Here is a 144,179-nt window from a genome sequence, read left to right on the forward strand (position 1 = left end):
TTATTGGCTTCTTCCAAAACAATCGATATATTTCCTCTGTACTTTCTTGATAAAACCATTAATTTATATTTGTATTTTGCAGTTCGTTCTCCAAAAGCTTTGTATCCCTACCCACATCTAAATAGTAATTCGATTCATACATTCATTAGAGGAAAATAAAATGATAATAGTTTTTTCCCCAATTTACAAAACCAATCAATCTTCCTTCTACAAAAATTATTAATAAATTAAAATTTTCACAGCCTTTGCATCATCTCTATATTTCCAATCCGTTTTCAATTTATAATCCATATTCCATTCCACAGATGGAAATTACTGAGATATTGCAATTATTCAAATGCTAATGAATTAATTATTATTAAACGAAAATCAAAAATAAAAGCTGTAATTCACCCCGAAGAATTCGATGAGCGCTACTATTCAAAAGTTATTTGTCAGTTCCCGGGCTGACAAATAATTTTTGAATAGTAGCGCTCATCGAACTTCCATCTAGCTATTTACCCTATCGTCAATTTTTCGCTGTAGCAGAAGTCTTCGGGGTGAATTACTACATTTAATTTGGATTTTCGTTTAATAATAATAATATTCCATTCCCACAACATTTTCCATTTCAATTTTGTCACATCTAAACGATGATTCAATTCATAAATTCATTAGAGGAAAATAATTTTATTCCCAATTTTCAAAACCAATCAATCTTCCTTCTACAAAAATAATCAATGAATTAAAACTTTCACAGTCTTAGCATAATCTCTATATTTCCAATCCGTTTTCAATCTATAATCCATATTCCATTTCCACATTCCCACTCCATTTCCCATTTCAATTCTCTTTCAATTTTGTCGATTCAAATCCACCTTTCACCTACCAAAACAATCGATACACTTTTCTGCTTTACCGTTTCCATTTCGACTAATTAATTGATATATCTTCCACTATCGATTCGATTTTTGGGTAGCGAACTATTTAATTGCACTAGATACCACAATGAGCATTGAGGAGTGTGTGCTGATTACCCATTGTGGTGCGAAGTTGGGGATTTCTGTAGATGGGAGAATACCTGGCTGCTGAGTGCTGAAGGTCAGTTCACAAGAGGTCGGACTCCCCACCAGGGGCGACGTTGAGGCGCTTCCCCGCCCCTCTATATATACTATATTGAAAGCAATGTGGCGTTAGTTGGTAAACGATAACTGATACGGGGGACTGACTAGCTTGCGTCGATCTGTTACCAAATAGGATTCGCTTGTAACATCGTCATGAGCAGCTGATCAAAAGGTATTTCGCTTTAATTTTTAATCAGTTTTCAATAAATATTTTCAAAATTTATCATCGAATTCACCCTCCCTGTGATTTGCCCCTCATTGCTTTAACAATCCCACACTACCCCAAATTAAATCTGTGTCACCAAATTTTAAAATTTACCGGCATCGATTTTTCTACATTTATCAATGCAGTTCAGATTCATACACTATTATTGAAATATTTTATTTATATTCAACCTGAAAATTATTCAAATGTTAATAAATACAAACCCTAGCTAATATTCAACCCTTAAGGTCCACTGTATGCTAACAAATTTAAATTCGTTCCAAACATAGGCTGGAGCTTATTTCTAAAACTGTTCATCATTTAGATACTGTCGTTGAGAATAATTCATTTAAAACTACACAACTGTTTATTTGTATGGTGTGCACCCCCTGATCAAACAAACTCTGCACTGTATACTACTACATTTCAATTGATCTCAATATCTTTTGACTCAATGTGTAAGAATGGAAAATTATTGAGAATCGTAATATCATTGATCCGTTCGGTTTTCAGTAATCAATATTGAAGACTCGCACTTGAACTTGTAATAAATTGAGGGAATAACCTTAAAATGAGAATTCTCTGTTTTGCCCTTTGTTTATTCAAATCAATGTAGGTATCCAATCATTGTTTCGTAATAATTGAAGATCTCACTTGGTATTGAATCTACTTGAAATCTACTAAGAAGAAATTGTACTTAGCGTTGAATATGAAAGTGATATTATGAGTTTGTTTCATTTAGGTGACTAATTTTTGATCTAATTCGAGTATTTGTTCACCAATCTTGTTATACTGATCAATACATATTTCAAGTTAGCGTTGCCATTGTGAAAACAATAGAGTTTCAACTAAGATCTATTGTAGGTAATGTGTGAATTGAAGAATTGTCTGTAGTATGCAGTAAAATTACATCCGAAACAATTATCAATTTTATCAGATAAGTATGCACCAGATTCTCAAATCAAATAGAAATTTGTCAGCTCATTTTCCAAATAAAAGACTTGACCCCCCTCCCCTATCCAAATTATTCAGCCCCGCACTGTTTCAAAGAATATCGCTTTTCATGATCATACGAAATTTTATAATTCAGTGAATACATGTTTCATTTCTAATCTGAATGTCTAATCCAATCTGATAGAGTGTAACTTAAAATCACTTTATCGATTTGTGATAAACTTCTATCATGGTATCACGATCGATATAAGTTACACGTTAATCGAGATTTTGTTTTAAATGATGTTTTCTCATCTATGTGCTAACATGAATAATTAATGAATATGCTTTCTTCCGATAATAAGAGAAATTCGCCTACATTATCATAGTATTACCTGAATTATTATGTCTATATTGATGCCTACAATAGTATTCATAATACGGTATCTAGATCTACATTGAATGTAGACCTTATAAATTGAATGGTAATTTTTATAAATTTTCTATTTAATTCCTGTACTATTCTATTTTATTCTACTTTCTCGAACACCAGGCTCTGAAATAGAGTCCATAGAGGATGATGATGTCTCTTCTATCATTATTTCTCTGAACTGAATAACATTGCTATTTTTCTATGGATATCAAGAAAGAAGAAAAAATCGCTCGTTCCAATATAGGCCTAATCATACTCATTTCAGTGAATCCACCATAAAATTACGGTTTAATACATTAACTTTAATTTATTAAAGAGAATAAGTACTACAAAACGATTGCATAACCTACCGTTTTCAATCCTGAATTATTACCAAGACACATATACTGTGACATTGAAAAAAGTGTAGGCTGTCTCCGAACTCCACCATTCGATAACATTAAAAATCATAATTAGTTATTTCGACAATAATTATTTTCAATTCATGCATTATGAATTTGTAGGTATTCTATTATTATGATTATTCTATTAGGCTATTTCAATATCAGCTTTCAATATAGCTACCTTATTTTATGATTTAATTCGTTACTATTAGTTTATACGACATTATAAAATAATGTCTCAAAGCGACTCAATAACAACTCATAAAATAAGGTAGGTAACATAATTTAATCATTAAAGCCACATAATATTAGAATAATCATAATAATAAAATACCTAAGAATTCGCAATTCATGAATTGAAAATAATTAAGGTCGAATAAACTAATTATGTATGATAAAACATCACCAAATATGAAATATAATCCTATATTATGATCAGTAACGATGCCACTATTCTTGATGAATGTAAACAAGAGCACACATAAAAATTGTCCGTGACCTTGAAACTTTTCACAAAGTTATCGCGAATAAAAATCGATACACTTATTACCTAATAATATAGCGATTTGAGTAGTACTATTACGCTCAATGTAACGAAGAATCATGTATCTAATAATGTTTACTCCCGACCACTAATTTTCGTGTACTACTAAAGTTGTATAATGATCGTATTCATGATAAACCTGTAATCTCTGATTGAATCACAACTTTTACTCTGATATTATGAATTTCTTGTACTGAGGGATAGAACTTGCTTCCACCTTGAACTTGCTTCGACTTACAAGTTTCTAAATGCAGGTCAAACACACGTTCGTTTGCTATATTGTCTGGAAGTATTATCAAGGTCATATATCAGGAAACATCTCCTCGCGTGAACGTCTTTCTCCTGTATATTAAAATACTTATTAATATACAAATACAGTAAATATATTTATGTATATGCTACTTACCTATCTATATATTTGAGGAGATGGAAGTCGGTATGAGAAAATTTAAAATTCACCGTTAAGGCTCACAGAATACGATTTCCATATTTCATCACAATTTTATTGAGACATTTAGGAGACGAAATTTCTACTGTCTGAGGAAGCTACTTCCACAGTGAATGAGTTTTGTATGAAAATGTGACTAATTTGAATTCCTTAGTAATGGCTCGTTGGAATGGCTACACGCGCTACGTGATGTTTTACATGTTTATGTTGTTTCGGGTGAAGCCTGTTGTTTCTTTCTCAAGCATTGTTATGATTTTTGAATCTTAAGAATTTGGAAAATGAATTAGTGAAAACTGAGCTGAATATCTCTAGCTGGGATCTAAGTGTCATAGATACATTCAACGTTTGATCTAAACGCTTAACATTTGATCTGACACATTTTTTCGTAGTTCCTACGATGAACGCATTTTTTCCATTTTAGTAAAACTTGCCACGATGTAGCTTATTTGGCGTATCAAATATATTTATGAACTATGAGGATAATGTTGTAAAGACAGTTTTGTTATATGAAGTCGAAAGAAATGAAGGCTGCACTTTAGTATATGAAATGAGCTTACACGCATTTGAAAAGTATTATAACATTATTTATTGAGATGAAGAAAATCATATTCATACGTTACAAGAAACACAACTTGACTTGCCAGTGCCAATTCAATAAGGCTGAGCGCTGATATTTCAAGTCACCAACTTTCATATGATACAGTTTTAAGGGATGACCAAAATCTTTCCCTTTCTTGGGCACTGACAACTGGAGAAAGAATGTTCAGGTCAAACAAGGAACTTTTCTCCCAGAAAATGAAAAAAAACATAATTGCACACGATCAATACAACAATATTACAGGATCATTTTCCCAAACAGTCTGGAAACTTTTCTTTGATATCCCAGTTTTACCCATTCAACTGTCTTGTAAGCCATCTCATGAAAAGAAAACGTTTGAAAAAGAGGTTCCAGTGCTAACAATAACGCTGTTGCATTTTTGTTGATGTATAGAGACAGTGTTCAACAGTTCAACGCTCAAGTGCCTTGTTGAGATTGATGCGCCTGCTACTACTGTTGTGCATAAGGTTGACCACTTAATTAGCCGACTATCATTGATGTGTTTCAATCCGCCTTCCGGTGGTTCAGAACCCACCTAAAGCTGTAGGTTCACTCATCTCTCATCATCATCTCAGGCGCTACTCTGATCTCAGGGGAGAGGGTCCGAGCTACTCTGACCATTGGGTGGTCGGTTCGGGTAGTCGTATCCCCCCCTTTCTACTACCCTCACCCGGAAAATTGTTCAAGTTTTCAATCAAAAACAGAATTTGAGAGCATCATTCTCGAATGCCAAGGTCATGATACTTATTTCTGCACCCTCAAAAACCACTTGGAAAAATGGCGGGGGGAAAACCTGCATCATCCACGCACAAGACTGAAGCTCATGTGGGCATCACACTCAGCAAAAAAGCTGCTATCAATAGAAAATTATCAAATTTGATAGATAGAAAATGGTTGAACAGCTTGAGAAAATCGTCGAGTTGTTTAATGCCGTTGAAAGTCTACAAAGCTCCGCCTAAATAGAAACTTGATTATCATTTAAATGAATAATCTGATTTTAGTTGATTGAGAGAAATTTAAAAACGGAAAAAATGGTGTTAGAGTGATAAATTAGCTGGTTTTGTGAGAGAAACCGAGCAACGAAAATGGATGAAACGAATCAATATGTAAGTTAATTGAAAGAGAAATCAAAAAGCTAAGTTATGACATTGATCAATGAATTATAATGTAGAATAAAATATTGCTGTCTCTTCTCATCTCTGATTTGTTATGTAAGAATAGATGACTGAGGAGATAAAAAAAGGAAACTACTTCATTCTGGGAGTAGAGCCAATCTGAATTCTGAAGGTTAACGATCCGGATAAAAACATTCAACTGTTCACCTTACCTTATATATTTTTTGAGTAGGAAGAGCCACATAAACTAGTGACCTCTTTCTCCAATTACTCGTCGTACTGTTCCCATTGTTTATAGAGACAAACAGTTTCCTTAAAACAGGCAAAAATGAATAAATTAATTAGTAAAAACTGCATGCTGTATTGTTGTATGAGAAATAGTAAAAAAAACTGTTAAAATCTCCGTAACATACGGTATTTTTAAAGAAATATTATCGCTTTGAAAAGTTTAAAACAGCGTCTTCATTCATGCAAGGAATGCCAGACTAAGATTCATAATTCACAACCGAATAGCAGACAAATAGCACATGAAATGAGTAAGCAAAATGAAACTGAGTTCTTACTATCATACTGTATTACTACATCCTAGCTATGATAATAATGTAACACACCTCGAAATGTTTCCTCAATAGAAATACGGTTGAAATTTACTGGGAAGGGTTAAATGCTTATTTTACCATTTTCAGGGTGGATGAAAAAGTTTTTTTGTTGAAGGAGACCTTACCAGTTTCCATGTTGTTGATGTTCCAATTCCTATGAAGGAATAGAATTGAACTGGACTATTCATCAACAACCAATATTGCATAAAGCATGATGTTTCATTTCAATATTTAATCATTTTAAAATGATGATTTAGATTCAGAATTTTTATAATCAATCTCAAATTACTATCTGGAAGATACCTGGATGAACTGACTCAATTAGAAAATCATATTGAGTTGATTCAACACTTGAAACGTTTCACAAAGCCATCGTTTCAAACATTTCATATGATGAAGCATCACTAAGATTGACTTGATCTTATATAATAGTTTTTTATATTTTTATTTATTACAATATAACAAAAAATTTCAATATTCTGTTCCACTAGACATGATAGTCATAAAAGCATCTTGATATTGGAAAGGTGACTATAAACAGAAGCTCCTCTATCCAGCTCCTCAATACAGCTTAGGAACATGAACATTAAATATTTTATTGAAATTATTATTAATACGAAAATAAATCGTTAATAATGAAATGTTGTCAAATAGTTTGCTTTGACGTTGATCTCTGCAAAACATCCATTGGTTTTCTATGAGTTCTGATATTCCTGTCACATGAAATATTCGAAATTATAGGGAATAAGGGAGCTCAAAAGCTTATCTTTGTGACATCTGAACATTTTTGATCTTAGAGTTTTTGTTTTGTATTGTTGGATAGAATAGTTATCAGCTACGCCCACACTATAGATCAAGTTTTTCTGAACCATTTATTGAGCTGAGTAATAATTATCTGCATTGTGATCATAGACTTCTCAGCTAACAAGATTCGCACCAGGGTGAGGTGTATAATTAAAAATTTTTGCAAAGAAAAATAAAATACCCACTCATTCATTGGGAGAGTCAATTTTGAAATTATTCTTTGAGACACCATAAAACAGCAGACTGGAAGCAGGAATTCAAATTATTGCACTGGCTACACCTGCTTGCTTGAATTAGCTAAGGTTTGAAAAAATATCGCCCCAGGCATAGCGAAGCCTTGAGTTCAACTCTTTTTATTCACTGACCAGAAACTTGGCTATCGTGTATCATCGAAATGGTCGATAGAATCCGTCATTTGCAATCGGCGGCTAACTAATGCAACTAATTTAGTTACAATTATAACTAATTTCCATAATCCTATGGATTAATGAGTGTCAAGTAGTGTTTGCTTCAACATCTCTATTCTACGATTTCTAAACTGATACATTAGTTCTTAAAATAAATTTAAATAACTAGTCATGGCAAGTACCTACGGACAGTTGAAAAGTCTTGTCAAATAATATCAAACAATATCGAAAGAGCGAATAAGGATAGCTTGAATTTTAATGATGTAATTCCTGTGGTATTCCTACAATTCACAAATAAACACAATAATATTTTCTACAGTTCATCTTTATTCTCCATAATTGAATTTGATGGAGTAAACGACTACATCCGATCAAACCTCTTCATGTATTGCACAATATTGGACGTTTTCTACTATTTTGATATTTTGTAACAGTGATAAAGTTAATTATTTGACATGATTTGTAGGAATATTATCTAATATTATATCTTATTAGATAAATTAATTAGGTATTTGATCTAATTCTATGAGAAATCTGATCGTGCCCAAACGGTTCAAACGGTATGGGTAGCCACACACCCATTTTTGTTCGTACGATATTTTGCCGTCCTTATAAATTCTATAAGATTAAACAGATTATGTTTGTCAAGTTCCGTTCAATCTGATAGAATTCATAAGAATGGCAAAATATCGTACGAACAAAAATCGATGTGCATGTGTGTGCAGGGCTTAAGGCTATCATTATATTAATTGATCAAATTCATTAATTCTATTAAACAGATGGAAACTATTCAGATATCACATTTATTCAAATGCCAATAATAATTATTAATTATTAAATAATGTTCAATAATAACTATTAATTCTATTAAATTTACGACTCTCTCTGGAGGCATTTAAATTTATCAGCATAAGCATTCTAGATTGTGAAGGAATTAGAAGAAAAATCAACAGTTGATCAAGTATCATAATTGTTCCAATAGAAATAATATCACAATAAATTTATTCCTTATGTGAATAACATTGCAAGTCAATAACAGGCTTGTCAAGTACTGCGTAGTGCATAACCTACCCCGTTCTCCCAGCAGTGAATTCACCCTAGAAGTGAAGTCTTCAATACAGTACTGTGCTCCTATTTTTTATAGTTCTTCTGTTTGGTTTCACATAATTATGCAACGTATTTCAAATTGAACTATTCTGACGGATTCCCTCATATCAGTATCAGTGAACGTGTCCGGTACAGTGAGAGTATTATTTCCAAAGGTTCTAATGGGACTATCCATACTCGTACGACCGACTTGAGTGGGAATATTCCAATAAGAACTCACGGGAATTATATTTTTCACTGTACCGGTCACTGGCTATGATACTGACATGTGGGAATCTGCCTTAATTCTCTATTCATGACATCTTGTTGATATGTTTTTGAATTGTTTCAATGATGTTTAGAAGCTATACATTTTCAATTTATAGTGGGAATTCGCCTTTATTCTCGATTTATGACATCTTGTTGATATGTTTTTGAATTGCTTCAATGATGTTTAGAAGCTATACATTTTCAGTTTATAATAACTGTTGTCATCATATCGTGCTTGGCACTGTTATAAATGAATATTTGCCTTAGGTTACTGGTTTCAAAATTCAAATTATTAGCTTGTTCACTTTTTTTGCTGAGTTTATGCCCATTTACACTCTAGGCTTGTGTGTGGGTAATTGGAAGGATGATGATTTACATGAGCTTACAGATTTTGCAAAAGGTAAGTGATTTACAAAAATAAATTACATCGAGCTGAACCGGCTCCTGAAGTGCTCACTCGTCCAACGAGAGAAGCACACTTATCGGGTTGATCAATCTTAGCTGAGCTATAACTCTTTATCAGCGACCACGGAGCCAACAGCTTCATTTATGTGAAGAATCAAAATGTTTAGCCGCTTCCTTCATGTGAAGATTCAAAATGTTTAGCCAATTAAATTGATTCATCCCAAGTTAGAGAAATTCGTGAGTCACGCAACTGCATGAATGCGCATCCCTCTCAACTTTTTGCCAACTGGTTCTAATACTGCACCTACCAAATTATAGTGCCGAGCCTTATTATCTTGTTCACCAGTTGCGGCTCGGTTGCCAGCTGCTTAACATTAATTACAAGTTGTGCCTCTTGAAAGATCCGATGCTCTTGTCTCTTCAAATCGGAAATCACAGTCACTGTCACTGACCCTGAGTTTGTGATTTCGTCTCAACTGTTGGGGAATTTGCAACAAACTCTGGACAAATCAATTTTTTATATCCTTTTTTAATCTGTTTCCCCAGTAGATTACAAAATGTAATGTTCCCTGGATCAATAGAATCCGGGATTTCAACTGCGAATTTTCATGAAAACACACAACTTTCTTCTATTAGAATTCATAATCGATTCTGAATTCTAGTCTCAAAGTTTCTGTTTGATAAGATTTTCAAGCTATAGTTTGATCCAGTTCTTGCTTCAATTTACATTACTGGAAGCATATCTCATTTAATATTTCCAATATAATAATTGAGAATAAAAACAATATAAAAACTTCTAGTACTATTTTATTAAACACTTTAAAGTAAAAGGGTATTAAAAGTTTTTATATTGTTTTTATACGAATCAAGTATATATATAAGCGAAGTGAATTTATAATTAAGAAATATATATGTAGTTTCAATACTAATAGTAGAATCAATTACAATACAATCAATTATATTTATACAATCGTTCAATTATCAATTGTTCATGACACCTAAGTAAATGGAAACTCTACCTTGACGTATAGCCATACCATTCCCCTACCATGTTATAGGGGATAAGGTATTCAACATGTTGCAAGGCTCAAGCAAGAGTGATAATAAAGAAATGTAGTTTTTACACCAGTTCACCATCAAAGTGCAGTTTCGAGTGTTTGTGGCTCAATCATGGTCCATAAGATGTTATAGTTTATTTTTATTCACAGATTCAATTTATGCTATCAATAACACACATTATATATTAAACAGGTTATATACCTTTGGGCTTTATTGTTCTTATGATGAAAATATAATTTCTGAATGATAATATAATATTTAGTAAATTGTTCTTTTTATGTAAACAATAAAGAAGTTTCAAAATCAAAATAAAATTATTTCTTAATGGTTAAATTCGATTTTTATACGTAATTACGGAACTTCAATTCCAATACAAATCAAGACAACTTAATACGTGGTTTAGAAACTGATAAAACTCTCCATTATTCATATCTGAAGAATAAATGATAGGTTCTTGTTTATTATCAAAATATAACTTCTTTCCTCGCTAGTTCTATCTCACTCTCACACTTTCTCAGAGTAATTGCACATATATGCATTCATTTTCATACAAGTAGTACCTTAACTAAAATTTTAGTGCCTCTACAATATCAACTTTGAACTACACAATCGTTTAATTGTTCATCAATTGTATAGATTCTAAATATTCACTATTGTTCAAAGCCACGGAACACTGCCTCGGTCGAAATAGTCAAATCAGAAGAAAAACATCTCCAACTTATGACTTCTATTAAAGATTGAAATTACTTCATCCAGTTTCTTCTCATTTATTAACTTTATTTGAAATATTTTTCGGTTTTGTGTTATTAAAAATCAGTGATATGGGATTTAGAGAGTTCTCGGAGCTGTAACAATAACGAAATCTGTAAATAATCAATCTGTAATAATCTGTTAACACTTATCAAGATTTGGTGAAAAAGGTGCGAAGTCTACATCAGTAGGCAGGCCGTTGGACTGAGCTGTGAAGGTATTGGTTCAAAAACAGTGAGAAAATACAGTAAGAAAAGAATATTTATTTATTTATTCATTTATTTATACATTGATTCATACGCTATCATTCTCAATTATGAATGATTGGGAAAGGAACAACAGGCTTGAAGCCCAAAACTGTTCCTTTCCCAAATTTAGATAGAAATTGTCCAAAAATAGGTTATGCTTACACTTCATGATTTTGTTAAATTTTGTGTCCAAAATATATATAAACTAGGATTTAGAATTTGGAAAAGTTGAAAACCAAATTAAATAAGAATACTTCACCAAATCATCACTGTTAACAGAAAAATATTGTATTAGAAATTGAAAATTTTTAAACTTGAAAAGAATCTCAAACTTGCTCCTAAAAAAACTGATTAGAACATGAAGAACAATCGAGAAGTGGTAAAAACTGTAATACCATAAATTTAAATTGTAATAGAAATTACAGTACCCTAAAATTTACTAGACTAATAAATTATAGAAATATACCGACTAATTAATAGAAATAAACAGTACCCAAAAATTTACCAGACTAATTATTCTTCATGAGATTAATTCTGATGGTGAAAAGAAGACACTAAGAATGACAAAAAACATAAAATAAAAATATAGACATGTGAAATAATATTGACCAAAATAATTACCATTTCAGTACAGTACGCTTTATTCACTGTAGACCTGAGATAGTCCACTGAAACTTGAATATTATCAAAATGGATGTTATCTATCTATGTTATAATCTGAAGCTTTTAAATGCTTTTATGACCCATTTTCCCTCGAATGTAAACAAACGACGAATCCACAAATCATTGGCCTTGAAACGTTTATCGTATCATACTATCACATAAATCTGCTTGGAATTGATAGAATATTATTAAAGATATTTTGAATCTTACGACTTCTACTACGTTCAATGACAGTCAAGAAGCTTGAACTCTGTTTTTGAGAATATTCAAAGATAGGGAACCACTGTGTAGACATTGAAACCCATTGTTCAGGCTCAATGACGCAAAATCGAATTCGAATTTGATGAGATATGTATGTATTATGTAGGATCGTGGAACAATGTAGGGCCTAGAGCTCTCAGTCCTTGTTGAAAACATCGAGACAATGGGGATACCTGACATCTTTGAGTTGGAAACCTCCTGGAGCGTTCATATTTCAAATTTTCAATATTATAATGAGATAGTAATTTCACTCAAGGAACTTAACAAAGTGAAGTTCAAAATTGCTTACAATGAGTAACAAACAAAAAAACACGGAATAATATAGAAGTTATTATGAAGTTACTCCACTTTTTATTAAATTTTTGAGACATCACTTTCCAGCTGTTTTCGAAGAAGATAAGGTAATGATTCAAATCTTCAAAGTTTTAAAATTGGAAGTTTTTGAGACATCTCTTTCCAGCTGTTTTCGAGGAAGAGAATTTATATTCGAGAGCTAATGATTCGTACAAATGAATCAGCTTCTGCATATCGAAACAGAAAAAATAGCATTATTCAAAGAAGTCTAGATGTATGAAGCGGTTGAATTATTTCTCTGTTGGAGAAATTAGAATGTTGCTCCTTCAAAAGTTACTTATTTTTTAAGTATTCTCAAAAACAATGTATTCGAAGTTTGAAGGAATTTCCAGTCTGGTACATTTGACAGCTTCATAATTGGATTCAATATTGGATAATATAAAAGAAAGATCAATTCATATCTTAGATCTTGAATAATAACACATGATAAAAAAGAAAAATAAATTTTTTAATCCAGATTTAGTGAATGTTTCAGTTTTCAACTTGTAGTATTGTATTTTTACGGTCGTTAGCACTAACTAAAGATGGGAGATTCAACTTGAACTCAAAAGTTGAAAATCCAACTGGAATCCTCTCGGAACTCTTTAATACAATGGAAAATCTTTATTTTTCCATTTATTTCTCACCAATAACTAATCTGACTGCTCTCCATTTAAAGTATTCTAGTGTGTTTTCATTTTATTTTCCTGCCACAGTTTCCGAGCAGTTGACAAAATCGTTCAACATTAAGACCTTGAAAGACCTCTTTCCAAGTAAGGAGTTAATTTTGCTAGGTGTCATCCTTCTGCTGCTGACCACACAAGATATCCTATACTGCGAACCGTTACTATTTTGTTGGTGTAGTTAATTAACTGGTCTAATTTTGTTTAAACTGACAGGATAATTTTATCTGAAAATTCCCTAGAAGACGTCATATGTTTAAGTGATCTACAAATTGCTCTTCCAAAGGTTTCAATGTTCTGTTTTTCTTCAAGTAATATTTTATTTACATGTCATTTTTCCTGCTTTCTGTTCTATTTGAAACTCCCAGACAGCTATTCTCTTGGGAATGTATGTTTCAAGATAACTATCTCTAGATAAATATCCACTTGATGTATCACTTGCAGTGCTTGGTTTTACGCATCAGTGATAAAAGCTCAATGGTTGATTGTAGATTATTAACACCATTCCAATTCTATAACTAATTGAAGATCAAACTTGGATTAAGTCTCATATAAAGATTCTTTGTATTCGAAATCTCAACCATCTGTTCTCCTTTCCCATCATCATTTATCTCTTCTTCACTCTTGGACTGGTTGCATAGTAAAATCATTTCAACAAACAATCAATCTTTGTCATTTAGCTGATCAGTACACCATGATAGAATTCGAGAACGTCCTCAATACAGTTAAATAATAATTACCTGCATTCATTCATTGTTAAGTAAATGAAAAATGAAACAGAGTATATGAAATGCTATTCATTGTAAACTCGTGTCAAAGATATCACAACTCTTATACCCGCAACAGGATTATATTTTCTTGATGACAAGTGGACTTTTCAAATTTTTAAATGATTTTATAATTGAAATAATGCTGATCCGTAAATGACTAGCTTTGAACGTTATTAGATGATGAGGAAGTCTTCAATATTAGACCATCCGTTATAAGTCAATGAACAAATTGACTATAAAATGAATCAATTTGACTACAGAATGAAGACCTAGTCCTAGAACTATTCAGAGTTTGACTGCAGAATGAATACCAGAGGTCCAATTCACCCTTGAAATCCAACGTCACCAGACCGATTAAGCTTGTAAAACAAGAACAATTTTGAGAAGCAAGGATTTTCAGGAAATTATAATAATAATGGGTAGAAAAAGAATATTTTATACAAAGTAGGAATAAAAGTCTGAGAAAAAGGGAAGCCCTGAGTGATGCTGATGAGGACCTTTTGACCGGTCAAACCACGTGGATCTAGCACCGAATTGTCTGAATCACACCAGCTGATTAGCAGGGGAAAACTTGTCCATGTGCGAAAAAGGAATGCTCAACTACCGTATTCTTTTTTAAATAACAGATAGATGATACTCATTTAGAAATGTTGAGATAGTCATCTCATCTCAAATCAGTGAAAGAAACTCTTGATTATTCAAATTGATCAAAAGATGAAAATTTAAATTCGGAAAAATGTCCAGATTAATCCGGCTGATCCTCAAGTAGATGGATGTAGTTCAATTAAGGGAATTCGTCAGGATGGATTTCTATTTAAATGAATCATCTATTATCCAATGACCTTTAGTGAGGTCCACTTTATAATGGCAGTGTTTGATTAGCAATGGTTTGATTACTATCCTTGTCTATCAACAATGCGTATAGCATCATTTCTTTCTCGCTTTGCTCTGTTGCCAGATCGTCTTTCAACAATGAAGAATTTATAATTAATTAACAAAATATTTCATCTTAATTATGAGAATTCATTATCAAATTATTAAAAAATATAATTTATTGCTCAATAAGATATAATTGATTATTTTAAACGAGAATGAACAGTTAATATTTCATCAATATACCTGTATCAGCTACCGTCTATAGTAGGCATAGACTGAGGATCGGCAACGTTGTTCTCTTACTTATTTATTTATTTATATTTGTTTATTTATTTACTTATCTTTGTCCATTGCCATTATAACGTGGACCTCACTATATGTATCCTAATGCTGCGATTTTTTTTAATCTATTACTGTAAAAAAACTTTATTGATTCGTAATAGGATGAAATTCGGTCACTAACTAAGCTTTAATAAAGCAACTCTCCTAAATAATAGGCTTTAGTTTGATGTATAACGTATATTATCAAATGAACATTGGGCCTAACAACTGTAATTAATCTTTTTCAGAACTGCTGTTGGACTAAAACTATAATCTAGTTAGTTAACATCTGCCGAAAACAAGCCTCAAATCAGGTGAGTTTGATTAATTCTACACGATTACAACCTGTTGTCTAATAACTGCTAACTGCCTGACAAATTGTTTATTAGTTGATTAACCAATTAATTTGAATTCATCCAAACGGATTCGTAATGATGAGATTCTAATTGATGTCAAAGTGAGAAGTGAATTGATGATTGTACTTAGTCGATCTTACCAGTTTAAAGACGGGCTCAATTAGTTGATCTCCTTGTATGCGCTAATACACATTCAATGCATTCGTAAAAGAATCTGAACTTGACCTTTCGTTTCACGATGGAATTTCGTTATTGGGTGGAAATATAATTCGTATACAGTTGTTGAGCTTGCTGAGTTAACGAATCATCTCAGTTAAAGTCCAATAAAACAGTGTCTATAAACCGATACTTCAGGAAATAGAATTTGGCAACGAAATAAATGTGAATTGACAAGACGTGGCAAGAAATTCTTTTCTTGAAGATTTTGAATTTATGAGTTCCTACTTCGAGAGGCTGGATTCAAATTTGAAATTTCTTCTAAAACTACCGTCTAGTGAATCTATAAGATCATGAAGTGTAATTTTTCTCAAATTATAGAGATGTGAATTCTGAAATATGAAATATATGTATGGAACTTTTTTGTTATTGTAAAGGTGATGTAGTGATATGATATCCATATTGAGTGAATATGACTGTATATTGTCAAAACCACTGATTTATTGACACAACTTGGAGATTCGGTTGATACACCATTATCAATCTCTAGTAAAGTGAAAGCTCAAAAATTGAGCCGCAGAATATATAAATGAAGCCCTGAAATGTAGCCCTACGATTGGCCATTAATTGTTGACCAATCAAGTTTGAGCTCTGTCAGTGGTCGAGACAAGACAAATGCATAGTGTTCCACAAATATGGAAATAAAAACCCTTTTACAACATCAATTAAAAAAATACTAAGTAACTAACAAAACTAAATGGAAAATATGAGTGAAATTATATTATATCATGCTATGTAAAAACCGGTAAACACAAAAATACAAGGATAACAACATCATCTACTTTGTTTTTACTCTTATTTTTGTATTTGCTGGTTTTATTAATAATTGTATAATATTACATTTTAGTCATGCTTTCTATTTGTTTTTGTTGGTTATTTCTTCTTAGTAGTTATTCATTTGTTGTTCAAAAGTTTTCATGCCCATATTTGAAAGACTTGTAAGCGTTTCTTTCCTCAGCCAATGACAATAGAGCTTAACCTTCAATGGTCAGCAACCAACGGCCAATCGCAAGGCTTCATCGTCACTAAATTAATATTCTTCTGTTCCATGTTTAAGCGTGCAGACTACTAAGAATTGATCATTGTGTAACAACCGAAACTAGTATCTTAAAATTTTGTTGATAAAGCAGTGGTTCTGACAATATCGATCCGTTTCTACTCTATAAAATTTTATAGTTGTAGCTACAGGACCTCTTTTTAAATAGTCTCCTGTTTTATACACTGTACAAGTTCCATGCTCTCTTAAAAACAATTTTCCAATAAAAAAAATACCGTTAACTATTAATCAATGAAGAAATGGTTGTCATCACAGTAGGAATCGTCTTTACTTGCGGAAATTGGATACGTGTAGTGCTCTTGGTTCAGCCGTTCGATGGGTGACTGCTCATCTAAGATCAGCTCCTCTAACAGACAGTAGCTTTAAAATCACTTAAAAACAGCGTTTTTAAACCAGTGTTTCAGAATACGGCTGGTTTATTCACATTCAACATTATTCTCCCATTACAGTCATACAAGTCTCTGGAGATTTTAAGAGCAACATCACTAACGAAAGAAATGTTATCGATGTGACTAGTTAAGTAGTCTAATTTGTTCTAGTTTTGTGTAGTCACATTCACGCAGATATTCCGAATTTATTCTTGACATCTTTTATCCTTTCTCATACTTATATCATACATCATTTGAAATTGTTAGTGGCCTCTAACATCAACATCCACATAGGTCTAGTATCGTAGCGGTAGCTCACAAGACCGTCTCATGTTGTACCTTTAAAAGAGCCACGCTTGCAATCCCGTAGCTTACGCTACATTGTAACTGAGAGTTGAGTGTGAGAGAAAGGGCCGACTGCGCCCTAACTTTTCTCTCTAGAAAAAAATGGAGGCAGTCATTCTATTCTATTTGACACCTACTAGAGTACTCATTTCCACCTCTACAGTACTTATTAGATAAAATGATCAGGAACGCTCTTTTTGATTTATATCAACTCTATGTAGCAAACAATGTCATGACTATTCAAATAGCTCACTAATGAATATTCAGCTGCAGCCTCTCCACCATGATACTGTATTAGCATTTCTATACGTTTGTCATTCAATCGCATGCATAATTGAATACATCCTAGAATACAGAAGGTGATTCCGTAACCGAGTAAATATTCTCAGGATCAAATACGTAGATTAGATGCTTGAAGTTCTTCCGATATTTAACTTGGATAAATAACTCTGAATTCAATCCATTATCGATATTCTCTGCTGGATGTTTTGGCGTTTCTAGAATGGTTGTATTCGTAGTTCTATTCTGATTTCTCAAAATATTACATGCTGCTTCTATGTGAATTCCGAAATACTCTGCTCCACGCTGCTATTTTTTCTCTTACTTTATTATAAATTATTTTCAAATGTTATTGACCACTATCTGTACTGCTCACAAATTCTATCATGATTTCTGGTAATCTTATAAATAATGCATTGATTTATGAGTATATTCTTATTGAAATTGAAATATTCCACATGTCAGTCAAGTAATTCAATGATACTAAGAATAAATAAAAAGCAATTAGAAATCCATTTTAATACTTCTACAGTACGTGAGTTATCTTTAAAGTAAATACAGCCCCAATAGAGTACAATTAAGAATCCATTAATTACAGTAAATTATTTATAAAATTAATATAATTTTAATATGGTCGATTGAAATTATCAGCTGTGTTTTCAGAATTTAGCTCGAATGGAGGACATTCACAATGTAATAGTTTAGAAGTCAGTATAGTCTAATTATAAAATATGAAAACTAACTATGAAGGATGACCAAATAAAAAGAGCTCATAAACAGTGAATATGTCGATTAAATGATTCATATTATAAGTTTTTCTTGACCAGATTTCTTCTTATAAGATTGATTCCTTAAATATACTTTTACACTCCCAAGATCCCAAATCTCCAACATTTAGGGCCGGTTTTCGAGCTCGGGATTTAGCTAAGTTCTAGACTTTAAAAAGCTGGAGTTAGAAAATTGGCTTTCCGAAACGGGGCGTAGTCGCAGTATTTATAACAATCTTCATTTTCTCATTTCTATAATTGGAAACGTTTTTCCTTCACGAAATTAAACATTGCTAAATAATTCAAAATAGCTGAAACTTTACACTATTTTCTCTTTATTTTATTTTGTGTTCAATTTTCTAGTTTTTCGAAATTTGATTTAAACGTGACTATGACTACTACAACTACGCCCCGTTTCGGAAAGCCAATTTTCTGACTCCAGCTTTTTAAAGGCTAGAACTCAGCTAACTCCCGAGCTCGGAAACCGGCCTTTAATATCAAAGTCGTTTATAAAGATTGGAGCTCGTGATCAAAACCTTAACAGCGCTCAACTCATATTCATGATGTGGACTATGAATCTTGCAATAAATACATCAATAGCCTATAGTGTCCGAAGTTGTTGATGGTTTATTGGAGGATATTTATCGATAAATAGATCCGGTTAGCTTCTTTCAGAGAGAAATAGAACTGAATAGAGAGAATAGAACTTATTCTATTCTAATGAATGGAACTTATTTTATTCTAATGAATAGAACTTATTCTATTCTCTCTGGTTCTATCTCACATTAATTCGGTGTACTACTGAATTCTCATTACTACTAGAAAATGACATGTTTTGCAAGAGGCACAACTTTGGTTTGCATTATTTATTATCATTGGTACAATACTACTCTGTTGTTGTGTAGGTGATGTTTCAGTAGATACTCATATTGAATAAGCTACGATGTGTATAACAGTAAGCGTAAACTAGAGTTTACTGATAGTATAACAACCGAAACTAGTATCTCAGGATGTTTCGATAAAACCGTGACTGTGACAATTTCAAGATTTATTCTCCATTTTCCTAGAAGCTGATTTTTATTTGGTACTGTTACATTAGATTCCTTGAAGAAGTATTCTCAATTCGAGTAACTATTAGACCTATCTAATGATTCTTTACATTTATTAAAGTGTACTCACAAGTTCCAATTTCTTCAAATACAGACGCCGAATCAAAGTGCATCTTAGGAAACCAATAACATTTACTTGGAGGTCAGGACTTGGAGTCAGTTAGGTTTTCTAACCTATGATAAAACTGATCGGCATTGAGACCATAGTTTTTATGACTACTCATTTTGGATAATTTATTCCAGCTTGACACAAGTCAAGTTCCAGTTTGAAGTTGTAATTCGGTTATGAGGTGACGAAAAACGAAATAAAGTAATGTCGTAGTCATTCCAAAAAATAACAAAACTGATCTTCCTCAACTTCCTGATGTCGAGTACTATTCAACAGTGTGAAGCAAATTGGAAAAGTAGAAAAAAGTAAAATAATAGAAGAATTCAATAGTAATTATCCATATCTATCTACAGTATCTAGTTTTGTAAACTACACCTGTTACTCCATGGTAATGTAGTAGCAAGTAACGTCAAACGTAATGGAACAAAATATGTAAAATAAGTTTTCTATTGAAATTTACTTGAAAATATCCATTGATGTTATCCAAATTGAATTGGCAATCATGTGTCATTTGTTGTAAAGCCGAGACGAAGGCGTTCCACCCTTCAGTCCGCTATCGCTACCTGGTCGTGGGTTCGAATCCCGCTGTAGGCATGGACGTTTGTTCATCTTATAAAATCACCCACGCACAGAAATATTAATTAAGAAGCTGCTAACTATCTTAAAGTTTTAATTCCTTGTATATCTCGTTTAATTAAAACAAATTATTTTCAATAATTAAAAAAAATATTTTTTCACAATCTAAAAAGCTCATGTGGGCATCATCCGCAATGAAAAACCAGCAACAGAAGAGTACTCTGTCATCCCCCACTACTGGAATAGGCATACCCATTAAAAAAAGTAAATTAGAAAACATCTCATCTGAAATAGTATTCCAATTTAAATTATTTGCTCTTTATGAAGAGACATAAGTTGAGTTCTACCTTACATGAATAATGACGATTCTTGAATACTCTATGGAATGCTTTCCTCTCCATGGTTCTATTACAGTGGTCGCCAAACTTATGTGCCTGTGAGCTAGAATAGCATTTATAAATCTTCTAGTGTGCTACCAAGGAATATTAGAATAAAGAAAGTTTATTTTATTGCCTATAAAGATACATTTCTAGTGTTGAAATCTACTTATCTCATAGCAAAAAGTATAACAAAAGCTAAAATGTACGTTTTAATGAGAGCAGCGGAACTCTTTTTGGTCATCAAGTATTTTCTTGATGTTTGGAGTGAACGTTGTAGCCGCCATTCTGATGCAGTTCTCCAAAAAATGTTCCTATATAGATTTTTATGAATTTCATACTTGAAAAAGATGATTCACACAAGTAGGTAGAGCTGAGCATAGCTTTCAACCTCAATGCAACTTGAATAATAATTGGATATTTTTCTTTGGGGACTTGAGGCCAGATATTTCCAGTTGTGGAAAGTGATCTGAGAGACAAGATCATTTTAAAAATCCACAAATTCTATTTTAACTGAAGCCTGATCTCCACCAAAATGTTTCACAACTAGCTGCAAAATCTTCTGCATCGATCTCTACAAAAGAAGAGTTGACGAATTGTACCATATTCGATATGCTTTTAGAATCGTTGATCAAACTGTTGTCTCAAGTCTTAATTGTAACGTATTCTTGGTTATTGCTGAGGTGCTGTGGAGGATTTTTCTCGTCATTGATTTTCTTTAGACTGGAAAAGTGTTTATATTCAAACTGAACGACATTTTTTTCCCACATCTCAAGCTCCTTGGAAAACGATTTTACAGTTCAAATCATTCCACCGATGTCCTTATCTTTCCCTTGAAGCTGCAAATTTCAATCATTCAACTTCTCAGTTATATCTGTGAGAAATGCAAAATTTTTTAGCCATGCTTCTCAATGCATGATTGACAACCCAAGCATATCTGTGAGCTACCAAAAACTACCCCACGAGCTACCGGTAGCTCGCGATCGACTGTTTGGCGACCACTGTTCTATTACATACTCATTATTTTCCGAAAGATTATTACAGTAATTGACAAATTTTAACCTAAGACGAATTTAGTAACTAGTATTTAATAATTGGGAAGTTACTGGCTAGTATTTACTAAGCAATTACGAAGATTGTTACTATCAAAACGGTACACAATAATTCTTACAGTAGAGTACTCTCACTATTAATATTCTGTCTAGTTACAGAGTCTCTGCCGTAACTCTAGCCTAGGTCAAGGTCATGCTAGAAGTCTTCAACGGAAACTTTATAAAACACATAGGCTGAATGAGGTGCTATGAAATTCAATCATTCATTGCAATAGTACGTATTCTCTCCAGAATGCAATACTAAATATGCAGTTCTGGATGTAAATATCTTATATGTACTGTATATATCTATATGAACTTATATGTACTAATATATACTGTAATATCTAATATCTTGCTGTATAACTTTCTTAATAACTTATCTCTATACATGACTTCCACACAGTCATCTACACTACAATAATTAGTGATATTTATTTATTACATACAACAAACAAATACAAATACTCAGAGAAGAAAAACAGGCTATTACCCAAAACTTCTTTTTCTCAATTTTGTCTTGAAAGTATTTCAAGCATTGCCCAAGGGCTCGATTGTATTCAATGATTACACTGTGACGAAAATCATTAAATGACATTTAATGCTCGTATGCTGGCAACAATGAATAGGCCTACCACACCTTGAAATATTTACGGGTTAATTGTGCAATATCGTCTCCTCCAGTTGTACTGATGGCCTACTTAGGAGCTACAGTACTTTTTTGGCAAACTCTTTTTGGGAACTCCTGACCATAAAAAAGCGATTCAACTCATGTCGCCAACAATCATTAGTACATCAAAGAGGATAAAGAGAAATCTTCTCAATCGATGTAGCAATAATACACTCTTGGAGTAATTTATTATCATTATTATTTATTTCACCTTACACTCTAAATATTCCCAATACTCTTACTAACATATTTTGTTCGAAATTTATCTAGGAAGCACACTGTATTTACTAAGAATTTATAAGAATTAATTAAGACTCAATAATCGAATTACCGTGTAACTAACTACCAAACAGCATATATAAATATACGCCTAGAAATGGAGGAAAATATTATTGAAGACCCTTGATGAAAACCTTTTTCCATCAATAGAGTATATAAATAAACTATATCACTTGAACGTTGAGAAAACAAGCGTGTGAATACTTCAAACTCTCTGAATCACAAGGTTAATAATAATTAATTTGTTTTGTGAAGAGCGTTGTCTCGCAATACCTCTAAAAATTGAATTTGCATTATAAATCGTAATGTAGATTGGAAATCCCCTCTTTCTTATTGGAATAACCTTATTGAAACATTATTACACAAGTTTGCCTAGTTGTGTATATCGTACATCAAGCGTAACAAACATAATTTAAACAAGACGAATAGATATTCTCAATACAGAATCATTATAAAAATACAATGTATAGTAGTGCCTCATATACAGGGTGTTCTGCAAAAAGGTGCCCATAAGTCAGTTCGTGATTCCTCACATCAATAAAAGAAAAAAAGTTCTAATTAACATAGGTTCGAAAATGCTTAGTTACCAAGTTATACAGAGTGGAAGATTTCGTCTGAATTTCTGTGCCCCTGCTGAAACGAAGCCCTACTGGTATTTGTTGGCGAAAATAGAGAGCTTAACAGATTTTTTCTATTTTTCATGCGTTTTGTATGTAATTATTTTTTTCAAGGTTGCGTTTGTCTATTATAGACTTATTCAACATCTTCCTATTTGAAGTTAAATTTCCCACAAGTTATGTAAAAAAGATTTTGTGTTTATTGTACATTTAACATATAACACATCTTTAAGTTCCTTAAAGGAACTTGTTTTTCGGGACCAAGTTTCGCGTATTTCTTCACACATCTTAAAAACCACTGTAGCTAAAGGTCTGGAAACGGTTTTATCCAATTTCTCAGTTCATTTTACATAAAGTACGCTAAATTACATAAGTACATCTTAATTGACAGCCAACAAATACCCGTAGGGCTTCGTTTCAGCAGGGGAACTGAAATTCAGACGAAATCTTTCACTCTGCATAACTTGGTAACCAAGCATTTTCGGACCTATGTTAATTAGAACTTTTTTTCTTCTTTCGATGAGAGGAATCACGCCCTGACTTATGGGCACCTTTTTTCAGAACACTCTGTATAATAGTACCTCATCTATAAAAGTACTTCATATACTATTATATTTTGTATAATAGTATAATATACAGTTGGAAGTGCAAAAATGCAAAAACCATTAGTATCTAAATTGTACGATTGTTTAGGTAAGTAATGTACAAGCATAAGCATTGAGGTTTTATGTGAGTAGGTTCTGTTATCTAACTTCGTAGGAACTGTATAACCAAGCTTCCTCAATACCAAATTTCTGAATAACCATTCAGTTTCCATTTTCCAATGCAATGACAGAGCGTGTGTGGACAAAATTAAGTATTCAATCAGTTGGAATTTTGAAACTCATTGCCATGGGCCAGATAGTCAAGGTCGGTTTCAAGTTATTGTAGAGAACATTTACATGAAATATGACTCTCCAGGCTACTCATTAGGCTCAAAGCAGTTGGAATATCATGAATATACTTCATTCTTCACATAGCAGAAGATTACAGTTTGAACATTAAGTAACTCACCTGATTTTCTTTTCAAGAACTTTGGGTGTTTCGGAAACTATAATACACTGTGATAACACCTGAAGCATTACAAATACTGATACTTATTTATAACGCTATTCAAGTTCATATTCAGCTAGTATAGAACCATCTATTCAGATTTTGAATGTCTTGAATGATAAATCTAATAATCTAACCTTCTTATCACATATCTCTTATGCAAACCAAATTGTTAAATGTCCTCGTAATAAAAGTAAATTGAAAGTATTTTGAAGCATAATATTGACTTCAATCAATCTAATTGACTTTATTCAATCTATTCACAGATGAGAAAATATTTTCAGTAGAATAGATTATATAGTTTACAGATGTATAAAAATGTTATAGAACGTTTCTCTATAGTTTTTCTCTCAAAAACAAACTTCTCATTTAGTGACACTAATTTTTTCATATCATGGAGGTAATAAAGCTCATTGAGTATCCAATTAAAATTGAAAGAACACATTTTTTTAATTTTAGATAATTATATACATTTTTCAAATTTCTACTTTAAAAATTTGTTACCCCTTTAGATGGTACTCATTTTATTGTTAAAAAAAATTAAGCATCCAAGAATATTGGAAGAATCCTGTAATTGAATCTTATTACACATTTTTTCTCTAGTTTTCCACCTTTCTTGAATACAATTGATCACCAATACCGCGGCTCAACAACCGTTGTGAATCAACATTGGAGTTGTTAATCATTGTAACCCGACAATGCAAATCCAAACTATGACATTATTGTGTAATGCTCCATTTTTGTTATGTCGCATCTCGTTGGTGTAGTATGTGTACCCACGTCCAAGATCTAAGGACACCGAGAGCTCATTAGCTGTTTTTTTCACAAAATCAAGTTGAATCGACTGTGACCTCGAGTCTGGGACTGAGACACGGCGACGGTCATTTCCATACCAAGAGACTCTGTTTTTGTCACATGCGCCTTAGTCGCGATTTCCCGACAGATTGAAAAAACTTGTACGCATGATTATATATGTATTCTCCATAAATAATGAATATAGAAGTAAACAGAGAAAACAGCTTCTTCAATTGATCAGAGAATAATTATTGTTATCCTTTTGATAATGTTGCTATATTCTTCTATTGGTGAAACTATTCTAGTTTATCTACAGTGTTATGATGCATCTATTCTCATTTTAATTTCAATTCAAGAATGAATAAGCATTATATATGTATTTATTATGAATAATGAATACACATACAGAAGTGAACAGAGAAAACAGCTTCTTCGATTGATCACAGAATAATGTTATTCTTCCGATAATGTTGCTTTACTATTGGTTAAACTATTCTGGTTTATCTGCAGTGTTATTATATTATTCACGTTTCACTTTTAATCCATACACTATGTGGTAACGAATTTATTGAAAACTATGGATTTTTTTTAGTTTTTATGCAAACACTGTAATAAAGTTGTGCATAACTAGTTGCGCACTCATTACTGATAGGAAAGTTTATATGTAAGGTAATAACATATGTAAGGAAAGGTGATATGTAATTTGATAAAAACAATGATGAACAGTACTTGAATCAACAGTAGAAAAAACTAGAAGTTTGTGGTGCTATTATCCATCCACCAGGAGTATATACCTAATGCTCGCATCTTATGAAGTTAACTGATTATGTGGTAGACATCCATGTTAAATGAAAAGGACTTGATGTTGTCAGAAACAGTTATTTATTGAAACAATATACAGATTAAAATTCGATTAATTCACATATAATTTATTACAGTTGTAGATTTGAAAATCAGTACAATAGGCATGAGCGAGTTCTCCAGCCCGGGAGACTCACTAGTGGTAACAATCTTTAGAAAACTGAAAGATTGAGCGGCAGAATTATAGTATGATAGGAGCCCTGCGACTGGCCATTAGCTGAGGACCAATGAGGTTGAGCTTCCCTGCCATTGGCCGAGATTAGACACATTCAAGTATTCCAAATATGACCATGAATACCAACCTAGGAATATTTGGGCGTGTCTAGTCTCGGCCAACGACAGTGAAGCTTTTCTTGGTCTATATATTGTTTTGCTCAATGATCAAGCTTCCAGTTTACTAGAGATAGTTTAAGAACCGAAACTGGTACCTCAAATTTATTCAATTAATCAGTGGTCAATAAGTCAGTAGGGCTTTTATCATTCTATATGTTGTGCTGCTCAATGATCAAGCTTTCAGTTTACTAGAGATGGTTTAAAAACCGAAACTAGTAGGTTTCAAATTGATTCAATAAAAAGTAAATTCGTATGGCTTTTGTTGGTGAGGAGTCCCTTTCGGGAATTAATTCATTAAATCAGTGGTCATGAAAATAATATAGCCACTTCGGCATTGATAGTCATAGGCAAGAAAAGAGTTTTCTTTCAATTTGAAAAGACCCTCCTGGAATCGATGAATCATGAAATTGGAGAAATCTTGAGTCATCTCAATCTATTGTTTTATGCAAAAATGATCAACATTCAACTTGGGTCACAAAAAGTGTGATTGATGGCCTGATGGGTCACATCCGGTTAGTGCGAAATTATAGTTATCAAAATGACAATGGCGATGATGATTGAATAATGACAGGTGAAATTGAGATTTAAACCAGTTCGTTCAGTAGTAAGCTGTGGAAATAACCTATCATTACCATGCAACACACGCTATCATCTAAGATTCCTTGCATATTCTTTATTTTCGTTACGTAACTTATGTTTATCGGCGTATACAAGTGATTGTTATTGCAGGTCCAGACAGGCGATGTATCTCTTGAACTTTTTTATGCAATTTATTCATGCTCTGAACTTATACACAGTTACACCCTTGAACTTGCTATATCTTGAACTTGTTCGTTGATGGAAATGATGGAAGAATCCAGTTTTTCTGGAGCTTATTTTTAGACACTTTAGGGCGGCAACCGTGTATCGCGTTTCAGTATTCGAGACATTTTTTCATCGAATAATCGCACAAAGCTCGCACATTATTCTCCAGAGCTGCTTTTCTTATACAAAAACTTACATACTGAACCTATAATTACGATGATTGAATCGAATGCTGTCGTGATGAACTTGACATTGAGTGAGTGATGATAATTTAAGATGTGAGGTGGAGTTTGTACAAACTTTGAACTTTCCCTGAAGTCTTACAAATAATTCAATGCATAAACTAGTTTTCAAATTGAAATAAAGAGAAAAAAGTATACACGCAGCGTAGAATCGTTGAATTGTTGAATTGCTGTGGTATATAGTACCACTATCTTACGTGTCAAAGCAAAAACTTTGTGTATTGTTCTTAAGAAAATCAGTGGGATAGGTCATGTATGTCTAGTTCTGAAGGGGTTCGAACTTGAATAAGTTCAAGTTCATAGTTATGAAGGGGTGGTTACATGTAACCGACGGGGTTGTCCTCGTGAGCAATATTGCACAGATAGAGAGACAAGTGCCATGCTATTGGTTCTCCCGTGGTATAACCTATGGTATTTGTGGACCTAATTTATTTGATCAAGGTAATATATGAGTTCGGAGGTGTGGAAGTTTTAATAAAATCTCCTGAAATTATCCACGATATTAAATATCGTTAAATATTAAATTTATACCATTAAATTTTAATGGGTTATCAATAATTATCCACAATTATCGACGACTATCCATAATATTATCGTCAATTTACATAATTATGATCGATAATTATATTTCTTTTGAATATTGATGTTTTTGAACACGATAATTTGGTCATCATTTTTGATATCATATTCAATACAAGTCTGATAAAATCTGTGGGTGTGGTCGATACTAATACTGTACTTGTTTTTAGTTTCATTCAAGGTCATATTTAAATATTACTTGCAAATTGATAATTTCTGTCTGTCCAATCATAAAAAAAATTCGAATTGAATATGAATTCGTCTATTCAGGCACCACGATTTGAATTTTAAAAGGTATATACCGGTATTATATTTTCTATGTATAATATAACTAAGGTGTAATAATACAGTATATGATGCTTTGAAATACTCACTTATCTTTCTAGGGCTACTGAAATACAATACAATTTATCAAGTACCCTCTCATTTTGAAAGGGTACTTGAAAATTTTGATTGTGCTTCAATTTCTTTGTAATATTGTGTTTATTCAAATCTCTGAATTTGGGGTGTGTCAAATAATCTTTTATAGATGCTTCTTTGTATTTCCCTTCTATGTTTCATTGAAACTGGAAAATATCAAAGTACTTGATTAATTTCTCTTTAAAATAATTCATTAATTTGCAAAGGACTCTTGGCAGGAAACTTTTCAGTTTTGATAATAAACTGGATTTTCTATTTTATTATTAGTTCATCCCAGATCCCATTTCTTCCTGAAATTAGCCGCGTGTTATTCTCATATTTCCTCTCTCTCTAGGTTGCATATTGAGCGGGTTCAACATTTCTATTCCTCCTATAAAATCCTTAAGAAATAACAATTTCAATACTCAATCTTAGTTTCTCATTTACACTCGATTATTACTAGTATAAAGTGATTAAAAGTTTTTCTATACTTCTACTGTTTAGGTCCTTCACCTTGTTGGTTCTTTTTTGACATTTGCATGTGGAAGTTCACTCTTGTTTCGCAGCTTCCATTCTTTCCAAAACATAAATAACTTGAATTTTTGTCACCTTATCATTTTTCCTTTTAGAGCAAGTCACGCGTTTACGTCACGCGCAACTCTTTCAATTTCTTATTCCTTCCTCTGGTGAGCCTACTTCCTTTCCGTTATTTTCTTCATTCTATAACTGCTTCGAAGTTGTCTTAGGAAATTTGACAGACCATCAAATTCTTCAAGCTATCCAATTCAATTTTGAATTCGTGTGACTCAACTGCAGTTTATACAGACAGTGGTGCATTATTGATTAGCAATAGTTGAGTTCTGTGTTTGAAAGATTGTTGGGTTGCTTGTTCTGCGATAGCATGGGATTAAGTAATTACTACCGATGTCAATTACTCGAGATGTTGGAAAACGATAGAAAAAATTTCAGATATAACCTATAGAGAATTTATAAAAACCCCCATTTCAAGACATCAGCTGAATTTGTAGACCAAATTTGAGCTTTCGTGGTTCTAGAAGTGACTTGAATATGATAAATTCGCTGTAAAAACCCTGAATTCGGTAATACCTCGATGTCTAAGCTCAAATAGATGTACTACTGAGCACGTAGATTGGAGAAGTAAGCCTTCCTATATCTGGTTTCTAGAGTTTCAAATTTTGACGATGAATAGAAAAAAAATCAGCTAGATCTCTCTCACATCTATATAGATTGAATAATGTATGCTGATGGATATCTTCTGGAAGCTTTCATCATTGTATTCAAAAATCTCTCCTTTCAATCAGATTTGAATCTCTTTGATTCAACCACCGTAATTCTCACCAAGTGCATCACACTGTTGCTCAATATCGATACAGTAAAGGTCAAAACAATAACACACAATTCCCTGTGACACATTGGTCAACCTTAAGATTAGACATACAGGTGCAAGAGACCTTGACACTTCATTACGCTCAGGGCATTGGACTTGCAGCAATTCACTCAATTTTGAACAGAGGAACTAATTATTGCAGCATAATGAGACAATTCGAGCCAGTAATTGTTATTACCGATCAATGACAATGCAACTAGTTCATACCTTCGACGTCGATTTGAGATAATTATTGGAAAAATGTCCAAGTTCATAGAGGAAACATTCACAAGGGAACATTCGTATGCTTATTCTATGATAATTATTCCACAAATGCATTCAGAGTTCCAAAAGAATATAAATTGATTAGTCGATTTTTAGAAATTAATATAATTTATAGAAATTAAATTAGTAAGATCTGGTGTTGAATGAATCACTTCTCTATTTCTCATTCATAATAACCATGTTTTCTGTCAGATACAGACAGATATTATTTTTTGAGTAATTTTTGTATTTCTGAAACCTAGAATTTTGAATTTCAAATTCTGACACTCAGTAGCGAGCAAGAATAACATAAGAATCAAGCGCTCTATGATTAGTATTCTACAAAATCTAAACTAAAATAATTAATGTTTTCTGTGATTGCCGTAACATGAGAAGTTGGATTCAGGCTCCTCAAGGAATTGACGTTCCAAACATCTGCCGTATCAGTGACAAATGAAACATCAGCTAATTGATTTGATTTGACATGACGAAACACAATCTTCATTCCAAGTTTGTTAGATTCGAGCATTTCACAACACAATCAAACAGCTTTCTAGCTGGAGAAATGTCAGTACATCCGAAGAGATATGTGTCCGACTTAACAATGCATATTCAATGAAAGAGATTCCTTACATGGGTAACATCGTATCTATTACAATATTGCTAAAGGCATGTATTATGTCGCGAGCATCTGGTGAGCCTTGGCCCCCTCATAAAATTATCTATGATCGAAATTATTTTCAGATCAGGAATTATCTGGTGTCCTTTAGAACAGATTCGCCTTTTACAAAGGAGTGTGGGTTTTTCTGATTTATCAGCTGTTGAGTGGCATCAACAACAGAGTGGACTTACGCCACAACATAAGTGACATTGAAATGTCAATGTTAGGCATTGTGCTGTTGCCATTGCTGCAATTTGCAGATGAATCATTCATCACCAAAATATATGTTATTTCCAATTGTGCCGGTCATCCAACTAAGTATGATGGTCCAGATAATAATGATACCACATTGCACTTATTGTCAAGGATGATAATTAATATCCTCCTTTCTTAAAGCCCAGTGGAGATCATTAGAAGTTAATGGAAATTTCCTTTTTTCAAACTTCTGTTGGCCTTTCCAATTCTGTGCATTATTCAGGAATATGCCACATACGAAAACTGTTTTTTATTGAACACATGCAGATAACATCAGTTACTCCTTAGATGAGAAGGAACTACTGTAACTACTGTACCTGCAATATAATACTAAATTCACTTTTAATAGCAGGATGATGAGCTACCTATGCCATTACTCATGTGGTTTAAGCGATCTGCTGATGATGGGGTCTATCCTACAATCTTGTCTCATTAACCTGTTAATTTACATCTTCCACTATCAACACTTCAACAGTCTTGTCATTCTCAACCTTTGTAGGCCTACTTCTAACCAGTGAGGATAGCACTTCCACAAAACCGGTCAATACAATTTTACCCTTTTTTCTTCAACAATCTCACCAAAAATCTACTCCATCGTAATATCAAATGGATAACTGTATCACCCACAAAAAAATGTTTCTCTAGAAAATAAATCCGTCTTCCAATTACTACAAGCCTTGTAAATGGTACCGGAAGTTATAAAAATGTTATTCTCCTATTCATGAAATCTTTTCTTACTAAAAGCATGATTTTGGCAGAACTTTAGGACCGATTCTAATACTACTTACACATTGGGTTTCAAGTATTGAATATTAGTTTTATCTAAATTATTTCATTAGTACTAATTTTGTATACCCTATAAACCGATGAAAAAATATTCTGCTAATTATTTAGCCTAATACTAATATGAAGGCATGGGCAGATGTTCTGATTTCAATCATAATAAATCATTTGGGGGAAAATTTGAAATGATTACAATTTGTAGTTCAAATTTGTTATGAACTATTGAAATCGACCGAAGCATACATGATAATATGGAATATCAAGTATGACATCCTTCCACAGGAGGTCACTGGATAGAACATATTCAATATCAAAAATGGTGATGACGTCTTACCTAATTACCTAATGAAGATAAATTTAATGTTCTTGTGATTATAAATAATAGTCGTGATGTGTTTTCGGCTAGTACTGAGAAAAGTTTAGTTTTCGGCTAGTTTTTGTCATTTACCATTAAATTTGAAAATAAACCTATTTAAGGTAATTTTTTTAACCCGCTGGTAGTTGAAGCTGTTGATGAACCATGAACGCTGGATGAAGAATAATCCGAAATATACAGTAAGAGAAGAAGATGCAACTCAGGGTGAGTATCAGTTTTCAGCATGTTGTGTAATATTGCTAAAATACTTAACTTGTTATCGTAATGTTGCGTACATGCATTGGTAGGTAAAAGCACTTTTCTTCCAGTCACAGAGAGGTTGAGAGTAGCGAGGCAATGACCTTTGCGAAAGTGTGTAAATGTGGAAATGAGCCAGTCGGATTTCTCAGAGGCTTCTTTCTCAACTAATGAATGTCTGGGTTAGTCTGGGTTACGCATTATTTAATAATTCAACTTACCATTTACGATAAACTTTCTTCAAATCGTTTTTAATTCGGTTGGTCTTGATTTTGAAACTGGATTCAGTTATGTTGGGAAACCACGGGTTTGAGCATACCGTTCAGGTTTGATTTCTCAAATGCAGTTCTTTGGCAAACACATCTTGCCCCTAGATCCAAGTTGCAATACATGAGATACAAGTTTTGCGCACGGTCAAGTTTTAAACTCGGGTTGAGAAAAGTTGTAGAGTCAAGGCTATCAAAGTCAGTATTAGAATATTGAATGTGTAATCCTTTCTCCCTGTCGATAGAGATCAGCTATAAACGTTCAGAGAAGATTGTTTATGACATCTTGCTACGGAGTAATGTTTTTTCTGAAACTCAATTCAGTTGTTTTCTTGCTGTTTTCTTAACCTGTATTTTATAAATGCGTAGTAGGGTAGCTACAACAATTTTTTCGAATGTGGAAAGCATAGGCCTAATCATCAATTGTCCAATATCGTATAACTTTTGTCACTATATGTGAAGCATTGATTTCCAATCACATACGTGGATATTAAATCCATCAAGTACTATTAACTTTGAAAATATTTTTCATCAGCTATTACTTCCATTTCAATTTATTTTTATTATTTATTATTTTATTTATTTACGAGAATGTTTCAGATTGAACTATTCATACTATAATATATGCCGTCAAATCACAAGATCTAGTCCATTGAATATACAATCTTATGGATGAAAATAAAAGCATACTGTAGAAGAGCTTGTATGAAAAATTTAAAAATATATTATTTCATTTGTAATTTTCTCGAAACTCATAGGGCTAAAAGCTATTTTCAACGAAGAATTATATCACTTCCAAGTCTCACATAATATCAGGAAAGTCATGAAACTAGCTATTATTTTTGTTGTTCATGAACAAAAAATGCACAAAGCATCTACACAATTCAACAGTAGGTTATAAATTATGAATTTCATGGACATGTAACATATTGCATTAGACTTAATTAATTTCTGTTGGCAGTGTATTCAGTTTTGTTCATACGATACAGCAATATACACAGCCAATAAAAATACAGTTCCATTATCAAAGTAATTTCCATCAAGGTCCGGATGAATGTAATTGGAGCAGTAGTATGCAGAGAAAATGATCTTGACAAACTAGAATATAAATATGTTAAATAGTCAAGCGCATATATTATAGACCGGTCCATGTGAGATCGATTATGCCAATAGATTCCAATGCATAAGATACTACGTTAATGCCGTAAATAGTTTAATAATAGCCATTACTACATAAAAAAGTTGTAGATAATCGTTTTCTGAATGTATTACAATATTTGATTGAGTTTTTTGCACCTGGATTGGAGCGAATTGAACTGCGCTTCAATTTTTTTCCTGCTATTGGAAAAAGCGGTTATATTGGATTCGGAATTTTTAAATAAGGCAGAGAATTGAGAAAAACGCATATAATCAACCCCTATCAACAGTGAAGTGAGCATTGGATTGCATTCATCCACGCAAAATCAGGTACTTATGTGGGCATCATTTTAATCTCAGCTGCAAAAAAACTAATGACAATCATTTCAATACATTCAATTAGTATGATATCATCGTTTCTTGAAGTTGATTTCAATTTACTTTCAAAATTAACTTATACAACAATACTTGAATTGTAACAAAGTATAAAACTGCATCAAAACAAAGTTCCATCCGTCGATGACTGATTTAATTCCTAGAATTAATTTTCCATAATAATCATGCATGTACTGCAAAGGGATAAGGAATCCTAAAAATATTCTATTGTTATGAATTTTAAAGATTATGACCTTCATCGTACAACTTCGCATTATGTAAATCAACATTATTCCAGCTTATGCATGGAATTGTGCACATTTTTTACACTTTTTGAATAAGTTGTCTCTCAACTTATTAAACCACTCAGTTATACTGGATCAGTTTCTATAAAAATCATCAATAAATAATTCAAATCATAATCAGCAATTTCATCTGATGAACTCCTAATTTTTTATTCACTTTTAAAGAGTACATTTTTATAAATTTGGTTCAAGTTTAACTTACTAAGGTTCAACTTATCAAACTATCACGCTAATCTACTACTAACTATTACGATGTAATATTATTTCGTAACAATTCATTGGCTGATCAAATACTGAATACTCTATTGATACCGGTACACAAATCATTTAATGTAATGACATTGTGGAAACATATCATATTAATCAAAAACTTCACATTAAAATTTCATAGGGAATTATTTCAACTGAGATAGTTTATCAATCATATCAACTCCAATACCATAGGCATAGTTCATATTATCTAGTACAGTAGATTATCATACTGCATGAGCCATCTATTTGATTGTAAGATAATACGCACATATACACTAAATAACTTACTGCAATTTATCACACCTTGTTATTTCACTACTTGAATGATAGTGTCAATTCTATTTGATTTATATACATGTTCAGAAATATGAATTGAAATTGCATCCAGAGAAAGGAAACATAAGTCTTATATCAATCTGTTGTGCTATTGTGCAATGGAAAGTACTGCAACTGCATCGGAATAAATAAACTTCACGAGAAAATTGGATGATAAATAGTAAAGATAAGTTGGTGTACCATTGGTAACTGACATGGTAATATCAAGGTCTTCTTGATCTTAGAAAGTGCCTTGGAAAATCCCCAACACCCAATAGCGTCTCTCTGTTTCCACATATCATGTTGGCATGTTTGTATCGGCGAGATAAGACAGACCTTCAAACAAAGGACTTATTCACGAACATGATCGTATTATTCACTGTTGTAACCTTACTCTTACTTAAAGGGAGGGGTGGCCTTAATTTCCATAAGTTCCATTGGGAACTTCCATCTTAGATTCTGGAACAGTAGGATGACTAATTTCTGTGATTGGGCTCTGAAATGGAGAAATTATACATTTTTAAGTGCCAATCGCTTCGCATCGAGATTGAAATTGATTGTATTATTTTCTATGGTTATACTAGGCCTACTTGACAATTGGAAAATAATTAACAAATAAAAATCCTAGACCTATAGTAATGTTTTCTTTCATATCGACGTATGAGTCTCAAGATTTCTGCTCTAACAACTGTTTGCAAGTCCTTTTCTTTTACATAAATTTGTAAAAAGTGTACTCGCTTACAATTTTTGCTCATATTTTTCCTCTCTTTTTTCCCGCCATCTTCTCCAATTCTTCCCTTTTTCACTCCTCTTCACCCTTCATTCCTTACTTTTATACCCTCTACCTGCCTATTACATGGGGAACCATAGTTGGCTAGGTATTTTCCCTCCTTTTTTTCTTTTCAGCAAACCCCACCATGAAGCCGGGTTTGTATTTTATCAGAAATTTATTTTTGATTGTGATTTTTCATATTTTGATTTCCTTTTTGCATTTTGTGTTGAATTAAATAAAATTATTGATTGATATTTGATTTAATTGAACCCAAAAATTGACGAACAGAAGTTTCATCAAAATTATAAATTTGTGTTTGTTTCCACAAATTATCACTTAAAATTTCTCGAGAGTGTCTTTCCTCAGTAAATTTAGAAATTATAGGCCCCATCTAGAATATAGTTGAAAGTAAATAATTGTATAAACTTCACAGAAGCAATTTTTTTGTTTGTATGTTTGTCCACTGAGAAACTAAACTCGTTATTAAATTTTTTGGTAGCACTTATTATCTTTAAATATTGAGTAGGAGAGTTGGTTTACAATTATTCTGAATATTTCAAGTAGGCCTATATTACAGTTATAATTAATATGATGTTAGAATGTTTCTTGATTCCATCAGAGAGAAAACATAGGTATGTTTACTAACAAGTTAGATTGTTTCTCTCTGATTTTAACCAGTCAAGAAGACCTGCTGGCTAGCCTATAAGCTTGCAAGTTGCATTCCCAATCATCAAAATCGAAAACATGAATACTGATATCGAGTGTAAAAATGCAGATCTCGAGCGAACAAGTCAAATGTAACAGTACTAAATTGATGGTAACACTTCTGTCGTTCGCAAAGCTTCAATCAAAACTATGTATCTCTGGTTTTGCCGACTTCTCATTAATACTCGTCCAAGTTCGTAGCAGCAATTTGTTCTGAATAAATATTGGGTAGGTGAGTTAGCGCACAATAATTTGGAGTATTCCCAATTTCAGGCGAAAAACAAATCACTGGTTGTTTAGTTGAATTAGAACCAGTATGAATTATTGTAGCTGTTTCATCCTAAAACAAATAACCAACTTTAGTTCTACGATTAACCAGAGTTCATTGAAGATGAAATAATAAAGATATTTGAAAATTAATGGAGTAGAAATTAGAAATGTTCTGTGTTGGTGTGAAGTTGATGTTTTCTGTAGATATCGATACCGTATTGAATAGAACACTATAGATATTGATATTGAAACTACTGGTTTATTAAAACAACCAGTTTCGGTTTTTACACAATCACCAGTAAAGTGGAAGCTTGAATATTGATCAGCAGAAAAGCAAAATATATGTGTGGGTGAAGCATGATCATGTTTTGAATACTTGGGTGAATCTAGCATCGGCCAATGACAGTAGAGCTCACTTTCATTGGTCAACAGCTAATGGCCAATCGTGGGGCTTCACCCACACTGTAATATTCTGCAGCTTTCAGTTCACTAGAGATCGATAATGATGCGACAAACGCAACGAGTATCTGTTTCAATAAATTCGTGGTTTTACAATATCACATAGGTTTGCTATTGCTAGGTAGCTTTTTCTGGTTAAATAAACGTATTCATTCTATTCTATCAAGTCGTTCTCATTCAATATGAAGAAGAAGAGTCGCATCTTAAATGAAGAGTAAAAATACACGAATCACATGTGTAACCTATTGAATGTCTTGTCTCTTCTATCCTATTTAGTGAATATTGTGCATGATTTTGTATAAATCGGAAATTTCGTGTGCTTTAATAATCTTGTAAGAAAGTCTCCAAATTGTGAAGTTTGAGCTTCGTATCATTGAACGATTTCAAAATCCAATAAATCCAATGAATGAAAAAATAAAGAATGACCGCATTATAGCTTTCAGTGTTCCAAGAATCTTATGTAATCTTGCTCGGATTCAACCCTATTTCCTATGTTATTTTCTTGATTTGCAGAAAAATATTTTCACACCTTTTTTTGCAGATTCACTATGATCATGTCATTTGAATAATAAAATCCACCGGAGAACCTTTGTGAACATTACACAACTACATGACAAATGCTAAATCCTGTTGAAAATTACTGGTGACATAAATTCCAATCAAGAAATTTACAATTACTGATTTTCAATTTCGTCAACAAAGCAATGAAATTGCATTATTGAATTATCTGAATTGAATTTGATTGCATGAGTTATGAAGATTATACATGCGTAAATTAGTATGTTCAACCACAGAAATCATACGAGATTGTTCATTACTTTGTGGTTCAACCCTCAAAATCAGAATCATAACAGCAATGATAATAAACTGTAGAACTTGATAAAAATCGTAAAGTTTTTCGTTTGGAAAATGGCATACACAATGATGAGTTTTTTTAATTGTCTTGAGCAAGGAATTGGTGATAATTTTCATCGATTTAAATCATATGGAATTTATCCATATTATTCTTTATAACTCAATGGTGCAAATTCTTTTTCATCTTCGAGGGAGGTGAAGTTGATTTACATTTAGATTCATGGATTTAACATTTGGAAATGGATAGCTTGTGATGTGATGACTCACTCTTCAATTTAGTTGTGATAAGAAATACATCATCATTTTGGGCTTGTAGAAATCAATCTTCCCACACACGGTGAAATTATTGAAATAACTTTTCAGTGTTTCAAACCACCTTGAACTGAATTTTCTCCAGGTAAATAATAAATAGGTTTTAATTTATAAATGCAAATGTCTATGGTATAGTTGTAGAGAAGATAGAAAGAGAAAGAGAGAAAGAAAGACAGGAAATTGGAAGGAGTAAAACAGTGTGAGAGAGAGTGAGTGAGTGAGAACGATTCAGCGAGTAAATGAGTGTAACTTCTTGTGGAGAGATTAATACTGACGCCTCTCCTTCATAATTGAAAATCTTATCATTCATCTCCCCACCTTAAAATATTTCAAATTCTTCATTCATAGATACTTGTGTTGAATGAGCAAACGTTTTTGAGAATAGAGCAAGAACCGGGTCAAATGGGAATAAATTATATGTTATAGCTTATAGCAGCGATAGTTCAGAATAATGTTTTACTTCTTCAAACTATTAAATGAGAACAACTTGATATTGCCAAAACCTCTGATTCATTGGAACATTATTTGAATTGCAAGTTTTGACTGTTACACCATTATAAACCTCTAGTAAACGCTGCTAGATATTACTACTATACCGAGTAACTAGAGCAAATCAGGTCTTTTCCATCCAATATTGATATCTACCACAACATCACCTTTACAACAAAAATTTCTTCAAACTAAACGAGGGTAGAAAAATTGAATGTACCCAAAAAGAATTAAATAAACTTGAACCTCTATTATGTTGCGTATGAGTATTATTACTAATTAGAGGCGTTTAATTCTAATTGAGTTTTATCTCCATTACATTACTAGCTCATTATAATATAGAAGGGGCGAGGCACAGGATCTGAATACTAAGCGAAGAAATTATCTGTTCAAAACTCAATGTACATTGTACAACGTATGAACGTATAACAATTATTTATTGAAAGATTATGGTAAATGGTACTTCATGAGAGTTCTCTTATTGAAATCGCTTGAATTAAGTTCTTATCTTAATGTTACATTGATGAAAGTTTTCCGTCCCAGCATGCAGTACCCCACCCACCTGTGACTTGTTATGAGTTGTTACTTGAAAAACCCACGCTTCGAGACGGTCAATGTCGTTCCTATTTTTCAACCTTCGCCAGAATAAAGAGACTATTTCACCTCATTTCGTAACTGATTTAACTAGCAAATTAAAATTTAATATATTGCCTTTATCAAACACTCCTTTCTAGATGTATGTCATGACCTAGGCAACATAGTTATTATTGGGAGAGGTTATTGTACTCCAACCAAATACACCTATACTCCACAACCCAATACTCCACAGTGCAGTTCAATCAATTACTGATGGCTGGAAAGTGTATTTCTTGTCGTAATTGCTAATTGCTCTTGATAAACTATAATGATAGATGACTAGCCGATAATTTCATATTCCAAAATGATTGAGGAGCAGAATAGTTTGAATTATAAGCTTTCTGGTTCATTTGGATATTCGCCCAAAAAGAAGTTTTCAAGTTATTTTTTTTTCTTTTTCACTTCATTTTCATGATTCTATAATTGTTTATTCCCAGGTTAGGATTTTGCAATTTGGCGCACCCAGGCCCAATATTTTTCCGCTCTGACTTTAGTTAGTTATATAACTTCAGTGCTTTCTTGTAAAAATTAGAATTAGAAAAAACTCTCCTAAAACATATTTTTAAAATCTATAGCAGGCTTTTTATTTTAATTGGTTTAACTCCATATCACGAAGCAACTTCATAATAATTATTATTGCAATTTGTCAAAGATATAGCCCAAGGTTAGTCTACTTCAAGAGTTTTTGAGAAAAATTCTTGTGGAGAAAGGAAGAGCTAACTTAAGACACAAAAAATATGGAAGTGGTTATGCTAATGTAGCAAATTAATCAAGCAGTCTCATTGGACAATGACATGCTTGTGACATTTCTCCAGATGCTTGCTTCCTATTGGTTGTGAGCTGTGGAGCTAAAATGGCGACTAGTCAAAACATTGATCAATCAGATAAATCCTTAGTGTTGAAGTCAAAACATTGACCAATCAGACCGCTACTTAGTGTTGTAGGTGTGGACTACTCTTACCTACATCAATTTTATGTTATTGCCCTGAGCAGTCTATTCAATGATATGAATGCAATATAAGGGTTTTTCATTATGATTTATTCCAAGAGCGAGTGAACTTGAAAATTATGAACTTGATTCACAGGCTGGAAGACGGGGCTGACAATTTTTATTACTTTAGTAATGAATCATAGCTGGTACCGTACTAGTTTGTATCTCATAAACACAGCTATTACATGGAGAGTTTTGATAGTGTGACACAGAATCTGTGTTTCAGAGTAGAACTAGATATTTTGCAAGAAATTACTAAATTAATACTAATTAATACAATAAATTATAAAATAAATTGGCAGTCTATTTCTGAGAGTTTGACCAAAAGCTACTCAAATTAACCATCATCATTAATTGCAAAAATTAGTTGATGAAAACTTGAAAAATTATTGCTATCTGGGATGTTGAAAAATAGTTTTCCAAAAATTATTTGGTCGACTTTGAAATCGGAATGTCTTATAGCCTGATTTTTTCAGTCAGTCAAAAAATAAGAGCTATGGCCCTTCATTTTTACTTCTAGTGGGGTTTTTACTCTGGCCCTTAGCCCGGGCCCATTGGGAAATCAAGCTCTCTCTGAGGTTATCAAATCAATTCCGCATGAGGTCATATCACAGTTCTCTCAAATATTCGTCATATTGTGATTTCTAGCGTGAGATCGGTTTGTAATATTCATACAATTGAATGTTGTTTACATGGTGAATTGATGTTACGATAGACGATATTATTCTCTATAGTTATATTGTTATTTCCGATAGTTGGCTAGTTTTCAATAATACACTAACATGCATTTCGTGGTTATTTCATGACCATCGCCGTATGAATTATTCAAAGGTCGCATAGAGGTGTGTTGAATCACTGAATGGCTAAGGACAAGATGCAAGGAAGTAGTGATTATTCGAAAGCTCTAGTCAACAATCGGCTCAAGTTAAGTCTAACGCCATAATCTCAATATTTTATTGTCAATCTTTGACGTTGGAATTCCTTAGAATTATATTAGATTCAATGCAGTTGTATTGGAAGTATCATGATTATGAAATGTGTCTTAATTGAGTGCTTTCAAATCAGTGACAAAATGCAAGAAGGAAACCCTTGAATAGAATTGATATCCTTATTCTCATTCCATTCAACTCCTAAACTGATGTATGTACTCGCATACATACAATGAATTAGTATTCTGAAATTGATTTCTTGAATGAGCCCTCATCTCTCAGAAGAATGCTTCTCCTACTTTTGACCAAGGCTATATGGATAGGGTTAAACTGGTATCTAGAATTTTATCTAGAAGTCTATCATTAAAAGTTAAAGGATTTACTATGCTAACTATAGTGATCATATAGGGCACAAGAACTCGCTGGCGAATCACTAACAAATTTCTATTGGCCAACTATTCATGTCTCTTTCTAGTGCTTCACATCTTTGAGCCAATATATAATCCATTATAGGTTGAGTATGTATTTCACTTGCATTGATTCAAATTTCTTTGTTATCATGCATTTGCAAAGAAAAAAAGTTGCATGCTTCCACCTGAACAATAGAGAAGCTAACAGAGAGCTTAGAATTCAATTAGAAAATAAAAGCCTTAAACACAATAAGGCTCCAAAATATTTACGCGTGATACTTGATAGGACACTTTCATTCAAATAGCACCTAACAAAGACAGAAGAAAAACTGAAAATCCGAAACAATATTTTGCAAAAACTTTGCGGGACATCATGGGGAGCTTCAGCCTCTACATTACGCTCTACAGCCCTAAGCTTGTCTTTTCAGCTGCTGAGTACTGTGCTCCAGTCTGGATGAATAGCTCTCATGTTCATAGGGTTGATGTTCAGCTAAATAACTCAATGAGAATGATAGGTGGTATTCTAAAATCTACCCCTGTGGAATGGCTCCCGGTGTTGAGTCACATCCCACCCCCAAATCTTCGACGCATGAATGCCCTCACTAGAGAGTACAAGAAGATACAGGAAAATCGAAGTCTGCCAATACATGAGGATATACAAGATGCCAATCAGAGCCGTCTGCAATCTCGTAAGCCACCGGTTAGGACGGCAATTACAGCCTTAGATGTAGTTTTCAGTTTAACTGAGGCCTGGCAACAAGCGTGGTCAGCAAAGCAGAACATTGACATCCCATTTGTAGTCAAAAGTCCCCCAGGCTTCGATTTGTCTCGTAAAACATGATCGGCATTGAATAGGGTACGAACTAGTCATGGTAGATGTGCCTATCTGATGCATAAGTGGGGGAAGGCTGACTCCCTTTTCTGTGAGTGTAGAGCAGTCCAGATTGTGAGACACATCGTGGAGGAGTGCCCCAGATCAGCATACACGGGTGCACAGGAAGATTTCCTGGTGGCTAAACCAGCATCAATAGCCTACTTAAATACCCTGGAAGCATGCCTCTAATTTCAAGGTCAAAAGTGACTAAGATATTTTTATTCGTCTTATATATGAATTTTCTATTGTTTTCTTTTCTTTTCGAATTTTTTGATTATAAATGTGTTGTGTATGCTGTCATACGCTAAATAATAATAATGATAATAATAATAATAATGCGTGGCTCAGACACGGAGATCTGTTTATAGAGACAGAAGGCTTTATGATAAATATTCTAGACCAGGAAAGGGCTACTTAGAACTACAAGAAGCATATATTGAAGCTGCCTATAAATGGTGACTTGTGTAGAAGATGTGGTATGGCTCCCGAAACATTGCAACACATCATGTCAGCTTGTCAGTTGATGGCAGCTTCAGACTACTTGAGGCGCCACAACTCTGTTGCTGGGATCCTACACCAGGATCTTGCCCTGAAGTTTGGTCTAGTGGATCAAAAACTGCCATACTATCTATACAAGCCACTTTCTGTACTTGAGAATGATACACACAAGATGTATTGGGATCGCTCTGTGCTGACTGACAGGACAGTTGTGCACAACCGGCCAGACATTATCCTCATGAACAAGACAGCCAGGGAGACTATTTTGATTGATGTTGTCATACCATGTTGCCACAACTTGGAACAATATTACAATGAGAAAATATCCAAGTATTTCCCCCTGGCTGCTGAAATCAGGGATGTCTGGAAGCAGGAAAAGTTACAACTGTCCCTGTAATTATCTCTACTGTTGGAGTGATCAGGCAGAAGGTTTCAGCGAACCTCAGTCACCTTGGTGTCTCAGGGAGTGCAAAACATGGAATTCAAAAGGCGGTTGTACTCAGCACGGTGTCAATGATTAGATCCTTTTTTAATTTGACAGAATAGAGATGTACCAAAGTCTTGCCAATGGCCGACTTAGGTTACAATAAAAATGCTCACTTTGTAAGTGATGAAATAATTGAATAATAATAATAATAATAATAATAATAATAATAATAATAATAATAATAATAATAATAATAATAATAATAATAATAATAATAATAATAATAATAATTGAAAAAATCCAGTGAGGAGCAGCTAAAGTGTGCGTTGTGAAAATGAGATAGTTTGCAAAGTGAAATTTCCCACAACTATTCTACAGGGTGATTTTTTAGTCCTGTTACCCACCTTTTGATGTAATTTATAAACGGAAATTTGGGTATTAATAAAAAAATAATATATGTTATTTACAAAAGAAAATTGATATTTTATTACTCACATTTCTTAGTTACTTAAAATTATTATACCATATGCTCAAAATGTCCACCCATTGAGGTTATACACGCTCAGACTCTTTTCATATATTTAACGCATAATTTATTTTTGTCAGAGTGTTTGGAATACAGACACAGTAATTACAATTTACATGTCATTTCACTTAAATTTGCTCGGAATTTAAAGACAATCGAATACTGGTTTTGAACTTGATCTTTTGGTTGCTCACTAAAACCGGTTGATCTGTTCCAGAGATAGACCGCGTAATACTGAAGCGCTATTACCACCAATCATGTCATCCTAGATTTTAAACTCGTAAAATACTATTGCTAACACTGTTGACAATCCTATTTACAAGCTTCACATCTTAAAATTTAGTTGCCTGAATTAATTTACTCAATAGCTTATTAGTGAACTGAGATCGGCATTCTTGTTTTGCACGTGGTTTGAAGGAAATTAATTTGTTGGCTCAACTCTTAAATAAGCGTTATCCTTCTCATTGATGTAACTTCCGACTATAAATACCTTTCCTTACCTTATATTGTGCTACTCACTTCAGACTAGGAATACCTTGTATTCCTTATATCTTGTATATTGTGTTACATTGTATTACTTACTTATTTTGTTACTTACTTGTTATTTATTATTAATAACAAACTCATATAGCTCGTGCTCCTGCAACCCACCACCACCACCCCCTTTCTCAACCCCCCTTTTTTGAGGGGAAAAAATCAACGTCTACTAACAGCCCCCCACCCCCCCGATTGACTTTGGAACCCATAAAATGCCGCCAGTAGTCAGTCATTTAAAAACTGTTGACCTTTTGCGGAGACAGATTTAATTTTGAGTCCCACACCCAAGAATTTAAGACGCAGTCTGCTTACCAACTCCCCCCCCCCCACGACACTGTGGGCACCCTTGCCACAATTACTGAACTTCATTATACTGAAGTTTAAAACGCTCATCCAAGAATATTAAATATCAAGTACATTGTAGCCTGAAATTTTATTACAGTACATCTGATATGTTAGAAACGGTTATCACAACAAATCTTTCGAGGTTATCAGAAATAATAGCCCATCTTCAACAACTTCTATATTAAGTATTACAACTTTTTATTGACTCCCAATTTCAGTTAATGAAGATGTTGAAGCCTACATTAATAGTATACCCGTGATTATAATTTATTGCCTAATAAAACCGCCTTTATGAAACATTTGATTTATTGAATTGATCTCATGTTGTTACGTGCAGTTCTATTAATCCTGGAAAAGCTCATGTTTTGCATCAATTTTTATAGTTTTTCAAGTAATCTAAGGTGCGTGAGTTTATAAATTATGGTAAGGCGAGAAAATGAGAAGGTTAACTAGGAATCAAATCCGGGAATAAGAAAATACTGACTGCCTGCGATTATTACCAAGTTTTGAATACCGGTGCAATAAAATGGAAAGGCTCTATAGCTTATAATATGAATTCAATTCTTACAAAAGCATTGTCTGAATACTTGAAATCATATTTAATTCTTTGGAAAACGAATTGTCTCAATTTGATCACTTTATACTACCTATATACCTTTATATATCTATAAGAGGTACAATCTAGAAGAATTCAAAAGAAAAGTTTTGCGTCTAATCGGATCTAAATCATCCAAAGTAATTAATTTTTTTTTAATATTGCAGGGTTCAAGTAAGCCTATCTCGTGGTAGGCTGAATCTCTTCTAATATTTGTCAATCGAGTTTGAAAAATTCTAAATTGAATACTTTTGCATTCAAAACCGGATTGGATGATAAAGACCAAAATGCATTTTGAAAAATTTATAATTTTGTATAACTTTACGTAATTCTCCGATCAATTACATCAATCTTTAAGTTGATATCTTGATTGATCGTCTGTTGTAAAAAGTTGTAAATACAAACTTGAAAAGATAGCCTGTGTAAGAATAATAATGTGGAAAAATAGATAACATTACTTGCCTGTAAAGCGACTTTATATGGAATTTAAAACAAGTAGACTGGATTCTCGATGTGTCTTGAAAACAGAGATTCCAAAGAACGGGAATGATTATGATAGTTGATGAGTAAGAGCTTAAATTTTGTCTGTTACTGTACTGTCTGTACGTGGTTAAAGGAAGGAATGATAATAAGAGATAATTGGACCTACAGTTTTAGGTAGTCTCCAAACCTCTGGGGAGGATATTTTAAATATTCTTTCCAAAGAATGGACATTGATATGTCCAAAGCTCCGCCAATTTATGTAGATGCATAACAATATAGTTATTATCTATAGTTATTATATTACAAATTGCTTTTTCATATCATATACAGTTCAATAATTATTTTCTTAGTCTATATTATGTAAATTCATCTATAATTTTGCTGTATTGTAAGCTATTGTATATAAGTGTATAAGCCAGTATATATTGTAATCTACATAAATAAAGTACTCAATCAATCAATCAACCTCTGGGAAGTGATTTCACAGCCCATAACATCTAGTGCCGGTTGCACAAAAGCCGGTTATATTTTAACCGTGATTAATTCCACGAGAACCAATCAGATAAGCCATAATCTTTTAACAGAGGCGAACACCTGCATAAAACGCATATAAAACGACTGCATGCAGACGTGAGCTTACATAATTATAGAGACAGACGGATGTCTGCGAACGTTGCAACATTCGAACACCCGGGGAGAGATTTTTCCACCGTCTGTCTGCTTTTGTGTGCGTTCGCCTTGAGTAAACACCGATTTTGAAACTTTATTTTGAATCATTACAAAGTATGAATTTAAGTTGTGGAAATTCCTGACGTAATAAGAAACACACATCACATGATCCTGTTTTTTGTAAATAAGAAAGCAGACGCAGAGATAAGTGAGTTACTGGAAAAAGTCCTCTGTAATAAGCAAAAATTTGCTTACAGACTCTAAATCAACGAACGAACTTGACATATTAGTACTAGATCCGACCATTTTTTCACTATTTTCAAGGTCTAAATTCCTCTTAAATTACAAGAAACACGCGATATGTCTGAGACAAGTGAGTCTGCAAGGGATTGATGTAATGAACAACAGGCTCCATAGTAAAACATCAAAATACGTCATACACCTAAAAATTCGAAGATACATGCTGGACAAGCCAGGATAGTTTAATACACAAATTGAGTGGAATAGCTTGTCAGTTGTGTGCTATGAGAGTATGAATGAATTCTACAATTCTAGGTACTCTAAACTCTTTAGTTGATTGTTTGCTATGAATGGATTCCACAAATACCGTACTACTCTAAAGCCTGTAGTTAATTATTGTTTGTTATGAATGCATTCTACGATACTACCCTAAACCCTTGTGGTTGAGAAAAAACTAAAGTTTTGTCCCTGATATAGATAGCCTGTAGTTTTATTTCTAATAAGAATATTCATGTACTAGAATATTAGCCCCAAAAATTTTCAAGCAATAATCAGAAATCAGGTAGTCTTATCTGGTTTAAATCTCCTGAATTTTTTCAAACTGTCAATAATTTAGGTATCTACTTTTCAAATTCTAATGATAAGATTGCAAAACTCAGATGCACTGAAATCATAATGCTTAGCTGATCTAACATGAAAGTTGGCCTTGGTTGGTGCAACTATAGCATCAACGTTTGAAAATTGAAAACTGGAATTGTTTGAATTTTCAATCTCCCTATTAATGCTTAGCTGATCTAACATGAAAGTTGACCTTGGCTGGTGCAACTAGCATAAACGTTTGAAAATTGAAAACTGGAAATGTTTGAATTCTCAATCTCCCTATTTTGATCATATCAGACCACATCAGAGAAGACTTATATGTTTAATAAGTTTGTTTTATTCTATGACCCCATTTATGAATTAAGTGACACTTCGTCTCCTTCGGTGATTTATCTATGAAAAAATTAGTTCTTCAACTCATTTTTTCTTTCTATCATCCTATTGATGGATCACGTTAAACTTTCTATGTTTATGGTTTTTGCGATTCGCCCATGATAATTTCATTTTTAACTCATGTTCTTCATTTCATTCATCCAATAGATTCTTATATTCTTTTGATTATTTGTAGCTTATAGTTCTTTCTGATATTCGCAGACAACAATATCATTATTATCACTCATGTTTTCTCCATAAATCGATACGTTTTTGTATATTATTTTGATTGAATGTAATTTTCATTTCTATTCTTTTGATCATTTGTACAGTTTTTTCTGAGATTCGCCCATAACAATTTAATTTTTCACTCAAGTTTTTTTCATTAATCGATAAATTTTGAATACTTATTTACTTGATTATTTTGATTGAATATAATAATTTTAATTTCCTTTTTTTCTCTCAATTCCAGGATACCAAAACAAAAATGGTCGTATACAGAATGAAGACACTGCTGATCGTTTCGGGGTTGCTGGCATTTGTGACATGTGCCGATTACCCGCCACTGACGGAGTCTGTGCTCAAATTCATGATGGAGGGGATCTCCATGATGAACACAGAGCCTAAGGAGGTGCGCACAGTTCTTCGGGAATACGACTTTGTTATTGTGGGCGCTGGTTCAGCTGGATGCACTGTGGCGAATCGATTATCTGAGGTCAGATATTCAAAATCGTATCAATAATAAATCTATTCAATGATGAAACAATAACAATTATTCACTTATTCCATTTGATTAACCTTCCAGCAGTCGCAATGTTGTGAAAAATACAACAGTGTCGATTTTTTGCTGCACAAGACTATTGAATGGGGTGGTGTCAGTGAATGAGTCACCTATGCATTCCAAAACTTTCCCCCCATCACTCCACTGAGTTGCTGTATCAACCGAGCAATGGTTCAGTCTTTAGGTGCCATTTAGTCGCGACAGTGCATAAGTCGCACTGTGCATAAGATAGGGAAAGACTGTATACGGGGACTGTAAACGAACCAATAACACAGAATCGATGGCTATGCTTGATGTACCTTATTGGGCTATGAAATGGTAATCATCCAAATGTTTATAGGCGTAGAATAATCCAAGAAGATGGAAAAGTAATTATACAATTAATTAATATGTTTTGACAGTAGAGTACATGGCACTTGGAAAATTGGATGTTGTGAAAAATACAACACGCGACTGCTTGTGTGATTGAGTAGGGCGCGACTACCGGACGGTTAATTACTTATTTTACTTGAATCATTTGGTTGATGAATTTTAACATCAGCTACTACTATAGGTAGGCAAGAATAGGTCTACTACTACAAAGTAATATATTTTACTCCAGTAAATTTAATTTTTGTAACCAATTACTGATAAAATCGTTATGAAATATATGTGCGAAAATTATTTAACTGATGATCAATTTAAATGTTCTTAATATTTAATAACATAAATCTTCATAATAATCATAATAAATTACAATTTTCCTTTTCATTAACATATTTTTCATTGACAATGTTTTTCAGGTACATTTTCAATGTACAGGTTTCCCAAATAAACAATGTTAGTGAATAATTTAAAAGTGTAGCGTTATTTGTTTCATTCCACATTCTACAAAACAGTTCCTAATCCTAGACAGAATTCATTCAACGGTATTTGTATTAAACCAGTTATTATTGATAACACGATTCTTCAATAGATTTAGAAAGAGTAATGTGAAAGGGTATTGATGTAGGAAGAGGAGTGTAAGGGCATTGATCTGAAAATAATAACCATTAATGATGATGATAATAATAATGATAATAATGTTGTCATGCTTATTACAAAATAATGCATACTTTTTTCATGTGCAATTATTTGCATTATTCAGTTTACAAATGCTGATGGGGTTGATATTAAGTGCGTAATGGCGTTAATGTGCGCATACACAGATGTATATTCTAATATATGTATGAATTGACATATGTTTGCTTCCAAGCTTTGAATAAATAGCCCACACTTTTCTTAAACTGAAAATATCCTCCAGTAGTAGAGCTTCCTCTCTTAATTCTAGTAGACATTCATGATTATGTAGCCTAGTTGATTATGGACGTATTCTCCAAAAAATACATTAATATTTGAAAAAGTGTATATTCATTCCCATGTTGGAGGCTGAAGATGTCCTTCCTCCCAGTAAAAATGAATAGGTACAGTTTTCAATAGTGGAGATGCTTTTACAATTTCTATTTTCATTGAGAGAATTTTTGAGATATCTCCTGATTGAGAAACTTTCCAAGTTACATTTTTCCAATTTCAGGTGCCAGAATGGAAGGTGCTTCTGCTAGAGGCTGGACGAGAAGAAAACTATTTAATGGATATACCATTGGTAGCCAATATGCTTCAATTTTCTGATGCTAATTGGAAATACAAAACAATCCCTTCAAAAAATTATTGTCAAGGTAGGTCACATAGGATAACTGGAGCCACACAATTTATAGTTGATAATAGACTTAATAATATGACTTCATATAATTATTAATCTTGTTTCAACTGTGATGGGTGATAGTACATTGATTAAACTATTATAGTTAACAGAATATCATCATAGAGAAACAATAGCGTAACTTATGCTATTGTTTCTCTATGATATCATACAGATCACAGTATACATAATAGCAGATCGTTACAGGTATTATGAGTATTGAATATTATGAATAAATGAATGAATTAATAACCTGTAATAGATGATATTTTGTTGAAAAATTATATTAATTATCAGAATACCATACAAATCACAGTACTAATACAAAATTGCAGATCAGTATTCTTAATAAACAGCATGGTGGTTGAATTTAGTTAGCATAATAGAGCTAGCATAACTTGTGCTCTATGATATTACCATGTTACGATTCAACGGGATTCATTGATTTATTCATCTATTGAAATAGATATCCATCTATTAATTTCATCGTGTTAATTATACTTGATTGAAATCATTAATATAAACGTTTCCTTATCAATATGATGAAGATTATTCCTCAACCATATTTTGGATTATCATAATATGATTCTAGTATTAGCAGTCGATAATTAAGAATGTCGAGTAGCTCAGTAAAAAGTAGAATTTTTGAAAACGTATTTCAGTGGTTGAAAGGAAAATATTCTTATTTTACTCCTCAAAAACACTCTTGTACAGATTCTTATGAGTTTGAGCTTGTTATTCCTATTGCTTTCAAACAAAACATTTCAGTGGGTGAAAGAAAAAAAGTCTTATTTTATTCCTCAAAAACACTTATGTACTGAGTATATTATTCTCCTGAGTAGGCTATACTTACATGAGAATTCCATACAAAAAATTATGATTAGCAAAAGTGGAAACATATTATTCTATATAATACCGTATATGTTTATCTTATAGAAAAAAATTGTGAGCATTCAATACTTAGTATTGATCATAATATTAACAATAGTTAGTATTATAATATTAACAAACATAGGAATATATTTCCCAGGGAATAAGATGTACATTGTGCATCCTATAGAAAACATTGGAGTATCCTATGAGAAACATTATGATTAACAAACATAAGATGATGTTGTCTGTAGCTGTAGAATACAATGACCAACATTTTTGTAAACTTCAAAGGGGAGAGAATAAAATATTCTTCTATAAGTGAGATTTGGCAACCCTGATTTATTAGTTTCAGTACGGTGCTGTATTCTCTATCTTCTGCAAGCAAAATACATTCTTGAAATAATAAGACGTTGATACTGTCAATACCACTTTAATTTATAAGAAAATTAATTCATATTATAGAACCAGGTTTCGTGGTAATACCTACCAATGTAGGTAATACCTACTTTCATAGTAGGTATTATGAAAGTAGGTATGAAAGTAGGTATTGCCATGAAACCTGGTTCTGTAATATGAATTAATTTTCGAATAAATTAAAGTGGTATCGACAATATCAACGTCTTATTCTTTCAATTATGGAGAAATACTACAAGATCTCACACCATACTATCAAATTAATATACATTCTTTTCACCACGAAAACGTTGTTCTATCTATATAAAAGCAGCTGCTACAAATTATACGACCGGTATCATTTATTAAATAAACGAATAAATTAAAGTGGTTTCGACAATATCAACGTCTTATTCTTTCAATTATGGAGAAATACCACAAGATCTCACACCATACTATCAAATTAATATACATTCTTTTTACCACGAAAACGTTGTTCTATCCATATAAAAGCAGCTGGTACAAATTATACAACCGGTATCATTTATGTTTTAGCCTATAACCTATACTGGAGAACGTGTTCCTGTATTTGCTTGAAACCATGAAGCTGAATTCCCAAATATCAGTAAATGTGTCTGGTAGTGGGAATATTATTCCCATGAGTTGTAATAGGATTATTCATACTCACTCGTCTGGGCTGAGTGGAAATATTCCAATTATAACTCATGGGAATTATGTTCACTGTGCGGGTTACGTTCACTGATAGCTAATGTGTGGGAATCCGCTTCAAGAAATATTGAAATAATTTGGAAAATTTTGTTCTGTTTCGAAGGTATGGTCAACCATCAATGCAATATACCTCGTGGAAAGGTAATGGGAGGGAGCAGTGTGCTGAACTACATGATCTACACGAGAGGGCATCGTTTGGACTATGACCAGTGGGCATCTGCAGGCAACAGAGGGTGGGGATATGACGAGGTCTTGCACTACTTCATGAAATCCGAGGATATGCAGATTCCAGGGATCATGAATGATAAAGAACATCACAGCCGTGGAGGATACCTGACTATCACACATCCTCCATTCAGGTAATCATTGTTATACATAAGATTTTTTATGCATTGAAATATATTCCTATAATATGGACTGAATGAATGAAAAAGCTGTTATTCTCAAAAAACAACTTGTTACAAACATTTGAAATGTTAACTTTACAATAATTTGAAAGTAAACCAATTAAAAGTAATAAAATATGAACCATCTAATCATTGTAATGAATTATATTTTTATAACACTATGAACAAAGATATTGTGGATTTTCTCCATACTAAGGTGGAATAAAAATACCACTAAATGTCAGACATAATGTCTAACCAAAATACCACTGATTATGATGCCTTAAGTGCATTGAAACTATAGTGTGGCTCAAATAAATTAATATAATGCGGAACTGACAATATCGCTTCTATTTCACCTTAATTATATTTGTATGTAAAAATTTGTTTTATACATTACATATTAATTTCATATACTGTTGCTGATGAAATATTATGATATCTATCCATAATGAGAACACTGGGATTTTGTCAGAAATATCACTTATTCATTGTAAAATAACAAACATGTTTCGACACCAATGGTGTCATCGTCAGTGTGAACAAAGTATTAATTGTGGAACATCTCCATAATTGAAAAATTCGGTTTTAGTTGTCAAATCCACTTCTTTCAATCTCATTACAGGGCTGAATTTTTATGTTGAAACCAACACATCTTAAGTACACGTGCAATTGGATTTGACAACCAAAGCTGTGATTCTAATACCTATATTGCAGTATACTGTATATTTCTAATATGTGTGTTCATTACATTAAAATACTTATCCAACCCAATGAAAGCCAGTGTATTTTTTATATTTTATCAATAGCATGATATAAGAAGACGTTTTCAATATTAATATTACCTTTGTAATAATATACCTGCACTTCTTAAAATGTATGAATTCAGGGCTACTTTCTTGTATTTATAACATAGAATTATACTACCCTTTAAAATTAATAAAATAATAGAATAAGAATACAAATTATAACTATTAGTTTCGATGATCACATCATCGTCAGGTTATAATTAGTATTCTTCTATTATTTTATTAATTTTAAAGGGTACTATAATTTTATTTCATAGATACAAGAAAGTAGCCCTGAACAGCCTGAAAATAAGGTCTATATAGGATAATAAAAATTAATTGTTTGCATAAAACTATTAGCCTAATAAAATTTCTTGTCTATTCGAATTTCTCCAATCTTTTCCAATTTGATAATATACTTGAGGATTATTTTTATTTAAAATGTTAGATATTAAATAGCCATATGGAATGGAAACAATGCTTATGACAAACGTGATGGTTTCTTGATCCATTCCGAGCTGCGATGTATTAACACACTTTTTTCTATGTTTTTCACACGACATGCAGTCAAATATTTAAGTAAATAATCAAAAATTTTACTTATTGACTGTAGTACTTTCGACCGTCTCGCGATCATTTTCACTGTTGAAAATGATCGCGAGACGGTCGAAAGTACTACAGTTAGTAATAAGTAAAAGTTTTTGATTATTTACTTAAATATTTGACTGCATGTCGTGTGAAGACATAGAAAAAAGTGTGCTTATGATAACTTGCACTGACTACACAACAAAACTCAACTAGTGGTAATATTATATGATATTATATAAGACCAGTAGAATAAGGAAATATTTTCAATAATTCAAACCGTTGGTTACAATTATTACAAAAAACAGAATTTGATATTAGGAAAGACTGTATGTCTATATGTATTTGTGTAGACCTATATGTGTGGAGTATTTCTATATTATGTATATAAGTCTATTTCTTTATGATATCAGTTTTCAAATTTGAAGTTTATAAGTGATGTTTTTTTCATCCAGGACAAAACTGGCTAGAGCGTTTGTTAAGGCTGGAGTTGAATTGGGAAATGACGAAGTGGATTACAATGGAGCAACCCAGACGGGATTCTCATATCTACAGGTATTTCATCAATATAATTTTATTCTGATTTAAAACACATTCACAAAGTCAAAATCCATTTTATTTTCCGCAAGTAGAAGACAACACGGGTCAGGGTTTTCGTTCCATGGAAATCAATAATAGAGGCTATCTGAGGAGAGTGTTAGATTTCTCATTTTTTCCATCACCACAAAAATATATTTCAAATTCGTGAGAAATTGATCGTTTTGTTTGAAACGTTCTAGATATTCTCCATACAATTTAATATTATATAGACTATCCAAATACTACAAGAGTCTAAAATCTCTGAATACCCACAATAAATTTGTGAAAAATATTTTGAAACAAAATGACTTTGTATGCCATTCAGTAAATGTGACGTCTGTACATCAAGTTTCACCTTTGTAAGCCACATATAAAAGTTTGGATGATGATTTAAATATGTTCTACATTTACATAATGTATGCATCTTATATCTTCAAGTTTGGTTCCACCTTCTTACAAAATTATTTACATCAATTTATTAATTCTGAATTCATTGTAATTATTTGACCACATTAATCACCATGAAAAGCGTACTCCATTACATTGATTGCTTCAAAATTTTAAATTGATCTATATTCTATCCGTATTGGCAAAAATGCTGCTTGGATAGAACAAGTAGTATTAAAATATAGTCAATTTCGATTTAAAGTTGTAGAAATTGATAATCTGCATCAAACTCTGTCATGCCCTCACTGTTTCTTCAATTTGGTATTGTTGGAATTGCTATATAGTTAATGGGTAAAGTCTGTAAAGTTTCCAACTCAATATTGCATGACTGTTGCTTCTCAGTAGAAACATCGCTTTGCCAACTTATCAACAGTACTTGACTCCAAAACCAAAATAGCGTGAATAAGGAATATACGTCTAACTCTTCCATAGATTTTGTAAACCAAGAGTTGAGTAGATCAGTAGGATTCACACATTTATCTGAAATTAGAAGATTTTAATATTTTACTAGATATTTTTCGTATTTCTAGATGAATTAATATCGTTATAATTGAATTTTCCAGGTAACAATGAGAAACGGATCAAGATGGAGTACATCAAGGGCATTCCTACATCCAATCTCCTATCGAAAAAATCTTCACATCAAGAAAAGAAGTCAAGTAACCAAGATTCTGATTGATAGCAATACAAAACGAGCTTACGGTGTGGAGTATATACGGAACAACAGGAAATACATTGTAACTGCTAGAAAGGAAGTTATCCTATCAGCTGGTGCTATCAACTCACCTCAACTTCTTATGGTATCAGGAGTGGGTCCTGCTCAGCACCTCAAAAACTTGGGAATCAATGTTATAAAGGATTTGCCAGTGGGTTACAATTTGCAAGACCATGTAGCTCTTGGAGGATTAACATTCTTAGTTAATGATACAGCTTCTTTGAAAATAGAGAGGATTCTGAATGATCCTAATGTACTCAACAACTACATCCAGTATCATCAGAGTTGGTTGTCGATTCCTGGTGGAACTGAGGCGATCGCTTTCTATGATCTCCAAAAGCCCAACGACAAAGATGGACATCCTGACTTGGAACTACTGTTCATTGCAGGAACTCTCACTGCAGAACCAACACTCCAAAAGAATTTTGGGATATCAGATGAAGTAATGAAAGCAATGTTTATAGGGTATGAAAAAAGGGATGGATTCATGGTGTTCCCCATGGTAATGAGACCTAAAAGTAGAGGACGTGTAATGTTGAGAGACAAGAATCCTTTACATAGTCCTTTAATTGATATGGGGTATTTTTCGAATCCTGAAGATCTCGATATTCTGGTAGGTGGAGTGAGAAAGTGTCAAGAGCTGGTGAAAACTAAGGCAATGAAGAGGCTGAACGCACAAATTCTGCCCACAGTTATACCAGGATGCAGTAATATCAAGTATGATTCTGATGAGTACTGGAAATGTAAGTTTTTGAATTTTTCTTTGCTTAATTCTACTATATTTCTTAGTAACTGAACTCACTAACAGAGTATGCATTCTATATTTATGAATTTCATAAAGCGTCTACTAAAGTATTTTAATAAAGTCACTTGAATGTATTTAAATATAACATTCTTTTAAGTAAAATTACTAGTAATTTCCTATGATTAATTCATAAAGCTTGCCAAGCCATTTCAACCGTAATACTGTGAGAATTGATTTTGACCAAAATACAGTTTAATTTATCCATGAAACTGGATTGATGTAAATTCAAACGATAATATACAATTAAATCATTTAATTTCATCCTCCAGTAAAGACTGAAAAGTATTGTTCATAATCATGTACGGTAATCATAATAGAACTACCACTAATCACAACACTAATATTATTCAACTGAAAATCTGAAGAAATATAATATTACATCGAATATAATTGTCAATGTAATATTAGAATTCCAGTCTCTTGAAAAATACCAAAAGCATATGCGTAATTTATTTTATTGTTTCTGTATAATCATAATAATTTTAGTATTTTGTTATAAAAATTCACAATGCACTGTTTCTATAATACTGTGTACTACCTTTTTTAAATATCAAATTGAAAGTGACATGTATTTTGAAATTGTTATTGTATTTTTTTTAACTATGAGAATTCATCGAGATGTGAAATTCATGAGAACCAAAACGTGTATTTTTAATACTAGGATGAGGACTTAATAAAATCAAATAATGATTATAGAAGATGTAAGACAAATAGCAAGATTGAAAACCTCAAAAATTAGAGTACAAATCTTCAGTTCAAAACATATGACATTTTGTCCGGATTTGTTATCAATATACAGTGATTATAGTTTCTGAAAGATAGTACCTGCATTTGAAAAAAAGTTATATCAATACATCAACGATAACTATTCTTGTGATCCAATGATTGGAATTTTTATGTTTCATCTTCAACTGTAAAAAACATGTTCCAAAATGCAATATGATGAAACAACTCTACATGATTGAAATGAAATAAGAATTATCAAGAACGGTAGGTACCCTTATTTATATTTTACTGATTCACAACTAGTTTCAACTTATTAGAGCCATTTTCAAGGGTACTTGATAACTTTTATTTCTTTTCAATAATTTTGGTAGCCCCATAAAGGAAAAATTAAAACTTTAAATTAATATTTTTCTTGAACTTTTTCTATATTTTACTTAGATATACTGTACCAATGTCGTGAAAACTGTGAAATAATTTAGTCTTAGGATAAATAATATTCTAGCTAAGATATAAGTGGAAAATGTGATGATTAGATTGTAAATTTTTCTGATAATAATATTAGGCTTCTCACATCTGATAATTATTATTTAATTGCTTTATGTGTTTGTGATTCAACTAATATTATGTCTTTTAGAGATAAGAGCTTATAGAGAGCTGCCCAAATATACTGTTCCAGATGATGCCTTTTTTCATTCAACCCTTCAACAGTATAACTTTAGAATAGGATAGAATAAATTTTATTGTTAACTCTTCTTAGGTCGTCGCATCAGAAGCAACTCACAATCCTATTTCCTAATAAAAAAATTATCAGCATATTTATTTAATATTGAGTATAGGGTAGTATCAATTATCAGGGTAATATAGCATCTATTATGAGTAATATCATAATTTATAGTGATATAATTATTGTCTAAAATTAGGGCCTGGACATTGGAAGTAATTCAGGATTCATATTTGAATATTTTGAACATTTATTGAAATTTTTTTCTACGTTGCTTGAAACTACAATTTTTCAGACTTGAAAAAATATACTAAAATAATGAATTATCCAGGAAATTCATAATGTAAGCTGTCATATACACTTGTACTAGAAAATGGGATGAAATCTATTCACGAAAAAACAACACAGAAGAAAAACAGAAATCTAGGTTTTTGTGTCTTCCACTTTTTGTTATTCATTTTCTCCTTATGCTGATCTATTTGAGGTTTAATTATTTTTCTAACATTGTAATTTGTAATTTTCTAGTGGTTTATTATTGTTATTAAATATTTATTCTATCATAGAAACCTCTCGCTGATGACAAGAGATGCATGACGAACATGTACATGTATGTTCTACCGTTAGTGGCCAGCCTTATAGAGAGATCCACGCTATAAAGTGAGAATCTTTGAACAAAAAACAACTGTTTGACAGCAGCTTCCAACATAAAATTAACAACTAGTAACAATGAATAAACTCTGGAAAATTACAAATTATAATGATACAAAAAAATAATTTAACCTAAAATAGAGTAGAGAAGAAAAAATAAACAACAAGAAATCTAAGATACAAAAATCTTACCGTACCGTACCTCAAAAAATTTTGTTCGCTTTGATGACACAAAAATGTAAGTGTGTACACATGTGCTCATCATGCATGTCTTGTCAGTGGCCAGCCTTTTAAGATAAGAGCCTACACGTGCAATTCCCTAGAGGCGCAGCTATAATCAGGCCTCTCGAGACGCGAGCGGCTATAAGCAGGCAGCTCGAGACGCGTCGTTACAGCCGTCACGGCTAGAGCACATAACCTATAAATTCATTAGATTCGCTGACTCATTGGATTTTTATGTTGTATGAACGTTATTAGGGTGGCAGATGAATTAGAAGTGTTGACTATACTGCTTCATGATTCATATCTGTCTCGAGCTGCCTGACCAAGCGTCTTGACCAGTGAGTATAGATCACTGGTTCTTAACCATTTTTTGCTTATCGCCCAAGTATAGGAAATTTTCCAACGCCCCCTTTACCTATTCTACAATAGGGGCCTATCATTGCTACTTTCTGGCGGTATTTCATAGTAGGAATCAAAATTAAACTTAATGTGTAGTAAAGGTGATATTGTGGTAGGTATCCACATTGAATAAAAAGATCAGAACAGCCTCAACCACATTTTTATTAAATAAATATTATAATAATATTATATTATAATCATATTCATGATTTGTAATTATATCAACGAATAAATAAATAAATAATATGATCTCTTAATTATACTGTGTTATTGAATGATCATTATTAAATTATTATTTTATTTGATTTGTCGTTATTTAATATATATGTTGCTCTGACAATATCTAGTCTAATAATTCAATAAACGTTTTACGAAACTGTAAAATCAGAATTTTTACAAAAAAAATTGTTTCAATTTGTGAAAAACAACTAAGTCATTATATAATAGAATGTAACAATCTATACTAAAGATTGTTATATTCTATCATAGAATGTTACATTTTATACACGGTCAATGTTCTCGACACGCCTGCTTATAGCCGCGCGTATCGAGACGCCTCTATGGAATTGCACCTTGATATTCAAAATTACCGCCAAGTTCTATTCGATGTTGGTGAACACTATCGACCACGCGCTATCGACGATCATCAATAGTCGATACTCGATACTCTCCTAGTCGATTGTTTATTACGTCAGGAAAACTTGGTCAGTGGCAAGAAGCAGAAACACTCAAACACATGATTTGCTAAACGTATTGTAGTTACATTTTTGTTTATAGCAATAACTATTCGGGGTTAACTGCGGTAAGAGAGTATTTTCAGATTAAAAAATATGCTTCTATTTTGTCTAAAAGTTAGCATCCTTCTGTAGAAGGTTCATTCAATCTACTTGATCTATGCAATGTTGTTTTCCTCTCTGAGCAAAGTTAAAGCTTTCATAGTGTGGTCGTGGAATTACCTTTGGGCATTTTGGTTTTTGTTGATTATCTTCGTTATTTATTACTTACGAACCCCACTCCGATTAGCTGAAAACGTTGCTATGGGTAAGTATTATTATTTTTCCAAATTTATTTGAGTTATTCCTTCTAGAAACTTTGCTAAGTGTGGTAAAGTGATTTGGATGCTTATTAAATTTGAAGGGTACCTATTGTGATTCAAATTTAACCGGCAAGAACTACAAGCAGTTGAAGTTAAAAAAAAGGATTTTGAAACTTCTTTATTTCTTACTGAACTTCATAAATTCTTCTGGTGAAACTAGTACTTAGGCTACCTAAGATAATTTTGAAATGCTTGTGGAAATGTAGACTCTGATTTTATGCACTGTGTCTTGTTTAACTTGAATAACTTACCTCTGACTGTATGATTGGTTTCATCTATTATTAGATCTTGTACAAGACAATTCAAGAATAATAAAATCATAACCCCAACCTGTAATTTAGTTTGTAGGTAGGCCTACAGTAGCAGTTAAATTATAACAGTAGCGTAGACAGGATTTTGAAATGGTCGCGGGGGGGGGGGGTTGACCAAATATTTTGGGGCCCCTTTAGACCTCACCTAGTGACCTTGCTAACATGATTTTTTTTTTGCAACGAGGAGTGGTTAGCTTGGCGATAGAAAAAGCTTCTATTTAGCATACCCTATCAAGCTACCATGTAGGCAATTGTTCTTGGTTTTTATTGTAACGTTGTTTTCGTTTTATGGGGGTTTTGGATTACACATTTAATCATTAGCGAGACACGGCTTCTTTCATAATATTGCCAATGAGATTGTTATTAATGTAGTCAATTGCAAATCATTTGAATGAGTTTTATAATTTTCACCGTTTAGTAAACAATATTGTAGTTGAAACTAAGTTATTGAGGTCATTTTTACATGTACATCTTGGAACTTGGATTTTTGGGCTCATATGGAGAGGGGGGGATTGTTACCTGGAAATTCCTCCTTCGCTACGCCACTGTCTTATGAATTAATCAATGTTTGCACAAAAGTCTGTTGAATTTCAATGATTAATGCTAAGAACCAATCAAAGAAGACTTCTCTGATTGGCTCTTGTGACATTTAGTCATATTTGAAATGCGACATGTGTTCATACAACTTTATTTCACAGCCTCTTCAACTATTACAAGTTATCTTAAATTCAATATGTGATAACTGGGAGCGTAAAGCGCCCCCCCCCACAAACATACTTTTGAGTGTAGAATTGATCCGCGGATCAGACGACCGTGTGTGGATGATTCAATTGTTCGCTAGCCAAGCTGAGCCGAGCCGAGCCAACTCTGCCCACGTAGTTCAGAAGTTCAGAACTCGAGGATGTAGTCACGGAATAAGCATACAGTAGTGCTTCTTTCCTCTGTGATGTAGTACATGCCAGTACAGCAAACCATAGCTTAATTGAAAAACTGTGAATCAGAGAATGCAAGTTATGTTTCAAAATTTGAATAGGCCTATTTTAACTTACAATATCAATATTTTATTAATTTGAATAACGCTTGATGTTTACGTTTGTAGAAACATTTGAGATCAACTCGACTCTTTGGATACGATATTATTCTTTCATAGTAATCTTGATTATCATAGTGAATTTTTTATGAATTATAATTTTTAATCCATTAATTGTGGGTCATTCATGATAGGGTAAACTAGCTATGATTATCTCATAGAAAGTGATTCATGAGTTCTTAGCTGACTAAATATTTTGAGTTGATATAATATGATGATAGTAAACATGACCGTCTCATCAATGACGTTTGCAAAAAATACGAATCGATATTTTCAAACAACTACATTCATTCATAATCGTTAATGAACTACCAGCTGAATCTATGTCAAGTTCGTGTAGCTTCTACTGGAATCCATCTCACTTTGAACAAAATTGAAGATCTCTATTATAAGTGCATTTTCCCTGTTTGGACGCAGAAATACATTTTTCCTGTTTTACCAGGAAATTAGAGATTCTATCGCTCCAGCTATTGGAAATGAGAGTTTTCAATTTCACCGCTTCGTCCTCCGGTATTTCCATCAGAATTCCATTGAAATCAATAAAGTCTTCGTGTAGTAGTTATCACTCTCACTGTCTATATTTCAATGATATAGCTATATTAGACCGATAAGCTATTTGAAAATGGCACTGGTCTATTTCCCTGGTAGTTTATATGCTATTTTCATCACATACTCTTTTACTGTAGTTTGATTCTATTGTAAATACTACTCTCGCATTATCAATCATTATGATGATCAAGAAAGTGCTTTTTGAACCTAATCCGAAAACGTTTCAATAGGTATATAATTATTTTTATACGTCTCTTTTAATCGAATAAAAGCAAATCAAATAAAATTATCTGCATTCAACAAGTTATACACTTGGAAGCGGCATACATGTCAAAATCACATACAACAAGAAACATTCCAAACTAAAAGGCACATGAATGAAGCAAAAAAAAATAACAAAAAGGTAAGATAACTGGAAAAAAAATTCTCATTAATCGGTTCAATGCACTCTTGAGTGGAGCATGATACATGTCACGTATTTATGTACTTATAAGAAATTATACTTTGTATTTATAACACAACAATATATTTTATCTATTCCATAACATTATTCAGATTTTCATGTAAAATAGCTAACAAATATGTATAAATACAAAGTATAATACATTCTTATAAGTACATAAATACGTGACATGATTAAGCTTAAATCATGCTCCACTCTAGAGTGCATTGAAATTATAAATGAGAGTTTTTTTCCCGGTCCTTGGCGTTTTTATTTATGTGGAATTTTTCTGTCTATTTTGGAAAAAAAAATTTTGAGAAAATTTGTGGTTATTGAAACAGAAAGTAGTACTTGATTATTGATAGACGCAAAGGAAGAAAGACTAATGTGTAAAAAGTCACTAGGGTGCAGTGAACGTTGAAACTGGATTGTCAGTTTGAATTATTCGCTTGTGAAGGTACACGCCATGTGGTAATCCGCTACCGGTTCGTCGTACTTGTCAGGGTGGTCTTTTGTTATAGCACTTGCCACCCCTACGACTGTGGGGGTAGCTAGGTTTACGTGCTATAGAACTCCGGCATGAATGAAAGCCAGTAAGTGAATGGATCAATACTCAGCAGAGTAGATTCGGGATGGTGGGGGGTGAGTCGCTAGCCATTTTGCCTTAAAAAAGAAAAAAAAGCAGTGTACATATCAGCATTATGTGGGATTGTGAGTAGGATACTCTTAATCAACTATTGCTCAATTCGCTCACTTAATTAATTCTCTTTCAAATTGAAGCTTTCCTCTGTAACACACCTAAACTTCAAACAATTATTCTGCATCAATGGATCTGTTTTGGCGTGATCAACCGTCATAATTACATTTTTTTGTAATCACAATGTTATAAAGTTTCTTATAAAATGGAAAGATTCATCAGCTATGCTTACACTTTACTAAAGTTTGAAATGTTTAAGCTTAGTCCAATTATTATTGCAAAACGATACGTTTGATACTTTTCACATTATCTTCATAATTTTGCACCCACCACCGGAATGATTTTAAGTAAGAATATATTTCGAATTTATTGTTAACAATTCGTAATTTTATGATCACGGCTTATTAATGACAATTTTAAGCATAATTTGTATTTTGCTTGTTATAACTTTTATCACTGCACTAATAACTATAATCGATTCTTGAAAAAATACGTATTTCCTAGTCTTGCTCTAATCAGTTATCTCATTTGATTGCTGATTTTTGGTTGTTTCGAGAATTATTATTTGTCAGAGAGACTGATGTTCATTATAATCCAACTTCTCTCTAGAAATATAGGTTAGGTAGCCTCTACTCTTACACGTCTTAATAGTCGTACTAAATAGTACACAATTTTTCATGAAAACTCCCCACTTACAAAAACAAGAAACTTGTAAAATTGTTATCACTAACTTAATATTCCACGATAAGTTAATAGCCGATAGTTACAAACTTGTTGAGTTGATGAAGAAAGTTGGTAGATTCTTAGAAATATGAGTTGTTAGGAAGTAAGTTTTCCTGTGTTGTTTTATTGACTGAGCTTTCAACTATTTTAAGCATTTGTAGTTGTGAGATTTTATGACGTGCATTGACGTATTTTATGACTATGGAACATAACTGTTGTTTGAATCCCAATTTCGCCTGGAAATTTTTGTAACATTTTTCTACTTACAACACAGGAACAAGTTTAGGTTTTATTCATTAAAAATTAATTACCTATCTTCATCCATGATTCATCTGAAAGCCGAGCTCTGTTGATCAATAAAACATGTTTTTAAATTGGTACCACACAAATTGTTTTAGAAAAATAAAATGTTTAATGGTGATAAGTAAGAGATTGAACATTTTGAAAATGTTGAAATTAAAAAAAAGTTTTATTCATCACCATCCCATATTGATTTTAGAGAATACGATATTGTTTAATTTATCTGATTTTCTATACACATAGGTATTGATTACTTTATTCATATTTCATAGATTTCATTTTTGGTATTTGTGGAATGCCTTAATCAAATTGATTTATCAATACTGATAAAGTCTATGTGCGTTGAAACAAGTAGCGCTGATCTCATATATTACAGGATAATATAAAAATATGGAAAAATAAGGTTATAAAAATTAATGAATCTGGAAATAAATAGATAATGTAATACTGATACAGTGCTTAAAGCATGAGTGATGAGATATTAGGAATTGATCAAATTCTTCTTAGCCAAAAAAAAAACAATTGAAATTACTTCAATTTATTAGTATATTTCATTTTCCTCATTACATGGGAAGATTGAAGATTACTACTTATATTAATAGTATCATAGCCACCTCTAATACAAGGACCCGGCCTACGATATTGCAACGTCGCAATGTAGGCCTTGAATCTAATACATGATTGGTGAAAAAGATCAGCTGGTATTTTTTAAAATCTTTTTCACCAATCATGTATTAGATTTTAGGCCTACACTGCGACGTTGCAATATCGTAGGCCGGGGCCTTGTATTAGAGGTGGCTATGATAGTATTCATCTAGCAAATTATATCAATATTCACTCAACCTAAATAAATTTGATAATTAGAGCTCTATAATACTAAAATACATTATCAGTTTTCCAGTAGCATAAAAACTTGGGTGATTTTTGAACCCTGATTTTACTACCAAAATTGGTATGTCGTTAGCTTCATAATAATCTATGAACTGAAAAAGGAACTTATTTTGTTAGTGTGTAACATCAATTACTTAATAAAAACATAATTTTCATTAAAAAAACTCAATAGAAAACATCAATTCGATTACGTATTCAATTTAAAATACACTTTTAAAACTTGAAGTTCTATTACTAATAAAGCTTTAATAAGTTTCAATTTTAATTAAATTTTTAAAACTTTTAATTCGATTACTAATAAAGCTTTGTATATAGCCATGAGATATGATAATATCAAGCTGGGTGCATTGTTCGTTGTGTTGTAAATATCATTCAAAACTTCATACGCTCTTTGCAACATTCAACTGCGGTATATTTGCGACCAATTCTGATTAAAAACATATTCATTTATGCCAATTTAGGTATGACAATCCGGCCTAATGAAAGTCCAGTCAGGCTTTTCAAGTAAGACTCCTCGCTTTTTAAGCCAAGTTTGCTTCGTATAAGCAATTTTTGTTATCTATATTGAATAATTGTTCACTTTGCTTTTTGTTGCCTTCAATCTGGATATTTTGTGTTTTGATTTTTGTCTGTTCATGTATCAGAATGTGTTTCTCCTTGAGTTGGTTTTCTCTGAGAACTGACGAAAGAGGAGTGATGTTTTTGTGTCTACTAAGTGTCTTTCTTTATTTTTGTAAGTTTTTGTGTGCCTTGTTGTGTTAAATGGCTAAATAGACTTTCACTTGGAATCAATGAATTTCCATAATTGTCGATACTGTATAGAACTACAACACTTTTTCCTCATCTTAAATCCTTTATATGAGTGGCAAAACATTTTTTGATGCCACGTTAATACCGTAGAAACATTCGGTTCTCTTATAGAAATTATATGGAATTGGTGTTTAATTATCTCCCTAGACAAACCCTTATTTTCATATATTTTATGTTATGGATGTTTGGTGTACATAGGCTAATGATAAAAATCGCACAATTCTGCATGTCTTGTACATGACTATTGATATTCAATCACTTGTTGTCAGTTGAGAGTTGGCAATAGCAGTCGGCTATTTTGAATTGATGTCCCATAAGTTCAGTTTGAAAACTGTCAATTGATTATTTTCTGAACCATATCATGTCTACTGTTTACATCGGATCTTCTTCAAAAAAGTCTTATTGGATGAAGTATTTGAGGTAGCAGGGCACGGCTTCTTCAAATTCTCTACGCAAGAAAGTGAATACGGTATTCGAAAACCTTCCTTCCAAAAAAAACTTGAAGAATTTTCCAATTTGAAAGAATTTATTTTTGCTTTAATTATTGAAGTAGTTGAAAATTGAAAAATTATAAGAAATTTCCCTGAAGTATTTCATTCTCTTCCCAATGGCATATAGAACGTGAAATTCTGTACATAAATAATTGCGCTGTATTTAAAAAAAAAAAATCAATTGATCTTATGGAACATAATTCAATATGACCGACTGCTTCTGCCCACTCTTAAACTTTTTATATTCACTCTATGTTTATGTGTGTTATTCTCTGGGTGTATTTGTAGATTCCTTGTCGAACTATCTTGCAAATGGTTACGTTTCTATACTCAATATGATCCTGTTTAAATGTTATTTTAGATGGTGTCACAGTATCAGTTATGTTTGAATTTGGATGTTTATACTGCTGTGAAATATTTGTCTATCATTTTCAGTGTTCAAATAGTAAAAATCCTGTTAAAAATATAATGACAAATACTCCTTACCTGTAATATATCTACAGAATTACCCAACTTTGCATCTCAAAAATTAACATTTCACTATTTATTTTCACTGGAATGTTTTTTCAACAAAAAATCACAGAATGTAGAAATTCTTCTAAGAATCTATGCATGTTGTGTTGAAATCGATGTCAGTTCGTTTTGAGTGTTATTCTTGAGATAAATGACAATGACCTTGGATAGAAGAGATCTCTATCTCGAATCCGCTGAAAGAAAAGTGACAAAACTGTAAAGTTCCATCCAAACGTGTGGCTATACATTTTGGTTATAGATCTGTCATAAAAATATATTGTCTATATTGCTTTACATATTGCATGGTTGTTGCTATTACTCTAAATATTTTTACCTATGATTATACTCTTACAGATAAACTAATGTATACATAACTATTCACATAAAATTCATCTTAAATACGATTCTTAATGCTAAATTACTGTGTAATACTGTAGATAATTAGACATATAGGCTGCCTTTATTTCAACCTGGAGGGCGAAGTTAGGGCGCAGCCGGCCCTCTCTCCCAATTAACTCTCCTATGTAATTCGAATGCATTTACTTTACAACAACATAAGGAAATAATCCTCTAAATAGAATAATAAAAAAAGGATAAAAAACAATTTTAATTCATTTATCATAATACAGTTGCTTAACAATTTTTTTGAATCTGCTACTTAATGTTTGAGTAGTATTTAATAGTAACTTAACAATTTAAAAAATCTGCTAATTAATGTTTTAAAAAGTTTCTAACACTGTGTAGATAATCTATGAAATAATGAAAATTGAAAAATAGATTAATTATTTAAATTTTGAATGTTCAAAAATATGTTTCCTCATTATATCTGGTTTACTGTTGTGGAAAGATTCTTCTGCTAAGGTAAGTTGATCAGGTTAATATACTATAAGGATACGCTTTGGCCTCAATTAATAAAACATTTCATTCATAATAATAATTATTATTTAAAAATAATTTTTCAAATAAGAATTTTTGAGAAAAATAATTGATATCTCTCTGTTCTAGCTACAATGTTCCTTAGCACCTTGACGCCTAAATTCTATGTTGCTCTGACTGGAACATCTTCTTTAATTTCTGGTTTAATTCTGGTGAGTGAACAGTGCTGTATCAAATTCAATTAACCAAAGTTCTGCAATTCAATTGACTATAAATGTTCTATACTCTGTCTAGAATGCGATGAGCGCTGGATTAAGCCGACCCTCGCTCCCCCACGCGCAGGCACATACGCCCGGCCTACTTGCGCCATTGATATACTATGTATACTACGTAGTATACAGGTAGACAGACCGTCCTTTCACTCTTACACACAAAAGGAGACTGCGCTTGTGTGTGTGTGAGTAGTAGGAGGGTCGGCTTAATCTTTCAGCGCTCATCGCAGTCTGGACAGAGTATAGTGACTTTTAGAAATGTAGTTCAAACTTTTGAAATTTGTAACTCCCATGTAGATTTATGAAGTGTAGAGCAATAGGAACTATAACCAAATGAATAAAATCGAATGATAGTAATCAGAATGGCAGAAGATTTCAGTTATTTATACGAATTAATTTATTGAACATTTGTGACACCGTACCATACATTTTTAATGCTTACAAGTTATGAAATATAATAACTCGAATATAGTCTTGAAACTTTATAACGTCCATATCCATTGAGATATTTTGTAGGTGAATAGATAGATATTCTTGTAAACAATTAGTTACAATACAAATATACTTTTTGAAGGGGTTAGTTTCAAGGATTCGAAACTTGATTAAACATATAATTTTATTAATTTGTGGTTGCATACATTAGTATTAGACGCTTTGACATTTTTATTTCAACCAATTACAGTATTACTACACTAGTATTTTTCTTCCGCTCTTCGAAATGAGAGAAGAAAGTAGAATCAGTTCAAAAATATAACTATCCAACTTTTTGACTGTTCAAATAGGAACTCAATACTAAATACTCAATATATTCAAAGTACCAAATACAAGTGCTATATTATGGTTGATTTTAATCAAATACTTTTTTAATATTATAGCTATTTAGTAGTTTCTATAGGAAAATAGAAACTACAAACCACTAGAGTATTATTTACTCTTTTGCATTAAGAATAGAATAGAATAGAATTATTGATTGAATAAGTTTTATCGTAGCCGCTTCTGAGGCCTTCAAAAGCATTACCTTCGTCACAATATACAAGTCATACATACAATACAATAATTGAAAATATTCTAAAAGAACTACCAATATCATGAAATATTAATATCCAATGATGTAAATGGCCAGATAAATATCAAAGAGAGAGAGATAAAATATATTCAAATATGTGATATTCTGGTCTTGGCATTGAGGTGTACGCAGGTACACTATGCAAATACTTTTTTCAAGTAATTTGTTTCTGAATTATGTTTTTCGAATGTGTGGATGAATGTTCGGATTCCACAACTGGTATAATTTTTCCATCATCCAGCGTTCATCGAATTATCGCATAATGGTTCAAATTCTCGCAATAATGTCCTGAAAATATAATTTGTAAGTGGTAGTCAAGTGGCTCAATTCCACAACTTACAACGTTTTTACTTTTATAGTGGTAGCCTATTTATCAAACTTTAAGTAACTAGTATTTTTGATATTGTTGTTAATACGTGTACTAAGAAAGATCCAACAATGAGTAATTTTTGGAAAAAATGTATTCAAATGATGCTGAATATTTGTTTGGTTGCAGATATTTGAGTGGTGGTACTTCCGAAAGTATGGTGCCTCATTCATTGAACAAGTGTCTTTAAACCACATTAGTCCATGGATTGGTGGAGGTGATAGTGGAGGAGATTCCACAACAAACAATGGTACAAATAATACTACTACAACCGCAACTACTCAACAAACTGTACCTGGTGAGTAGTGTACCTCAATATACTTTCAGTCTTTCATTGCGATATCAATAATTTTTTCTCGAAAATCTACAGGTCTTCATCAGGAATTGTAATTACAGTTGTAGCTACTGGTAAATTAGATACATTTTTGGAATAAATAAGACCTTCAGGTTCATCAATATCAACAACGATAGCTCTAGATCAATTCTTTTTTTGACAACTTTCATCGAGGAATAAGAGTGGTTCATCATTCTAGAATAACAACATGATCGAGTGAGTATGGTTTTTGAATATCTAACACCTAACCTAAACTGACTGGAGGAATAAGGGAGAAACATCGATTTTGATATAGGAAAAGCTTATCCTCAGATACTGTTTTTGGTGAGAGATGTAGTGATATTAATCCATAATGAAACACTGGTATATTGTCTAGAAATATCGCGAATTTATTGCAAAATAACATACATGTTTTAACACCTATAGTGTCATCTTCAGTGTGTTTATTATTAGAAATATCACGAATTTATTCCAAAATAACACATGTTTTAACACCAATAGTGTCATCTTCAGTGTGAGAAATCATATCATAAGAACCAAGTGTTTTTGTTTGTAAACGTTACTGTTTTTTGAATTTCAATCATTCCAATCAAACAGCAAGCAAATTACAATTTTATCTTTAAATTCGAATGACATTTTCTCATACTTTTCAGTCGTTCACTTGTCTTGTACACCTGCAAAGTCTCAGAAGTTGATGTTTTTAAATTGAAGACACATTTGATATGTTCTAAAGCTTTCATACCTACTTGAACGGTTGGTAAATGGGTTTTCAGAACAATTGACTTGATATTCACTTTTACAACATTGCTTCCATAATTTGTAAAATCTAGATATGCTACAAGACGCTAGGGTAACATTCATTGGGATTGTTACTGAGTGGTAACAAATTCTATTCGAGAATGTGATTTTCTGTAGTATGTTACAACAATATTTCCCATGTGTTTCAAAAGAAGCCTCCATATTTTCCATAATTCCAGCCTCTCGATACTTACTTACTCCTTGGCGCTACAGCTCATTCAGAGCCTTGACCTCATTCAAAAAGCCTCTCCATTCGTCTCTATCGGCAGCCTTACGTCTCCATCCCCTGACACCCAGCTTCCTAATGTTTCACATCCTCCAGCCAACGCTTTCTCGGACGTCCTCTCGGCCTTCTCCCTCCTGGGATGTTTCTGAAGACCTTTTTTACAACTGTTGAGTCACTCATCCTCTCAACGTGTCCCAGCCAACTCAAACGCCTCACTTTTATCTCGAGCCTCTCTATAAGTCTAATTTTCAATTAAAACCAAACAAATTAATTCTCAATTTCTATGGCAGTTAAAATTTGAATCGTGCATGTTGAAGCTGATAGAAGAAGTTATGATTGTGAAGTTGTATCTATTTGAATAAGGAAGCTTCTAAATTTTGTAAAAAATGTATTATACATTGTAATATTGTTTGAACTGCACTGTTTAATGAAAGCAATACTAGTCTAGTTTGGAGTGCTTTTATCGTAATACTGATAATCTGCATGGTGTTCTTGAGACGCTTTTACAATCCTCAATTCTTAAGGATTTGTAAGCTTTAATCCAGCAGAATTTGCTTTTGAAGTGCGTTTTAGAATAACTCGTTTTGAATCTATTAAATGATTGCTACTATCATTCATTTTCCTATTTAAAAACAAATAAACAATCAATATTACAACCAATAAATTAGGAACTAATACTGGACTACTCTGTTCCTACTTCAGAATATAACATTTCTTACTAACACGAATGATCTTTAACAAGGAATGACTAATATCTTTAAAAAAAAATAAATGATGATACCTTAAAGGCATAGTAGGTTGTTATACTTGATTTACTTCACAATTTAGCAGGATAATGGAAATTCTTGATTCTATAGGTTTCTGTCAAAAATTAATATCTTATCCAGTTTGGTCCATATGAATAATATTCAATAAACCGATGATCATGACTTTCTTTGTAAACAATTCACCGTTCAGTTAGTATTTTATACATATTTCACTTCTATGACATGTGTTTAAAAATATTGTTAAAGTAGGAGGTTTCTTATGATAGACATGTTACTGTATGTGTGCAGCTGAGTTGGATGGTAATGATTTATTACGTCTTGAAAAATTAACAATTTTTTTATTTTCAAAAATCAATACTTTATAATGAATAATAATATTTTAACAGAAAAAATCAAATAATAATTATTATTAAACGAAAATCCAAATTAAATGCTGTAACTCACCCCGAAGACTTCTGCTACTGCAAATATTGACAACAGTGTAAACAGCTAGATGGAAATTCGATGAGCGCTACTGTTCAAAAATTATTAATCTAACCCAGTACCTCCTAATTGCCGGTCAGGAAGGCTTACCCTTACACTAAACTGACAATCTCTGGATAGCAGCTCTCATTTCATATGAAGCCATAGCGTTTTTTAGAAGAGCGTTTTTTAGAATAACTCATTTTGACTCTATTAAATGATTGCTACTATAATTCATTTTCCTATTTAAAAGCAAATAAACAATCAATTACAACCAATAAATTAAGAACTAATACTGGACTACTCTGTTTCTACTTCAGAATATAATATAACATTTCTTAGTAACACGGCCAGCCATGTTGCTACAGATGGAAATTGATTTCGTTTAATAATAATAATTATTAATTCATTAGCATTTGAATAATAGCACCATCTCTGTAATTTCCTTAGTTAATATCACTTAGTTCAATTAACATAAACGAGGAAATCTAATCCAATATTATTGTAGAGTGCTTGCTTGGCTCAATCTGCATCAGTGTATCATATACTTCTATAAATGTATATACTAACCATTGCTGTACTGAAGCGCACGAGTTTATTTTTTCGATGTGAGTGAGCGCTCTTTCTTTTGCTGAGAGTTTACATTATTTCTAGTGACCCTTGATCAGTTGGAACGTATTCTCCACTCGAAAAAAGTAATTAACATCCAAAGAGTTGATGTCCCTCTCTTTCCAATGTCAAGAGTACACGTGACATCTCCAGACATCCGCCTTATTCAGCTGTGTCAGTCTCCGATCAGTGCTATTCCAGTGGACACCCCAAATTCGACCCTGAGGTACAACTATTTCTAGAATCCAAATTCGCTACATCATTTTCGAAATTCACCTTTGTTGTAATCGTAAGTGAATTATTCACTGTCTCAGCTACTACTCCAAATATTACGAACCACAGTGATTTAGCAGGTAATTCTGACACAAGTTGCTGTCAAAATCAATCAATCAATTAAAATCAATCTTTGGTCTCACCAGAATAGAAAAGCTAAAGATATCAAGAATTTTAAAACTTTCTTCTCATTGTCTATCATTCAATCAATCCATTCATTTCTCCTACGATTATTTACGCGACTCTCTATTTGTTTGAGTTAATATTGAGGAAGTAAATGATCCATTAAACCCTAAAAGCTGTAGCTATCCTTTAGCACTTTGGTTATTTGGTTCAATTGTATTCATGCTGTGATATGATACAAGTGCATCGATTTTAAAAGACTAAACTATTTTCGAAGATAATATATTTTTGAATCTATTGTTTTCAACTGGTCGAAATCGAAATTTAAATGATGTATTCGAAGTGAATATTTAGGGAATATTAAGTGTATTTAAAGTGAACACTTGACAGGTCTGGCTTAGTAATATACAGTAACCCGGGACATACAGTTTTGGTGTGAGGTGAACTGTGTGAATTTTCATTGCTATGAAGTTTATAAATCGCTGAGATTAATTGATGAAGAACAGATCACTCACAATACTTACGAATTTGAGAATTTTGAAAATCTATATTCTGATATGATAGTATTGCTCCAAAACCAAGAGGATTTTTCATAATTATTTGAACTCATTGGCTTATAGTAAGCTATTACATACAGCGGCCAATTTGAAGATAAAAGGCGGTGTTTTTTACTCTGTCAACCTAGTAATGTGTTATATTTAGTTTGCTTTCTTTCCTATGTCAATCACCGTAAAACTCACACATAGATAAAACTCACACATAGGATGTCTTGAGTTTGTTCCACAAAAGGAATGCATAAAACTATGTAAGTAGAATTGGGTGATATATTAATTATTTCCAAAAGTTTTGTTTGAATTCAATAATTTTGTATACTACTGTACATTATCAATTTAATTGTGCTACAATTCTTTGTGTTTATTGAGTTTATTTAGTTTCATGCCATTATTATACATTCCTCCATTTATTTTTTTATATTTCATGTTAGAAACAAAAATATTTCCGTACATTATTTCAACCTTGCATTCCAGGAACTTCAATTTCAGAATTTTGAAAAATAATTCGTGAACAAAATTGAAAGTAGGAAACATTGAGTATTCGAAAACTCTCCAGTATTAATTGCAAAACTATGCTGATTAATTCGTCGTTGAGGTCTCATGGATCAAAACCAGAAGTATTCGGATACGATTACGGTAGATTATGTTGCTCTGAGATCACGGACCCTGGTAAATTGGAATGAATTTTTACAAATATGCTATTCTCTTAATAAAAAGCCATCTGTATCATCCACTTTAAAAATGTATATCACTTACTAATACTTCCCAATCCGCCTGTTCTTACTCAATCTATAATAATATGTAACTTGTTAATCTTTATATATGTAGTTGAATGTGAAGGGGTATAGTTGATACCTGTAACATATTTTGTTTCCAAGTTCTTTCATCCACTGAAAAATTATTGTTGAGTGAAAACTTTCAACTGTAGGTAAAATCTCTTTTCTCAAACCTGTCCGACAGGCATTCATGCCTGTATGCACTACTTGATAATTCAGATGTTTATATTCTTCTCGAGATTGAATTTGTCCTATGAATACTTAATTAACCAGGTGTTCCTTGTTTCCAACACCGAAGTGATCTCTATAACTTGAGGAAACACTTCAAATAAGTAATTTTATCTGGTACCATCTTGTCATACTCAGTTCCTGACAATTAACATCGATAAATTTACAGTCATCTGTGCCTGTATGTACAAAACAGTCACTTTAGATATTATATTACATATTACGACAGAAAAAACACTACATAGATTGAAAACATTTGAAAATTTATGCATGGAGATATTTCTGAAGCTGTACTCAAAAATTTTTGAAACAAATATTGACAAAAATATATTTTTTGAAAAATCTGTATTAAATTAAGAAATTTGGCGATAAAATTCAGCGAATGATCTGCCCATCCGTGGTTTTCTTCGAAAGTCAGCATTGAAAAATTCTTGAAAGGATGTTGCACAAACTTTTATTGAGGAAGGGGTTTTCATAATCATTTTCAATTTTATTCTTCTACAAAGAGACTGAGATAATTGATAATGTATCGATCATTATTCTTTCTCTATGATTGTGACTTTTCTAATGTGTTGTCATATTGTAGGAAAGTGGTGTGAGCTGTTCAGTCGGTACCGCCACCTGCTTGTAAGGCTGGGAATTTTGAGCTGCCTGCACCCGTTCAAAGACGGCATGTCATTTAACCTATCTGTCTGTTAATATTTGGCTAAACTTTCAGTGTTCAATTAATATTTCCTATAATTGTTGTGATGTGTTGTATGGTTTGTCGCTTTTGTATTATTCGATGTGGGTGTAACATATTTCTGTGTATTTTTGTTGACTTTATCGTCTATCCTAACAAATTTATTGTTTGCTAAGCTTGGATTTGTTTTAGTTTTCTTACTCGAATGTCGAAACTTGTCTAACAACAAAATTATAATTTGCGAAACCTCATTCGAATTTCAACCCTTCCTATCAACCAGATACAGTAGATCTCTTTTGAAACTGTTGTTTTTGTATGTGTAGATAGTCCATCCATCATCTGTTTATTGTTATAAACATTTTTACAGCAATATTTTTCCACTGATTCTAAATGCTTTATTATAGATTTGTAAAAACCTCAAAAGTTTCTTCAACTAGACTGTCACTCGAAAAATCTAAAAACCCACTTCATAAATTAAATTTAGATAAATTTCTGAACTATTTTAATAATGAAACATTATTTCTGAAGCTTTTTGAGATGTTGTTATTTATTGTTTAGAGACTGTAAATTCTACATTTCATTGATTTATAAATCAAGAAAAATGTGATAGGGCTAGTTGTGTCTTATATCCCTTATAATGCAATATTCTTGATCAATTCCTGTGTTTAACTCTAAACCCCACTTTTTGTCTAATATTGGATTAGTTTGTTGGATTTCCTGTTAATCCATCTTAGATTGATTGATTCTAAGTCTATTGAAGCCAACATTATGCTGTTTACATAGGTTGATTCATGACAATTTCCGTTCCAAATAACTCCAAAATAATTGTATCAAAATTGAAATTAATTCTATTTCCCATGAGTAAAAGTTTGAGGAAGCACAACTCGAGCGATAAATGATAAAATAATATCATGTTAATGGGCAATAAACTAGAAAATATTAACATATACTCGTACAATAAAAATGAATATTGATATAAATCATACGGTACCTATTCTAGTTGAAGTTGTGTAACGGAAATATAAAAACATTTTATTGGTAATATTAAAACAAAAATTAGATTCTGATACTATCAAGTTATCTTGATAAAATTCCTAGAAATTTTTATTGTTTGTAAGATATGGGATGTGGGCGCCTAAAGTCAAGATTCATCCTGAAACCGATTTCAGAATTGATAGCAGATGAAAAATAAATGTTTCAAAGTATTGTTCATCAAATAAAATACCTAATGAGTTTCTCACAAGTTCAATGTTCTAGGAATTTGTTCCATTCTTATGGAATAGCTCAAAATAAGTCAGATCGGGATAGGATCAACATGATTTGGTTAAAAATAAAACAATAATATAGTAATCTAAATTAAAAATCCATTTTATATTAATCTTATGATAATGATAATAATGAAAATCTAAAATCTCTGAAGAGCAATTCAACTCGCTCGAATAGTTTTTAGGAGTGAGTAATATAGTATTACCTAACAAATATGATTGATACGTATGTGTTGTATTTACTTTTCAAGCCATTATTGCCTGTCGATGTACGTTTTGTTTTGCTCGGTCTATTATTTTAGCTTTCCCCCCTCCCTCTGCCAATATATATTATCTCATAAGCTGATTTTCATCTTCATTGCCATGTTTTACCTTATCCCACTCACATGTGTGTCAATTTTATTCTCATAAATTTTATTTATTCCTCATCTGTATCAATTTTATATTGCCACCTTATAATTTCTCATAGCATTATATCACCCATATCACAAACATTCCTTGTTATATAGTTCCACATATGTTATTTATTATCCATCTGCCCTGTTGTGATAAACCAACCTTCAGGTAGCATATTGCATCAATCAATGTCTCAGGATATTAATGCATTGATAGTCTCTAATATTTTTATTTTATGTGTTTTACTCGATGTGCTACTTTCTTGAAAATTCATGTTTTATTTTATTAAATTCAAATTTCAAGCCTTAGAAAATCGTGCAAGTGTAAATGTGTTTTTTTGTTCAAGCTGCTCCTACTACTGAGTTTTCCCTTTCATTTATAATTAATTTATTTTTAATGTAAAATACATTGAATTATTGCGGAGTACTATTTATATTAATGATAGAACGATAACATTTGAGCTCAAGATAAATCCGTTATCTTATTAAGTGGTTTCTGTTTTCAAATGTTAAAAACGTTATATTTTTTGTATATTGGATTATCCTCTATCGAAAAAACATAATCTACAGATCAAACCATTCTAATAAATTCTGGGTTAACTTCTGAAGTTGAACCTTTTTTGTAACATAAAACACTTCAAAGAAATCTGTGATTTAATGACCAGTGGGTTATAGAAAAGAACATTTGACATTTAGATAGTATGTCGAAAGTTTGGAATAATATTTCGAAGTTGAATTTATTTCAAAAACATCTGACAAGACGAAAGGCAGGTGTCTCTTCATTTCATTTTTGTTTAACGTATAATAATTGTGAAGAATATTTTTGCTGTTTCTTGATTTTTTTCTTTATTTACAGAATGTAAAGTATGGCGTAATCCTCTGAACCTGTTCCGAGGATCAGAGTATCAGCGATTCTATTGGGCGACAAATAAAGAACCGCTCACTTACTACGATATGAATTTATCAGCACAAGATCACCAGACATTCTTCACGTGTGAGGGGGATGTCGGCAAAGCTGAATATGAGAGTAAGTACACTTTTAGAAAATAAATTGACCTTTTGCTCCCAAAATAGAAACTATTAGAGTGTTATATCCTCTTTGCTTCCACGGAAAAATGCCAATCTTCAGGAATCACGCTCCCGAATACTCCAATAACAAATGATTAGTTATTGTCTTCACTGTCAGCAATCCTTTTGGTTTTAGGTGGATGGTTTGGCCGGACGCAGACATAATCGAACAGAACAGAACACGACAAGACATTTTGACTGACAGTGTCTGATGTGAAGAGTTTATAATGCACGGATATGGAGTACCAGCACACCATATCGAACAAGACAAGACACAAAAACGATTGAACGATATTTTCATGACTGACGCTGTCTGCCCAAGTTTGTCCTCAAGGCTGTTCGGTGCACTTTTTTATTATTTAAATAGGATAATCTTTTTTAATATAATTTTTAAAATCATTATAAGAGTGAGAAACGGCAACTGACATTTTTAAGTGGTCTAATAAGCGAGTTATGGGTTGTTGAAGTGCTAAACTGCGTTTTCTTTCCAGATCATAAACGGTTTCGAATTTTCCATTGGAGTTTTTTTTAATACATTCAGTATATCATTGGCTTTGTTCTAATATGCGTTTTTTCGCGATTAATGCCAAAATAAACATGTTATCTAATTTACAAAAAAATGTTACTTTTTTATTTATGAACGATATGGGGAATAAAATGTTTTAGTTCAAAAGATAATTTTTTTTATTTTTAAGAGAAGTTCTAATAATATAGTTGAAACCGTTTATGATCTGGAAAGAAAACGGAATCTGGAAAGTTAGCACTTCAACAACCCATAACTCGCTTATTAGACCACTTAAAAATTTCAGTTGCCACTTTTTCTCACTCTTATAATGATATTAACAATTATATTGAAAAAGATTATCCAATTTAAATAAAAATAAAAGGTCTACCGAACAGCCTTAAAGCAAAAGCTGTCAGAAAATCTAATCTGCGCATGCGCTGCGGAAGAAATTTGAAGGTCTGGAATACAACTGCCCAGGATTCTGTTTTATTTTGTTCGATACGGAGAAACATCATCGAACGCTATTGAACAAGACAGAACAGAACAGAAAACGAAATGTCTTGTTCTGTTCTGTTCGATTATGTGTGCTGTGCGTCCGGCTTTTGAAATGCAAAAAAAGTAGTAAGTTTGATGACAAAAATTTCACCTGTTGAGTATGCAGATTTTGTGTCTTATACACATTCAGTTGTAAGTTTTCCTAACCTTCCGGTAGTCGCGCCCTTCTCAATCACACGAGCAGTCGCGTGTTGTATTTTGTACAACATCCAATTTTATAAGTGTTTTGTACTATGTTTACTGTCAAAACATATTAATTAATTGTATAATTACTTTTCCCATCTTCTTGGATTATTTTACGCTTATAAACATTTGGATGATTACCATTTCATAGCCCAATGAGGTACATCAAGCAAAGCCATCAATTCTGTGTTATTGGTTCGTTTACAGTCACCGTATACAGCCTTTTCCTATCTTATGCACAGTGCGACTTATGCACTGTCGCGACTAAATGGCAACTAAAGACTGAACCACTTCTCGGTTGATACTGCAACTCAGTGGAGTGATGGGGGGAAAGTTTTGGAATGCATAGGTGACTCATTCACTAAAAGTTTTGGAATGCATAGGTGACTCATTCACTAACACCACCCCATTCAATAGTTTTGTGCAGCAAAAAACTGACACTGTTGTACTTTCTACAACAGCGCGACTGCCGGAAGGTTAAAAGGAAACGAACATGCATGAATTCTGCGATTTAAATTGATATATTACATGAGTTGCCTAACATTATTGGTAAATCACATGTAAATACAAACATTCTAATTCAATAAGAAATTCTTCTTTGGAAAATGAGTGATGATGTTTGAAAAACATTTCCCATGAAACTGGATTTCCCACTGGATATAGGATGGAAGAGTATTTCATAATACGTATTTTAACTTATCAATGTAGGCCTATATTATATTATTTCATATGAAGTATTTTTAATAGGGTTACTTGAATTGTTCAATTATTATAGAAATAACTAATAGCCTTTTTAAACTATCTTACTAATAAAACTACTAGTCGTTTCAATCATTATATTATTCAAATTCCGATTTTTAAGTATAAAATTTCCAATTATACATATTATTATAGTGGGGTATCATAATTAGGACTAAGTTTATTATTAGCAACTTTAGTATGTATATTGTAATAATTATGTATATTTATAAATAGAATAGTACCGTTTAAAATTGATAAAATATTAAAAAAAGAATACAAATTGTAATGTAACTACTAGTTTCGGTGATCACACCATCGTCAGGCTATAAAAATAAATGTTTACTTATAGTTTTGTTATTTTAAATAAAATCTTTAAGTAAATTATTTTAGCAGCTGCCCCTATCTATCAACTGATTTATTTGAAATTTTTTAGTTTTAAATTTTTTTCGAAAATTGGGTTATAATTCTCCATGTATCACCCACATAACCCAATTTTCGAAAAAAATTTGAAACTAAAAAATTTCAAATAAATCAGTTGATAGATAGGGGCAGCTGCTAAAATAATTTACTTAAAGATTTTATTTAAAATAACAAAACTATTTGTAAACATTTATTTTTATAACCTGACGATGGTGTGATCACCGAAACTAGTACAGTAGTTACATTACAATTTGTATTCTTTTTTTAATATTTTATCAATTTTAAAGGGTACTATAATTCTATTTTATAAATACAAGAATGTCAATAAACTCCTCTGGTTGCAATTCATTGGAATCAGAGAAATTATTAACTTATTAATTTAGTCTAACCACAGTTCAAATCGAATTTTGCAGTTATGCAGACTGCTTGGAGGGAAAGGAACCCAGTAGCTCGAGTGAAAGCAGCTAAAGAGGCATTGGAAAAGAGTCCTGATTGTGTTCCAGCCTACATACTTCTAGCTGAAGAAGAAGCTACTACCATCCTGGAGGCTGAAAAAATATTAAAACAAGCTCTGAAATATGCGGAGGCTAACTATAGGCATTCGCAGCAGATTCAACATCAGGGAAATCTCATGGAGGTTTTGCACAGTGAGTAATCTATCTATTGATTGGAAACTAATGTTGGGTCCTACTAACCATGATGACTGACTATATTGTTGATACTTCAGTTAACACTGAAGTCAGACATGACTAAACCCGTAGGTTCACAGTGATAAAATAATTTATTTATTTTACAGAGAATCTTGTAATTTCATTGGAGAACCTCCAGTATTATTATTTGATGCAAAATATATACTGCTTGTAATATTTAAATCTCTGAGACATAATATTTTCTCCTCTTAGGGCAGTTTGCACAGTCAAAGCTTAAACTGAATTCAATCAGCTGGTGGCTTAGACCCAAAATGAACCAAATTATAACGAAAGAGACTTGATATGGATCAAATCCAGTTCAAAATAAAATTTAGTTCAAACTGAAACTGTGCAAACGACAATAGGGACCAGTTGCACAAAAGTCGTTCAAATTTTAACCGTAATTAATTTCACGAGAACCCATCAGAGAAGGCGATTTTGAAAAGACGGATTATAATTTAACCGGCTGTTGTGCAACCGGCACTGAGAATTTAGTCAACTAATCCATTGGAACTGTGGGATATGATATCATGGATACCAAATACAAGAATTAACATTGAGTGATGATCCCTGGCTACACCAAGCCAAGTGGAAAAGTGCTTGCTTAGCAGCCTAGAGATCCCGGGTTCAAACCCAGTTATCACCAGAAGTTTTTAACCAGGTCAGAACAATGTTATCGGATGGAAACTTTAAAATGTCGGTCCCGGCTGAATTATAACAGTCGTAAGACCCCCTTTGACGACCTAAATTATACATTGATTGAGGCCAGGTGGGACCTTCCTGCATGGGACACCCCACCAACAAAAAACCATAAGACTTTACTTTTACAAGAACTAACTGTTCATTGATTAAATTATCAAAATATCTTTGTCCTATCCATCGCATTACATGCTACCAGTACGTTTAATAAAATCTGCTGGTTTTATTTCTGTAAAAAGTAGTTTGCTAATTCCATTATGTGTGTTGAAACTACACGTTTTTCCAATCTAGTCATAGCTGCCCAGAAATGTATTCAATTTGATCTAGATATTGATTATCATGAATACTAATATTATTTATTTTCTTCCCAGGGCGAGATACAAATGTACTTATTTATATAAAAAGGAGACTTGCAATGTGTGCAAGAAAATTAGGTAAATTGAAGGAAGCTGTCAAAATGTTTCGTGATGTAAGTATAAAATTTTCATTGTTTCATTGAATTTCATTAGACGAGTCAGATGTCTGTAGTCACATGTCGTACGACACGAATGTGTAAGCTGCCTCACAACACTGTATCCGTCTAATTCTGGATTTTGATTGGTCAAGAAACTTGTGTTATAATAATGTAATATTATATAACTCGTTTCATACAGTGGCGGCTCAAAAAGTCAAGTGGGACTACCTATTTTCAATTTGATTGAAATAGTGACCTCAGAAACGTCACTTGAGTTAACACTTTTTGTGGTCAATAGGAAGTCAGTCAGGTTCCAGTATTCCAGTATACGGTACCTACTTATATCATGTCATATACCAGAAAATGTTAATGACATGCATAAAAAATCATAAACAGAAACTTTAGCATAAATTTTATCCTTCCTTTATGATAAAATAAAACAGATCCACTATCCACTCACCATTTACAGATCAGTGTAGCTATACAGAGCAATAAATTCACAAGAAGTTACATAGCCTTAGACATTCTGTTATAAATAAACATATGAATATTTATCTCTAAAAATAACATTCAAAACAATTCTTTGTGAGTCTTGAACACGAACTGTAGGCTATAGGCTACTACAGATTTGCACTGTAGGATACAATATTTGAGGTTAGAGATATCTTAGATAAGAATATATAGAAAGTCCGCGAGAAGGCCGGCGGCCTAACGAGCCGTATTTTAGCTAGTGTGGAATACGATTGCAAAATATAGACTCAATGCTATAGGATGGGACAAATGAAGCTGTGTCCATATGCATTGCAGACCATACAAACTCGTTGTACAATGTTGCCACACTGAACCATACTGAACCATACATAATCGGCTCAATGATCGATGGTAAAAGCATCAAACATCGATGTTGTCTCACAAACATCGATATGCTTCAGCCGCGGCAGCGGCAAATTCAAACGTTTGATACCATTTGTCTTGACTTTGTTCTATTTAAAATAATAATAAATTCGACTTTATTTCTGCACGAAAATATACAAAACATTTGAAAATTAAGAGTAATAGAAAACTAAGCATGCAGTATTATCATTCTGCTCCACTATAGAAATACAATGAGAAAAAAAACAAAACAAAGAAGCAAAAAAAAAAAACAATACAGCTAATGGCTTACTCTACTAGAGCTACACTGCGAACGAAAAATACATCAAAAAGACTACTCTACTAGAGATACAATAAAATAATAGTAAGAAAACCTTAAAATATGGAAGAAAATGAATATTATTGAATTTTTTAATGATTAAATTTGCTTCAAAATTAGAGGGAGAGGAGGGCAGTGTCCGAGCGCCGCCGCCCTGTGCCCTGCTGCAGCCGCCCCTGGTCTTATAATAATTGCCCAATTTTATACAAGGGTTTTGAAAAGTAATTCCTGGAACATAGCTATTCTGTCATTAGTATGAAACTTTGATGTTCACTTATGAAACTGTGTTTGTTAAACGTTATAACATAGTGAAAAATATTATATTCATAGATTAAATCAGTTTTGATCGCTATTCTCATTTTTTTAATTTGCAGTTAGCAAAAGAAGTTCCTCCCATCATGAATGTATTAAACATTCATGAAAATTTAATCGAAGCTCTTTTAGAGATGCAAGCCTATGCCGATGTACAAGCGGTCCTAGCCAAATATGATGACATTAGCCTACCGAAATCTGCCACTATTTGCTACACTGCAGCTCTTCTTAAGGCTCGGGCAGTTGCTGACAAGTAAGTATTTTAATTATTCCATTACTTGTTAAATATTGAAGATCACTTTACCTTTTTGGCATTGAAAAAAATTAATGAATATTTCTGCTAAGAGCTTCGACAGCCTGTTAGGGTGTGATTACATTGAATGAACAAGTGCACGTCAGATCATGCATGAGCCGAAAATAAAATCTGGAAAGAGCCATGCAAAAAACACGTTGTGACGTGCATGCAGCTGCTCAGACGGAACGCAATTAGTACGTGCATGCGTTCAGTGTGTGAGTGTTCCTATTGCTCTTTTTTTAATAGTTTGTTCCTTATCTGCGCGCATAGTCATGCATAACCAAGCGTGCACTAGCACAATCAATGTGATCACCTACTTACTATAGGAGCTGATATAATCGTCCTTCACTCGTCCACCTGATTCTCATTTCGTTTTTATTATATTCTGAACTCATTGACAATTGAGTCGCAACGCTTTGTCATTCGTATTAATGATTCTACAAATTACGGGGGCTATTATTATCAAATTTGAATGTTAACAATGATTTCCTTCTGGGATGAAGCTAGCAAGAGTGGTGCCAATCTACAAATCCGGTTCTAGATTTAAGTTGAACAATTATAGACCTATATCTCTGCTGTCTGTCTTCTCAAAGATATTGGAAAAGATAGTGAAAAGAAGACTTCTCAATTTCCTCAACTCATATAACTTTTTCTATAATAAACAGTTTGGCTTTCGTGAACGCATGAATACTGAAATGGCTCTTGAAAGATTCATGTCGGTTGTTTTCTGTGGCTTCAACTTCAGGCCAGCGCGCTGTGTTGCAGGACTGTTTTTGGACATCAGAAAGGCATTTGACACGGTTAACCATTCAATCTTGTTGAATAAATTATCTAAGGCTGGTATCAGGGGCATGGTTCTGGATTGGTTCTCTTCATATTTGAAGGACAGGCAGCAATATGTAGCTATTGGGAGAGTGAAGAGTGAGGTTCAGGGAGTGGACTGTGGTGTACCACAGGGTTCCGTCCTTGGACCATTCTTGTTTCTCATCTTTATAAAATAATGATCTCTATTCGTGTGAGTTCAATGGTATGCCTGTGTCCTTTGCAGATGACACTGCCTTGGCATATTGTGGATTGGATGGCCCCAACTTAGAGAGAATGATGCAGGATGATTTGGATAAGCTATTGCTCTGGTTCAGGCACAATAGAATACAGCTCAATCTTACAAAAACAAAATATATATTGTTCACATTAACAACACCATGGACACTGCCTTCTGCACTGAAGTTTCATGGTGCCTGTGATCGGAATGACTGTGACTGTGGGGTCGTTGGTCAGACCAATGCCATTAAATATTTAGGTGTGATTGTTGATGAAAAGCTTAACTGGTCTCAGCATATATCTATCATAAAAAATATCTGTTACTCGTCCTGCGAAAATTCTATTTCTTGAATAAATTTCTCCCTTTAAATGTTCTTAGGCAGTTATATTTTGCATTTGTTGATCCAAAATAAGTTATGGTATTAATTGTTGGGGCTCCACCTATATTTGTCACTTGAAGCCATTGATAACGGTGCAGAAATCGATAGTCCGTGTTATAAATAGAAAGGGTAGATATGAACATTCTTTTCCTCTATTTCAGTGCCTTGATGTAATAACAGGCTTCAATAATGATTTACAGGTTCCATCCCAACTTTGTACACCGTATTTTAATTTTGAGTGTACAATAGCAAAATATATCGTAATGTTTTCCCCAACAGGTAATAAAGCTTTTGGTCGTTATTGTTTCTGAAAGATAATATACCTAATTATTTTGTAAATTTTTCATGCTATGTATACTTATGGGACAATAAAGAAGTTTCAAAATTAATATATTAAACGCAGCACGTTTAAAAGGCAAAGTTTGTTTATTCTGTAGAGTTTCCTTATTATAGATAATTTGAGTTCATGATTATTAAATCTCTTTAAAGCATTTCAGTTTATTAGATTGGATGAAGGGATGCAATCAATTAATGATTTTCCATCTTGTTTTACGTTTCAGATTTTCTCCAGACATTGCGAGTAAGCGTGGATTGACAGCTGCGGAGATGTCAGCTGTTGAAGCTATTCACAGAGCTGTTGAATTCAATCCTCATGTTCCTAAGGTAGAACTCATGTGAAAAATGTTTATAATCATTCATTATTTTAATAGAATTCCAATGTAGTATTGCTGTGATTGTATGTCGTTTTTCTAGTACTTGATTGCAGTAAAAGTAGTAAAAATTTCAACTGTAGAACATCAAAATTCACAAACTTTGTGTCGTTTATAATAACCTTTTTCGAATTTTCCAGTAATTGAGACTGTAGCATAGAATAAAACAATCTTATAACAATATAACCTCTAACAATTGTATAAGGTTTCTCTGGCTGTAGATAAGAATCTTGAAAATTTGAAGTGTCATCAAATCATAGTTTTATAAACCAATTTCGAGCCTCCAATTTTTAAACCATAATCAACACCAAGTATAGCCATGATTGTGTTAAGTATCTATAAATGGTGCTCATTTGTTTGTCATGTTCTTGAAGCTAGTCACTCTTCAAAAACTTCATTGTTCCCACATTAGATCAATATATAACATTGTTAAGAACTGGTATTAAAATTCCAAACAAAAATCTATAACTGCTGTCTGACATATGCTTAAACTATTAGAGGGGGAATAGCTTACTGATAATTGAATATCTTCAAATTCCTCATCAATTTGTTATTTACAGCTAGAATCTTTGCTGCTCATAATTATCATTTAAATTATTTTTTGCTTTTTCTTTCAGCAGTGAAGTGATTGAGTTTATTGAAAAACACTTATTTTTTAAAAGACTTTTATTATTCAATATTGATCTCTCATATTTATTACATTATATTGTCATTTTTTGTTATCTCTGCATATTTTGTATTGTATTGTTTGCTAACGACGCGGTTAAGTGGTAGAGTGGACATTATTGTCCAAACTTCGCCACGTCAACATAAATAAAAAGTCATTCTATTCTATCATTTTAAGTGTCGTTTAATATATTTAAATATTTCCTTTTGTGTTCTTAGTGTTCTCAGATACATAGCAGCCTTCAAAAATAAAAATTGGCTTGGTTCTGTGTTTACAAAGTGAAATATTTGAAGGATTTAGTACATACATACATACATACATACATATCCGGGTCCCGTTCCAGCTAGTGCCGGGTCTGGGTGTTTACAATGCCTCTCCATCTTGTTCGGTCCTCCCACCATCGCTCGTCCTCCACCTGCCGCCATCGGTGTCCTCTCTTCTCCACTTCGTTGGCCACTGAGTCTGTCCATCGTCGTCGCGGTCGTCCTCTTGGTCTCCTCCCTTCAATCCTCATTTCCTCCATTCTCCTTGGCAGCCGATCCTCTCTCATTCTCTTCATGTGCCCAAACCAGCGTAGTCTCATACTTTCAACCTTTTCCCTTATACTCCCCATGTTCAATTCTCTTCTTATATCCTCATTTCTAACTCTGTCTCTTCGTGTCTTCCCCTTTATTGCCCTGAGGAACCTCATTTATCCTGCCTGTATTCGACTCCACTCTCTTTCCGTCATCGTCCATGTCTCGGCTCCGTATAATATGATGGGTACGTAATACATCTTGTACATCATAATCTTTGCCTTTTCTGGTACTTTTCCATCCCAAATCAAATGTTTCACTGTTTGGTAGAAATTCCCCCCCTTTTGTAATCTTCTAGTTATCTCGTGGTTTATTCTCCCATCATCTGCAATTTCACTGCCCAAGTACCTGAAACTTCCAACATTTTTCAGGGGTTCTCCATTCAATCTGATATCTCCGGGAAAATTGTCATCCCTTCCAAAAACCATTACTTCACTCTTTTCCCTGCTTATTTTCAGACCATATTTCTCCATAACCCTGCTCCAAGCATCCAACTGCATCTGTACATCCTCAACTCATCATATCATCCGCAAATATAATTTTCTTATCCCTTTCTCCTACTTTGTTCAAGCTCGATTTTTGGGCTGATTCTGTTCAGTAATATTCTTTCGAAGATTTTTGCACAGTGGCTCATCAAGGTGATTCCCCTATAATTTTTACAATTCTTCTTACTTCCTTTTTTAAACAAGGGAATTATTTCTCCTTTCTTCCAGTCCTCTGGGATTACTTTGTTTTTTCAGATGCATTTCAGAACTCGGTAAAACCATTGTATTCCAATCGGTCCAGCTGCCCTAATCATGTCGACTGATAATTCATCAGGTCCGGGTGCCTTTCCACTGCTCATTCTCTGAATTGCATCTTCCATTTCCTTCCAGCTGATATTACCCTGGTTTGTCTCCCACTGGTTGTTTCCTTCTTCCTCTATTTCTCCCTCGTTGTTGTCTTCATCTTGTCCATTTAGAAGTTTCCTGAAATATTCTTCCCATAACAGTTTTATTTCCTCAGGCTTCTCTACAATTCTCCCGTCTTCTCCTTCCATTCTTTGTGGCATCTCATTCTTCTTCTTCTTATTTTTCATTATCCTATAAAACATTTTACTATTTCCTTTCACGTCATCTTTCAATTTATTTACAAATCCTTCCCATGCATTTTCTTTTTCTTCTTCAATAACTTTTTTACACTTTCTCTTTTCATTATTATATGCATCTCTGTCCTCCTCTGTCTTGGTTCTCCACCATTTTCTCCAGGCTGTGTTCTTATTTTTGACAGCCTCAATCGTACGTGCATTCCACCATACCGTTTCCTTATCTTTAATTTTCCCGGATGTCCTGCCACATACTTTCTCCGCTGTATTTACCAAAGCTCGTTTGAATTGCATCCACTCCTCCTCCACTTCTCCATTCTCACTCCTGGGCATTTCTATTGCTATCAACCGTCTGTATTCTTCAGCTCTATCCCTGTCCTTCAACTTCCATTCCCTTATTCTACATTGTCTTCTCTGCTGTTTTGGTCTTTCCATCTCGTTGCATTTCCACTGTGCCACAAGCAATCTGTGGTCGCTTTGCATTTAACATTTGTTAAATTTCTCCCCCATTCCCGGTCCACTAGGAAATAGTCAACTACACTCTTATTTCTTCCATCCCAGCTATACCTAGTTATCATATGGCTTTCTCTTTTCTTGTACCAAGTGTTTGCAACTCTCATGCCGTTCCTTTGGCATAAATCAAGAAGTTTTTCTCCTTCCTCATTCCGTGTACCATAACTGAAACATCCTATAACCTCTTCATAACCTGCCCTGCTACTACCCACATGCGCATTGAAATCTCCCATCACTACTCCGACGTTGTGCAAATTACTTTCCAACTCTTCTTCAAATCTCTCTTTCTCGTCGTCGGTACATCCTACTTGTGGAGCATAGACTTGTAGTATTTTCAGCCTTTTTGTTTTGAACTTGAAAGAGATAATTATTGCTCTATCCGATACATTTTGTACATCCTCTAAATATACCAGCATACTCTTCTCGACCATTACTGCGACTCCATTCCTTCTGCCTCTTTCATTACCACTCCAGAATATTTTTCCGCCACCTCTCAAAGTTTTGTCACCTTGTCCTTTCTACTTTGTCTCGCTCAATCCCAAAACTGAAAGTCCTCTCTCTTTCATCATGTCCGTTAGCTCCTCCAGTTTACCTGTCAATGTTAGAATATTCAGTGTACCTATTCTCAAGTCGTTCAAAGTATTCCGTAATTCATTCTTTTATTTGGCGTTTCCAATATTTTTATCCGTTAATCCAGGATAAGTACTGTTAAGAATTTAGTACTGTTACCTAACCTGCACTCAGACTCTTTATATAAATCATTAAGGAACTGTTACCCAATGTGCATTGAATCTAATACAAAACATTTATTTAATTCAACGCCCATTCAACAAGAACTGTTCATATCATAACATAAATGTATGTTATACATCTATTACTTTTATAGATGGTATCTATATATATATAAAAGCGAAATGGCACTCACTGACTGACTGACTGACTGACTCACTCACTCACTCACTCACTCACTCGCAGAACTAAAAATCTACCGGACCAAAAACGTTCAAATTTGGTAGGTATTTTCAGTTGACCCTTTAGAGGCGCACTAAGAAATCTTTTGGCAATATTTTAACTCTAAGGGTGGTTTTCAAGGGTTTAAAGTTCGTCTTTTAGCATGTATATTCTTCTTATTCTCTTAATTATAATTGAAAAATGTCTAAACCATATGTTAATATAGAACTATAATCTAGAGAGAGTACCTCTTCGAAACAGTTGTTAAATGGTAACTAAATTAATAATTTTGTTAGGTTGGCACCAATTTGAGGAAATGCATTTATCGCGGAAAAATTGATTGGGTACAGCTACTTCAATCAGAGCTATTCCTGGGGATATTATATCACTAGCCGTCAGGCTCGCTTCGCTCGCCATATCCGTTTAGCCAGACGTTTAGTCTGGACTCCCGACTGGATCGTCCTAACATATGATAAAAATGCTCAAATGAAAAATGCAGGTGAGCGAAGCGAGCCTGCTGATCTCATTTTTGGACGATCCAGTCAGGGGGTCCAGGGGGCGGAGCCCCCTGGCTAGACGGATATGGCGAGCGAAGCGAGCCTGACGGCTAGTCATAACATATACGCAAGTTATACATCTATTACTGTCAGATAATTCTGTAATCTATTACTGTTATAGATGGTATCATAACATAGATTAATAAAAACAATATAAAAACTTGTAATACCCTTCATTAAAAACTTTAAAATATTTTAACGACTAGTTTTGACCATAGGTCATTTTCAAGACCTATATTAATAAAGGGTACTACAAGTTTTTATATTGTTTTTATTAATTTCAACAAAAGTAGCCCATATAAGTGAAGTGATTTCATAACATAGATGTATGTTATACATATACTACTGTTATAGATGGTATCATAACATAAATGTATGTTATAGATGTATCATAGTACAGTGGTTCTCATCATATCGCTACAATTTCCAGCTTTTCTCGTGACTCGACTGTATACCTAACCTGTATTGTAACATTTTTTTCTTTTTTTTTTTTTAGTGTATTGTAACACTTTTTGAATACCATAAATGTTTTGTAGACTGTTCTTTGTTCCTATTGTGCTGTCTGATGGATAACTAATTCTTCCTCGCTATCTTTTGCAGTATCTGCTAGAAATGAAGCCTCTGATACTTCCCTCAGAACATGTATTGAAAAGAGGCGACTCGGAAGCAATAGCCTACTCGTTCTTCCACTTGGCTCATTGGAAGCAAGTGGAGGGAGCCCTCAATCTGCTGCACTGCACTTGGGAGGGAACCTTTCGAATGTTGCCTTATCCGCTCGAGAGAGGACATCTCTTCTATCCTTATTCAACCTGCACTGAATGTGCCGATCGTGAACTATTACCTGGTGAGTAGGAAATTATTTTTAGTGAAAGTAAAGTAAAAAGGTGAGTATAACTTCTTTGTTAAGGTGGAATTGCTAAGTGATATGGCCCTGATTACTAGAACTCTTATCTAATGAACCATTAAACCTATCGATTTAACGGTCCATTAGATTTAATAAGTGTCCTAGAAACCGGGTCTATGTCTCGCACTCCTATGACGCTACTGGCGTCGTGTGATGGAAGCGGCTCTAGTGAGGCGGCTTGAGCCGTACGACTATAGTAATATTCACCTAATGAAGTCAGTGGAAGGCTTACAAACCTTATCAACGACAAGGTTGATAATTCTCTATCTTCACCGCCTTCTATAGTGATTATTTATTTATTCACAATATCTCTTTGGAGACAACAGGTCAAAACCCACAACTGCCTCCTCAATAATGATCACCTCTAAATTAGATAGATGTGTTTCAAGTCATGCCAAGATATTATCTTGGGCGAGGAACGAACTCAGCCCATCAGGGCCAAGCTCCAGCCCGATCCCATCAGCCCCATCTCTCGAAGACAGAGAGGCCCGATGCTCTTTCCTCCACTAATCACTGCCACTACCTTACAGCATTCTCCCATTTTTGTGTCAACATCAGCATGCTTACTCCCCCCCATTACTCTGTCCATGCTACAAACTGTAGAAGGAGAAACTGATTTCCCCTATTCACGTTAAAAGTAATCTCTTGGACTTTATAGTGGTTTTTACACAAAAAAATAATAAATAGGGTACTATAGTAATTTTTATAATAATTGAATAATTCAAGTATCCTACAGATTGAAATTACTGAGATTTTTATTTGTTTACAATGCAAATGACAATAGTGTAATAACATTGGAAGATAAAATAATAAGATAGTCCCTGTGCTATTTTTCTTCCAAATTTATAGGTGAAAAAGTCCAATATAATTTGGTGATATCATTTGGATTTCCGTTTAATAATAATTATTAATTCAAGTAGCCTTTTTAAAATACTTTCTAAATGTTTATTCTTGTTAATAGTGATCAGTTCTATCTCAAACATATTTCATCTGCCAAGAAAATGTATTTTTTCATTATTTGTTAATACATTATCTTAATTTGTATGAAGTATTCTGGTTGTTAATTATATTTATTCATAAACGATTTGGCAACAGAGTGGAGCTAGAAATTAATAGATCCATCATCTGCTTTATCTAATGAGAGACAAGGAGAGCAAACCAATTTTAATGTGGTGCTGGCTTTATAGCGTGGAGCTCACTATAGACTGGTAGCATGAGCAGTTCACTTGTGACAGCCGTGACTGCTGGTGTCCTATAACGGGTGTCATTCATATTTATTTATTTATTTATTTATTTATTTATTTATTTATTTATTTACTTATTTTTTTATTTTATATTGTCTGGTATTTCAAATGTGCAAGTATCTCAACTTTTCGCTATTTGTATTTATTATCTAAAATTATCAAGACACTTCAAATAATAGCAACATATTGCCATTTAAATAAAAAGCCAAAACTTTACCTCTCTAACCTTTTTTTTAGTTTTAAAACATAATTAAACAGACCCTTTTAGGTTATGCTCACCTAATTTTATATACAATTTGAAATCTGGTAGTTATGAGGAACTCCGTCCTTTTACTTTACATTCACTCTTCTACTGTGTCCGAGACTGCTCTAATCGCTCTTTTAGGAATGCAACTTTCGGCTACAGCTGTTGACATCGCGCTGCTACAGCCATACTGCTACAGCTGTAGAAGCTTCAGTCGTCGCTTAGGAATTCCAGTCTGACGGTTGTTTCACTTGTATGATTTTCATCGTCGGCCACATTTAATTGTTGGAATCCATTAAGAGAAACGTTTTTCTGGAAGTTGAGAATCAAATCAAAATTGCCTGGATTATTTTCAGAAGATGATAACGTCATTTTCTCAATTATATTATATTCTGGTTGAAAACGTCCAATTAAGAGCTGCTCAAGTTAATAAAAAAAATCAGATCATTCACTTGGAAGGGAAATAAAATTATGGTTATTGATGTCATGTTTTGACTTGATTACTATTTTTCAAGGTTCTCTATTGATGTAATGTTCTTGTTGATCCTCACGAGAAGATGTAACCTTCCAGTTCCTACTGCAAATAAGATTGATCGTTCAGTATCGAGTCAACTTTTCTCCAATCCTCTACCAACCTAAACAATATTATACCTCTACATCTCAACAATATTATTGAGGATGCCCGATCTTTTGGATCTGTTTGTCTGAGCAATTAGTATCGTAGGTTCTGGTGTTCTTGCAATAATTTAAATTATTTATTATAATTTGTGTCTCGTGAGACACTGTAGTGATATTGTATTATTTGATAACTTTACATTTACGGCTCCACTATCACTATACAGGATAACTTTATGGTGTCCAAGGCTGCTTTAGTCGCTCTATTAGGAATGTTCCTCACTATAGTTAGTTGAATTTATATCATAGTAAATGTATACATTTGAAAATTGTTCTTTTAATTAATCTGTTTGGAGCTGTCATAAGAGTACTGTTGATGTAGATTTATTTATGTTTACAGCCTTCCATGAGGTCAGCGTCTATCCTAAGAAGGAGCTACCATTTTTTATACTATTCACAGCAGGCCTATGCTCTTTTACCGCCCTTCTTGCTCTACTCACGCATCAGTACCCTGAACCAATGGGTATTGCGGCCAAAGCAGTAAGTTCATTCATTTATCATCTATTCATTCAGTAATTATAAATTTATTCATTCATACGTAATATAATTACAAAATGAACATCTCGTCTGTATCAATAAAAATAGATATTCATCTAGGATCGAACGTAATCAATACCTTATCAATACTTTTCATTCATAGTATAATTTTTCGATGAAAGTGTGAAACTAGTATTATTTCGGATCGTGCTCTCATCATCCTCTTTCAAAATTAGGAAGAGAAATAGTCAATAGTCAAACAGCCAAGGTTTGCCTGTTCTCTCTCAATCATTTAGATGATAAGGGCTTGTATAAATCAATTTTCATTTTAAGTTTAGTTGAAAATTAAAAAAATCAAGTTAATAAAAAAAATCAGATCATTCACTTGGAAGGGAAATAAAATTATGGTTATTGATGTCATGTTTTGACTTGATTACTATTTTTCAAGGTTCTCTATTGATGTAATGTTCTTGTTGATCCTCACGAGAAGATGTAACCTTCCAGTTCCTACTGCAAATAAGATTGATCGTTCAGTATCGAGTCAACTTTTCTCCAATCCTCTACCAACCTAAACAATATTATACCTCTACATCTCAACAATATTATTGAGGATGCCCGATCTTTTGGATCTGTTTGTCTGAGCAATTAGTATCGTAGGTTCTGGTGTTCTTGCAATAATTTAAATTATTTATTATAATTTGTGTCTCGTGAGACACTGTAGTGATATTGTATTATTTGATAACTTTACATTTACGGCTCCACTATCACTATACAGGATAACTTTATGGTGTCCAAGGCTGCTTTAGTCGCTCTATTAGGAATGTTCCTCACTATAGTTAGTTGAATTTATATCATAGTAAATGTATACATTTGAAAATTGTTCTTTTAATTAATCTGTTTGGAGCTGTCATAAGAGTACTGTTGATGTAGATTTATTTATGTTTACAGCCTTCCATGAGGTCAGCGTCTATCCTAAGAAGGAGCTACCATTTTTTATACTATTCACAGCAGGCCTATGCTCTTTTACCGCCCTTCTTGCTCTACTCACGCATCAGTACCCTGAACCAATGGGTATTGCGGCCAAAGCAGTAAGTTCATTCATTTATCATCTATTCATTCAGTAATTATAAATTTATTCATTCATACGTAATATAATTACAAAATGAACATCTCGTCTGTATCAATAAAAATAGATATTCATCTAGGATCGAACGTAATCAATACCTTATCAATACTTTTCATTCATAGTATAATTTTTCGATGAAAGTGTGAAACTAGTATTATTTCGGATCGTGCTCTCATCATCCTCTTTCAAAATTAGGAAGAGAAATAGTCAATAGTCAAACAGCCAAGGTTTGCCTGTTCTCTCTCAATCATTTAGATGATAAGGGCTTGTATAAATCAATTTTCATTTTAAGTTTAGTTGAAAATTAAAAAAATCAAGTTAAATAAAAAAATTAAAAAAACATTCATTAATGAATCAATAAATAAATTCTGATTGAAAACTAAACACATTATATGACTAAACACATAGGCTATTATTGGGTGCTACAGCTCCTTAGACCAGTTATAGAATAGACACGCTGGGAAGTCTAGCCTCTGAAGGCAACATCTACTGCCATATCGCCCCATCGTAACGTCAGCATCGAATAGAAAACTTTTCTGCAGAGTTTGTTTACATCGTTTTCCATAGAAAATGGTAAACTCCTGCTGAAATAGAAATAGAAAACAATGTAAACAAACTCTACAGAAGTTTTCTATCCGATGCTGACGTCACGATGGTGCGAAAGGGCAGTAGATTTTGGCTTGGCCATGCCTATTCTATAACTGGTCATAGTACAGCTTCTAAGTACAGCTCATAATCTATATTAGTTCAATTTTGTATCATGCAAAATCTTTATTTTTGTTCCCATCTTCATGTTAAATTGTTTTCTATATTCATTTCAATTTGTAGTTTTGTGATTTGTTTTCATCAATATTAACATAAAATACTTGATTATTATCATCATTGAAGATCGAAATTGTAAGCAAAAGGATAAACTTGGTCCAACTAGTGAATGCTATTATCTTTTATCATTTTTCTCATCTTGACTGACCATTCTAAAGTATAAATTGGGGCCCTTAGAAGTGCCGCTTGCTGAAAAGTTATTCCTATGAACAACATTTTATACAAATAATAAACAACCTAATGATAACTATAATGACTTTTTTTGTTTTGAATGTAAAATTGATTTATTGTATGATGTGACAGCGACAAATAAATTTGACTTTAGACTGAATAAAGCTGAATTTAGACTTTTGTATGAATTAGAATAGAAACCGTTTTGGGCTGCAGTCTGTGGTGTCTTTCCTCAAGTTTATTTTCATAAATCTATGTAAATTTTCCTTTCTATCTAAATTTGGGAAAGGAACAGTTTTGGGCTTTAAGCCTGTTGTTCCTTTGCCAATCATTCATAGTTAAGAATGATATTGTATCTATCAATATATAAATAATATATATTATAGTCGATTTCCATGTTATTGTGTTGAAATAATTTGAAAGCCGCAGAAATGCGTTCTAATCATTTATTTTTACTTTGCAGATGCTTGAAGGGGCATCCATGCCTTTCCATTTCATAATGGACAAACTGGAAGCAATACTTCCTTCGAATCTACTTCAGCAACTTTCAAGACTGTAAAAGATTTATGTGATTTATCGGTAAGGCTTGATTTATTTATTCACATTCACTTTTTGCTTATTATATCAAAGAAAACATATTTTCCAGAGATATCATGAAATTCCATCATATAAACAGATTGAAATGTTTGTATGGCTAGATCGAACACATAATTATCACAGTTCAATTCTATTTGAGATGGAGAAAGGGTACATACAGACTGAAGACAGGTGCTGACTGTGGCTCGGTGCGAAATATTATACTGTGTTTATGTCCAATCTCTTCTGGAATATTGAATTTCAGCATGTGGGGTGGAATTTGCATCACTTAGAAGCATCTTGCTGTCTCACAAAAAAATATTATGAAAATACAGAGTATTTTCAAATTTGTAACCACCCTTGATGGTGGTTGAAAATATCTTACTATTACTTCAAGGGAGTCAAGGGAACTGGATAGACAACAACATTGTAATACCTAAAGAATTTCTCATTTATTATGCCAATTACTTGAAATTTAATGAACGAAATATGCAGTAAATTTTATAAAAAAATTATTCCTACAAAAACTACCTGCTAATTTGCTAACTATAAATTTTACTACAACAAGAATTTTACTAATTAGGGTCTCGGTCGGGTGAAAGTGTTTTATTAGGAGCTAGAAATTTTGGCACTCACCCACAGCTATCACTCCCTCTGGTAATCTCAAAACACAGGACACTCACGTTTCTCATGATGCCGGAAAACTAACTCAACTTTTTGCAATATGGTTTTTGATCTGCTCGGTACCTCTGTTGTAGTTTTGAAGTTTTGCCTCTCGACGTGAGTGTGCCAGTGCTGCCTAACTGCTGCTAGTGGAGCAGTGAGTCGGTTGTCACTTGATTGGGCAAGTGGCGGGTCTGCAGCCAGGTGTGCAGTATTCCTCTGTGAAAATATCTACAGGCTACAGCACATCCGCCGTGTCCTTGCCTCGTGGAGCCAGCCCCCTCATCCCTCACAACTAGCAAATATCCCTCAATTTGCTGCTTCTCACAGTCGTCCACACATAACTGAGCACAATCTTATTGTCGCTGCAATAATACTACTTACTCACTAAATTATATATTTTCTCACTAAAGTCCAACTACGGAAATTGCTATTCTAATATCAGAGTATTCTCTCCTGAAAAATCTTAAATCTAAAACTTGAAAAAATCAATCAATAAATAAGTAATCAAATCCTACCCAGGAAACCCTGTTGTCAATGTTTGCAGTAGCAGAAGTCTTCGGGGTGAATTACAGCATTTGGTTAGGATTTTCGTTTAATAATAATAATTAATTCATTAGCATTTGAATAATAATTGCAATATCTCAGTAATTTCCATCTGTAGACTGGCTGGCCGCTATGGTTTCGTATAAAATGAGCGCTGCTATCCAGAGATTGTCAGTTTGATGTGAGGGTAAGCATTCCTGACCGGCAATTAGGAGGTACTGGGTTTGATTCCCGGGCTGACAAATAATTTTTGAATAGTAGCGCTCATTGAATTTCCATCTACCTGTTTACCCTGTTGTCAATATTTGCAGTAGCAGAAGTCTTCGGAGTGAATTACAGCATTTAATTTGGATTTTCGTTTAATAATAATAACTGGTTAATAATAATGATAATAATATCGTGTGATCTGGATGGCTTAGGTCTGGTGTCAGTTTTCAGGCCTCACCTGGTCAATTTCAGGGCCTCTAACATGACCTATCGACTAATAATTCATTCAACTGTTTGAAATTGGCTGTGAGGAGGTTTATTGACCGAGCGAAGTGAGGTCTAAGATTCAGGTCGACGGTGTTGCATTTCTCTTTATTTATGTTAATATTTTTTTATGTTTATATTCATGTTCCACATTTACAGCGAAACGCAGCAATAGATTTTCATGAAATTTGACAAGTATGTTCCTTTTTTAATTTCGCGTCGACGTATACATAAGGTTTTTTGAAATTTTGCATTTCAAGGATAATACAAAAGGAAAAAGAGTCTCCTTCGATCGCCAATATTACCGTAAAAATCAGACTTTGGAATTATTCATCATAAATCAGCTGTCGAGTGGATTATTATTTGCATTCAATGACGCATTCAATTAATAATATCTCAATGTAACTTGGTAAAAAATCAGCTGCGTGTGGACTATTAATTGCAAGCGATGAGGCATGCAATTGATAACTCGAAGTAGCATATTATTTTCTCCCGACTTTTCTCTGCTTTCAACTCTGTAAGCTTTTGATGATAGTAGCATGTTTGTTTACAACAAATTATTGTCGATGCAACCCAAACAGCCATTAGTTGTTGTTTACCCACCGTTTTAAAAAAAATCTTATGAACCGCCGTTAATGATTTAGAGATTATTCAAAATAAGTTATTGAGGTATCTTTATTTCAAAAAGTATACTACATTTTGTCCAATAGCTTTTTCCACTGAGACTTCGAGGTAAAAATTTTAAGTTAAAAAATTAAAAATCAGAAGATCCTTTAAGCTGCGTTTACACCAAAGTTAATAACAAAATGGTAATAACTCAATCCTTATCGATTATATTAGATTGAACATATCTTATCATGCACATGATGAGCATATGTGTCTGTCAAGTTCCGTTCAATCTAATAGAATCTATAAGGATTAAGTTATTAACATTTTGTTAATAACTTTGGAGTAAACCCAATAGCAATCCGGTTTGTATTATTTTTCTTGAACATTTTTAGGTTATGTCACAGCCGTAAAATGAGGTTAGTTTTTTACGCATAATATTATGAAGAACTTTATTCCAAAATTAACTTCCAAACTGTAAATTAAGAATTTAGATGGACTAATTCAAATAATTTAGGTATTCCATGATATTTATTTGGCTATTCATCTACTCCAAAACAATAAATGGATTGTGTTTGCTAGGTCAAGTCTAGAATTTAAACCCTACCCCAGTCGAGGGTTTAAAATCACGCTGTTTTAAGTTCTGGACTCAACGATTTTTTATAAATCCTTGACTCGGAAAGAGACGAGAATCTAATTCAAGTCCTGGACTTATAAGCCCTTCACTCAGAAAGCGAAATTATAAACTCCAGGGTCTAACGTTATCTCTAAACTCCAGGGTCTATTTGAGTCCTCGAATACGTTAACGCTCTGACTCGTAAAGCCAATTTTCTGATTCCAGAGTTTGAAGCCGGTTTAAATCTAGAACTTAGCTAAATCCCGAGCTCGGAAACCGGCCCTTAAAATGTATCTATGGGGGGAGGGGCAAAAGACACCGATTTCAAACCAGTTTGCAACGGTAGTTGTGAAACAATCACACCGTATGCGCTGAGCCTTATTGAACGTTTATACGGACGGTTCTTGATAAAACCGTTTGAGTTTTTTGAGTCTTTTCATTTGACCGTTTGAGTCTTTTCATTTGACTTATAATTATTCATACCTGTAAGTTTAATGTTACAAATATTATAAATAATTTAATCTGCAATATTCATTTTTAAACCCCCTGTTTTCATATTCCTATTACTACATAAATTTGAGACTAATACAAGCCGATCTATAAAATGTATTTGATTATTTTATTTTTCAAATTGTTCTTGCATATTATCAATACATTTGTTTACGACTTTGCTCATGCACAGATCCTTTTTTTAGAATAGGAATATGTTTGCTTAATTTAATTCTTCCTTAATAATCAGAACATACTTATTAGTGAGAGAAGGTATTGGCCAGTGACAGTGAAAGAAAACCAACACCGACATGACACAGGAGATATTCATTTTGGGATAAAACGCACAAATTCTTTTAATTATTGAATATGAAAAAGAGGTTATGGATGTCTCTCCTCACATTCACATTCTTCATTGCAAATAACTTAATCAGCTGCTTAGTTGTAAAACCAAATGATTCAGGAACAATTAACTGGAGGGAAAGTGTCTGTTACTTATATTTCAAGCTCTCCACGAAACTCCTCCAACTACTTCTCTTAGGTGATATATATCTTAGTAATTGATTTTTTTTTTGTTTCAGATCAAAACGGGTTTTCAATACAATATTTCCCCATCTCCGATGCTCTAGCATTTTGTCCAACTCAGAGATATTTTTTTCTAGATGTGACTTAATAAACCTCATTCTACTTGCGTGATAATCAATCACATGGAATCTATATGATCATAATGTTCTTGATTCATATTGAATTTAGCCTTAAATGATTGTTCTCTTCGTACTTCGTAATTTATGAGTGTTTCTTGTTTTTAATAGATAGATTATTGTAATTTTAATTTATCTTACGAAAATTTAGACAAATACAAAATAGTATCTTGATGAATGCATAATGCATTTTGTTTTGATTTTGTGTGATAATGTTGTTAACGTTTTTAAAAATTTCATAGTATGGTTGTAATGACAGTTTAAGGGTAGGTTCTGTTATCCCTGTCATCTTACAATTATTAAGAGATAAAACCGACTGATTGTAAATAAAGAATAATTCGTTCTAATATTGTTCTCTCTGAAAGTACCTCACAAATAATATTTTAAATAAAATTAATATTAAGATTACTCTAAAATTTAACTACTGAATTGTGATTCAGAGAACGGGATTTTTTCAAAAATTAAAATAGCTCTCAGGAATGATAATACTAGACGGAAGCAACAATAATATGTCATCACATCGGCCAAATTCACTCCTCTTCTTGAGTTATATTTGATGATGACGGATTTTTCTGATCTGAGAGTGAAGGAAAGATTTTATGTTTGAGTGAATAACTCACTCTGTATTGTAGCGAAACGTCTCATATTGTAGCACGACACTTGTTAGGTCAACCTATAGGAATGATAGGACTTGACGAAAGGAACAATAATATGTAATCACATTGCAGTGGCGGATGGTGTAAATATAGTTTGGAGGTTGCAGATATCAATCCTAACTTTCACAGTAAATAAGAAACCAATAATTTGGGATTATTATTTTATTAAATTAAATTTAACTTACATGATACTTGAATTAAATTAATTTTTCTCAACATAATTCCAAGTCACTGTAAGGCTCAACTCACACTTACGCGACTCAGGTCAAGAGCATGTGTTTTCAAATGGTGACGTCGCGGAGACTAGATTCGACTGGTCTGAGTGTAACCATTTGGAAACACATGCTCTCGACTAGAGTCGAGTCTCTTCTCGACCTGAGTCGCATAAGTGTGAGTTGGGCCTAAGAGAACAAGGAAATGAATAAGTTACAAGATTCGAACAATACGAACGAAATATAAAACTGATATAAAACATCTCTCAGTCTTTATTATTAGGCTGGAAAGACAATAGCACAAATAATTTTTTCAACTGCCGCTTTTAATCACGCACTCACGCAAACCCAATTTTACAGCTTGTGTGGAATTTTCAATATTTGGAGGTTTTTCAAACTTCCCAAGTTCAATTTTATTCTCAATTGCTATTATTTATATAAATATAATAAACTATATAATATAAAATTTCAATAGAATAAATAGGCTAGCTTTCATTTATTACACAATCACTTACATATCATCAAATCAAAACAAACAATACTTTTCAACTTGGTCTGTCGTCTCGTCGTCTGTAGTATGATAATACCGACTATCGATAGGAAGGCAGTATTCATAGGTCTATATTGTTAGTTTCAATACAATGACTGGGTTGTAGGAACGCTGCAACCATGCGTTTCTGAAAACGCCTTTCGTTGTCATAGCAACCAACGGGTTTGCCAGCACTTATGTCGGTTACAGAGCTCGACCGACCGTCAATGTATTTTTCCATAGATATTCCATGTATCCGTACAGAGCAGGACTGACGGCACGCATGCGCACGGTCAGGGCCATGTGTTTCACACTGCGTACGAAGACCATCGGTCGAGCTCGTGTGCATCCGCTCCATCGGAAACAAATAAAAGCTTTCAGAGCTGTACTGATCAGTAGCCCGATCGCAACATAACCAATGTGCTGACACCTCTGTCCGACAATCAGCTGATATTGAATTGAATAGCATAATGAATGAATTCAATAATTATAATAGTGTCATATTTGAATTCATAGTTTTTCTATACATACATTATTCTTCTATCATTTCTAAATTTTTTATTGGAAAAATCATATTTTATTAATATTATCTACATTTATTTGATCCGTAGCTTTAAGTGACTGCAAGAATCCCCAATAGTGATACAAGCTCGAAATGACTCATGAAAATTCCTGTTGGACATTCTGAGGTAGTTGGAAAATGTATCTTCATCCCCAAGCAATGATGTATAATGGTACTAAATTCCCTTTGAAATGCTCTTTGGGCTACCATAGGGTGAACTTGATATCAAAGCTAAATAAGCTGCAATTAAACAATCTGTAAAGGCATCCATTTTGTGAGTCAGAAAAACTGATTTATGGATGGTCAGGATGGTATATTATGCACTGACGGTCGGTCGAGCTCTGTAACCGGCCTTAAAAGCTTCCAATCTTGTTCTCCCATATAAGCGACACGTCATAGGGGGTTGCAAATGCTATGCGTTCCTTCTTCAGACCGCGTAAATTCAAAATGTTGGACTATCTGTTCTGGCTTTCTGCTGTATGAATTTTGTCGGAATTGAGAAAATAATTTCTAATTATATCACCATCAAATCGAAGTGTTATTAAGACGTATATTTCTATTATATATAGCCTAATAGAAATATATAATATACAACTGTACCAATTTTGGCTTATACATGAATTTTTCCCCTATTTGGCATTTTTTTGTCTTCGTTGCCTGGACTAGTTGTGGGATCAGAGGAAACACATACCGTAATTCAAAACACAACAGGCAGTTTTAATGATTCTAAACTTTGAAGAAAGTATAGTTATATAGCCTACAGTAGTTCAATTGAAATATTATTCATGATTGTAAATGTCATAATGTCAATAAAAAAATTACGGTGTTAAACTATACAGTTAATTTTGTAGACCTACCAGGGTACACAATTTTATAAATTGAAACTCATTCTCTATTAAATGTATGCCAGCCATGAATCATATTAAGTCTAAAAAAGCTCTGATAATATATATATATATATATATATATGTAATATTTATCCTAAACGATTCAAAATCAACACTTTTTTACTTGAAAGTTTTGAAATAAGAATGAATTTAGTCTTAAACTCCAGAATAGAGTTGAGCGCACCCGTAAATACATCGTTCTTAAATTCGGTTAAAAAGAAACTAATTTAGTTTATCAACAATGTTTTTATAGTTTATTGTTGTTCAATAACATGATAATTCTTATTTATAAACCATGACTCTGCTAAACTTAATACTTTTGTAAAATAAGTAAGTTTGAATTTGAATAAGCTATCTTGAAAGGAGTAACCTACAAATTGGTTAACCAATAACTAAAAATATTAATATAATTCAATGATTACTACCCTTGAAATTTATGATGTAGGTTAAAATTTGAATCGGAAAAATAAAATAACAAGTCTTTATTCCAAAAAAGTGATTATCAGTTGAATTATTAACGTTTATTCACGAAAAATTCCATTCAACATTGGGTTTTCAATGTAAACACGGGTTGAAGTGTACGCTTTTGAGCAGCTGATCACCTGATGGTTACATAAGCGACGGTACATCATTATAGTATAGCCTAATAATAAATAATAAAATATCAATTATTATTATTATTATCTACATTATGTAAATTCATTTTTATTATTTTTTTCCCAATAATAAATTAATTTGATGATTAATTTCAATTTAAAATCAATAATTCATTAAATAATTTTTATTAGTTAAAATAATTAATAAGATAATATCATATTCATTCAATGAAATAAATATTAAAATAATTCACGAATTATTATTTAATTATTATAATAATAATAGTTATTGATAATAATAGAATAATTTTATTCTGTTCCCTACTCCATCATCATGACAATTCAACAACAATCGAACAATACATGTTTTGCCTGGTTTGTGGTTTGTTTTGTTATTTGTTCTTAGTTCTGGGTGTGTTGTGTTTCTTATAGAGTCGAGTGTGTTGCTGTTTGATTGCTTTTTTATTTGTAATAGAATAAATTGAAAGTTTGTTAAAATGAGGAAGAATAAAAGAAAACACTGTTGTATCATAGGTTGTGAGAATGAAAACTATAAAAAAGATTCAAGTCACATAGTTTTCTATGCATTTCCTAAAGACATTGTTAGAAGAAGGGAATGGGTAAGATTTGCAGCTCCAGAAATGCCTGGGTAAGTACAATTTATTATTAAAAATGATTATCCACTTCTATTTATCATCATGTTGAAAATTGATTATTCAAGAGGTATCTTTGAAACTACCTTATTTTATAACCTCAATTACGCGTAGAGATAGGAAGTTCGGATCACTTTACTGATCCGGGTCAATCGGTCTCGGTCACTGCCGCGATCCGTTTAACTTAACCGGTCTTTCGACTGTCAGCTTTCCTATAAACAAGCAAAAAAAAGTTCATCCAGTTGATGGGAGAAAAACGATTCTCAATCGAAAAAACGGGTCTGAAATGAGCGGTTCTTTTGAATTATGATCCGGATCAGTCGTTCACCTGACTGTTCCATTCAAAGGGCCAGGTATGATATTTTAATGCAAAACATTCTAATTATTGCTTCAAAATCCTTTTATTTTTAGTCAATATTCTTGAGTCAAACCTTAGTTTTTTGTCTCTAAACTCTGGTCAATAAAGAGTTAAAAACGGCCTAAAATGTGCCATTTTACACTCGAATTTTGACAATTCCCCGGACCCCCTGCCTTGCTTCCATACCCCCCGGTGCTTTCGCCCCCCCCCAAACGCATAGCCTCCCACTATGGCCTATCCTGGATCCGCCACTGGTTGCAATGAGACTATTCATACTAGCTCGGCCGGTATTTGAACCTATGGGAATAATATTCTCACTGAAATAAACACGGACTCTTGATACTGATGTGAGGCAATGTAGCTTTCAATATTATAGAATACTATAGAAGCAATAGTCGAAGTAATAGAAGTAAAGTCGACCAATTCCGATTTGGTGTTGCCTACTGGGACTTCTAGAAAATATTTGCATCAATCCTTGCGGATTTCAAAAGACAAACCTTCAATACCAGTTGATGTTTATGTCACAGATTATATATTTCGGTGAATTCAAGTTTGCAGAAAAATCTTCCAATGAATCAAATTATAGTTTCAATCAAGCCTTTTTTCCATCTTTTTCAATGAACCCTATTTCACAGTATGCATATTTGAATACTCTGCACAATATGTTTCAGTGGTGAGCAATGGGAGCCTTCAAAAAACTCATGGATATGCAGTGCTCATTTTGTTGGGGGCAAAAAGAACGAAAACCCAGATCACATTGACTATGTGCCTCGTTTGCGCCCCACACCCAAAGAAAGAAAGAGAAGGGCTGGTTCCGATCCATTGCAGTTTAATCCTAAAATTGCCAAATTCCAAGATGCTGTCAACATGGATAAGGTAAGAATCAATAAATCCTATAATAAATTCCACTCTGAATTCTTATTTATTTTTGTTCTTGATGTTGATTCTTTCAAATTCTATATTATGTCACAACAATCAACTGTATTGGAACCATGATAATTAAAATTAGTGGTTTTGTTCAATTGCAGGATACAGAGCAACAAGTGGAGAAAATCGAGCCACGGGGTGAAGGAGATGCAAAGCGACCAGAGACACATGAAGAGCAATCACTGAAAGGTATGGCTGTTTGTTTATTTGATACAAACATAGAAAGGCTCACTAATAAGATTAGAAGAGACGATATTTGGGTTGGTTTCAGGAAGGTTAATGAACGGGTAGGCTATAGTAAGAAAAAACAATAAAAAAAGAGGAAGAAAATTTTCGAAAGAGAAAAAGAAGTTAGTAGAGCTCGAAAATATCAATTCTCAATTATCAATCGAAAAAAATCAATTGAGAAACATGATTTTCGGCAATATTTGTGGAATGTATTGTAGCGGTCAAGTCGACTAACCTAACATGATTCTATCCCGGAGTTATTCTCAAATCATAAGTTCCCTCCCATTAGGAATATTCCCGACCCACTTCACTAAGAGAAGGGTATTCAGTTCAGATGATTAACATTGAATACAAGTGAATAACTCAGACGTTACTATTGCCTTTTGAACAATCACCCGCCAAGCAACACTGAGTGATAGATACCTATATAATTTTCCTAGTAGGTTAACAAGTTCAGTCTGAGGCAAAATTAACTGAAAAATGTAGTGATTATTAAGTGAATAGAAGAAAGTTGTATGAGTTTTACTTTCTATTTCAGGTCTCAAAAACATCGGAAACACTTGCTACATGAATGCAGCTTTGCAAGCGCTCTCCAATACACCACCATTCGCCAAATACTTGCTCGATTGCGGAGAGCAGCTGATTCTATGTTTAGAAAATGAGAACCATCCGATGAAGCTGACCAGAGCTGTATGTCAACTATTGAAATATCTTCGGGACACCGATGAGAATGCATACTTCCGACCAAGCCGATTGTTACGCCCAGTCAGACAAGTGAGTGCATACTAAAGAGTATAAAATTTCACTTTCAAAATATAGTTGAATAGGTTAGCTGTGTGGAATTTTATATGCATTAACAGGTCAAGTTTAATTAACACCAATTCATAAAAAAATGTCTGTTTATATTGATTCTATTGCTATAGTCTTTGATGTAATAATTTTGATATTATTTACAATTCAGTGTTGGTTCGTTCAAGAGTATCTTTACTGCATTTCTAATAGATGAAATACCTGGACTTCAAGGGGACAAGTATATTTTTTCAAATTGTGAGTTGTTGAAACGATAAATCCGCATCTAAAACTTCACGGTATTGTGAGCGAGCTATCATGTATAAGTGTATATTGTAAGCCAGTATGTATTGTAATTTGCAAAAAAAGGAATCAATCAATAAAACGCATACCGTATGGATTAAGTTATAGTTAATCTGTTATTTCATTGCCCACACACAAGTTATTAAACATCATCCAACAAAAAGACTGGATTGATTGTCAGTGAAGCGAATGCACTTGTCTTTCTCTATTATTCAACCATAATTAGATTTGTTCAATCAATATCCAAAATAATTGAGTTTTCCTTCATAATTGACTAGGAGAATCCGACTTTCCAAGTTGGTAACCAGCAAGACACTGCTGAGTTCTTGACGATCTTGCTCAACCTATTGCACCAGGAGCTGAAAACTTCAGTGCCCCAAGGTAAGCGGGTAAACTAACTATTCTGTTCTATCACCTACCAATAAAACCGCACTAATTGGTAACTTAGGTAAGATGGAAAATTTTCCATCGCTCTCTTTCCTTTGTCCCATTCTCTCTTTCTTTTGAACTTGGAATATCCTGTTAAACCTATGTGTTTCTTGAAGCTAAATTTAGATCTCAAATTAAATTCTATTGTTTTCTCATAACCATGAATATTGTATTGTTGTTTTGTACAAATGATTTAATATTCCTCAAATTCATTATTGCTGTTAATCTGGTATTTTATGGAATTCATGTATGAATAACATCTATGTACAATAGTGCAATTTGTAATTGGATCAAATCAAAATCTATCAATGGAGAATGGAGAATCTGTCAACAGATGAAAATAAGTAGACTGGCTGGCCGCTGTGGCTTAGTATAAAATGAGCGCTGCTATCCAGAGATTGTCTTTTGGTGACTGGTAAAGGACGCCTGACTGGCAATTTAGAGGAACCGGGTTTGATTCCCGGTCTGGCAAATAATTTTTGGATGGTAGCATTTAACTTTGGATTCGTCTAATAATAGTTAATTAAAATTAAGTTGAAAGTTGAAGTTCAAGTTGTGTAAAAATCCGCCTTTTCCAACTTTGACACTCGTTACAAAAGTTTTTATAGTGACCTTTGTATTTTTCCAATTCCTCTATCCACTGCCCTTGTACATATACTACTCATCTCCTACTCTGATTGTCCTGCTCTCATTGTCTTCCTGCATTGTCTATTCTTCGTCGAGCATCTGTTGTACTCCCCCACCCACCCCACTTTTCACTTGATTTTGGATTATTTCTTGGCTTTTGTTGCAAGCACCTCGTTTCAGTCGCCTCTCTATTGGTTTGTTTACCCCTCCTCCTCCTCCTCCTCCTCCCCCCGCAACCCCCTCATCATCACTACACAACTGTTACACTGTTCATTGAAAATGCAATTTCCATTTCAAGAATGCGCACATCAGCTGATGATGCTGGTCTACAACTGAAGCGAGCAAGCAAACCGAGACTGACCTGTGAGACCAGCTCACCTATGCATCAAACAGTATTGGTGAGTTATTTGTAGGCTACTCTTCATGGTAGAGGGCATTTTTCCCTAGAACCCAATTCTGTTGAATCCAACTTCCGAATTTCCAATCATTCTTGTTAATCCTTGAATTATCTATTGCTTTTGTCTTCCCAAAATTAGCAGTACCAAATTGAAATAAATTTCCCAGAAAACGAATGGCCATTCTTCTATCATTAACTGGCGAGTAATTTCTCCTGATGGAGAGCATGACATTTGAAATGTTTCCTTAAGAAACATGTCCATTTTTTGACAAGAAGGATACGTCCACTGGCTTTTGTTTCCAAATTAGGATTATCCACCATTGATGAATAATTTTTTTGCCTATGTGTGGCACCGGATTCCTTTCAATTTATTCCCCCAGATAGCAAACGTCAATTTTTGTCACAAAATACTACTCTTCTCCAAGCATTAATATAATTGAATATGTTTCTCCATGATGACACTCGACGAAATCATGCTAAAAATAATGCTAGAAGAATCCTGGCATTATTCTGTGAATTTGTCTTTAAACGGATTTCTCAAAATTAACTAATTGTCGTTCTCCCAATAATCTTACATGCTCCATAATTATTTTTGTCTCTTTTTCATAAGGAAGTAATGATTTGGTGATGGTTAACTGGTGAAGGAATTCGCATTTTGATTATGACCAATTCCTGCCCTCATTCAGATCTTAATCGCAATGATTCAACTGTTGTAGTGGACAGTAAATTTTGCACGTAATCCAGAAACACAGAGTTTTCAGACTTCTGTACCACTCCTGAGAATAATTAAATTCCAGCTCCACTACTGAATAAACGTTTTCGCCACACTGCACATAAAGCAGCTGTTTTCCAGTCCCTACGTTGATCTGAAAGACATTGTTTGCAGACGACTCTCGTCTGACGTCAGAACAGGTTTCTTTCCGGCCTAGGCCGGAAAGAGTACCCTTTCCAGCCGCTAACATGGAACTAAGAAAGGTGATCAAAAAACTTTTCATTATTTGTGTTCATTATTCAATAATTAAAACATTCATAATAATATCATCTTATTGTCATTTGAAAGAATAAAAAAGTATAAACTCAACCTCCTACATAATTGAACATCATCTTTTAGGTTATTTAGACAATTTAGAATAAAAAATAAAAATTCTTGGACAATTTCCTGATATTCAGATTACCTCAGATTTTCTAGAGCTATCACCTTCCACTTCTGCTTCCGGAAGTGCTTAGTAAACAACTATTCTCATATATATATATATTGTTTATTTTTGTGTGTGGCGAAAAATAGCGTTCGCACCACGGGCAAAAATGTTTTTCCGGCTCTAAATCTTTTCTAGTCTTAACCGATTTCGAGCCGGAAAAATCTCATTTTCTGCTCTAAGTGCGAAATATACTATTAAGTATGCTTGAAACCTTCTCATTCCTTCTGGTATTCATCCCTAAATATCTAGGAACATCCCTGTATAATATTCCTCTAGGTGGTGGTTTGCTGATCCTTTTGCGTGTTTTCTTCACTAATTAACTTTCTTCTTCTTCTTCTTTCGATCTATTGATCCAAGTCAACTACAAATATTGCCACATTGTCCGATTAGGATTAGTAGAGGAAGGAATGCATGAACCGAAAATGGAAGAGGAAAGGAACCCAAACGACCAAATGAATAACATGAGAAATACAAGTATGAAGATACATATCAGGTTGAGGGAACAAGTTACAAGATCGAAATAAGGCAAAAGGCAAAACTTTTATCTTCAGTAACTGAGAAATGTGTAATGAAATATTATATTTTTTATTTTGTACGAAGATTGTTCTAAAATTAAGTCACACTATCTTTTATAACCTTTATAATAATACATGATATATTTTTAGAAATTGACAACAGCTAATCAATGGCCGCAATTTTTGTGCTTGGGATTTCAAAATCAGAATTCATGAGCAAGTTCTTCACCCCAGGGGTCTCTCTAGTATGATGTAGATGTAGTTTCGTTTGTAGATGTGCAATTGTAGAGAAATTATTGAATGGCATAAAGGTGAAGGCAATTAGACACATGCAAAGATTTGCTTGCATAAGCATACTACATAGTCAGAAGATGATGACAAGAGTATTGTTGCAACTATTGTAGGTCCAGTCATCTCTCATGAACATCAGCCTCATTACCCACGCACAAGCCTACGGCTCATGTGGGCATCATCCTGAGCCAAAATACTACTTTTTCACGAATTAAAAAGAACTTTCTATTTTTCAGACACGGACAAAAGTATCATTTCCGATTTATTCGACGGCGAAATCTACTCCTGTGTGCAGTGCTTAACGTGCAACAAGGTAACAATTTTCATGCATTTTTCGACTTCTACAACTGAATACAAGTAGGGGGTTTTAATCAGGAATAAACATTTCTGAACATGACAAAGAAACTATGAAATGTTCGAGGCACTGGCGTATCCAGGATTCTCTCAAGGGGAGGGACTTTTCTCTGATCCCGCCTTACCAAATTATCAAATACATAATCAATTATATATATTATATTTTTTGAGAATTATTTCAGTCTATTCACACGTATAGGCCTACCTATGAGAGTATTGGCCTACCTGTATATCGAGAAATATATTCTAATATTCTATATTCAAGTATTTCAATTAATAATTAATGGTTATTTGGATGATCAATTATTCTAGAAAATTACTTGTACCCTTTTCATATATTTTATATAAACACAACTAGTTCTGAGCACTTTTGAAAGTGTCAAAAAACTTGAAAATATTAATGTAGTCGAATCTAGTTGTGTTTATATACTACATTTAAAGGGGCACTAGTAATTTTCTATTCGAAAAATATATATTTTGCACAATACTCAAAAACATTAGAATTCACTTTGAATTTAACTCGATATTACAATTCAAATTTTATGAATAACGTTAGTTTCCTTCACTGGTCCGAGTCCGTATTCAAAAGAAAATTGTTAACCACTGTGTTACGAATATTGTAAACCACTGAATTGTTAACGATGTTAGCAACTGCGCTCTGGGCTTTTCAACGTGAACAAAGAGAAGAATAATTGAAACATCTCCTGGAAAGTAGAATATGAGAACAAGTACAATATATGCGAATTGAAAGTGGGAAAGTGAGATATGGGAGGCAATTGATTCTAGCTCATTGATCATTACCACTTACAGTATGCACTGGAAACAATTACTCTGTATTAAAATTTTTGTGTAATTAATCTTGAAAACGTACGAATTTAAACCTGTAAACCTTTTCTGTTTCACAGGCTCATGATAAGGCTTCAAAAGATAGGACATGGGTATGTATCAATATTTATAAATCATTTTGTGTTTTTTTCTTTTCAATTTCAAAATCTTGATACAAACTTATTCAAATTTATTGAACCATGAAACTGAGTTCATTAGTACACTGAGAGAATTATTTGATAAAAATCGACTAATCATCAACTAATGTTTGACAGGAGTTTTTTTAATTTTTCAGAAATTGCCATAGTCTTGTATGTTGTCAAACAAAAAATAACAAGTTCTATTAATCATTATGTTTTTATTTCTATTTAAGTGTGGTAATTGTCAAGGAAAGACTTCTTGCAACATTATGAAAGATGTGTGGACCTATAAAATGAATTTAATTTTTATAAATGTACTCTCTACTCTTTTAAATTTTAGAGCAGAACTTACTTCACAAAATAGAGTAAGGATTATTTGGATTTTGCGTTAAAATTTTGAATTTGTTTACAGATGTCTGAACAACATGACACATCTCGTGTAATTTCTGTACAAATACCGTCATTGGAAGATTTGAAGGTTATTAGTGAAATAGCCACAAAATATTCTACACTAGACAATTGCAAAGAAATGTTTCGTTTCACAAAGGTTAGTTATCCACGTCTTTTCTGTGTGATTTAATTGTACATTCTACATGAAAGTTGTTGACCGAGCGAAGTGAGGTCTAAGATTCAAGTCGACGGTTTGACATTTCTCTTAATGTTTAAATGTTTGAATGTTTATGTGTTGCGCATTTGCGGTAAAACGCGGTAATAGATTTTCATGAAATTTGACAGGTATGTTCCTTTTTAAATTGCGCGTCGACGTATATACAAGGTTTTTGGAAATTTTGAATTTCAAGGATAATATAAAAGGAGCCTCCTTCATACGCCAATATTAGAGTGAAAATCAGACTATAGAATTATTCATCATAAATCAGCTGTCGAGTGGATTACAAATCGTATGCCATGACGCATGCAATTCAATATCTCAATGTAACTTGGTGAAAAATCAGCAGCTGTGTAGACTATAAATTGCATGCCTCATTGAATGCAATTTTTTGCACTATTAAATAGGATGTAAAGAACTTATAACAGCTTGTCTAGGCGCCTAGATGTCTTCTGGTTTTCTCGCGCTAAATTCCGGAAAGCGTTATATGATAATTAAATCTTGTGTAAGCATGATCTGATCAAATAAATGGTGTATCAGTGTGGATGTGCATATGGTTTGGGACGTCGTTCAGTTATAAATGTTATTTATTCTATTGATAAAGTTTTTGTTAATTATTTGTTATCTTCTTAAATTTTTATAAATTTCGAATTCCCAATTTGTTTTATTTTTACTTTTTTCGAAAGTATTTTTAAATATTTGTATTTTTCATTTTTGAATTAGGTGGTGTTTTTGTTGTTTGTATTATTTGTTATTGCACAAGTTCGTATTATTTTTATCATTATTTTCTTTTTTCATTTGTATCTGTACAATTTTTATTGTTAAGGAGACATATTTGGGGAAACCCGTTGTTTCCATTGTGAATAAATAAATGAACTATTGATTGCGTGCAATAACGCATGCACTTAATAACTAAAATAACATAGTATTGTGTAATAACTAAATAACATATCATTCTTAAAGAGATCTCTGATCTTGGAGAGAATGCATTGTATCAGTTTCATACTAATTATGGAAATAGAGGAACTTTTTGAATTGTATGATACCGATAACCATTCAAATGAAGAAATAGATGACTATCTTAACTATGTACCCTCTTGCAATATTGCAGATGTAACTTTCTATAATATATTTCTTATGAACATACGTACGGTAGTCTAAATAAAAATTTTGATGAATTGCTATGCTGCCTTCAAGACAGCAAAACTATGTATGACATAATTGTACTTACAGAAACATGGATTAGTGAGGATGCACTCTTTTCTTTCAATATTCCGGGATACAAATCGATAAATAAATGCTCTAAACTGAATAAATGCGATAGCCTATGTATATATGTTAGGAAAATATTAATTTTAATGTGGTAAATTGTGATATCGATGAATGTAATTCTGTTTGTCTCGATGTTAAAACTATGAGTGGGAAGTTTCTAAGATTGTTGGGAGTTTATCGTTCACCAAATAGTCAGGTTTCTGAATTCATGGCAAGCTTGGATGAATACATAAGTAGCATTCCAAATAATACTGATGTCTGTCTGGCAGGTGACATCAACTTTAACTTGAATCACTTTGACAAATTTATTGCTGAGTATATCTATATTCTAAGTAAAAATGGTTTGAAGTCCCTTGTCAATAGTAATACGAGGATCACGGAGTTCACAGCATCTTGTATCGATCAGATTTTTCTAAGAACTAATGACAGATTGGTGGTGGATACGAAGGCCAATGTTTTGAAGACTAATATCACAGATCACTTTTCGATTTCTCTTCACATTGGCTATCAGATTAACATTGTCAGAGAAGATTCCTTGATTTAGCAAAAGCATTTGATACAGTTCCACACGATAACCTATTCCACAAATTGGAGAAATTGGTAATAAGAGGCATTGCACTTGATTTGCTGAAAAGCTACTCGAATGACAGATCCCAAATTCTTACTTTAAACAATAATTCATTAAACAACAATTCTTTCAATTTAAATAATTCAAATACTAGTACAGTTAGTTTATTAGTACAGTTAGTACTTTGGATTGCATCAAGGAACAGTTTTATCCCCTCTTCTATTTCTTTTATATGTTGATGATCTCCTGAAACCAAATATCAAAAATGGAGAAATTGTGTCTTTTGCTGATGACACGGCTATTATGTTTTCCGAAGATAGCTGGAATAATGTGTATAGGGTTGCTGAAGATGATATGAATATGATAAAACTGTGGTTGGAATCAAATACACTTAGTTTAAATATAACTTAAACCAAATTTATTAGATTTGCCGCGAGTGCAGCTGGAAAGCCCAATGATGGAACAAAAATAAGGTTACACACAAAATGTGGAGACACACCTACATGCAACTGTCCATATATTGAAGAAGTTGATAAAATAAAATATCTGGGAGTAATGATTGACCAATACTTGAAGTGGAACTCCCACATAAGCTTTATTTGTAAAAAACTCAAATACATTTCCTATAAATTCTATAAAATAAATAAAAATCTTAAATCTAGAGTACCTTAAAATGATATATTTTGCTTTTGTACAATCGTTAATACAGTATGGTATAGTCGTTTGTGGTGGGGCCTATGATAACCACATTAGTGATTTATTCATAATTCAAAAGTGCATAATAAAAACAATATTAAATAAACCTAGGCTGTATCCAAGTGAATCTCTATTTTTTGATTTCAAAGTTTTGACAGTAAGGCAACTTTATTTCAAGAGACTCTTCAAATATATAGTCAAATAGTCAAAAATAAAGATAAATTCTGTAGGATTGATAAAACATTTTAGAACTTGAGACCAGACATTTCGCTGAGGTATGTTTTTCAAGAAGTTGAGCATGTTAAGAAGACAGTTGATGTATATGAGCTCTAGATTTATTAATATCATTAATATATTCATCAAAGAGTAGATTTGAAGGGAATAGAGGATTGGATTAAAGAAAAGTATTTCTTTTCCCTGGGACCTGAATGGCGGTAACAATAGCCTATATCTATATATATTTTTATAAAGCAATCTTTTTGAATTTTTTGTAATTCCTGAGACCTGAATGGTAATCATATTTTTTTAACTCAGCTTTATTTTAGTTTTTCCTATTGGAAAATCCTTTTTTTTCTCAAAATTCGTTATCACTCTTTTGTTTTTTGCAGTGAAGTATTTTTTCTTGTCATCAACTCGATTTTGTATTGTAAATTGTATTTTGTTTTTAGTTTTATTTTAAATCGGACTTTTTGCGACTCCCACCAGCGGTCAAAGACTTTTCTTTTGTTGGTGGTGCCTGAAAAAATGTTTCGTTTTTAGTTCTCGGTAGTTAATTTTATTTTATTTTCTTGTAATAAGTGTTGATTTATTAACCTTGATTTGTTGCATTGTTAAATTCTGGCAATAAAGAATTGAATTGTATCTCGAACTTTCTCTGCTTTGAATTTGGGCTGTCCTGTTGCCAGTATGTCTTGATGGATATTAGCTTTTGATGTTAGCATTTTTGATACACCAACCCCAACAGCCATTAGCCGTTTTCACACCGATATCTCGCTGACACGACATACATACAGGATTTACTCTGATGTACATTATAAGAGGAGGCTCCGGTTTATAACTGCGCAAGGTCTACTGTTCACAGAACTACTAGTTTAAACACATTTTGGTTTGACCTGTTTAGAATTACAATCATTCCAAAATTTATGTAATGATAATATTATTAATGTGCCTTTAATATGTTTGTTCAGGGCTGGTTTGATTGGATGAGCAGTCTAATACCCTTTAGACGCCGCTGTGTCAGCCTTCACAATTGTTTGGAGGCATTCTTTTGTGTTGGAGAACTGAAAGATGAAAACATGTATCGGTGAGTCCTTAATCGCTTAAATCATAATATATTATTCACTATATTCAACATACAATAATGACATTCACGCATCAACAACAATTGTCAATAAAATTTGGCTTATTTTGTGATTGCCTCATATCAGTATCAGAGTCGCAGTGAAAAAATTATCTCCATGAACTGTAGTGGGACTATTCATACTCTCTCGATACATTACAGCTATTACAGGAAGAATATTAGCACTGAACCGGACGCGGACACTGATAGTGATTTGTGGCAATGCAGGCTATGTAATGATGAATTAGATTTGTATACACTAAGCTTGGCTCAGCTTTCTGCACAATTAATCGTTCTCAATTGAAGAGATATCCATTAATGTCAGTAAATATTGCATTGCGGGTTGAAGTGGAATAGTGGCTATTGCTTCTCCCAGTCAACATTCAATTATCGCCTAATATCAGTCGGGGTGAAATTGAGTGTGCAGTGGAAGAACCACATCTGTCACACCATCAAGGACAAGGAATTTATATTGAAAATCCAGTTATGAAATCTATGTACCACCTACTCACCTAATAATTTCAGTTAATTTATTGAATCATTATTTGTACCCAGGAACAATGCCCTGCAATATTGGTAGGGAGTTCGGAAACACTCTGTATATAAAAGCGAAATTGCACTGATTCATTCCCTCAATCACTCACTCTGATTCATAAATCAACAGAACTGAAAATACGTTCAGATTTGGTCGCGATGTTTCTTTTGCGGGTTCATTTTTACAGTTTTTCAAAGAACGTTTACAGTAGGCTAGGTTCTTCTAGATTTTTCAAGTAGTTTGAAACTTGAAAAGGTGAAACGAATGTTTTGTAATTTCTGTATCGGACTTATGTATTTATGAATTTATGTATTGGCCTCGGACTTGAAAACCGATTTCGAGCAGGAAAATCTCATTTTCTGCTCTAGGTGCGAAATATACTATTTCGAGAACTGATGTATGGGAAATGTTCATATTCGATACAGAGGCTCAGCTACAGTCCAAATCTGTTTTTTAGAGAGAGCTTCATAACTTCACCACCAATAAGATCAAAATTGGGTCAAGATAATTTTGGACGATAAGATCCTGCGTGGTCTCAGTCAACTGGTGATTGAATAGTCTTGACTATTTACGGGATTGTGTTTGACCATTTGACGTGAGGAAGCAAGCTCAAATGAAGAATGCAGGCGAGCGAAGCGAGCTTGCTGGCTATTGGTGTTTAGAGCTGTTATAGTTATGCAGTAGAACAAAATTATTCTATTTTGGGTGAATTCACTAATTGTAGCTGTTTATTCAAATAAATTTATCAAGCAACTGATTGAATTGTGTTCAATTTGCAGGTGCAGGAAATGCCACACTGCCCGTGATGGGATAACATTTTCCAAAATCAAGCAGTTACCCGAGGTACTGTGTATCAACCTCAAGAGGTTTTTGCCGGAATCAACAAAGATAACTGAACAGGTTTCATTTCCGATCACTGAACTCGACATGACACCTTATGTTCATTCTGGTAATGCTTCTCTGCTATTCTCTCTCCTTGTCTAGAAACTGATTGAATTTTCATGTGAATTGTACAACATTCTATCATTTCCAGTTTTGTCATTGACAAGATGATGTTAGTCATAGTCAAATCGATGAAGCCAGTCAATGACGAAAATCCACTTAATGAATGCCTGTAGTACAGAATTTGATTGCTTTTGAATAATTTGTTTATTACTTTCAAACTTTTATGAATTTGTCAATTTCCTAGTAGCCAGTATCTCAATTGTGTTGGAGAAATCAAAATCTTTTTAAATTGAATTTTGATATTTATTGCTTTAGTTGTTTTGGAGCTAATTTATGTGAAATAACTGAGCAAGAGAAGAGCTCCAATACAATGCATCATTCCATTATTGTAAGGCATTATTCGATTAAGGTGAGGTATTGCAAGGTAACATGTTTGACTTGTTTTTCAGAATGCCTGTCGGAGATTAAAACGTACGACCTTATGGCAACTATATGCCATAAAGGAAACAGTTTAAATAGTGGACATTACATCTGTTATGGGCTTCATGAAGAAAAAAAAATCTGGTTCGAGTATGACGACCTACGTGTGACCAAGGTCACAGAAGATAAGGTTGCTTCGTGTGAAGCATACCTTCTATTTTATAGGTTAGTCCATTTCCAATGATTTACACAGATGGTTTCAATTTTACTGTTAATATGAAGGATAGATTCTTGAATTAACGCTACTGGTGTACAGAATGTTACCTTTTTTTCTATTTTCTCATCAGTATGCTACAATTTTAGCATGTACAGTATAATAATTTTATGTTAATGATCTACCAATACTACCCATACTTTATCTTAGGAACTCGCTCCTCAATCATAGGCATAAGTTCATGTGAAGACCATTCTCCATACTATTAATGTGTAGCTGTTGTAGTACACTGTTAAACAATACAAATAAATATAATTTCAATTCCAGATACTAATCATGAATATCATATTGTGATTGATCATGTTTCTAAGGATGTATATTAATAATTTCCTTTGAATTTACTGATGTATGTTGAGCAGCCCATAGATTCTAAATAAGTATTCAAGTTTAGCATTATTGGCATATTTGATTTGAATAATTTATTCATCATTATGAAGATGATAATGAAGATGATGACGAAGTGAGTGGAATTTACTTGAACTACTGATAGGTTCATGATGACAAAAGTGTCTAGATTTCAGATACTGTTTTTGGTGAGATATAGTGATATTTATCCATAATAAAACACTGGAATATTGTTTAAAAATATCACGAATTTATTAAAAAGTTACAAACATGTTTCAACACACATGGTTTAAAAATTCTAATTTCCATTTCGATTTTGAATTTTCACACTGAAGATGACACCATAGGTGTTGAAACATGTTTGTAACTTTTTGATAAATTCGTGATATATATAAGCAATATTCCAGCGTTTTATTATTTGTAACCAGATTATGCCAAGTAGATGACAAATATATATTATTAACTGTAAGATTTTTCCTCTTACAGTTTGAACTCACAGTTTCTAGAAAACCCTCCTAGGAGTAAAATCACTGGTTACTATATATTTATATTAAAGTTGTCCTTGCTTTTGTCAAGTTTGAAATGTATGTTGTATGAATGTTTCAGAAATGTATGTTGTATGAATGTTTCAGAAAACGTGACAGCCCTTCAACCCTTAAGAGAAGGGAGGGGGCCTTCCCATTGTATGCACTTTCAAAACTATGGTTGAGCAAATTAAAACATTTCGTCGAGCCCGGTGCTGTTGAAAACGACGATCTAGTCTGCTCGCATGCCCCCTGCGTCTACAAAGACCATAAGCAAATGTCGGTACAAGTTTCGGCTTCTACATGGGAATCCATTCTGCGAAAGTAAGTTATATAATTATTGATAGACTCACAAAAATATTATGTAATACTGCAAAGATTATGACACAATAGAATTCGCAGGTAACAACTATGAAATTACTAGACCATTAAACCATTACTTGAACTCTGCCTCCACTAGTTAAGGATTAAGATTTGGCAACGCACAACAATTTGGGATAAGAATAGTATATTGCATGATGAGGCTGGGACGCAGGGCCGAGCGTGATGTTTCCAGTCGAGGCGTTAGCCGCGCAACAGACATTTACGGCCAAGTAACGCACGATATTTTCCGCCACACAATCAGCAAATAATATGTTGATGAGTAAACAACAACAAATAACTGGAAAGAATCTTTCTAACCTAGAAACTGACTGGGTTTTCTGTGCAGTGTGGCGAAATCACTTGTCTGCATTAGTTAGTCTGACAAATATGGCAGTTTCCTCCTGAAACAATCTGCTGCATGTTCTATGATCAATGTTACCATTTCTATACTTGAAAATTTACTTGTAACTTTATTACTTTCTCTATTTGTACTTTTAAATGGAGAACTTGTCTTTTCAACCAACTCCATTGAGGAGGGGTACAATATAGACTTGTACCAGTGTAGCCATGTTAAATTAATTCATCCTGTTGAAACAACTAGAAATAATTAATTTTGGTTTGAAAATAGTAAATTTCGTTGTATGTTTTTAAGGTTTGGTGGTGGTCCCATTTGCCCGCTAGATTCTTTGGTCGAATGCGAGATGTGTGGAAGCAAAATGAAAGACCATCAGTCAGAGTAAGTACCGGTACTTGTAGATATATTACTTCGACTTCGGAGTATCTATCATATATTAGTCTCAGTTTGAGTCTTATTTTTTTATTTTAAATCCTTTCTTCAATTGTATAGTGTATAATGTATATAGTGTATCCTTTCTTCAAGTGAAGTATAATTCATTATAAATACAGTTTGAAGTATGCAATATCAATCTCTCAGTACTTATGAGTTGCTTTGAAATTTGATTTTTTTAATAAAGTGTAGCTTGTTTTTTTTTAATGTCTGTATTCGTATTGTACTGCAAACGCAGGTTTCCAAGAACTTGGTTGTAAGTTAATGAATTTATCTAATTTTATATTCACTTATTCGACAATCAATCTATCTTCATGGAATAATATAGTAAAATAGGGCAACTATTCTAGTAATTTATTTTATTTGTTTATGCAACGGTTTTTTAATGAAAGTCTTCAAATCACAACTTTGTCTTGCCAGTGCAACAATTCGCCAGTGCTTTATAGGTAAAATAGAACCGTTGCATACACTTTTTTTATCTATGACCACTCAATTAAAGTATCACATGGCTAACTTGTTGCTAGGTTAGAAGTAAACCAACTAGCTTATATGTTTGAAAAGATTGAAAATATATTGTGAGAAAGCTATTCGACAATGAGTGAAATTGTTGACTGAAAACTTGAAGAATTGACTTCTTGACAATCTGATAGCTTGCTTCACTGAAAACTAATGGACTGACGAATTAAAAATTTGACGAACTGGAAGCATGTCATGCTGAAAACTTGACAAACTGCAACCTGCTTCCAGCATCAGAAACCGTGTTTTAATGTTCAAATCGTTGCATAGAGTTCACTTTTCAGTAATTTTTGGAAATTGATTGCGAATAGAGCGCTGTTATGGCGTTGATTGTGATGTGCTGATGTTCTCATTATTACATGGTTGGAGATAAACATAATATTCATATCCCTGAAATCCCGTCCGTTTATATCACATTATTTTCTGAAATTCACTAGTCATTGTTATTTAATTTTTTAGTAAGTATTTCATTTTGTTATATATTGTTGAACTCCACCCTTAAAAAAGGCATCTAATTCAATCGATTTAGAGTTGTCTGGACCTCTTAATAAATGTATTTTATTGTTGTAAACTGTCCTAGGGAAACGAATTGATCAGAAAGGTATAAATGTTTTTCAGGAGCAGCGATTATGAGTCTAGCCATGATAACTATGGTAGCACTGAATCCATTGTTAGCGCCGAAGGAGACATATGATCAATATTCGTATTGATCCTTGAAGGAGCTGAGTGACGTAAATGCTTGCTGAAGGTAATCACATAGTGTATTCTACATTAGTTTGAATTTGAAGCAAACGCAACAAAAAATATGTATTAATGTTTGGAGAGAACACAGCTGGTGTGTGTCTTGTGACAAATGTATAGTCATATTAAACGTTTATACAGTCCTTGATGAAACTTTTATCCTATGAAATTATGGAAACAGCTGAATATTCCTTTCACAGGGGAAATTTGAGGATAGGTCTGATTGATTTGGATTAAAAAAACTACTTTTATGTCGCTTCAAGATTTTGGGCCACCATCCTGAAACCGTAATTCTGAATCCAACTTCATTTTCTTGAATGAAACCCGCACATCGTTTGCACTCAGTTATCTCACATCGTTATCTCAAACCGTTATTTACATTAAAACATACTAATAGTTCATACAAAAATGAAATTAATGAGTAGTCCTACATAAAAATTCTAAAAAATAGAAACTATCAAATTTCACTATCACAAGTTTAAGTAAACTCTTATATTTATCCACATACAGTATTTAACACTTTGAATAGAAAAGTTTGATCTGAGACTTTTAATGTAGCCTACTCATTTATTTCATTTCAGTATTGAGTTTACAACACTTTTAAAGCCACCCCTCTCGAAAGTGACTACTAGCATTCTGCTATGTCATCAATTAAACTAATAGTAAGCATTTAAAAAAGGTAATTATGAAGCCGCACTCTGTAGTATTAAATGAGATCCCGTTGAGACCTTTATCAAAGATGTGTGACCGGATATTTACTCGTGTAATGAGATCTTAATATTCATATTGATTTCTTTATTACTGTTTAGACTACATATTTATTATTTTTATTCCAGTCACTACTGTACGCGAAAATCTACTTTGAACATATGGATGATGTGTCAACTTTCTCTGCGACTTGATGTACACGGATCGGAGGCTGAATTGTGCCCTCAATGAGGAACAAGTGAGCGAATCAGTTGATTTGAGGTCCATGTGAAGTTCAGATAGATGAGCCTCATTCCACAACTACGATTAAATTAGGCTAGGACCACTTTTACTATAGAAATAATGTCAAATGTACCTGTCATTTCCATAGTTATGAAGTAAGAATAATGATAAAACAGTTCTCGAGTTTGCCATTGTATCGTTTGAATTGAAGCGGCAATAATTATTGATCCTCAAATTCTGATCTTCAAATTGAATTTTGAATTTTGTTTCCGAATTAACTATGATATGTTAAATATTATTTCTTGTATAAACTTTAGCTTAAATGGTTTTTTAGTACTGCCTTTAGTACTGCATATACTGTATTATACCCATATCATTCAATATATGGGTATAATAATAAGATAATGCGAATAAAACTTATTGAATGAGCGTATGGTATAAGATTAGCTCCTAGTTTAGATGGCATGTGTATATGCTACGATAACATTCGAACGCCTTGACATCAACTTCTAATTTTGAACACATAATCTCTATTACATTTGAGTCCATTAACTACATTGGGAATTTAGGTTAGGATACACAATAATAAGGTTGTAAAAAATATAAGAGTCTGCAAATGGTTGAAGTGGAATATTAAAGGAGTAAACTATAAATAGGTTATAAAATTGTGCAAAATTAATAATAAAGATTAGACTGAACTAAATTGAATTTAATTGAATCTATTGCCAAAAATTGATTTAATTCCTCTAATTCCAGTCCTATCTAATTTGTTTAATAATATATTGTGAGGTATAGTATCAAAAGCCTTTGTAACTATGTTACAAAGAAATTATACGCCTGATAGGTTGGTAGTGGTTTGGTGGTTGATACAAAATTTAATTGTTGGTGGTAAATACTATAATCTAGTTTGATTGTGTGAAAGTTGGAACACGGCAAAAATAATTGGCAAAAGGACAAATAAGGCGGAAAACCTGAATTAGTAAAAATTATGAATTATACATTATAATGGTTGTTGAACTGATGTTAATATTTGTGAATTGATGCTACTATAATTATTATAGTAAGAAATAACTACCTAAGCTTAAATGTATATTAATGATTATTGAACTGATGTTGATATTTATGAATTGATGCTACTATAATTATTATAGTAAGAAATAACTACCTAAGCTTAAATGTATATTATAAAGTATATGAGGATGATGGTGGGTTGGCAGTTGATGCAAAAAATTTGTTTAATAATATATTGTGAGGTATAGTATCAAAAGCCTTTGTAACTATGTTAGAAAGAAATTATACGCCTGTTAGGTTGGTAGTGGTTTGGTGGTTGATACAAAATTTAATTGTTGGTGGTAAATACTATAATCTAGTTTGATTGTGTGAAAGTTGGAACACGGCAAAAATAATTGGCAAAAAGGACAAATAAGGCGGAAAACTTGAATTAGTAAAAATTATGAATTATACATAATGATGATTATTGAACTGATGTTAATATTTATGAATTGATGCTACTATAATTATTATAAAGTATATGAGGATGATGGTGGGTTGGCAGTTGATGCAAAAATTTAATAGCGATGTGGTTGACATTGAAAAATTGGTAGATGTATATGTGAGGGGGATAGTGTGTAAGGTCAGAAGGTTTACATGTGAAAGAAAAACTATTAAGCTAAGGTTAGGTTGGCAAAGAGTAAGATTTGATATGTTGTGGTTGAAGTAGATTTGGTCATTTAAACAGACTATGTTCTGGTTTTTGGGGGCTTTTGCATTTCTATAGCTTCTAGAACATCTAGAAGGTTGCTTTTTGTTTGAAAATGAAGGAGTTCGGTTCGATCTATGCCATTACTTGAATACTTTTGATATACTAGAGTATATATTAAAAGTATTCAAGTATGGCATAGATCGAACCGAACTCCTTCATTTTCAAACAAAAAGCAACCTTCTAGATGTTCTAGAAGCTATAGAAATGCAAAAAGCCCCCAAAAACCAGAGCATAGTCTGTTTAAATGACCAAATCCACTTCAACCACAACATATCAAATCTTACTCTTTGCCAACCTAACCTTAGCTTAATAGTTTTTCTTTCACATGTAAACGATTGAATTACATACCTATCATGTCATAATTACATATTAGTATTACATATCATAACATGTACTTCCTTATTATCTTAAGATGTGTATCTTGTGATGAATACATTCCGTTTTTGAACTGTTAGTTGACTTTTTATTTACATGTATCTACCTTTTTTGGCTTGGAATAATAAATAATTAACAGTCAAAGTCATGTCAGAGGCCCTGAAATTGATCAGGTGCGACCTGAAAACTCTGACACCAGACCTCTGGACGAACCACAGGGAAGAGTCCCTTTCACTTTGTGATGCAGATGCAGCGATAAAGTGAATCGATAATATAACTAATACATAGTTGTGAAATTGTCAACTATAGTGAGATTCAAGTAGTAAACACATTTGTTTACTTGATTCACATTTGTTTGCTACCCTCCTTGTCTGTCATTGGTTGAGCAGATAGCTCTATCCTTTTCTACCACTGCACTGTTTCCAAATCGTTTGTTAACCATGAAGAAACATATGAAATTGATTTCAATTTATTAATAATCACTCAGTATTTATTCCAGTTCAATAAAAATACTTGGCTATATTTCAATCCTATCCTATACATGTCAACATTGCATCTGTTTTGGAATTTCTCAACTTTCACTTTACTCCTTCAAGCCGTGTTTACATTAGTCCAGTTTACTTGATTTTATTTATTTTTTACTTTCCTTGCCCTATTACCATAGGTAAGGAAAGTATTGCTTTCCAAAAAAAATTAAGGTACCCCAATTTCAAGTTTTCTATACGTTTCAAGGTCCCCTGAGCCCAAAAACATGATTTTTGGGTATTGGTCTGTATGTGTGTGTGTGTGTATGTCTGTGAACACGATAACTCCATTCCTAATTAACCGATTGACTTGAAATTTTAAACTCAAGGTCCTTATACCATGGGGACCCGACAATAAGAAATTCAATAAAATTCAATTCAAAATGGCGGATAATTACTAAAAAACCATGTTTTTCTCGAAAATGGCTCTAACGATTTTCTTCAAATTTATACCATGGATAGCTATTTATAGCCCTATCAACTGACATGAGTCTCATTTTTGGGAAAATTTCAGGAGCTCCGTAATATTATTGAGAAAAATGACGGATAATCACTAAAAAACCATGTTTTTCACGGTTTTCTCGAAAACGGCTCCAACGATTTTCTTCAAATTTATACCATGGATAGCTATTTATAAGCCCTATCAACCGACATGAGTCTCATTTCTGGAAAAATTCCAGGAGCTCCTTAATATTGAGAAAAATGGCGGATAATCACTAAAAAACCATGTTTTTCACGGTTTTCTCGAAAACGGCTCTAACGATTTTCTTCAAATTCATACCATGGATAGCTATTTATAAGCCCTATCAACTGACATGAGCCTCATTTCTAGGAAAATTGCAGGAGCTGCGTAATATTCTCGAGAAAAATGGCGAATAATTACTGAAAAACCATGTTTTTCACGATTTTCTCAAAAATTACTCGACTGATTTAAAATTCATACTCTGTATAGTTATTTATCAGCTCCATCAACTGGCATGAGTCTCCTTTCTGGGAAACTAAGGGGGGGTTCACCCCATCCTTCAGAAATGGACTTTGTAACCTCCTTCTCGTGCATGTGGTAGGTAGGTAGAGCAGTCTATAAAAATAACACATAGTCGAGATATTTCATCTGTAGAACAGCTGTTTTGACGATTTTTAAAAAATCATCGGATTTCACAATTTACACAAAGGAAAAAGTACTCTGAAAACAATTATATACACACATATACAGTAGTCTGATCGTAGTTTCAAATAATTATGTTGCCGCCAATCGTCATTATGTTATTTCTTTAAATTATTATTGTTTAAGAATGAGGCTCCCAGTTTAATGAGCAAGGAAAGTTGTGTGAGTGTACCACACCAGATTTTTTTTGTATTTAATGCATTTCCTAAATTTGAAGTCAAGATTACAAGAACAGAAAATTGAAACCACTGTAGCAATGTAGACTCTTCTTCTTCTTGGTGACTTAAAATACAAAATGACAAAAAATACATTCGGCCTGTGACAAGACTCAGTGTTCATTGTCTTTGAGGGTTACCGTACGTTAGGAAGGTACAGTACCGTACCTAGTTGTTAGAATACAACAGCTGAACTGGCAGTTAGGGATCCTTAGAAATTCTCTACTTATTAGGTAAAAATATCGTCTGCAGTCATCTGGTTTGCAACAGCTGTTATTTTAGAATGTACTAGAATAGTTGAAATACGAAATACTACCTATTAAAAATGATGTCGAATTCAATTGAACTTAGTTCAAGCGGCGGAATATACGCAGAAAGATATTTGCCTAGGACCCACCCGAAATATCTGTAATAATAGTTTTCAAGATATAGGAGGAGGGGGCCTGATGAACGAACTTACGTGAGGGCCCGCTGCCACTGAAACCCATTTCAATAAGCTGGGTACAGACTTATGCGCCACGATCACACTCCTTACGCTTTTCATCAGTTGATGCTATAGCCTACTTATTCAATTCAATTCAAATATCTTTATTCAAATAATATACATATAGTACATTGGATAGTGTCACATACAATAAAATAATAAACAACTTATACTTTATCACAGAATATTATAACTATATTTGTACAGATACAGATTATATAATAAGTATGGCATAAGCTGATGAAAAGCGTAACTCGTGTGTTTATGGCGCATATAAGTTTGTACACAGCTTTAAGAAATCGATGATTCTCTCGAAGTATGGATGGAGTTGAACCAGATTCATGAATGATATATTTTTATTAAAGAATTATTTCAAATTCTGCAGTATCCCAGCATATTCGTCTTTACCACTACAACTTTAGTCTGTTGTCATTGCGCCTGGATATGGGTTTGCATCCTGCCTAAGGATATGGTTGTTTGATTATCTCATCTCATTACTGTCATCTCACATGCATACAAGCAAACATCTTATGATGTGAGTAGCAGAGAGAAATAAAATCTCTCAACTCTCAGAAATGATAGTACTTGATGAGAGGAACAATAATATGTCATATAACATTGGCGAATTCACTCCTGTTCTTGAGTTATAAGCATTTGAAGATGAGTGATTTTTCTGATCTGAGAGTGGAGGTAAGATTTTATGTTTGAGTGAATAACTCACCCTGAATTGTAGCGAAACCTCTCTTATTATAGCACGACACTTGTTATGTCAACCTCTATCCATAACCCAAATATCAAGCAGATCTGGAAAATGTGCATTTTCCATGAAATCCATGAATTACCGTACATCATGGATTTTTAAAAAATGGTTAAAAATGAAAATGCCAGGAATGATAGTACTTGAGAGGAACAATAATATGTCATCACATTGGCGAAATACACTCCTATTCTTGAGTTATAAGCATTTGAGGATGAGTGATTATTCTGATCTGAGAGTGGATGTAGGATTTTATGTTTGAGTGAATAACCCACCCTGTATTGTAGGGAAACGTCTCATATTATAGAACGACACTTGTCAGGTCGACCTCTATTCATAGCCCGAATATCAATCAAATCTGGAAGGTTTGCATTTTTCATGAAATCCATTCATCCATCCTGGATTTTTGCAAAGATGGCCAAAAATTAAAATAGCTCAAACTCTCAGGAATGATATAGTACTTGACAAGAGGAACAATAATATGTCATCACTTTGGCGAAATTCACACTTATTCTTATAAGTTATAAGCAGTTAAAGATGAGTCATTTTTCTGATCTGAGAATGTAGAAAAGATATTTCATGTTTCAGTGAATAACTCGCCCTGTATTGTAGCAAAACACTTTTGTTAAGTCAACCTCTATCCATAGCCCGAATATCAACCAAACCTGGGAGATTTGCATTTTTCATAAAATCCATGAATAATATTTTCAAAGAATTAATAAGATGGCTGTGAAATTCATTACTATGAAAAGGCATTTCAGGAAGAGGTAAGACCTATTGATGGTGCTAATGAAGAAGATCAAGTAGAAGAGCAAATGCAGATATCCTTTCAAGAAGTTCAAAATGCCATAGAGTGCATGAAATTGGGAAAAGCAGCTGGATATGATGGTATAACACCCGAACTCATTAAATATGGAGGGGAAAGAGTAGCTAACTAGATATGGAAGTTGTGTAAAGATGTCTGGCAGTATGCCAAAATTCCATCATAATGGGAGAAAAATGTGATTGTTCCCATACATAAAAAAGGTAGTTCAGTTCAATGTGAGAACTACAGAGCCATATGTTTATCATCAGTAGTATTGAAGATCTATTCCCGGATACTAGAAAGACGACTTAGAGTAGAGGTGGAGGAGGGACTGGAGGAGGAACAGGCGGCGTTTAGAAGAGATCGTCAGACCAGTGATCATATATTTACTATCAGACAAGTCATGGACAAAAGACTGAGCCGCGCTGGTGACACCTACTTGGCCTTCCTGGATTTGAAAGCAGCATTTGATACTGTTCCTAGAGAGTACCTGTGGTCAGCCTTGAGGGAGGCGGGGGCATCTTATGAAATAATGAAAAGGATCAAGAGCCTGTACAAGAATGTAACCGGAGTTGTGAGAATAGGAGGTGCTGTGTCCGGAGAGTTTAAAATGGATAAAGGCGTCAAGCAGGGAGACAGCCTCAGCCCTCTGTTATTCATAGTGCTGATGGACCAAATATTGAAAATATGTAAAAGAAGAACAAGTAGAAGTAAAGTCGGAAATCATCAGCTCCGTCCTGTGTATGTTCAAGCACTTATCTATGCGGATGACATTGCATTGATATCAACAAACAAAAGAGACCTTCAGAATTCTGTCACGGAATGGTGTAGTGCAATAAGAGACAAGGGAATGATAGTAAATACAGATAAGAGTAAGGTAATGGTGATATCTAAGATGCAGGGAAATGCAGAAATGGAAATAAAGTGGAATGGAAAATCTATGGAAAGAGTGAATAACTTTGAATATTTGGGAACGGTCATTTCCACAGTTGGAAAGGTTGATGAAGAAATCAATAATAGGGTAAGGAAAGCTAACCAGGTATTCTACCAAATAAGCAGGACACTACTTGGGAAAAGAGAGATAAGCCAGGGAACAAAAATGAAAATCTATCAAGCAGTTTTTAAGCCCATCCTAATGTATGGAACAGAATGCCTGACACTCCTAGATAAGCATAAAAGTAGAATTACCTCCTCAGAAATGAGATATTTAAGAAAAGTCGTTGGAAAGACAAGGAGAGACAGAGTGAGAAATGGAGTGATCAGAGATACTCTAAAGGAGGAAGAGCTGATCATTTCTGTCCAACGAAAAGCTTTAGGTTGGTATGGACATGTCACACGAATGAGGGAGGAAAGAAAAGCAAGGATGGTAATGGAAGCAAGACCGGAGGGACGTCGAGGCAGGGGACGACCACGGATGGAATGGAGCGAGTATGTGGCGAGTATCGCGGCTGGAAAGGGAAAGACAATGACGGACGTTAGGAGGATGGCCCAGGATAGAGTGCAATATAAGAAATGGCTGGAGGCACCCGACGCTTAGCGGCATAAGGGGAAGGAAAAGAAGAAGAAGAAGACTGTGAAATTCAACGACTGTATTGTGATTCAGAGAGGACGGGAATGATAGACTAATCGGAACAAATTAACGTGACGTACATTAAGCTGGAAAGAGTTCAATGATGATTTTGTGTGAAGTTGATATCATGGTACCTAGTTATCCATACTGAATAAAAATAATAGATAATGTCCAAACACAGATATATTAAAAATCGAGATACCGGTTTTTGGTACCATTATCAATCTCTGGTAAACTGAAACTTATATTGGTTTGAGCACAACAATGATTGTGTGAGAAGATTAGCAAACAAGAAAGCGTATAGTGAGGTCCACGTTATAATGACAGTATTTGATCAACTTTAATTTTGCTATCCTTTTCTATCATTCGACAAAGCCGGTTGTACTATCCTTTTCTAGGTCCACAACGATGCCAATTATGTTTTTGATGGTGTAGAAATATAATTAATTAATGCAGAGAATCGGCATCGCTATTCTTCTATCTTTTATCTACTGCCATTATAATGTGGACCCCACTATAGGTCATTCTTATATCAGCATAGAAACGGAACTGAAACAGTGTGATCCTATTCGCATGAGAAATAACATTGTTCATAAAGCCCCGTGCTGTACTGTTCGCGCGCCAGCTCCGGACCCCTGGGTGGAATGCGATTAGTCATCACAGAGAATGCAATTATTGTATTTGCGAACGTGCTGCTCGATTAGATGATCTCTATCGACAGCACATTTGAGAGTAACCCACTACTTTAAAGTACGCTGTCTTCATTTCGCTGTCTTCAAGTAGACAAAAACGTATTATTATTAGTAGCTGCGATTCTATTTCAGAATAATTTTTTTGAAACATTGTCTACAACTTAGAAATTTCTAAACTTGGTAAAAAAAAGAACAATTTTGTTTAAAATGTCATCAACAAAGTTTCAAAACCATTATACTGTAAGATTTGTTTCAGGTTTTTTGGAATGTTTAATTGCCAATGGATAGGCAGCTGGAGAGTTGGATCAAAATTTTAAAATTTATTGAAATTATAAAAATATTAACAAAATTATGATAAAAAACAATCAATTATTCATACAATTACATACCGTATACTATTCTGGAAGAGGTCGAGCGTAATCGTCTGAGTCTTCTTCGTCATCAGAGCCAGAATCATCTTCTTCATCATTATCACTGGAACTCGAAGACATCTTCGTTGTCCCCAAGGGAAATGGTGATATTGTCTATCACATCAGATATGATACCATCATTCTGCCAATACATTTTTTCATTTTCTACTACTTTCTCGCAGTACTTGGTCCAATCTGCACCTGTGAGTGTTGAAACTGCTTCTTCGGCTAGCTCCATCAGTCTCTTCAAACACAAATTACCGTCATAGTTTTTACTCCTTACATAATTTTTTACACTGGCCCAGGCATACTCAATGGCATTCAAGTCGCACATGTATGGAGGTAGCCTTATCACTGTATGATTGAAGCTTGAAATATATTTATCAATTCGAAAAGTTTTTTCTCTGGGCTTATGCAATTGTATCAATGGGACCAATTGTTCTTTTCTCATTGTCATATCGCACTCGACTCCTTTCTTTTGTAAAAAATCGATCATGTCTTTTTTCACTGAGTATTTTGTAGGAACTTTTTCAGCCAGAACAGAATGGTATGGAGCATTGTCCATAACAACTATCGAGTTTGGAGGAAGATTCGGCACCAATTTCTCCTTCACCCACTTCTCAAAATTAACATTATTCATCTGACCATGATAGTCCCCAGTTGTAATTACTGAACCTTAATACAAAACCTAAAACTTAATACAAAACCGTATTCGATGACATAACGCGATCACCGTTCATTGAACACTGGAAATGGAAATTTCAACGCATTCAGTTTCCCATAGCCCAACAACAATATTACTCTTATTCGTGCTGTTATTAAGAGAGAGAGAGAACCCAGCGAGTGTTGATGTGTTTACTTTGAGTAGTCATTCATGGAATTTTTCCTCTCTCCTCTTCAGACCTCAGGGGTCTAGAGCTCGCGCGCGACCAATAAACTATAGTTCAGCTTTATGAGCAATACAAGACTTCATCTAGCGACGGTGTCATTGATATATTTTCAGCTATACCAATGGAGTACCTACGTTTCTCGGCAAGAGTATACTGGAAACAATCGTACACGGTACCGTACTTGACCCTTTGAGGAAGGTGTCCATCAGTTCCAAACAGTCACTCATCCCTTACTGCAGAGTTCCAACTGCAATGAATAAGTAATAAATTATAATATTATCAAAGAGGCTTGATAAAAAATAGTCTTGATAACATTATATGAATAAAAATAAAACAATATCAATATTACTCCTAAATATTTGTAGAGTTCCAACTGCAATAAAACGTTATAATTAGAGGTATTGATCGTTATAATTGTGAGCTTTTATTTATTATAAAATAATGTGGCGAGATTTAAACAATAGAGCATATATTGTTTCTGTATCTCCCAGAAGAGTTGACTAGATTGGCAGATAAGGTCATGCTTTAGCTGCAAGGGCTGATTGACATTTGATACTGATTCAAATTCCAGAGGTAAACTGTGTTTCACCTTTTTCATAATTTAGTCTTTTCTCCATGAAAATCTAAAGACTAAAACCCATTTCTTTAGGTCTTTTCGGAAACAAATAATTAACACTAAACTAATGAAAATGATCACTTAAACTCTACCTTTCATATAACCCCTTCTTTAAAAAAAAATCACCACCAATTTTTTCCTGTTGGCCCTTCATAGCGGGCACTGATTCATGGCGTGAATTTCCTATTCCGTATATTGTATACCTAAGCCAATTCTTTCCTTTATTATATTACAGATTATTCCACTGAAATTTCTCTTATCAATACTCAATTTCTCAGATTACTCTACTCTTTTCATTTCACTTCCCCTTCACATTCAGCTCACTGAATTCCTAAAATAAAGCAGTTTAGAAACTCGGTGAGTAGACGTCTGGGTGTCATCCGGTCATGATGTCAGCTCTATAATCGGTTCTTGAGCTGACCGGATGATACTGACAACTTGTCAACTCTTCGAGAAGGTGGCTCCATGCAGATGTGATGACTATAGTCCGTGCAAATTTACTTCAGACTTGGAGGAATATGCAGCGCAGATAAATGGAGGGAGATCAGCCAATTACAGTGTTTAATGGAGTAATAGGAGGAAGAGCAGTTGCCAATTTGTCAGTCGTCTGACTGCTCTCAGACAAGTACACATGCTACACATGAGAAAGAATTCAGAGATCGCTGGCCTCTTCAAAACGGCAACATCGCGCCTCTGTATCCCTCCCGCTGTATGCTTTCTCTGTTGTGCATGTTCATCCCAAGTTGGAAGTAGATTTGCACGGACTATAGTCCACACTAGCGAGCAAGGAGACATTCTGTCATGCACGGCAACGTCAGGATGCCACCTGTGATTTCAGAAGGTGGCATGCAAACGAGTTAACAAGAGTGATGTTTTCACTGAATCTCAGAGTTAAAAAGGGGTACACGACTGGGTGTCCACCCCTCTACTCAGTACCCACTAACTGCAGAATGCAAGATTGAAACTGCTTATTAGACTAGAATTGTAGGGAAACACATTCTCTTCAAGCTCTTTTGTCTCCAATTCAACTTCAACCATTCCGGTTTATTGCAAAGTGGCTCCAACTATACAAAGAATATATAGTGTCTTACGTCACAAGGACGGTAAGGGGCCTTTTGCAGGCGAGAATGATGTTTCTAGTCGAGGCATCAGCCTAGAATTTCATTCGAGCATTGCAAAAGACATTCACGTCCAAGTAACATACACTATTTTTTGTCATAATAATCCAAAGAAGATTAATTGAGAAATAGAAAACATTACCTGCTTGTGCTGACGTTACTACTTTTACTATATACATAACCTACTTTACAAATTCCGAATCAGGAACTTTGTGGAAGTTGACAAAACTTCCACCTGGAGCGCTGAAGGTGGTTTTTTGTAGCAGTTTTGCTGTTCCTATTTCGGAACTAGGAAACATACTCGATTGTAAAGAAAAAATATGATTTCATTACAGTAGAATATGAATCATATGTTTATTTTTTCTGCAAACAGCTGTTTGTCAGATTGATTTCATGCATGGTAAACAGCTGAGATTGAATGACTATGACAAAAAATATTATTTTTTATTTGGAAATTAATAATAATGAATTGGTTGGATACAGACAGAGAGCAACGCAGGACTAGTTTGAATTGCTCTTCCAAAACATGCAAAATTAAAATTGTATCTATTGTTATGAATTTTTACTCTACCAAACCAGTAATTGTGGGTTATCAAACTATAGAGTGAGATGACAACACTTTAAGTTATAATTGCATTTTATTGTACTCTAAACTGAATAAATGAAAGAATTGACTCACTACATAACAGATGATTAACTCTACTACAGGCAATGATTATTAAATCAACTAATATGTCTCAGATGGCTGATATAAACATTTACTATCAACTCATAACACCGTTTTTAATATTTACAGTTCATTAACACAGTATGCAAAACTATCACTGTCTGTATCTTATACCAGGACTCTGTATCACAGTTCGCGTATCACGGATCTTGACAAACCGTTTCGTTTCATGTCTCGCGTATCCTTATCACCGTCCTGTATCTCGTATCTTGATACAACTGTCACGACAATATTATAATCACTAAACTCTGGTACAAGCCGAACCATAACTGTCACTATGCAATTATCACTATATAACTTACTGTCACTATAAAGAGTGAGTCATATGTATGGGAACCCCTCAATAAGTTGGGAACTGTTGTAGATATAATACTGTAACTTTCAGGGATAAGTTATTGGTCGAATACTCTATCTTTTAACGTACAACTGAATACCAACCCCTCATAAGGGGGTGACTTATGGGTTGTAACTCGAATATTTTAAATGTAAACACCCATTGTGTGGTACATCATTTAAAGGCCTTTTTTGAAACAAGAAAGATGGAATCAATGAACATTTTCTATGATACTTGTATCCAAAATGGCGGCTGAATGAAGTTTTAGTTTTTAAAGAAATGAGGGGTTGTAATAAAAATATTTTCAATGTAAACACCTATTGTGTGCTACATCATTTTGAAGGCCTCTTCAAAACAAGAAAGATGGCATCAGTTAAAATGTTCTATGATTGTTTCTTTTCTGTTTAGGGCTACTTGTAATATAAATAATAGAAATGTAAATCTCAGTAGCCTTTTAGAATTCAAAGAGGGTACTGAGATTTGTATTTCTATTTATGTTCTATGATACTTGTATCCAAAATTGCTTGCATCCAATCATTTCTTTAAAAACTAAAACTTGAATTAGCTGCCATTTTTGATACAAGTATCATAGTAGTATTATTCCAGAACAATTCAGAAGGATGGAGGTTTCTTTTCTATTATTCACACAACACACGAACTAGAAGTAGCCAGTACCTTCTAGAAGCCCATTGAGTTGTGAACAGAAGAGATGACTCAGTTCCATAGACAAGGTCCCTAGTCAATCATCAGCATTGCTACACTGCCCCATTGTTCTGGTTCTCATCACTCTGTCTCCCTCAAAATTGGATATACTCCGATATGAGGACGCTTGAGAAGAGCTTATGATTGAGCGTTGAGGGTATTAGTGTAATTGAAAATTTCCAATTAGATGTAAAGAAAAGATTGACAAAATGATGACGATCGGTAACATCCAACATCCCTGACGAAGTTCTCATTCACAAACCTGCAACGGCTGCAAGACATGTTGGGAGAAAGAGAAAAGGTAATCTCAAAAATTAAGCATGAATTTGAAGAAGGCTATTATAAAGACCTAAACAAGCATCTATGCACAATTCTGTTCAAGTTCTAACAATCACTTTTTTGATGAGAATTAATAGAAAAATAAAACTTTATACTTGGGCTTACATTTTATTTTTACACGCTCTTCTCAACGTAGTCTTCAATCTGAATACTATCTGATTCTTAAATCTTTGCGAATATGTACAACCTACAACTCAACATTTTTACTTTTTTGGAAAGGATGTTGATAAGTTGATGTCAGAGGTAAATACGATCTTGGCTTCAATAAAATGTTTCTTTTATTTGGTTGTATTCAATAGGATGTATGAAATGCGTCTCTGATAGTATATTCAATAGGTTGTATAAAATGATTCTTTGATTTATTTCAACAGTGATATTCATTCAACCAATATCGATCTCGCTTGGGAGACTCCACATAAATATATTAAAATTGATGTTGCTCAATTATATTGATGTTGCTAAATATATTGACTCAAATCAAATCTCGTGTGAATCAGCTACATAATTAATTCATCATGAGTGAACAACCCTCCACCCCTAGCAGGGGATCAGTAGCACGTGTGGTTTTGCGCTTCTCAGTTCGAGATTTTGTAACTCGCTTGAAAACCCACCTCCAACTTGCAGTTTTCGAAAGCTGTTGCGCATATATAGAAGCTCTGGAACGATCAATACCCAGGGAGTCCGATGGATATCAGTCATCTCTTCGTAAAATAAGACACCAAATTTCTGTTCCTACTCCAGTAATAATCTCTATGACTAATCCCGGTTTTGACACTTCCCTTTTGATTTTTTTTCAATTATGATAAAATATGCTGATAATATGATAAGCTACGGTGAAAATAATATTATTTTTGGGTATCAGTCGAAAATAATATAATTTTTAATATAATAATGTAAAATCAGAAAATAATATAATTTTTGGGTATCAGTCATCTCTTCGTAAGCAAGACACCAAACTGCTGTTCCTATTTAATTCATACTCACTCTATGACTAGATCCCGGCTTTGACTTCCCTTTTGATTTTTTTCGATTATAATAATATATGTTGATAATATAAAAAGCTGCGGTGAAAATAATATATCACTTGCCCTATTACCATAGGTAAGGAAAGTATTGCTTTCCAAAAAAAATTAAGGTACCCCAATTTCAAGTTTTCAATACGTTTCAAGGTCCCCTGAGTCCAAAAATCTGGTGTGGTACACTCACACAACTTTCCTTGCTCATATTTGAAACTACGATCAGACTTTTGTATATGTGTATATATAATTGTTTTCAGAGTACTTTTTCCTTTGTGTAAATTGTGAAAATCGATGACTTTTTTTAGTCGTCATTTTTTTAAAGTCGTCAAAGCAGCTGTTCTACAGATGAAATATCTCGACTATGTGTTCTTTTTATGAACTGCTCTACCTACCTACCTCATGCACGAAAAGGATATTACAAAGTCCATTTCTCAGGGTATGAATTTGAAAAAAAATCAGTCAAGCATTTTTGAGAAAATCGTGAAAAACATGTTTTTTTTAGTAATTATCCGCAATTTTTCTCAAGTATATTACGGAGCTCCTGCAATTTTCTCAGAAATGAGACTCATGTCAGTTGATAGGGCTTATAAATAGCTATCCATGGTATGAATTTAAAGAAAATCGTTAGAGCCGTTTTCGAGAAAACCGTGAATAACATGGTTTTTAGTGATTATCCGCCATTTTTCACAAGTATATTACGGAGCTCCTGCAATTTTCTCAGAAATGAGACTCATGTCAGTTGATAGGGCTTATAAATAGCTATCCATGGTATGAATTTGAAGAAAATCGTTAGAGCCGTTTTCGAGAAAACCGTGAAAAACATGGTTTTTAAGTAATTATCCGCCATTTTGAATTCAATGTTATTGAATTTCTTATTGTCAGATCCTCATGGTATAGGAACCTTAAATTTAAAATTTCAAGTCAATCGGTTGATTAGGAATGGAGTTATCGTGTTCACAGACATACACACACACACACACACACACATACATTGGCGGATAATTACTAAAAAAACATGTTTTTCACGATTTTCTCAAAAATGGTTGACCGATTTTTTTCAAATTCATACCCTGTATAGTTATTTATCAGCTCTATCAACTGGCATGAGTCTCCTCTCTGGGAATCTAATGGGGGGTCCACCCCATCCTTGAGAAATGGACTTTGTAACCTCGTTCTCGTGCATGAGGTAGGTAGGTAGAGCAGTTCATAAAAAAAACACATAGTCGAGATATTTCATCTGTAGAACAGCTGTTTTGACGACTTTTAAAAGTATCATCGAATTTCACAATTTACATAAAGGAAAAAGTACTCTGAAAACAATTATATATACAAATGTATAGAAGTCTGATCGTAGTTTCAAATATGTTGCCGCCAATCGTCATTATGTTATTCCCCTAAATTATTCTCGTTTGAGAATGGGGCTTACAGTTCAATGAGCAAGGAAAGTTGTGTGAGTGTACCACACCAGATTTTTTTTTCTTTGTTAACTAAGTTGCTTAGTGTTGAAAAATGACTCCATTCTTAATATGAATACTATTTCCTACATAAAATGATAAAGATATAATACTTATTGTATTCCAGTCTAGTTCTTTGTAACAATTAATGTACAGAATTAAAAAAAACATTCATTTCGCTATTTCAATCCCAATCTATTTAAAAATTCTAGAAGAATGCATTGAAAAACTGTAGAAATGAACCCTCAAATGTAGCACCGCTATTATCCAAACAGAACTTGTGTATCAAAATTGGATTTTCAAGGAGTTCAGTCATTCCTGAAAACTCTTTAGCAAAATCTTAAAGCTCCCTCTCCACAATTTCTCTCGACTCTGGCTGAATTTCTGTAGAACCTCTGTTCTAACAGATCTAAACTTTTTCTTTTAATTAAATAAATGTATGTATCTTGGTTTAAGTGCAGTAGCATATACTTATATTTATTTTTTGTAAAGCTTTTTTTGTATTTTGTTTTTGGCAAATAAAATTCATTCATCCATTCATTCATAATGATAATTTGTCCTCGAAAAAACTAGAAAAAGAAAAAAAAACAGGAAAAATGCCGATTTAGGAAGTATCTCTGGCATCATTTCCAAATTTCAAACTTTTCAGTCAATCACTTCTTATGAAACTGATAACACGCAAAAAACGTTGATTTTGAACGTATTTTCGGCGAAATTCTGAAGCCCTTCTAACACAAAATTTCTAGAACTAGATTTCTGGAAATCTGTGGCAAATTTGCAGATTTTCTGTTCGATGGAGCTGAGAAAAAGCAAATGAATGCAGATAGAATTCTCTTTCTCTTTTCCTCCTCGCTGCACCCACGGAATGTTGTATCAAACACATTAGGACAGTGGAATATTATATTATTATACACAAATTAAAGACTTATTGCATTTGATTCCCTATTAGACTATTCCCTATTAGTCATCAAATATTGACCATAGAAACGATATCTTTGATCATGCATTTATAATTGTGTAGTGAGGCTCCTTTTCTCACATTTTTATTGTTGCGTCTAGTGTCATAAAAATTAAAATTAATCGTAAATCTATAGGAAAATCTTGAAAGTCCAAAGAAGCCATAATTTGAACGTTTTCATAAATTGTTCATAATGCTGTAATTCATGTAAGTAGTATGAAACAATATTACATATCTGTTTTATACGTACTGTTCAGATCCTACCTATCTAAACTTTACGCATGAGTGAACATAACGTATACAATCGTACATTATTTCTTTACACAGGTGTTATTAATTTACTCTGACTCATTTGATTGTTACAGAGAGGTTCGTTCCAATACAGACACTATTACACATTATACGCCTCGATTGCAAACGCAGTAATTCAGTGGGTTGAAATGTTTGAAAAGGTTGTAAATGATTGAAAAGAAACTTAGAAGTAGGGTAACTTGAAAACCAAGTAATACAGTAAAATTGAGTTGTATGAAGTAATACGAGTTATAATTCAAGCTGGTTACTACAGGTTGAAACATAGAGGAGAAACATCGCAATGAGTGACATCACATCTAATCCATTATATTATACAGTACCGTTCATTTAAAGACCATAATAAACGACCTTTTTATTATTTACATAATTGTATGTGTCGGAGCTTCACTCCATGGGAATTTATCAATCGAAACAACTAATTATTAATCGAATCAGTAATTCAAATAAACTTCCCATACTTCGAATGTAAATGGCCCTACACACCTACGGATTTGGCTCGCGGATTTGGCCCGTTTTGGCTCGGCTCGGGCGAAATCCGTGAGTGTGTAGGCTCTCTATTTTTTTTTGTTAGTAATTCTGAAAATTCAAGGGGAGTAATAATCCTCTGACTTTGAGGCACATCAAATTAATGTTGAATGGAGCTATCTGGGTAATTTGATGTTTTATATCATTCTGGCTTTTACTTTATAAATCGAGTCAAATATTAAAGCGAGGAATGAATATACACACTCACACTCTCCCTTATTATTAAAGACTGATTACAACCTATCACCGGTAGGCTACATGTATTTTCGCAGCTACTTTTGTCATCATCAAGAAAGTTGAAATTTATTTTTAAAATTTTATTTATTTTTTACAATAAACATCAATCACTGAATAATCTGTCAATTAGTGTTGTAGGTTTTCAAAACTAATACTTTTGGATCCAGATTGGATACCAAGCATACCCTTCAATCATTTGATGTGTAATACATTATTTGAACCTATGAATCGCAATAGATTGAAATAAAATCTAATGTGATGTTATCAATCATTTAAAAAGTATTTTTGCAGAAATATAACTTATAAAAGTTTCTAAAATATCATTGGCTAATAACTTGAAATTATACGAGCTCACAGGTTGAGTAATAGCAGTAAAAATATAGTGGAAAAAGAAATAGGAATAGCTTACTTTGAGAAAAATTGATAATAGAACATTAAAACCTGCATATTTCTGTATAGGCCTCAGAATCTCAGAAAGTTAATAATCTCTTTTGTATCTTAACCAGAAAAGAATACAGTAAAATTAGCAGAACGATTTATACACTTGAAAAAAACATTATCCTGTATTATTTCTAGATATTCTTATCTTGGTAATAAGTCATGGCAATTTTCTTATCGTATGCATAAGTCTATTTCATGGTTTGGCTTATCTCTGGAAACGTGAGCTTTATCCTAATCACAGATTGAGTCAAGTCCCATAAATAATTTTATTAGGAGGTTCGAAAAATTGGATCATAAATATGCTATGCCAAGGCGGCAATTAAATTCTGCTCAGCAATAAAAAAACGATGAATGCTTTTTTCACAGTAAACCTAGACATTCTATCAGGCTAGTCACATTGTCATTGTAGACGTTGATATTCCAATCTAACGGATTTCCAATTACTCTATGAAAATAGACTATGGGAGATAAGTGGTTATTGGAGACCCGCAGATTTGTCACTGATTTTCAAAATTATTATAACTCAATTCAATTATCACTGGAAAAGAAGAATTTGAATAGGAAGCTTAAAAGAGTAAGAGTACTTTCAGAACACTTTCTTTCTCACTCACTCTCACTACATACGAGTATAGCTCATGGTGCAGGCAAAGAATGCTTGAGAAGGAGGTGTAGGGAAAAATGCTTGAAATACAATTTTTCACTTCACAACTCGGTTATAGTTGCGAAGACACAATCATAAATAGAGTAACAATAGCGTAAGTAAACTTATGCTATTGTTTCTCTATGACACAATCCAGTGGACTACTCTGTTTCGATTATAAGGGTATTATAAATCGCTATTATAATTTTCACTATCATCGTTCAATTATGCTAAGATTTTTACTATTTATTCATTCATGTTACGAATGCCACTGATTATGTAATAACATTGATAGACGAAATAGTGAGGCGATTCTTGTGTTAGAAGGAAATGAATTTTATTCTATGAAGCTGATTCCTAATGAAGTTTGCCCAGGATACGAAGGAACTTTTTATTGAAATTTTAGCAGGCGAACAAAAGCACGCGAACTTGCTGTAGGTGTGATAACACTCACTGCAGCTGAAAGCTGAAAAACAATAACCAAACAAATTTTTCAACTGGTGAAGACAGGAAGAAACTTAGGTGTGGCTGGAATACAGTAATACAGGACTCTTTTGTTCAAAAAAGGTCACAATGGTACTCAAATTAGGACTTTTGAAAGACGAAGCACATGTGCGCTGCCTTTAGAGTAAAATAATTAAGTCTAACTGGTTCGGTGTCTCTACTCATACTCTACCTGTTTATGCTTCAATGCTTTCTTTTTTGTTGTTTTTCTGTTTCCTTGTTGGCTTTCACACGGGTCACTTCTGTTTCTTTTCAACTTCATTTCCTATTTCTTTCTCTATCACTCTCCTTTTGAATTCAAACACTTGTTGGAAATTGCCTCTCCTAAGCTGAAGGAAACAATAGGGACTGCAGCAGAATTCGACAGCCGTTACTTTCCGGGTTCGATTCCTGGAGTGTTATGTGGTTTTAATTATTCATACCATCTTTTTTATAAGGTATAATCAATCCTACACTCTCGAAATAAACGTGGTTTGAAATAATCAATACAAAAATGTGCAGAAATTCACGGAAGATATGAGTTATTTTGAGGATTAGTTATATGAGGATTCCCATTGTGCGAATAGGGATTGCGTTGTTCATAAATTATGATGATGGACAGATGAATACAAGTGCAGC

At 33.2% G+C, this 144,179-nt stretch overlaps 3 protein-coding genes across 10 annotated transcripts; all 3 read left to right on the forward strand.

The window, feature by feature from the left end:
* The first annotated feature begins 1,146 nt into the window (after nt 1-1,146).
* On the forward strand, nt 1,147-58,429 carry LOC111045257 (glucose dehydrogenase [FAD, quinone]). The gene is made up of 7 exons (XM_022330626.2): nt 1,147-1,275; nt 15,546-15,611; nt 48,698-48,940; nt 50,559-50,700; nt 52,822-53,077; nt 54,933-55,032; nt 56,067-58,429. Exons 3-7 carry the CDS (start codon nt 48,713-48,715, stop codon nt 57,012-57,014), a joined length of 1,674 nt encoding a protein of 557 aa, XP_022186318.2. The 5' UTR covers nt 1,147-1,275; nt 15,546-15,611; nt 48,698-48,712; the 3' UTR covers nt 57,015-58,429.
* Nucleotides 58,430-60,435: 2,006 nt separating this feature from the next.
* Nucleotides 60,436-101,991, forward strand: LOC111045256 (protein ST7 homolog). 8 transcript variants are annotated; one of them, XM_039442683.1, is made up of 14 exons: nt 60,436-60,780; nt 66,300-66,342; nt 68,658-68,740; nt 70,363-70,531; nt 75,970-76,053; nt 78,582-78,752; nt 81,611-81,844; nt 82,957-83,054; nt 84,606-84,796; nt 86,820-86,922; nt 91,917-92,160; nt 94,724-94,863; nt 97,443-97,558; nt 101,528-101,991. In XM_039442683.1, exons 2-13 carry the CDS (start codon nt 66,318-66,320, stop codon nt 97,536-97,538), a joined length of 1,638 nt encoding a protein of 545 aa, XP_039298617.1. In that variant the 5' UTR covers nt 60,436-60,780; nt 66,300-66,317; the 3' UTR covers nt 97,539-97,558; nt 101,528-101,991. The 8 variants fall into 8 exon arrangements, with proteins under 8 accessions (XP_039298617.1, XP_022186311.1, XP_022186312.1 ...); XM_022330619.2 differs by lacking the exon at nt 66,300-66,342 and having other exon boundaries at nt 60,437-60,780; XM_022330624.2 differs by lacking the exon at nt 66,300-66,342 and having other exon boundaries at nt 60,451-60,541.
* A 3,484-nt stretch (nt 101,992-105,475) lies between these two features.
* Nucleotides 105,476-124,806, forward strand: LOC111045249 (ubiquitin carboxyl-terminal hydrolase 33). Its single transcript, XM_039442682.1, has 15 exons — nt 105,476-105,738; nt 106,772-106,976; nt 107,129-107,216; nt 107,794-108,029; nt 108,626-108,728; nt 112,042-112,118; nt 113,065-113,097; nt 113,537-113,671; nt 117,455-117,570; nt 118,921-119,090; nt 119,536-119,731; nt 120,758-120,973; nt 121,665-121,748; nt 122,934-123,063; nt 123,893-124,806. The coding sequence occupies exons 1-14, from the start codon at nt 105,587-105,589 to the stop codon at nt 123,007-123,009; spliced, it is 1,887 nt and encodes a 628-aa protein (XP_039298616.1). The 5' UTR covers nt 105,476-105,586; the 3' UTR covers nt 123,010-123,063; nt 123,893-124,806.
* Nucleotides 124,807-144,179: the final 19,373 nt, after the last annotated feature.

This window comes from Nilaparvata lugens, chromosome X, assembly GCF_014356525.2.
Source record: "Nilaparvata lugens isolate BPH chromosome X, ASM1435652v1, whole genome shotgun sequence".
NCBI classification, from domain to species: domain Eukaryota; kingdom Metazoa; phylum Arthropoda; class Insecta; order Hemiptera; family Delphacidae; genus Nilaparvata; species Nilaparvata lugens.

Coding starts and splice junctions, on each gene's coding strand:
- LOC111045257 (XM_022330626.2), top strand. CDS start 48,713: ATGGTCGTATACAGAATGAAGACACTGCTGATCGTTTCGGGGTTGCTG. Junction 48,941..50,558: donor TGGCGAATCGATTATCTGAG/GTCAGATATTCA, acceptor TTCCAATTTCAG/GTGCCAGAATGGAAGGTGCT. Junction 55,033..56,066: donor CGGGATTCTCATATCTACAG/GTATTTCATCAA, acceptor TGAATTTTCCAG/GTAACAATGAGAAACGGATC.
- LOC111045256 (XM_022330619.2), top strand. CDS start 60,639: ATGTTGTTTTCCTCTCTGAGCAAAGTTAAAGCTTTCATAGTGTGGTCG. Junction 84,797..86,819: donor GCTCGGGCAGTTGCTGACAA/GTAAGTATTTTA, acceptor TTTACGTTTCAG/ATTTTCTCCAGACATTGCGA. Junction 94,864..97,442: donor TGGGTATTGCGGCCAAAGCA/GTAAGTTCATTC, acceptor TTTACTTTGCAG/ATGCTTGAAGGGGCATCCAT.
- LOC111045249 (XM_039442682.1), top strand. CDS start 105,587: ATGAGGAAGAATAAAAGAAAACACTGTTGTATCATAGGTTGTGAGAAT. Junction 105,739..106,771: donor GCAGCTCCAGAAATGCCTGG/GTAAGTACAATT, acceptor AATATGTTTCAG/TGGTGAGCAATGGGAGCCTT. Junction 121,749..122,933: donor ATGAAAGACCATCAGTCAGA/GTAAGTACCGGT, acceptor AATGTTTTTCAG/GAGCAGCGATTATGAGTCTA.